The sequence below is a fragment of the Epinephelus lanceolatus genome, chromosome 18 (assembly GCF_041903045.1).
Source record: "Epinephelus lanceolatus isolate andai-2023 chromosome 18, ASM4190304v1, whole genome shotgun sequence".
NCBI classification, from domain to species: Eukaryota; Metazoa; Chordata; class Actinopteri; order Perciformes; family Serranidae; genus Epinephelus; species Epinephelus lanceolatus.
This window is the reverse complement of record NC_135751.1, coordinates 33,634,979-33,779,157: the sequence shown is the minus strand read 5'-3', so window position 1 is coordinate 33,779,157 and position 144,179 is coordinate 33,634,979. Positions and strand designations below refer to the sequence as shown.

The 144,179-nt window shown below is 41.4% G+C and overlaps 3 protein-coding genes across 6 annotated transcripts in view; all 3 read right to left on the bottom strand.

Annotated features, from left to right (window-relative positions):
- Positions 1-23,628: 23,628 nt before the first annotated feature.
- On the bottom strand, positions 23,629-54,560 carry LOC117268567 (uncharacterized). 4 transcript variants are annotated; one of them, XM_033645136.2, is made up of 20 exons: positions 54,536-54,560; positions 49,303-49,430; positions 44,605-44,710; positions 42,932-42,980; positions 37,929-37,973; positions 37,707-37,789; positions 37,435-37,531; positions 37,134-37,276; positions 33,862-34,034; positions 33,581-33,684; positions 33,265-33,435; positions 32,863-33,014; positions 30,796-30,901; positions 30,651-30,717; positions 30,371-30,413; positions 29,963-30,277; positions 29,614-29,751; positions 26,216-28,435; positions 25,676-25,778; positions 23,629-25,526 (listed from the first exon to the last, which is right to left on the bottom strand). In XM_033645136.2, exons 2-20 carry the CDS (start codon positions 49,367-49,369, stop codon positions 24,243-24,245), a joined length of 5,466 nt encoding a protein of 1,821 aa, XP_033501027.2. In that variant the 5' UTR covers positions 49,370-49,430; positions 54,536-54,560; the 3' UTR covers positions 23,629-24,242. The 4 variants fall into 4 exon arrangements, with proteins under 4 accessions (XP_033501027.2, XP_033501023.2, XP_033501025.2 ...); XM_033645132.2 differs by lacking the exon at positions 54,536-54,560 and having other exon boundaries at positions 49,303-49,852; XM_033645134.2 differs by lacking the exon at positions 54,536-54,560 and having other exon boundaries at positions 25,676-25,775; positions 49,303-49,852.
- A 19,464-nt stretch (positions 54,561-74,024) lies between these two features.
- Positions 74,025-114,149, bottom strand: cacng3b (calcium channel, voltage-dependent, gamma subunit 3b). Its single transcript, XM_033644614.2, has 5 exons — positions 113,634-114,149; positions 112,708-113,533; positions 83,708-83,791; positions 77,838-77,978; positions 74,025-75,676 (listed from the first exon to the last, which is right to left on the bottom strand). The coding sequence occupies exons 2-5, from the start codon at positions 112,922-112,924 to the stop codon at positions 75,165-75,167; spliced, it is 954 nt and encodes a 317-aa protein (XP_033500505.1). The 5' UTR covers positions 112,925-113,533; positions 113,634-114,149; the 3' UTR covers positions 74,025-75,164.
- A 13,442-nt stretch (positions 114,150-127,591) lies between these two features.
- Positions 127,592-144,179, bottom strand: part of prkcbb (protein kinase C, beta b) — a 173,640-nt gene continuing 157,052 nt past the window's right edge. Inside the window, exon 17 of the mRNA XM_033644341.2 lies at positions 127,592-135,606. Coding sequence (XP_033500232.1) covers positions 135,451-135,606 — 156 coding nt within the window. The 3' untranslated portion in view covers positions 127,592-135,450. The remainder of the gene's footprint in view (positions 135,607-144,179) is intronic.

Genomic DNA, 144,179 nt, shown 5'->3' with positions numbered 1-144,179 from the left:
CCCGACAGTAAAGGATTTCATCACATTAAATGCTCAGCACACTCACTTAAATCTGACACGCAGCCATTATAAAAGACTAATCAACCCCTCGCTATCCTTTATTCTATCGTGTTGTCTATTTCTGTTACAAAGAGGTCAATTAAGTGTAATGACATTAAGGTAATTCTCAATCTCGAAAAGGCTGATAAAAGAGACAATGGAATTATTATAGTTTCCTAATTTTACATTCTTCTCCTTCATTCAAGGGAATTTAACTTATTTCCTCGTGTCGCTTTCTTCTACCTTCCTCCAACACACACACACTCACACAAACACACACTGCCCCAACCCCCATGCCAGTCCGAGCAGCCCAAATGAAGTGCGTGTGTGAATGTGTGTGTGCTCAGAATGTTCTAGTGCATGGGGGGAAGGGGTGCGTGTGTGTGTGTGTGTGTGTGTGTGTGTGTGTGTGTGGAGATTGTCCTGGCATGCTGCCAGTCTCTCCGTCTCTCATTACCACTGTGTGTGTATAAGTGTCTGTCTGTGTGTGTGTGTGTGTGTGTGTGTGTGTGTGTGTTAGTGAGTGCGCAATGGGGGCCTGCCAGCGTGACGGGCATTGCCATGGCAACGCCAGAGCAGGTTCCAGATGCAATGCATCATATTTCTACAGGAAGGTGCACACGCATACGCACAGATGCACGCACGCACGCAGACACACACACACACACACAGACACACACTCAAATTAAACGGGCAGTAGGTCTCTGGTTTGCCATGCAGATTAGTTTTATCGTGGTGGACCAACTCTCATTTAAATATTCATTCTTTCTTTTATTCTCCTCCCTTCTTAGATGCATGATTGGCTGTCCAGATCTAGCAATCATTCTGGACACACACACAGGTACACACTCACACACATGCACACACACATACAGTTAAGCATCCACTTGCAAAACCTTTTCAGAGGGAACTGTAGTTATTACTTAAAGGAATAGTCTTCCCCATGGATGTATAAAGAGAACTGGATACAGCGTTGGAGGCAGAGCCCCATTCATTCCTGTGAAAGTTGCTCATTGGCGCATGAAGCCAAAACAGCTCAACTGCTGTGTATAAAATTACCCAAATGATCAGCACTGCTCCTGCACTGTGTGGCCCATAGAGTAGATTCACTTGAGACGTCCGCAGGCCAAGTTGGCTACTTCCAGTTTAGCACTGTGCCAACTTGAATGGGTATAAAATTACTTGACTGTGCAACTCTTCAGAACTTTCCAAATGTCATCGGACCAAATTGATCAAATTCTGATAGTAAAATAAGGCATGGAAATGTATCCACCGATTTACAGATGCCTCTTTTACCATGCAATGCGGAATTTATACTTCTGTGTCAAATCGACGCAGCACCTACGCTGCAGCCTGACGTGCACCTCCCTAGAAAAATAACTACACATTGTGCTGACGCAGACCTCCTGTCTGTTTTTGTAAGCTGAAACCATTTCCCTCAGTGGAAAGCCAGCTCTTATTTACATTAATTTCACAGATAAGAAACAATACATTGTGAAGACAATAAAGCCTCCACAAAAATAACATTTCAAGTCTTGTGTGTGATTTATCCTGGCTTCATATGAGCAGAGGGAATCTCCATGAGTCGTAAGGCTAATTTATACAATGTAAAATACCATAGGCTTGTGCTAAAAACGTTAGCATGTTATATTTGTTTGGAAAACGTGTTTCATATAAGACTGTTGCTTTGTCAGTGAACCTTGTGAGTTGTAATGGAGCTGAATTTTGTAACGTTACCTTTGTTAAATGTTGCTGTTGTCTCTGGCTTCATATGAGTAGAGTAAAAGTCTGCTAACCGCTAGGCTAATTTATACAATGTAAAATGCCATAGGCTTGTGCTTACAATGTTAGCATGTTGTATTTGTGGGGAAAATGTGTCCAGATAAAGACAAGTGTTTGTCTGTGAATGCTACGAGTTATAGTGAAGCTGATTTGTGTACTTGTGTTTGAAATTGTCGCTGTTAAGCCATGTTTAATGTGTGTTTAATGTGTGTTTTGAATCAACTAAACTTTACAGAACTTCACAGAAACCCCACCGTTGACTAGCGTTTTGGAGGTGTAACTGCAGAGTGACACAGACACACCACTATCGCACAAGTATAAATGCTCACAACGACGTAGGCCATGCATGTAGGCTACGGCGTAGGCTCTGCATAGAGCAAGTATAAGTCAATGGGGAAAAGTCTTGTGGGGACACACGACATCACAAGACGGATGTAATTACACGTGTTGGCCACTACTAAAATTGGCTTCAAAGCCTGGCACACTTCCTGGGGCCTGGTTTCCCCTCATTTCCAGTATTTATGCTAAGCTACGCTAACTAGCTGTTGGCTCCGGTTTCATATCAAACAAACAGGCCAGCCGGTGCATGTTGAACTATCTCTTTAATTCATGTTTTTGTAATGTGAACTTTAGAAGAGAGGTGTGTGGGCTCATTGGGCTGCCAGGGTTTGTTTCTTCGTTATGTACATTCCAACATCTCCAACACTTTCTGAATGATTCATCATTCAAACAAACAATGAGCAACTGCTCAAGGAGGTAAAACACTCCAGGAAAAAAATCTAAATTGCTAATGGTGGTCAAAGTTAAAGGTTTAGCTTTTGGATTCATGACATTCTCAGATCAAAATATGAACATTCATCAGCCACACTGTGTGATTCCACATTTCCTGTCCCACTTTTCCTCTGTTTCACCTCAACAAAAAAACAGTGCATGTTTTCATTTCTGCTCTTGCTGCTTTTACCTAGTTAGGTGACACCCTAAAAATACACTCATCATTACCCTAAAATGTTCCTCCCCCTGTCTCCATTTCTCATCTCCATCTCCACAGTGGCTCACAGCTGCTCTAATAAAACCTAGTTACTCACACCGTTAAGCCCCGACAGTAGAGAGGACCCCGTGTGTGTGTGTATAAAAATGAGGAAAGATAAAAGTTTGTATCATTGAGTGTATCCATAGGAATTTGTCTGTGTTTATGCAAGTGAGTGTGTGTGTGTGTGTAGAGTTTCTCCCTCCATGACTTATTCATAACATTATTGAGTTACAGTCAGGCCAAACACAAACATTTCCACAGCAGGTTTCCTCAGACTAAGCTAAGGACATCTAAACCATACACAAGGAAGCTATCCGAGGAGAGCACTGTCGGGAAAATCTCTCATAAGTGCACCACTGCACGAAATCTCGTTTAGACTGATAATCCTAGTTATCCATTACAAAAATTATAGGAAGAGGTTAAAGGGACACATATTTTTCCTCTTACCTGTAGTGCTATCTATCAATCTAGATTTTTTTTCGTGTGAGCTGCAGAGCGTTGGAGATGTCTGCCTTTTTTCCAATATAAGTGAACTAGATGGCACTCATACATTTAAAAAGCTCAACGGCAATGTCTCTTTCCAGAAATCATGACCCGCTTACTCAAGATAATCCACAGACCTTGCTGTGAGCAGTGCGCGTGCACCTCACAGACTAGAGGCTCATGATCATGACAGCGTAAGATGTGAACATTAATGGTGTCATCCTTGGCTGAGCTGTAACATCAGCTAGCCCAGTGGTGCTAGGTGAGCTAGCAGTAGATGCATGCTTTCTTCTGTGCGGTGATACAGTTGGCAGGTGTAGTTGGGCAGAGAGAAAATAGTTCCTACATGAAACTGCCCACAACAAGGTCTGTGGATTATCTTGAGTAAACAGGATGATTTCTGGAAAGAGACATTGCTTATGGAGTTTTTCAAATGTAATTTTTAGGCGCTTAGAGCACCACAAGCCGAGTGCCATTGAGTTCCATTTATATTCAAGAGGAGACAGACATTTCTATGGTCAATATCTCCAACATCTGGCAACTCACACCAAAAGAAAAATCCAGATTTATAAATAGCACAACAGGCAAGACGAAAAATACATACTTTTATTTTTAGTGTAGATGCTCCCTTTAATTGTCTCGTACAGGAGCTCTCTCAACCTTACAAAGAAATCTGTAATCTTACTGTAGTCCTCATAACAACAGTTAGAGAAAAGAAGTCAATATCTATCAATACAGATGCTTAGTTTTAATGTAAGGTGTCTCTAAATGTGGTGATACCGTGGCCCTGAGAATAACAAACACTTTCTCTGTCCCTGACACAATTTCAGACTGAAAAACATTTCTGCAAATACGAAGCATCAAACATTTAGTTGCTTAGAAACTGTGGAAGCCACAACCGGTGAATTCAGCCTCAGTGTGCATCCTCTTGTGTGTGTGTTAAACAATAAAGCAATAAAAATGCCTCAAGGATGTATGGCCTATTTATGAGGTTATGTTGCCTATGTGTTCACAGTGCAACAGAACGTTATATGGCGTAAACAACGGTGATTAACAGATGCCAGATATCACAGGAAGGAGTCTGTACATACCTCAAAATGGTCTGACTTATTTCTGTAAAATATTTTTTTTTTATATAAATATTTTGCCATGGAGATGAGAACCTCGTCAGAAAGCTCCAGGAGACGCCACCAGACTGATGACAGTCCCTCAGTCAGTCTCAGGTCTCCACCTGATTGGTTGGAAAAAGCAAATGCGTGGGAGGTGTTGTGACACTGAAGCTGCGGCTCCATCAGGGAGACCTGTGTTTATTTATAATGCTTGCTCCATTTTATTATTATTGTCACAGTTGGGCTCAGAGCTATGAGTGCCAGAATTTATTTCAACATTACATGAAATGAGACTTGATGCTCAAAATCACAGGTCAAATTAAATGTGCTCATTCATTTATTTGTGTATTATTGAGGTCATAGTTAAATGTGGTGTTATACAGTAACAGTGTTAAACTGATATTTTCACTTAAAATGATGCATGTACTTAGGGCTGCCCCTTAATAGTCGACCAAACGTGAGTCGACCAGAAAGGTCAGTAGTCGGCAAAATTTTATTGGTTGCTTACTTGCAGAGAAATTCTATTAGGAGCTGCGCCTTGTCAAAATAAATCAAAACCTATATGTCTGGACCATGTGGGAATTTAATTTGAAAGGACAGACACAGGAAGTGTCCACACTCAGCAGTCAGACAGGAGTCAGGTTACAAACCAATCACAGCTGACAGATATCTTTCCCTTCTTCTGTAAATATTCAGTCTGATAAACAGGGAAAGGTTGATCATGTTAGTGCAGGGCTACCCAGAGCTTTACACCTGTCCCACAGACGACAGGCCTACACACTTATAAACAGCTCCTGGAAGAAGATCAACTCTGCACTCAGGATTTCAGGTAAAGAGGCTATGATGCTTGTTAAAATTGCTTAGAAACTTCAGAAGCAACCTGCCGCCACGCTCTTGAAAGCTGGCACAAAAAAGGCACAAGAGTAGCACCCAGCACCTGACCTCGCTTCTTCCAGGTGGTTAAAAATGCAGCATGTGTACGGCCTCTAATTTCCAGGGCTGGTACCTGTGGTTATTCCACAGGCTAGTTAACAACATGTCGGGCAGGAAATCCAAAGTGTGGGATCATTTTGAGAAGGTGAAGGACAAACCAACACATTCTCACTCCGACCTCGTCACATATTGACGTTTGGTCATGGACTTTCCACGTCCACATACGAAGTACAAGGTTCTCTGGGTGTGTTGGTTGTTGACATTCTGGGACACAGTGTCAAGTTCTGCTTGTTACATGCGTTGTCTTCTTTCAAAATACGTTTCTGTTTTCACAGGAAATTTACTGTTTACATACAGTTTCTTTCAAAATAAACACACTGCTTCACTACAAAATTGCGAATTGTCCTTTTTTTTCCTTCAACAATAAACACGCGTGGTTAGGTTTAGGAAAAAAGAACAGGGTTTGGCTTGAGAATCTTACAGGACACGAACACCGCTCTCTCAGGTGAAAGTTGCATTTGTTGGACCCATCCAGCACGCCGCAGTTGGACTTTCACCACCTTAACTCGTCCTTCATCCTTGTCCCACCTGATGCCGCTGGGCGCCATTAAACTATAACAGCAACCAGCCGTGCATCATGCCGACATAAAGGACGCCTTTTTTCGTTGGTTTCTGACGCTGCAAGTCACTGCCCAAATGCCAGATTTTGACAACTTCAGCTTGAGACTGGGCTCGATGAACCCAAGGTGATATGTAAACTCATCTTCATTGGTCGACTACAAACATGACGTATCATCTGAAACATGGAAGTAGCTACATGCCCATTAGCCCACAGCGTCATTAACAGGCGGCTCACTCAGTGTGTGACGTGCACTTGTAGATAAAATATAGGCCTATATTAATGAAGGTTCATTAGTACGGTTTTGTATTTCTCTGTAATGTAGCACAGTGTTACTAATGTTACTGATACTATTCTTTCTCACACCTTCAACTCAAACCATTGTGTTGCCCCACACAAAATATATCATTTGATAATTAATATCGTAAACATGCAGGCGCTAAATGACGACTATTGGTCGACTAGGAAGATTCTTAGTCAAGGGCAGCCCTAATATGGATACAGACATCCGTTAATCAGTTCATATAAGTATGCCATTTGTGGACAGACAGACAGATGGATGGATAGACAGATCATAGCGCTTCTCTGTTTCTGACTTTCCTGGATCATTAATGGTTTATTTTGAAAATTAATGAGAATCTCACTTCGTGGATGTGTGTGTGTGTGTGTGTGTGTGTGTGTGTGTGTGTGTGTGTGTGTGTGTGTGTGTGTGTATGCGCGTGTGCTCTCCTCCCCATCTCTCTGGATTCTGGCCCGGTGCCAAACGGCAATTGGTTTTCATTCTACCAGAAACAAAAGACCAGCAATGACAGTCAGAGCGAGAGAGTGCGTGAGCGTGTGAGCAGAGGAGAAAGAGAGAGAAAGACAGAGAGAGAGATATAAGAAGTGAAAGAGAGAGAGGGACTTACAGGGGGAAGGGTCTGTACAGATTTCACATCTCAGTGAGCACGGAGGACGGAGCGAGAAATGACTGGAGATTAGAAATGGAGAGTGTAAGAGAGAGAAATAAAGACATGGGGAAGGGAGGGGGAGATGAAGGTGAGAGCTTTTTTTTCAAGTTTGTTAAGTTTGTAATTAAGCTACTAAATGGCAAGAAGAGCGAGTCCTTCACTGACATTCAGAAATGCTGCAAAATGCATGCTGCAATTCTAAAAGAAAGAATAAACCCTGAAGTGTTCCACTTATAAGACTGTATTTAATATAACAATGACCCTGTTCGTCTGGAGCATCTTTTAGTAATAAATGCCCCCTCAGGTACCTGCCATCTTTCCTGCCTACTAAGGTGAGACATAAACTAACTTTTTAACCATGCCTTCATGTACACAACCAGCTGCGTCGGGAACAGAATTAGGCATACTTGCCCATGTACTATCTGTATTACTGGAGGATTCCACTAGAGGGCACACCAGAGAACTCAGCAGCTAACGGTGCTGACTGCATGGACAGTGCTGACTGCTGTGGTCAAGACGCCTTCACTCCACTATATGTAGCAAATAGTTGTGTGCTGCTATATTAATGCTCCAAGTGTCACATATGTAACCTTTAAACAAGATTTTGCTGACTAACTCTAACTTAGTGTGACTTATTTGCTGTCTAATAACTTAAGCTGTATGGGACGTCTTACCCAGGGTAATGATACGTAACATTTTCACATGAATGAATTACCGTTTTGTTACTGGATGTTGACAGACGATACTGCAGAATTTAAGATATTTTATTACCATTCATTTCCTTGTTTTTTATGTTTCTGCTGCTGTTTTGTATGGAAGCCCATTTCCGCAGGGGTGCTGAAAAAAAAATCCTGTGAGTCATAACGAGAAATTTTCTCAAAATGATGACTTACTTACCTCAGAGTTAATGACTTAGTATTTCAAAAATATTTAGAAACGCTACTAAGTCATTATTTTCACACATTAATTATTTTGAGATGTTGATTCTTTGTTTCTCATTTTGAGACACTTAGTTAATATTTTAAGATACAACGTCATTATTTTGAGACACCAAGTAGTTTTTTTGAGACACTAAGTCATTTTGAGATACTAAGTCATGATTTTGATACTAAGTTGTTATTTTAAGATACTAAGTCATTATTTTGAGACACTAAGTAGTTTTTTTGAGACACTAAGTCATTATTTTGAGACACTAAGTAGTTTTTTTGAGACACTAAGTCATTATTTTGAGACACTAAGTTGTCATTTTGAGACACTAAGTCATTTTGAGATACTAAGTCATTATTTTGATACACTAAGTCATTATTTTGAGACACTAAGTCATTTTGAGATACAAAGTCATTATTTTGAGACACTAAGTCATTATTTTGGGACATTAAGTCATTGTGAGATACTAAGTCATGTTTATGAGACACTAAGTCATTTTGAGACACTAAGTCATTATTTTGAGATACTAAGTTGTTATTTTGAGACACTAAGTCATTTTGAGATACTAAGTCATTATTATGAGACACTAAGTCATTATGTTGAGACACTAAGTCATTATTTTGAGACACTAAGTCATTTTGAGACACTAAGTCATTATTTTGAGATACTAAGTTATTTTGAGACACTAAGTCGTGTTGAGATACTAAGTCATTATTTTCAGACACTAAGCCATTATTTTGAGATACTAAGTCAATTATTTTGAAATACTAATTCATTATATTAGGCTACTAAGTCATTATTTTAAGATACTAAGTCATTTTTTGAGACACTAAGTCATTATTTTGAGAAACTAAGTCATTATTTGGAGATACTAAGTCATTATTTTAAGATACTAAGTCATTTTTGAGACACTAAGTCATTATTTTGACACACTAAGTTATTATTTGGAGATACTAAGTCATTATTATGAGATACTAAATCATTCTGAAATACTAAGTCATTATTTTGAGACACTAAGTCATTATTTGGACACACTAAGTCATTATTTGGAGATATTAAGTCATTATTTGGAGATACTAAGTCATTTTTTGAGACACTAAGTCATTATTTTGAGACACTAAGTCATTATTTGGAGATACTAAGTCATTATTTTAAGATACTAAATCATTTTTTGAGACACTAAGTCATTATTTTGAGACACTAAGTCATTATTTGGAGATACTAAGTCATTATTTTGACACACTAAGTCATTATTTTAAGATACTAAGTCATTATTTTAAGATACTAAGTCATTATTTTGAGACACTAAGTTATTATTTGGAGATACTAAGTCATTATTATGAGATACTAAGTCATTTTGAGATACTAAGTCATTATTTTAGGGTACTAAGTAATTATTTTAAGATATTAAGTCATTTCGAGATACTTAGTCATGACCTTAATATGATCTTTTTTATTCATCACACTGGCACTTGTGGCCTTCCATCATTTTGTACCTCGTCTTGATGTTTAATCTCGCTGAACATTTCTTTCTCTCATGTTAAAACTACCATCAGCTGCAAACGTCATATATTATGCAGTTAAAAAAAACTAGACATCATCCAGTCAGTGTTTTCCTCTCTTGATCTGATGTTAACAACTTAACTGCTTCACTCATACAACTTGCCTCATAGTGCTTTACAGAGACTCTTGAGTTTTAATGGAGAGTTTTAGTGTTCCATAAAGGCTTTTTTACCTTAAGTGAGAATCTTACAGACATTTTTGAGCATATAACATTATTTACAGTATTTTATTGGCACCAGAATCATTACTGGTTGTACTTTTCCTCTCATAATCCTCCTATGCTACATCCTTGCTCCCGAGTTTCTGCAAACTGATATTTAAATTCATCTCGTGTTTTACTGTGTTAAATGTTGGACTGCACAGCTGTGTTCAGTGTTGTCATCACAGACATGAGATGAAATGTCAAAAAAGGGGGATGCTGATATACCAGGGACAGATTTATGCATTTATGCTCTTTAATTGCTTTGTTTATTGCATCCCAAATTTGTTGTTGCTGTGATAATTTCATTTAGTTCTGGATATAATTGACTGGTGCCTTTGATTTTTATAACACCCTAAAATTTTTATGATTCAATTCTACTCACCAGGACACACACACACACACACAGAGTTCCTTTCTTCCCTCGCCATCTCCATATCAATGGCTGCAGGACAATCAACTTGCTGGTTCACACCAGCAGTCTTGCAGACACTCACACACACTGAGCCTTTTTCTCCCTCGTTTTCTTTCTCCTACTTCCTGAGCCCGACTCTTTCTTTTGTGCTCACTCACATGATGATGGAATAAGAAAAAAAAAAAAAAACATATCGCAAAACACAAATTCATATTTTAGCCGCCAGGTTGGCACTTTCATCCACAGCTGTTTACCATCAAAGAGTAAACAACACAAGGGCCTCCAATAAGGTGACAAGTGGCTGATATTACCGCATATATTATATTATATTATATTATATTATAAACTGCAATACTGACTTAAAGGTACAAACATTTTTGCAATAATTCAACAATACAACACTCTTTTAAATTATTATTCTTATTTAATTCTTACTTACTTCTTGCATTTATATGTGACACATTTTGTAGTATGATGCATATATTTGTAGGTTTTTTTATTTATATATAATATAATATTTCACATATTGTAACATAATGCACATATCTTTATATTTTTTTTCATACTTCTTATTTTCTATTTTCTTATAATTTCTTGATGCTTATAAGAGCAACTGTAAATGACCCAATTTCCTCCAGGAAATAAAATAAAGTATTTCTGATTCTGATCACCTGAAGCAAAAAATGTCTTCTGAAGCACTTTGCTCAACTGTTTCTATATCAGGAAACAAAATCACAAAGTAAGTTAGTTAAGAAATCATGCATCGGAGCTCAGTAACAAGTATTTCAAAATATGCATTTTGGCTTAAAAAGGCTTAAAAAGTAACTGTCTTGTGCTCAAACTACAGACCAAAATAGTATGATACGACTAAACTGAGCCCGTGCTGTCACTAGAAGGAACAGCGTGAAAACAGAAACAAGAATACTGCAGAGCAACACAGCTGATTGTAGGCTTGCACCCCGAAAATGTCAACAGTCGTGAACATCTGGTACTTGTGTATTTTAAATGGATTAAATGACTTTAAGAGGCCTTCAAGTGCTCATAGAGATTCTGCAGAGAAGTATGCGACTGTTGAGCTGACATTAAAACATGCAAACAGACTATTTGAACAGTAGGAAATACATACTGGGTGTAGCGGATACAATAAAGGCTAAAACACACATAGAAAACATCTTAAAATAAGGGAAAATAGTGGAATATAAATTATTGATGGCAGGATTATTGTGCACAAAACAAAAGCAGCAGAAATAAGTAAATACAGAAAATAGTCATAAAATAAAGACAAAAACAAACATGAGACACTCGTCAGTGTCACTGCAGCTCAGTGAACTATTGATATGTGTGTATAGAAATGTGTGTGTGTGTGTCAGAATGTCGATCCTGTTTTATTTTGATGACAAGACAGCATGCCAATTTGCATAATTCCCATAACCGCCCCTCTTTTCCCTCCCCTCTGCATGTTAATGAGCCGTTGCCTTGGACACGCTAATTAAACAGGATCCTGCACACTCACCCAATCAGGAGTACAGAGGAATGTAGATATCACACACACACACACACACACACACACACACACACACACACACACAAAACACCGACTCACTGGTGTGGATCTGTTCTTACTGGGCGAGCTGTTGCAGTAAAGCAACAAAAACACAACCTGAGTCAGACACGTTTGAGGATAATACACTCTACAATACACTGACGGCTGCATGTGTGTGGCCACCATTGACCAAAGAGAAGTCACATGACTACTTTTCTTGTGTAGAGTGGTCTCTCTCTCTCTCTCTCTCTCACACACACACACACACATACAAACACCACCATAAATAAGGTGTCTAGACGGCACAGCTGTCAGTCTGCCTGCTGGTGTGTTGCACATACAAATCAACAGAGTGACAAATAGAGAGGGGGGGAGGCAAGTGGTAAAGTGTCACACATGCACACCAGAGGCATGTTTCTCCTACACATCATAGGAACCCTAAGTTTTATTCACTTTTGTCAATCTATTCTGTTCTGATCTTCCCGTGAGTCCATGTTTTCTTCTGAAATACTAGATCTTTAAAACTTGCTAAAGCTCTTGGACCACAGCTGTATCGAATTAGTCTAACACTCAAGCTCTGACATCAACTTTAAAACTAACATAGAAAAGGCGTCAGAAAAAAAAGCAATTGTGATCAACTGCCATTTCAGCCAAATTACCAGAATAAATGTTGACACTGTTTATTTCTTTAAACCACAGATATGAAACATTTGTACATTATTATGTAGCCAATACGTTGAAACTTTACATTTCTTTATGTTGTAAAAACACTATAGTTAACATGTGGTTGTGTTTAGGCACAAAAACCACTTGGTTATGATTAGGAAAAGATTGTATTTTGGCTTAAAACACCCAGTTTTGGTGGCACAATCACAGCTGGAGATGCAGCCAATGTCTGCATAAGAGACCTAGTTTCAGTGGCACAGTCGTTGACATATGCCGCCAATGTCTTGCTCAAAAACATTAGGTTTTGATGGCACATTCGCGGCAGGAGATGCCACCAATGTCTCTTGAAAAAACAGATAGTTTTGGTAGCACAATTGTCCCTAGAAATGCTGACAATGTCTTGATAAAAAACTCCAAATTTTTGATGGCACCTTATCAGCTGGATGCCAACAATTTCTTGTCACAAAACTGCTAGTTTTGGAGGCATAATTGTTGCTAGAATTCTGTTGATGTCCAATAAAAAACAGAGTTTTGGTGGCACATTTGCAGCTGGAAATGCAGACGATGTCTCACCACAAAAAACCTACTTTTGGTGGCACAATTGTCGCGAGATATGCCCCCGATGTCTCGCTCAAAAACACCCAGTTTTGATGGCGCAATCTCAGCTGCAGATGCCAGCAACGTCTCGACACAAAACAGCTAGTTTTGGTGGTAGAATCGTCACTGGAAGTGTTGCAGATGTCCTCAAAAACACCCAGTTTTGATGGTAGATTTGCAGCTAGAGATGCTGCCAATGTCTTGTGAAAAACAGCTAGTTTTGGTGGCACAATTGTAGCTAGAAATGCCACCAATGTCCTGACAAAAAACACCCAGTTTTGTGGCACATTTGCAGCTGGAGATGCCGGCGGTGTCTCGCCACAAAACAGCTAGTTTTGGTGGCACAATTGCAGCTGGAGATGCAGCCAATGTCTGCATAAGAGACCTAGTTTCAGTGGCACAGTCGTTGACATATGCCGCCAATGTCTTGCTCAAAAACATTAGGTTTTGATGGCACATTCACGGCAGGAGATGCCACCAATGTCTCTTGAAAAAACAGCTAGTTTTGGTGGCACAATTGTAGCTAGAAATGCCACCAATGTCTTGACAAAAAACACCCAGTTTTGTGGCACATTTGCAGCTGGAGATGCCAGCGGTGTCTCGCCACAAAACAGCTAGTTTTGGTGGCACAATTGACTCCAGATATGCCACTGATGTCTCGCTCAAGTTTGATGGCACATTCGCGGCTGGAGATGCTGCCAATGTCTCACGAAAATACAGCTTATTTTAACGGTAAAATTGTTGCTAGAAATGCCACCAATATCTTGACAAAAACACAGTTTTGGTGGCACATTTGCAGCTGGAAATGATGTCATTATAAAACAATGGTTTTTGTTGTTTTTGGTTTCGATTCGTGGTCTGCAGTTTGGCAGCCGTCTTGCCTAGCTGTCATGCAATCCACCATCCCCTCTGCCTCCAGATGACAGAGTCAGCTCATGTACATCTTATCAGAACTACATCACTTTCACAGAAACATTGATATGATACATATCAAACATAGAGACCATTAACTTAACATCAATGTTTAAACAATAATTTGCATAATGTTTGTGTACAGGATTCATTTTCTGATATCATAACTTGTGAATGCAGTGCTTTCCGACAGCATCCATGAACCCAACAGCAAGGACAGGGAGAGCAGATACTGCTTGCAAACAAATTGCCATGAAACAATAAAGCCGACTAAACTGATTAATTAGTCTACATCCTATGTCTTTAACAAGTTTCTGTAAGTCTCTGCAAGCTGTTTTCATAGTGCATCGAAATAAAAGCAAACAATGGCTTTCCCAAAGGTAGGCAATTAATAAAAAAGATTAACGACTTTGGGAATGGTCAGCAGTAATGTGTTAATGGGATAAAACTTGCAAAACCACCTGCATGTTAGAGAGGAGAGGAGAAGAGAGATTTAAATCTGTTCTTAAACTCAATAGGGCAACAATAGCCCTTGGCAAAGACACGCACACATACACACAGTCTGGGTAGCCTGAGATTCTCATTGTTATTCTGAACACAGTTGTGGTCACAGACAGGGCCAGGCAGGAGTGCAGGCAGGCACACACACACACACACACACACACACACACTGAAGCACATGTTGTCATGACACATTACAAATGCTAAATACCATACAAGATTAAGAAATACAAAAGCAGCACTAATTTGCATTCACACAATTGCACACACACACACACACACACACACACACACACACACACACACACACACACACATTCCTTCACTGCCAGAGTAACATCTGCCACCAATAGACTCTTTCTTTTAGAGCAAGCTTTCCTCCTGGCACTTCATGAGACAGAGTGAGAGGGAACCGGCAGCAAACAGCAAGAATACAAAGTATGGAAACATTTCCAATATGAAATATAAGCAGCAACAGTTTCACCTCAGAATAACTCATAACTCTTTGAGGTGTTACAGAATGAATAACTATAATCCACTCAAAGGACAAGAATGTCATTTAACTGTCACTTTGGACTTCATAGACTTCAAGACTTCAATGCAACTGATGAAACAACTGCAGCCTGTTTTACCACAACTCTCCACTAGAGGTCGTTAAATCAAAGACTTGGTGCCAGTGGCTCACAGACATAAAACCAATATGTTCTCATCTCCTAGACCTAAATTAAGGCTCTTAATCTGCTGTAAACTGTAAGGCTTCCCAACGTCCACTCAGGGTGTTACTGACCGCGCTCGTCCTTCTGCAAAGCACATTATCTCCAACAGTCTGACCTCTGATCTTTACATGAATATTAGTCAATGTCCACCTGTCTCTGCCTTTCACCATGAGCTGCTTACTTCTTTCCCATAACCAGAAATGTCAACTGAATTCCACTCAGTGAAATCCAGGGGCGCAGATGGGATTTTTGAAGTGGGGGGGGGGCAAGCTGTCAGCAAATGATTCCAACTCAATTAGTTATTTTGTGTAAATACATATATATATATATGTGTATATATATACATACTGAAGCTGCAATAAACATTAGAATCGTGAGTTTTCTGACTGAATGAACATTGGTAAACAAAGGCCTACCTGATCAACACTAGCCATACATGATCAAACTGTTGCTGCTTACTACAACAACATTAAAGATATTCACCTGCAGCCTAGAATGCTGTTATTTTACATTTAGCCTTCTTCAGGTAAGTCCAAATGCCTTCTCATTATTGTCAGACTAGCTACTCAACATTACAAAACAAATATTTGCCACATCTGGGAAAGTCAACAGGCAACAGGCATAGGATATTTACATCTTTTGGTTCTTGAAAAAAACGCTGTGATTAGTTTTCTTTCTTCTCTGGCTTCATGTGGCAGAAAAATCACCAGCTCAGTCATTAGACAGTTGTATTTGATCACTATGGTTACCGCTACAGGCACAGGCACAGCTACCAGCTTCTCTTAGGACCCCCGTGCCTTATGGTGCGTTACATTTACATTGGAAGTCGGAACTCGGAGCTCCGAACAACGTAACCTCAGAACTGAGCGCTTCCCAGTTTAAAAACTGGGACATGGAACGTGGAATTTGAAAAAAAATGGACAGTTAATGAAATGAAACAAAAAACCCAACGTTTATGCTTGTAGATGCTAGATTTCAATGCTTTTCCAACTTTAAAACTCCGACTTACGAGTACAACTGAACGCACCATCAGTCGTAGCACAAACACCGGGCATTGTTATTAACCAAGAATTACGTGGAAAATTGAACACCTTGCTTTCCCAACTCAGCAAGGATCTGCTCGAGCCTTTCTCCTTCTTGAATCGGTGTAATGTGGATTGATCACTGACAAGGCTACTGCCGCTGCCATTTCAACTTTATGCTGCAATGTAAGTTAGCCTAACTAATGGAACATGATCTTTTTGTGGGGGGGACAGTGGGGGATACGGATCAGGGTCACTACAAATCTGGGGGGGACATGTCCTCCCCCGTCCCCAGTGTCATCTGCGCGCATGGTGAAATCTGTCACGTGCAGTCCCTTTTAACATTAGTGCCAAATGCTGCATCTGTCGTTACAGAAACACAGTACTAAAATTACTGAATATTTTTTTGCCATTTCAACGAAGCGCAATCTCCAGTGCTGGAAAATGAAGCCAACATAGAAGTGCCAAAAACTGCAGTTCCTCGAAAGGCCACTTGAGGCAAGCTCCAAAAGTGAGTCAATCCCCATAGACCCCCATGTTAAAATGCCCAACTTTCCAGCAGAAATCAACATGTTTAAAGGCTGTTTTTTGGTCTCTGGCTAATTTCTCTGTTCTTGAAAACTGTGCAGAGGCTTGATTTTTATGCAACTCATGCACTTAAATCTTATTAAGTCTTAAAGATATACATAATCAAGAGTATGACTTCTTTGAGTGACAGGTGGGTCACTACCCACGGTGTTAGGTAACTGGGTGCTACTGGGTTAGGTAACATAACAATGGCATAACCCCAGATTCACAGAGTAGAGGAGTAGCCATAGCTGTCACTGTTTCAGTGTGTTTTCAGTTCAAGAAAGTTACTGTACTGTACTGTACTAAATTAAATTTCTCCTTAAAGTACATTTTGTTTTAATATTTTTAAACCTGTTTTTCGCTGGTGAAAATTAGCATTAGAATTATCACAGTCAACTATAGACTCTAGAAGCAGCATGCTAATCAAGTTAATAGTTAGCGTTCAGGTTATCTCTAATGTCTCCTGGCTTGAAAAATCCAAGATGGTGATGACCAAATTCCCAAACTCGAGGCTTCGAAGTGGGAGTCCACAAACCTATGGGTGACATCACCGTGGCTACATTCAGCAAAACTGATAGGAAATTAAATGAGCTCTCACAAGAAAAACAACAAGACCTCCACTCATATAAAGTGACCACCTGTGGGCATCGAAACTAATCAAGTGATCATAAAAAATAATTGAAACAACCATTCCCATCGAGAGTTGCATATTGCTCATTACGTACAGTACAGTACATTCATACCCTTACTGTGTCTTACAGACTTTCATGTATTCTCATGTACAGTAGTAGTCTTTATAGCACTTAAACACTACATGTCACATTCACCCATTCACACACACATTCACACACTGGTGGTGGAAGCGACCAAATAAAGTGCTACTCATCTTATACGCACTCATACACTGATGGAACAGCCACAAGGACCAATTTTGGGTTCAGTGTCTTGACGAAGGATACTTCAACACGCGGACTGGACAAGCTGAAGATCGAACTTCCGATCTTCTGAGTAGTGGATGACCTGCTCTACTTCCTGAACCACAACCCCCCAATTTCATGCTGCAAATACTTTCTCGTTCACTACATTTATCAGATAGCTGCAGTTACTTCATAGATTAAGAGCTTCCATAAAAAACATATGATTAGTTTATTATATAGTGTAGTGTTAAAGATTAAAATACCCAACAATAACTATATAAAATAGTAAAACTAACAGGGGGCATTTTTTTCTGAATTACCATAAAACTAAAATTCTACTCTCAATTAAATGCCCAGTCCCTTTTACTAGCTCAGTGTGGCTACACATTTTGATGAATAAACGCCTGTCTCAGTCAGACACCTGGTCTGGTTGCCAAGCAGTTCATTTTTTTTTTTAAAGAAGTTCTTCAGATGCATCAAACCCGGCTGTTGGCTACCTAAAATTATGTGTCCATTACCTTGTAAGTTATTCATATTCCTTTAGTCTGTAAGGGTCCTTAGATTAAAAGAATCAAAAGGGTTTTTCGTGAAAATTAATTCAAGTTGTGAGTGTTGTTTTAACAGGATAAAGTGGTGTGTCGGTATCCTGGATGCTGTAATCCTCAAATGCTGTAACTCTCTCTGATGCTCTGTCTGTCAAAGCTAGATCAAAAGATGATTCATAATTGATATCTTATCTGAAGCCTAGTTCTTAAACAAGTAATATTCATACTGGTCTAAATAATAATAATAATTTGATTTGATTTCTTAAATATAGGCCTGTTGATTTCAGTGATTTAAGCAAATAATATCCCGGGCTATTAATTAAATTTTTATGGTATAAGTACTTTTACTTTTCATACTTTTTCAATTTGCTGGCAATATTGATGTTCTTTTATTTAACTGACATTGCACAACGTTTGCTTGTAATGGAGTATTTTCACACTGCAGTACTGCTACTGTTACTCAACACTTAACTTTAGTAAAGGATTAAATGCCTGCCACAACTGGCATTAAAAAGCAGTATAGTAGTAAAACCAGGTTTTGCATGTTTGTGCCCAATAGCCCCTTTTCCACCAACATTTCCAGGAACTTTTATTACCACGAATTTGTTTACCTGGATAAAAGAATTCCTGGTAATGTGTGTGGTTTGCATTTCCACCTCACCCCAAGTTCCAGAAAATTTATTCAAATTAGCGTGATGATGTAGATGATTTGGCATGTGTCCTGTAATCCATGCATGTTAAACATATATGTATATATACTGATTTTATTTATCTCACTTTCCATTTATGTGACTAAAGAGACATAATATTTGTGCGACAATGCATTCAAGAGCATGGGCTACTCTAAAAATTCTTCTTGCCATTTCATTTTAAGATGCTGCAACATCGAAGCTTCTGAAAAGTGTTGTGCTATTTGACAAAATCAAATCAGGGAGGAACACAAAAAGCAAGCATGAAAACTGTAAGAATTCAAACCTGGATTTGGTCGGAGTGACCTTGAATGCACCAGCATAAATAGTTTTCAAAACAATCCCTGTTTGTAATTGCAAAATTGTGCACTATGATAGATACACTGTATTCATTATTTATCCTACTCTGCTTTCTCTTTTGCTGAATCGATGTTGCATGTTGTCCATTTTTGCAGCCTAATGTTTGCTATACTTGATCTATTTTATTTTCTCTTACACACAATATTTTGAATGTATTGATTTTTTTCACAACATCCAATTATAAAGTTGGACTGAGTTCTCTCAAAGGGCAGACAGGCAGCGGGTCCTTTTCTCACTCCCCACATGGATGTAATGCTACAAACAAGTGTTTGCAGCTGCCCCCGGCCCCAAACAAGCCAATCTGCATATGCCAACACACACACACACACACACACACACACACACACACACACACAAACAAGAGCACGCACAGCCTGGTCTTCATCAGGCAGCATTGGCACTGCGCCCTGAGACGTCGGCACACATCACGGGCACAAAGGAGCGAAGGAAACCCAGACAAAAAAATAGACAAAACAAAAAAAGAAAGGAGGCTAAAATAAGCACACAGGAAGAAACAAAGCGCAGCGGATGGCGGGACGGCAGAGAAATAAAGAAGGATAAAAGAAAGCGTACCTCGTTTCTGATCCTCACCACACAGGGAGAGCAGGAGGGATGTTGTTCTTGATTGCTACAGGGTCCACCTGTCTGTCTGTCTGTCCTTCTGCCTGCCTGGATCTTTGTGTCTGTGCATCTGTCTGCCATCTGTACCTGTCTGTCTGATGTCTCATATTTTCTAATGTGCCTTTGTGTTTCGCAGGGTCACTGTACTGGTGTTTTTCACATCTTAATCTGCAATTTTTTGTGCTGTCTGTGTGACTACCTGTCTGCAGGTCAATCTGCACTTGTCTGTCTGTCTGTCTGGATGTGTCTCTGTCTGTGTTTGTTTGTCTGTCTGTGCATGAATCTCTGTTTTGTCTCTCACATTTTCTGCAGCTTTTCTCATCTACCTGCCTCCAGACACAGTCTGCCACTGTCTGTCTGCAGCATTAGACCTCTACAAACACACACACACACACACACACACATACACACATACACAGAAGCATGAATGGACAGACAACCATGTTAGGCTCAACAGCACAAAGGCAGCCAGGCGCTTCAGTGCGGAAAAAAAGTGCAGAAAAACACGCAGGAAGCAGGGTCGAGATGGGATGCAGGATGCAGGGAGTCCATTAAGTTCAGCGGCCATCTTGGAGGACACACAGCAGTGCACAACAAGCCAATGGGAGATGATACCTTTTTGTTATGAAAGCATAAGAGGTGCCTGGGCCAGCCCTCCGTCCAAAGTTTGGACACAAGCCAAGTCGGGCATCCCACACCGACCAGATTTCCTCTGTTCAATCCCAGCATGCCTTGGCACGCCAACGAGTGACTGCAGTCACAACGGCAAAAAAACAGAGATGAGACAGAGAGAGAGAGAGAGACAGAGAGGCTGGATCTGTGCCATGTCTTCCTTGTAGTGAGTTAATGAAGCAAGAAAAGCTTGGATACACTTCAAGCATCAACTTTCACACACACATGCACACAGCGGGCACAAAAACCCGAGCCAGCACAGACAGCAGGCATATTGAACGCATCTTTCATATTTATTTTAACATGTTCCCACCTCCTGCACAAACAAAAAGCCCAACAAGGCAAGCAGCCACCAACCTGTCGGGAAACTGGACGTCTTTGTTTATGGTTAAATCGTGTTTGTTTGATGTCTTGATTAATGTTTGAGTGTTTTTCTAGGTAAAGCAGGATCATGGTGCAAAGAGGAAATGAGGAAAAGCCAAGAAATATATTTTCGTGTTCAGCGTGGCAGTCCTTACCTGGCAAATAAGTGACGAGTGGAAGGGAGGCGTTGTTGTGTTCAGTCTCTGGCTGACTGTCTGGGATTTCGGGATGTCTGGGTGGATGAGTAACTAACATGGTGTCTGAAATAAAAGGTGGGCAAAGAGGAGGAAGAGGAGATCGGGTTGGAGAGGTGACAACAAGCAGAGGGACGAAGACAAAGAAGAGCACATAAATGGCGGTAAAGAGCATGTTAGTGAAGGAAACATTTATCTGTAATAACACAGTTTGGTCTTCATCAGGCTGTGTTGGCACTGCGCCCTGAGACGTCGGCACACATTACGGGAATTTTGTTTTTACCAGAAAACAAGTAAAAATGTGTTAGGAAATTTAAAGCACTGCTAGGCAACAAAAAATGTATCATTACTATGAATTAAAGTGTTTATTCAGAGTAAGACGTGCCAAATACACACTTTGCCAATATGAAACATCAAGAAAAGGTAATATTTGTAACTCCAAGATACACGTAGATCTTAGAAAATTTTGTTCTCATTTTTCTTTGTAGTGGTGTGTAGGGCAACTTAACTGATGTAGAGATAGAAAAACTATGTCCAGACCTTTCACCAGGTAACACAAAGACAATCTGTCCCTCAGAGACAGGCTGCAACTTCAAGAAATATCAAACAACATCAGCCCTGGACCCTGACGAGCAGGCCAGAAAGCAGAACAATGAAAACAAAGCTTTAAACACAAAGGTAAAAGTAATGAAAGCTCACCTCAAACTGCAGAACAGCACATCGACCTCTCCGCCAGGATGAATACAGAAACAAAAAGATTCAGGATGAGACAGCCGACCGTCAACAACTGAAAACAAAGCTGAAGTCTCATACTAAAAAGGTGAGTGAGGACCAGGAGCTGATTAGTAACCCGAGGGGCCGAGCAGGAGACCCTCTGTCAGACACGGAGCAGCAGGTAGAGGACCTGAGGGTGAGACTTGAAAGAACAGACCTCAACCAACCCTGAGTTTGCCACCAAGCACCAGGCTGAGAAAGAGGTGAGTCAGTCCCTCCGGGCAGAAACTGCCAAGGTGAAGGGAGAGCTGAAAGAACAGGACTGCTGAACACAAAATTATTTAGCAACTCAGAATCTGAGTGTAATACCTTTCCAGTCTGGCAGGTAAAAAAGCACCAAAGGTAAAAGACCGTTAGTTCCCGTTGAGTGTAGGAGGATTTGAATAACTGATGAAGTAACCCTGCTGTGTGATCCATGTGTAAATGAGCACTGTACCTCTTTTAAATTGGAGACTGCAAAGGAAATGCACAGGCTTAAGGGGAAAGCTCACCCCAAAATCGAAAATACATACCTGTAGTGTTATTTATCAGTCTAGATTGTTTTGGTGTGAGTTGTCGAGTGTCGGAGATATCGGACGTAGAGATATCTGCCTTCTCTCCAATATAATGGAACTAAATGGCACTCAGCTTGTGGTGCTCAAAGTGCCAAACAATACATTTAAAAACCTCAACAGCAATGTCTCTTTCCAGAAATCATGACTCAGTTACTCAGTATAATCCACAGACCTTGTTGTGAGCAGTTTCATGTAGGAACTATTTTCTTTCTGCCAAATTACACCTGCCAACCAAATCACCACGCAGAAGGAAGCATGCATCTACTGCTAGCTCACCTACCACCACAGAGCTAGCTAATGCTACAGCTCAGCAAAGGAGGATGACATTAATGTTCACATCTTGCACTGTCATGAGCTCAAGCCTCTTGTCCATGAGTAGATGCACACTTCCTTCTGCGTAGTGATATGGTTTGCGGGTGTAGTTTGGTAGAAAGAAAATAGTTCCTACATGAATCTGCTCACAACAAGGTCTGTGGATTATCATGAGTAACCGGGTCATGATTTCTGTAAAGAGACATTGCTGTTGAGGTTTTTAAATGTATTGTTTGGCACTTTGAGCACCACAAGCTGAGTGCCATTTAGTTCCATTATATTGGAGAGAAGGCAGATATCTCTACGTCCAATATCTCCGACACTCGACAACTCACACCAAAACAAACTAGACTGATAAATAACACTACAGGTATGTATTTTCGATTTTGGGGTGAGCTTTCCCTTTAAGCCTGTGCATTTCCTTTGCAGTCTCCAATTTAAAAGAGCTAACAACTGGGCTGAGTTCAGCCCCAACATAACATTGCAAAACATTTATGTAAAGAGAAAGGATGATGTGTTGACCAACCTGTTGTGTCTGAGAATGCTGCGAGTTATAGTGAAACAGATTTGTGTACTTGTGTTTGAAACTATCGCTATTCAGCCATATTTAATGTGTGTTTTTAATCAACTAAACTTTACAGCACTTCACAGAAACCCCGCCGACTAGTGTTTTGGAGGTGTAACTGCAGAGTGACACAGACACACCACCACACAAGTATAAGTGCTCACAAGGGCGTAGGCCATGTGTGTAGGCTACTGAGCAGGCTCTGCAAGCACACTGCCTTTTAATAAGTTGAGGTTTCATTTAATTCAATTTAGTGGGGCTGTATTGGTATGGTAAATATATGTTTACATTGGCAATAGAAAGGCAGAAAAACTGTATATACAATAGATATAGATCAACCAGAATTTGGTGTATATTCACATCACTGCTGATTATGTAACACCCCTGACATACCCACCAAATTTGAGAAGACATAACTCAAAGCCTAATGCTTCCATTAGGCTACTTGCTAATGTCTAACAGCAGCAGAAAGCATGACAGAAAACATTTTACAGATGTTTCTTTTTATTTCCTTCAAAACAGGAAGAACAAAAATTTCCTCTGGTAAATTATCTTATCCATCCAGCAGCTGTTTTTAAATTAAACATTTACAGAATTAAAAATAAAAACAAATTACAACACAGAGGTTCAAATCATAAATATTCACAGTATGTTTCAAATTAATCACAAACTCAATAACCCTCGTATGTGCACTCCTGTGCTTCTGTCTGAGGCAAATCAAATTTCTGACTGACCTTTCGTCAAACATTTCCTCCACGCACACTGTAACATCGCAGCGTCAGTATATAAACCATAGTTGGCGGATAGTCCTGAGCAAGTTGAGAGCATGTGCAAATTCCTTGAACTTTAAATAATTCAAGACGCCCAAGGTTCAATATTTGCTTTCATTCACATTCATTTTTATATAGTTTAAAGTGCTTTTCCTTCACAATTTGTTCACTTTCATTTTGGATGATGCATATTTGATGTGAGACATCTTAAGGTGATACAAAACAGTATCCCAGGAAAATAAAATGAAGTTTAAAAAATAAAATCAGGCACTTTTTGGACACAGAAAGGAAAAACATCATTCAAGTAAATTAAATTTTTTTCTTTGAGAATCAAGATAACGTAACTGAGCAGAGCTCAGTGCGGTCATCCTCCTCTCTCCACCTGCCATCCGCCTTTCCACTGCTCTCCTCTTCACTTTCATCTCTGCTTTTCTTTACCGTCTTCTTGTGTTTGTGTTTCTTCAGCTCCCCTTCCTCCAGCAGCTCCGGGGAGGCTCGTCTCTTCTCCTTTTTATGCTTCTTTTGTATCGTCTTCTTTTCTTTTCTCCTGTCGTCCCTGTCGTCCCTGTCATTCTCCTGGCTTGCCGATGAGCTGACGCTGTTGCTGCGGCTGCTGGGCCTCTCCCCTTCCTCCAGCTCTCTCCCTCCTTCCCACCTGGTCTGTCTGTCCAACTCAACGGTGTCATCCTCTCGTCGACTACCTCTTTCTCTCTCCCTTTTGACTTCTTTTATCACCTGCTGCAGCTTCCACTCTGCCTTTTCAACCTTGCTGTCATCTCTAAATCTATTCTGCACTGTTTCCCACTCAGGGCTGCTCATTCTGGGCTTACTGAGCTCTGACCCGGAGGGGAGCAGGTCTCTCTCCTTACCCCGGCTATGGGAGAGGGAAGGTGGGTAGTGGTGGGTCCCTGCAGGTCTGTTTCCTGATAGATCTTGGTGAATGTGATAGTAGTAGGGCTGATCTTTGTCTTTAAATTTGGAGTCCATTAACGTGTCTCTATGTGATTTGTTGGTATCATGATCAGGCAGTTCATTAGCTCTGCTGCTTGAGGATTTCACGCCAGGACAGCCACCCAGATCGCCCCCTCGCTGCCTGTCTCTCCTCTCTGAGTCATGTGACGTCGAATAAGAGTAGGAGTGAGAGGAGGAAGGGTGATTCCTCTTTGGGGAATCCCTCTCTTTCCTCCTGTCTCTCCTTCTCTCCTCCTCCCTTGTTCTCTCTTTTGATCTTTTGCTTTCTTTCTGCCTATCCCGTGATCTCTCACTCTCCCTCCCTCTGTCTCTATCCCTCCGTCTCTCCACCCCCACCCTTTTCTCCCTGTCTCTGTCTGTAGACAGGTCAGTTTGGTCTCTGCCACTAGAGGGAGCCAAACTTCTGTGTGAACTGGTCAAACTGGGGTTTTTCTCTTTCTCCCTGTCCCTTCCTCTCTGCATTTCCACTGACCTCTCTGTCTTTTCTTCACTCTCTGTCTCCCTGTTGGTTGGCACCTCTGCTGTCACAGACACGGATGGCGGAGGCAGAAACATTGCAAGTGCATCTATTTGATCTTTGATCTCTCCTTCATCCCGCTCTTCTTCCTCAGACTCTTCCTTCTCCCATTTGGAGCGAGGGACCTGAGACAGAGCATGAGGGCGAGAATTAGACATGTAATTTTTAGCTTCTGCATGCATGTATGTATGTGTGAGTGACTTCAGAGAAACTGTATGAAACACAAATGATTCTACAAATGTTATATTTCCACAGGCCGTGCTCACAGACACACCTGTATGAGCACAAGTTCGTCCTGTCCGTCTGCAGTGCTGTCCTGGGTGTATTCCTCCAGGGTTTTCACCACTGTCTTCCTCTCCTGATGGTCCTCGTAGCTGCTGTAAATAACACACACAAAATGCATCTTAGTACTCATCTTTACAATAGAAAAGGGCTTCTAGGCTTTCATGAAACACATTTCTTAGACAAGTATGTTAATGGAAAGGTTTTTACGTGTGTAACCTATCTTAGAATATCTGATAAGGTGCTATTTTGACAAGAAATTATTCCCTAACTATTGACTAAAGTTTGCCAGTTTGCTACACAGCACTATATATTTAATCAACCTTGATTCAGTCCTCGCCATCAAGTATCTGCTGCTCCTTTCGATGTAGCGTCTATTGTGTATTTCACTTTTATGTAAATGTGTTTTAATTTGAGCTGTCTGGATGTGATATGATGTGTTTTAATGTTCCTTTTTCCTTTTTCATAGCAGATTTTGCACATGCCAACCAAAGTAGACAAAGTATTTCTATTCCATTCTGAATATTCTGACCTGCCATCGTCCACCGTGGTGTCTGGTCTGTCATCGTGGCTCTCATTTTTGCTCCACTGTGACTTGGACCTCATTGCGTCATCTTCTTCTTCTTTCCTCATCCTCCACCTCAGTCTCTCCATCAGCTCCTCCTTTGGCTTTGACTCACCAAACAAGTTTCCTCTATTTTCCTCGCATGTGATTTCCCCCTCTGCCCTCTCCTTCCAGGTACCTGCCACTAACTCTGCCATCTCTTGTCCTTCCTTTCCTCCCCACATGCTCCTTCTCTCGTCCTTTGCCACCTCTTCTCCTTTGCTGGCCTCCACCAGCTCTCCTTCCTCCCACTGGTTTATACTCTCCTTCTTCTCCTCCACTTCCCTGAGGATACTGTGCCATAAGTCGAAGTCCTCTTTCTTCTCTTCAGTGTCTTCTTTCTCTCCTGCAATTTTCTCCAACATCTCTTGCATATCATCTCTGAAGGTAGCTTTCGCCCATTTCTGCTGTGCCTCTCTTTCGTCTGGTTTTGTTTTTTCTTCAGACGCACCTTCAATGTCTCTGCTGGATTCCTTCTTTTCATTTCCTTCGATGTTCGTCTCTCCTCTGTTTAATTTCTCATCATCTTCTTTATCAGCAGTCTCACTTTCTTCTTTTGTTTTTCCCATGAGGCCCTCTAAATAAGACAAGTCCCGTTTTTCATTTTTCTCTTCCTTCTTTTTTCCATCCAAGTTTATATTGATGCTTATCTTCTTCTGTGGTTTCACCTTTATCCCTCCCTCCCAGATGTCTGTCTCTGTCAAAGGCAATGTTTTCCTCTCCTTTTTCTTCTCTGGTTTTGGCCTGCTTTTCTCAAATGGATTCGGGGATTCACTCTTGCTGGTTTCAGGGTCCTCTGCAATTTCAGTTTTCAGGCATTTGCTGCTTTGAGCCTTATCAGAACTCCTCTCCATGTCCTCTCCTTTTCTTTTTCTTTTCTTCTCTGATCCTGAGTCAGAAGCTCTCCTGCCTCCAGGGTGTCGGTCCCTGCCTGCCTCTTCCCTGGGCTTCTCTCTGTGCTGTCTCTCCACATCATGCCTGAAGTCTGAATGTTTGCCTCTTGGCCGTCCTTTCTCTGATTCCAAATTCCTTTGTTCTCTGCTTTTTCTTTCACAGTCTTTATCCAAATGTTTACGTGGTTTCACAAGTGCTTGGGCTGATTTTAAGGCATTGCTGGCAGTGGATTCATCCGGTGCTGGGCTGCCATCTTTGCAGGCATCTGGTTCAGTGTTGAGCTTCCTCTTGTTCTTTCTGCAGTCATCTGTTGAGTCAGGGGATGATGACTTCTCTCTTCTATGCTCCTCATGCTTCTTTATGCTGGTCTGCTCATTTTTTAAAGTGCTGAGATTCTCCAAATTCTTAGCAACTAGCTGCTGGCCGTCTTTACTTCCTTCTTGCTGTTGCACCTCCTTGCTGCCCTTTGTAAGTGTTGCTGGCAGGCAGCTGTACTTTTCAGTGCACCTCTGCTGAAGTGCCCTTGACTGAGCTCTGTCTTCACATGGTGTGGAACGTCCATCACTGGACGACTGAGAGGGAGGGGACCGGCTGTCATTGGACGAATGAGATGGAGATGAGCGACTGTCGCTGGATGACTGAGATGGCGTGGAGTGGTGGTCACGTGAAGACTGAGATGGAGGGGAGCGGCTGTCACTGGATGACTGCGATGGAGGGGAGCGGCCATTCCGGGCGGCGCGTCTACCTTGGAGTCGGTTGTGAGAGTCCGAGTTAGAATGGGAGTGATTTCTGCCTTCATCTCTCTCCCCCCACTGAGGAGGAGGAGGAAGACTTAGAAGGGGAAGTGGCAGCTGGTGGAAGTGGCCGACATAGCTGCTGAAATATTTATCGCACCACTCTTTGTACTCCCGTTTCCACTGCAGGTATCGCTCTCTGTCCAGCTCCAGGCTGCTAGCTTGATTCGCGTGCTGAGAGTACGGGTAAGTAGCTGCACTTCCTCCTGAACCTCCTGCTTCCCTATGGGAGTGTTCTCCTCGCTTCCTGTAGCTGCTCGAAGCTGATTTCTTACTGTGGTGCCGACTTTGATGGCTGTTCTTGTGGTCATCTGATGGTGACTTGGATCTGGAATGGTAACCCGCTCTAGATGATGATGACGAGGACGGTGTGGGGGAGCGTTTGTAACCATAGGTATAGGAGCGGGAGGAATGAGAGCGGGTGTGGAGGTGTCTGTGGCGGGAGTAAGTTGAGTGGGGCCTGGAACAAAAAAACATTCAGTCGTGTCATATGTCACACATCTCTACATCAATTCCCATTTCACCTTTTTCCGTTATTACTTTAATGTGTCCTCCATAATGTGCCGAATATCTTTATATGATCATCTGCTCCAGGTATGCTACTGTATTACGCAGCCTACACTGCTACATGTAGCTACATGCTAACATCAGGGAAACCTGTAATGATGGTTGCTGATGTTGTTCACAACAATTTCTTAGTATAATTTTATGGCAAATTACAATTAGTGCCTCATGATTGTATGACTCTGCTAACCAGTCAAGCTGCAGTTTACATCCATGCTGATCCAGACTTACTTACTGTATGTAGTGAAGACTCTTAAGGAATGTAACAAAAAAAAAACTAAGTCTATTTATTGGCGAAACACACACAGTTTCTATGATCTACACAATCTGTGTAGCAGTTTCTAGGTGGACACCCAAGATTAGTGTCACCATTTCAGTATCTGACCAAATATCTCCCCTTCAGTAACAGCCAGAGAAGCATTTTTAAAATACACTATGATGTCACAGTGAAGTTGACCTTTGACCTTTTGGATATAGGATGTTATCCTATTATATACATTTGTGTGAAATTTTGTCATTATTAGCATATGAATCCTTGACTTATGGCCAAAAACATATTTTGTGAGTAGAGCTGCAAGTCATCAACTATTAAATTAACTGCCAACTAATTTGATAATCGATTAATTGCATTGAGTAAATTTTTTTTTAAGAAAAAAGTAAAAAAAAAAACAACCTCTGAGTCCAGACTCTTAAAAGGACAATATTTTCTGGTTTCTTTACTCGTCTGTGACAGTACACTGAATATCTTTGGGTTGTGGACAAAACAAGACATTTGAGGACGTCATCTTGGGATTTAGGAAACACTGACTGACATTTATCACAAATTTCTGACATGATATAGACCAAATAACTAATCCATTAATAAATGGAATAATTGGCAGACAATAAAAATGCAGCCCTATTTGTGAGGTCTCAGTGACCTTTGACCACACAAATCTAATCAGTTCATTTTTAAATCAAAGTGGACATTTGAGTCAAATTTGAAGAAATTACACAACTACACAACAGAGGCATAAAGTGGAATAAACACACACAAAAAACTAAAAAAAAAAAAAAAAAAAAGGCACAAAATACCTGGATCTGCCTTTGGACCTGGAGCGTGATCTGGATCTGCTTGAGGAGCGAGAGTAGGAGCGAGATGACTTGGACTTACAGGACTTTGAATCACTGCGAGAGGAGGAGCTTTTGTGCGAAGATCCTCTGTGAGGTGACCTGAGTGACAAAGATAAAGGAAGAGGAGGTGGAAACTTCATACTACTATCAGTATATTGTCTCCATACTACAATATCTCTGCAGCTGTAAGGCCACTGTAAAGTCTCCTTTGTTGCCTGGAATTAAAAAAACTGGTAAATTCATTCTCACTGAAATTAAACAAGGTAAGTCATTTAATATCAAGATGCTTTCAGTTACTATGCACTCTTACCTTTCCTTCTTCTTTCTCTGATGCCTGTACCACTCCTTGGGGATGAGGGCAGGGATAGAGGTAGAGGGGCACAGGGAAGGGATGGGGGCACCCTGGAGGTTTGGGAGAGTCCACACGGGCGTGGTAGGTGGGTATCCAGGTGGGTAACTACTGAGAGGTTGCTGAGCTGTGAGGAATGTGTGAAAATGAGGGGAGGGAAAGAGAGGTGGAGGAGCTGTGGGATATGAAATGGAGGGGGGAGGACGCTGCTGCTGCTGCTGCTGCTGAGTGTTTGTTTCATTCCAGCTTTCAGCGGGGCGAGAGGAGGAAGAGGAGCTGTGGGGAAGAGAAGAAGGAAGAGGAAATGAAGTCAGACTTGAAACAGAAGGTGGAGTCAAATACAGTCTTAAATAAAGAAGCTTCACTGACCTCTCCCAGGTCGTTGGTGGCACAGAGGGTTTCAGGGCTGGACCTGTAGAGTCAGTGGTTTTATTTGTGTTAGAGATGTTACTGCAGTTTTCAACATAATACATCAGTAATTTGTTTACTCGAATAATAAGGTGACAAACACATAATGATTAATACTGACAGTATAAGGAATAAACAGAAAGAAACACTGCTTCTTGGGCTATATCCTGGGAAATAAAAAAAAATTATTTGGATTTGGGCTTTATTTGTTTGTAATGTGAACATAGCCTTCAACACTCACCTGAGGAGGGCTGCTGTAGATTAACGCTGTCTGTCTGCGGCTGCTCTGCCTCTGTAGTAAGGTTCACCTGAACAGACACAATCATAGATTTCATACAGAGAAACTTTGCTGAAAAGTGTGTGTGGTTGTATCTGTGTGTCCTCACCAGTGGTATCAGCTGTGATGGAGCATCAGTGGGGTCTTTGGGTGAAACCGGTCCAGAAGGGGCAGCAGAAGCCGCTGAGTCATCGTGTGTCTTTTCTTCAGCCTCTCTGAATAAACAGCAGATACATCAGAGTGCCGCATGAACTCAACATCAGCTGTTTACCAGTTCTTCAGCCTCAAATCCAAAGTGCCATATTTTGATTGCACCAAATGTTCCTCTTCGTGTACAGGAGGCTGTTCTAAATGTTTTCAGACTGATGCTGCATTTACTTTAGGCTAAAAATCATTAGAATGACATAACACAATTATTTCCATATTCTTTCTTAATGTCACTCCTGTGAGGAACCCTTTAACACATTCAGACCTTCAACTCGCTCCAACTTAAACTGTCAAAAGAAACCAATATGTCACCTATATAATGCCATCTGATTATCAAAAAAACAGGGTTCCATAGAGATTTCTGTCCACACTAAAACAACTGAACAACATAAAAACGTCTTTACAGTTGACAAACTGCAAACAACAAAACTGTGCATCAGAGCCAACATCTGTTTTGGAATGTGAAAAACAAAATGGCCGACAAAGTCAACTGACAAAATCATCATAGATACAGCAGCTGTGTTTTATCATCAGCTATATCAACATCTAAAAGCTTTCATAGAGAAAGTTAGAGACAACACAAAGTTGGTTTGTTAACTTTGCTGCCACTGCTCGCTGGGCAGCTTCAGACACATCCTCCTGTCCTGTTACGTCTCTGCTCATTCTCCTCCTGCTCTCTGTGGTCATCTATACTGTGTTTTAACATGGCAAACTTAACGATATATTTGCTTTTATTTACATATTTTTCGGTTTCTGTCGTCACCCAACAGATCAAGTATGAAATAGTGATTTAGTCAAACATGACGTTAACCAGTAGTCGCTGCAGTGGTAAAAATTTAATGTCTAACAAAAACAACAAATAATTCAAGTTAATGACGTCGGCTCTGCTATGTATTGTATTGTATTGTGTAGATATTTAAGATGAATGATCACAAAGTAAGTTAGAAGCAACAAAAGTTTTTCTTGACTTTACTGCTACAGCGCTCCTGACATGAGTCGGCGGGGTTCTGTCATCATTTTCCAAATTGTCTGGTTCCCTTTAAAGCACTGAAACGCCAGGCTGAAGTTTAAAGATTTACACACTCTGGAGACCATTTTGGGGCAAGCAAAGCTCTATTTTTGGTCTGAACAGAGAAAGAAAGATGGGTTTACAAATGGACGTATTCAAATCAGGGTTCATTTTCTGTTCTCAGTACAGATTATTAAGTGTGAAAAAATTCACATTCCATCTGTGATAATTGAAATGTAACAATGGCAGTCTATAAACACAAGGGCCACCTGAAAAGCTGGCTCACGCATTTCCAGTAGGCTGCATTACTGTAATGCACTTTTTGCTGGACTGACAAAGCAGATATTAAAGAAACTCCAGCTTCTTCAGGATGCAGCAGCAATATCTTCTTCTTTTCGCTGGCTCCCAATAAAACAAAGAATTGATTTTAAAATACTTCTTATTGTTTCAAATGTTGTTAAATGATTTAGTTCCTTCCTATGTTGCTGATATGCTCACAGAGTACACACCTAAAATCAACTCAATCAGCTCATGGTGCTTTTGGTCATTATGGTCCAGCAAACTATTCTTTGGTGTACTAGCAAACTGTGTTGAATGATCGATCACCAAAGCATCTGAGATGGATCGTTTTTCACTCAGCGCCATAGATGGTAAAATTATGGGTTAAATACGGTCACATGCTGTATTTGTAATATGCAACTGCCTTGAAACTGTAATCCTTAAGATGTCAGTACTGGGTGATTCTGAATCACCCCTGGTTACCATGGTAACAGACAGTGTGGTTTAACACTACAGCAAACTCTCCTTGAGCATCTGCTTCCTCATAAATCAAACTGAAGGGGATTACAACTTTAAAATCTTTAGGGTACCACTGCAATAAATCTCATGACAAATCTCAGGTGAGGCAGCAGCAGAGCGAGTCTTTCTACTAATGTTTGAGTTGTTTATGTGTGTAGTTACCTGTCAGGTATCTCCAGGTGGCTTTGCGTAGGCTGGAGGGAAGTGCTCGGCGTATTAGGGGCAGAGGCAGGGTCTGTTGCTGTGGGCGGAGCCACACACACTTGAGACAATGGTGGTGAGTCTGCAGCCTGTGAGCGGGGCATGAGAGGGTCCTAAAGGAGGAGCACAAGAGAATATAGCAGAGATCAAAATATAGTACAGAACAGTATAGTGAAGAACAACTACAAAGAAGAGCTACACATTAAAACATACATTTCTTGTTAGTTTAAACATTTGTTTCAATGTTTTTTAGAGGAGGAGGACCGTCACTCTGAGACCTGGCAAACATCTGATTGTAAAAAGGAAACAATAATTATTCTGCTCCTGAGTCACACGGATGCAACACATCATTATGAGGTTCACCTGCTGGCTGCTGGTTGGCAGGTGAGGCTTCTGAGGTTGGCTCTGCACAGCGAGAGGGGGTGGGGTGGGGGCAGGGCTCAGTGTCAGGGTTGGATTTTGGGACTGGGAGGTCCCACACCCTCTTTTCCGGGTTTTAGTGTAGCCTCGCTCTTTCTTAAAGTTGTCCACAGCCTGTGTTTGGAGAAACAGACCGACAGGAAGCTGAATCATGTCAGAATGTTTCAATACTACTGGTACAAAAAATATTTATGTAATTCTCTCCATTCCCTCAAAACTACAACATCAACACATATTTTCCATCCATCTGTCAATTCACCTGTCGGAGAAATTTATTGGCTATCAGGCTGTCAGGTGAGACTTCTGATTGGCTGCAAGTGGGGCAGACGTGTTCCTCTGAATCCAGTAAAGTGGTGCGAATACCTGAGCGTGAGATAAAGACGGGTGAAATGTAAATATGGAGACAACAGCAACTTTAATTATGTTGTGATGGACACAGTATATCAGGACCAGAATGACTTTTAAAGTACAGCAAGTGTACATAAGTTTATCTGTGTGTGTGTGTGTGTGTGTGTGTGTGTGAGAGAGAGAGACACTCACAGTCATCACAGTAGCTGTTTCCACAGCAGGGTATGAGCACAGCATCATTCAGCAGGTCATGACAGATCAGACACAGGAGTTCCTCGGGTAAAGGATCCTCCTCCTCTTCTGACTTGGGCTGCTCCTGTGGAACGAACGGAGGCCTCTCCTTCTTGCCGATGGCGTACGCCTCACTACGGACAGACAAAAATACACACACTGCACATTCACATTTGCTTTCATGTGTTTGGACAATGCGTTAAACCAAAGTGGCTTTAAAAGTATATGTTTGTGTCAGCTGATGAGCATAAACTGACTGTTTTCACTGATCCTGTGACATTTCATATGAACAACAGTCTCACTAATTGTGGCCATGATGTCACTATTATCCAGGTCACAAGATATCTACAAGGATCTACACCATTATTCAAGAGGCATTTCTCCTGAAAGGTGGGGAGTACCGGTCACATTCCCGTGTTTGATGTGCTCAGGTGACATCTCCAAGAATGTACAAACTAAATTCAATTGCCTTTGACTTGACATGCTAATCACTTCTGATGTAATAAAGTGTAAATAAACCATTTAAAGATCCAGCGTGTAGAATTTAGGGGCAGCTATTAGCAGGAATAATATATAATTTTCATAACTGTGTTTTCATTAGTTTATAATCACCTGAAACTAAGAATCATTTTGTTTTTGCTGCCTTAGAATTAGCTGTTTTTATCTACATACAGAGCGGGCCCTCTCCCAAGGAGTCCACCATGTTTCTACAGTAGCCTAAAATGGACAAATCAAACACTAACTATTGGTAGGGCCATTTGTGGATTGCATTGGCAAGTTCTTCTACATGTTTGGCACATGGGAGAAGTTCCAGTTGCAACCTCACCGCTAGATGCCACGGAATCCTACACACTGGACTTTCTCTTCAAGAAATGACAGCAGTGGTTTCTTCATCTAAATCATCAACGTGTCTCTTAGACCCCATCCCAACTAGGCTACTTAAGGAGGTCTTTCCTTTAGTTAACACTCATATATTAGATATGATCAATATATCCTTATTAACAGGCTATGTACCACAGTCTTTTAAGGTAGCTGTAATTAAACCTCTACTAAAAAAGCCCACCCTGGGTCCAGAGGTGTTAGCCAACTATAGACCAATATCTAATCTTCCCTTTATGTCAAAGATCCTTGAGAAAGTAATCGCAGACCAGCTGTGTGATTTTCTCCATGATAATAATTTATTTGAGGAATTTCAGTCAGGATTTAGAGTGCATCATAGCACTGAGACAGCTCTAGTTAAAATTACAAATGACCTTCTGATTGCTTCAGACAAAGGACTTGTCTCTGTACTTGTTTTATTAGATCTTAGTGCAGCGTTTGACACAATTGACCATCAAATTCTACTGCAGAGACTGGATCACTTAATTGGCCTAAAAGGTTCTGCACTAAGCTGGTTTAAATCTTATTTATCTGATCGTTTTCAGTTTGTTGACGTTCATAATGAATCATCCTTACGTACCAAAGTTTGTTTTGGAGTTCCGCAAGGTTCTGTGCTCGGACCAATCCTATTTACTCTATATGTGCTTCCTTTAGGTAACATCATTAGAAATCACTCTATAAATTTCCATTGTTATGCGGATGATACACAGTTTTATTTATCAATGAAGCCAGAAGAAAGTAATCAATTAACTAAACTCCATAACTGCCTTAAAGACATAAAAACTTGGATGAGCACCAATTTCCTGATGTTAAATTCAGACAAAACTGAAGTTATTGTTCTTGGCCCCAAACAACTCAGAGACTCTTTATCTGATGACATAGTTTCTCTAGATGGCATTGCTCTGGCCTCTAGCACTACCGTAAGAAACCTCGGAGTAATATTTGATCAAGATTTGTCTTTTAATTCTCATTTAAAACAAACCTCACGGACTGCATTTTTTCATCTGCGTAATATTGTGAAAATTAGGCCTATCCTGACCCGAAAAGATGCAGAAAAATTGGTCCACGCTTTTGTTACCTCTAGGCTGGATTACTGTAACTCTCTATTATCAGGTAGCTCTAGTAAGTCCTTAAAAACTCTCCAGCTAATTCAGAATGCAGCAGCACGTGTACTAACAGGAACTAAGAAACGCGATCATATTTCTCCTGTTTTAGCTTCTCTGCACTGGCTCCCTGTAAAATCCAGAATTGAATTTAAAATCCTACTGTTAACTTATAAAGCTCTAAATGGTCAAGCTCCGTCATATCTTAGTGAGCTCATAGTGCCATATTATCCCACCAGAACACTGCGCTCTGAGAACGCAGGGTTACTCGTGGTCCCTAAAGTCTCCAAAAGTAGATCAGGAGCTAGAGCCTTCAGCTATCAGGCTCCTCTCCTGTGGAATCATCTTCCTGTTACGGTCCGGGAGGCAGACACCGTCTCCACATTTAAGACTAGACTTAAGACTTTCCTCTTTGATAAAGCTTATAGTTAGGGCTGGCTCAGGCTTGCCCTGTACCAGCCCCCAGTTAGGCTGACTTAGGCCTAGTCTGCCGGAGGACCCCCCTATAATACACCGGGCACCTTCTCTCCTTCTCTCTCTCTCTCTCTCGTATTCTATTACTGCATCTTGCTAACTCGGCCATTCTGGATGTCACTAACTCGGCTTCTTCTCCGGAGCCTTTGTGCTCCACTGTCTCTCAGATTAACTCATATCGCAGCGGTGCCTGGACAGCGTGACATGTGTGGTTGTGCTGCTGCCGTGGTCCTGCCAGATGCCTCCTGCTGCTGCTGCCATCATTAGTCATTAGTCATACTTCTACTGTTATTATACACATATGATTATTGTCACACATGTATACTGCCAGATATTAATACATACTTTCAACATATTGTACCACAGTAGCCAGAACTATAACTATAATATTATTACTTTCAATAATGTTGTTGTAAGCTAGTGTTATTACCGGCATCTCTCTCTCTGTCTCTCTCTCTGTCTCATTGTGTCATACGGATTACTGTTAATTTATTATGCTGATCTGTTCTGTACGACATCTATTGCACGTCTGTCCGTCCCGGAAGAGGGATCCCTCCTCAGTTGCTCTTCCTGAGGTTTCTACCGTTTTTTTTCCCCGTTAAAGGGGTTTTTTTGGGGAGTTTTTCCTTATCCACTGCGAGGGTCATAAGGACACAGCGATGTCGTATGCTGTAAAGCCCTGTGAGGCAAATTGTGATTTGTGATATTAGGCTTTATAAATAAAATTGATTGATTGATTGATTGACTTTTAAAATTAAAGTGACGGTTTTAACTCACGCGTCTATGGCAGGAATCGCGTAACGTCCACAGTTGGTCAGCATGGCTCCCTTCATGTTGGGATCGTCCACCTCTACCATGAAGGAACGAGGGATGCCTGTGCTTTTCTTTATTCTCACAGGAGGCTCGTTGTTTTTATCCTGCTGTCAAACACACACACACGTCTGCATTTAATGCTATAGGCTTACAGTCATGTTGGCATTCAACACACACACAAACTCACACAGGATAGCAGAAATGTAAAGACACACACTTCAAATAAGTGAGGTTTACGCTGGATTGCAAAATACTCTGCTCTTACCCCGCTGTTGGGACAGTTCCTGATGTGGTGTCCAATATTTCCACAGCGATAACAGGTGTAGCTTGAAGGAAGTTGAGTACCAAACTTTTTGTTGTAACTAGAGAAAGAGACAGAGATTAAGACGGGGGTAGATGAATAAAGAAAATGATGGAAAAGAAAGGAGAGATGGAGTAAATTAATGGAAATCGAGAGAAGGAGAGACACGGATAGAAGTTTTAAGGGGACAGACATGGGGATGAAGAAGGAGCTCTGACTGCATTACAATAACTCACTTCATGGAGTCGTAGTTGGACTGGTTGATCACAACGCTGAGCTTATCCTCCTCTGACACATCTGCTTCAGCCAAGTTAGCCATCTGCATGTACACACATGAACGTATGTGTGCAACAGACACAGTGATGTCAGGTCAAACAAGAGGATCAGTGTTTAATTGCAACTGACACATGATTCAGCATAAATATGTATGAAAACAAAATAGAAAAGACAGGGTATACCTTGGAGATAAAAGGTAAGGCACCGGAAGAGTGCTGGTCGTCCATCTGTTAGAATAAACACATAATCAGTTTTACGGATGAATGATGAAGCGTGAGAGCCTCCAGGTTACATGTCTTGGGAAGAAACTGAGAGCTCCTATCTACTGGAAAAGAAGTTTTGCTCCAATACAAAACCATTTGTCCTTCTAAACTCGATGCTGCCATGTCTTCACTTTTATACCTGTATGAGCTGGTGTAAAAGTTTACACCAGCATCCAGTCATACACAGTGGATAATGCATGTCTGTTCTCTTCCGAGGATTACTGCCTCAGCACCTCCTGCCACTTGCCATCCCTTTAAACTCCTAAAAATGAAGAAGCCAACAACATAGTGCTCCCTGGGAGTTTTCACCTGTCAGGACAGCGTTTTGTTGGATATAAAACATCTTGGCGTCTACCTCGGCGCCTCCTATCATTCTTTCTTGTTTTTGTGGATCTGTCCTTGGTTTGTTCCTCTACTAGTCTGGAACAGATAAGGGAAACCATGACAGCTAAATCGCCATGTCAGACAAGAGAGGACACCTCTTCAGCAATGCTAGCAGCACGGCTCTACTGATGGAAATGCTGATCTCTCGGCCCATGTTTAGTCTGGACTGAAATATCTCTACGGACTGCCATTAAATATTCTACTAACATTTAAAGTCCCTAAAAGACGGCTTTGGTGATTTTCTGACTTTTCACCTAACACCGACAGCTGTTCAAAATTAGAATTCGTCCAGTACTTTAGACCAAATACCTGCAAAACTAAGACATTCCTATCAGTCTGACACCTCTTCTTGACATGCAGCAAGCCAGTAAGTGAACTCTGCAGCACGACAAAGTGTCCAGATATACTTCCAGACACAACAACATTCAGATAACCTATCGAGCCCTGAGCGAGCAAAAGGAACAGCTTGCTGTTGCTCTGAAAACAGGTGGGAGGTGCACAAAGCTCCACCAAAACAGAGCCAAGGGCGAGCGTTTTTTTTGAATAAGTGACACATTGCTTGCACTGTTGGCTCACACACAGAGCAGGTTAGGACAACCTGACGTTTGCTTGCTCGCTTGTTGGAATCACATCCTGTTCAGAGGAGGTGTCAGCTGTGTTTAGTGCTTATTATCAAATAGCAGCATGTTATCAGGTTACACTAACAGAGTGAATGTGGCAGGGGTGGGACCAGGTCACAAGTAAGCCTCAAGTCGCTGCACTTAACTCCAGAGTCAAGTTCCAAGTCCTAAACTTTGAGTTTCGAGTCTTAAACAGGTCATTATGTGCTCTTCACCACATGTAATGCCATTTACACGACAGAATAATAAAATATTAAATTTACAAAAATCATGAATGCTTTTTTGAGGGTGTATTAATTTGTTAAAACAAAGTGGGACTGAACTTAATCATTTAATAAAGTAGTGTCAATGTTGCACTTTCATAGCACTCGTCTGACACTGTAATTTTCTCTTCCCAAATTTGGAAGACATTTTCTAAGACTAAAAGTGATAATGTATGTTGTATGTCTACTTGAAATTAAAAGATTAATGTTAACTTTCGTTGATTCGGGAAGTGAAGGGAAATAATTTGATTCAGGGTACACTTTTTAAATAACATACTTTGGAGAAAGATATTGAGAATTTTAGTCAAAAGGCTCAAATCCAAGTGAAGTCACGAGTCATTGGTGTTAAAGTCCAAGTCAAGTGGAAAGTCTCTTTTGATTTTGTGGAGTTTAAAGTAATCAAATCTTTGACTCGAGTCCACATCTCTGCGACATAGTAGAATTTATACCCACTAAACATTAGCATGCTAGCACTTTCATTGTGAGGACGCTGACATTAGCATTCACCTAGACATAACACTCACAAATAATACAGCACATGCTCATCTTTATACTGCCTCAAACGTATTTTTAACAAAATAAGATTTGAAAAACCTTATCAAAAGCAAAATATTCACACAATAACACTTAATCGTGAACACAAGTTTAAAGTTGACACTTCAAACTTCTAAGTTATTGTTTCATTTAAAGTCCAATGTGCTGGAGTACAAACTGACTGCTCTGTATTATATTGTTCACAGCAGTATGATAGATCTTCCTGTCTGGCTTTATTAAACCTCAGCCAAATCTGATTAAAGACACTGTCAAGTTGCATTATAGGAAATATAAGATATAGTGTTTTTAATGCTTGAGGCGCACTGGGGACTAAAAGTTAGAACATCTCATCTTCTGCTGTTTCGATTTTAACTTTTCTTTTTAAAAATGTCTTTTTCTGGTACTCCAAATTCGTGACAATGCAACTCTGAATCGCAACTTGTCCAATTTCTAGTATGACTCTAGTATATGTATTTTTTTTTTGCAGTTTAATTAATGTGGATTTAACAATCAATCAGAAATGTCCAATGATGACAGACACTCACATCTCCAAGATGTGTTATCTGAGGTATCATCTGTGTGTGTATCTGTGTTGTTCTCTCCAGTGAAGTCAAACACATAATCAATACATAAGACAGCTTCATACAAACGACTTTATTGGCAGAAAAACACAAAAGGAAAAAAAAAGTTTGTGTAGTCCAACAAAGTACTAAGAGGAATGGCAGACACTTCTCCTACTGAGAAACCAGAGAGAAAATCAGGTCAGGTCAGTGCACACTGATTCAAGTGAAAGCTTTTGAGATGTGCTTGAGTTAGTTTACAAGATAACAAACAAGACTGGCACTGCAAGAATCCAGCATGAAATAACAGTGCAGCACCACTTGGTTTCTGAGGAGCGGGTTTAAGAGAGGCACTGTTTATTTGCTCCTACATTAAAGCTGAAACACTGTAAATCTAGCCTGAATTATAAACCCTAACAGAGGTAGTGTATAGGTTTCATTTCCAAAGTCTGAAGACCTCTAAGACATTCATTTCTTTACTGGATTTGAAGAGTTTGATTAGTGTTATTGATACATTTCCAGAGCATCTGTTCACTTCACTATGTGCAGGATTCAATTCAAGGAATACTTCACCCCAAAAGTAATCAGTTGTATATTAATTACTCACCAAGTGTTACGTTAAATTCTTGAAGAACAACTTGTGCAGTCTCATTTATCCGGTCTAATGCTCTGTACTTCCAAAATGCATGTATTTTCACTAAACCTTACTAAACCTAAACTGAAACTGATCTAGACTCTCTTCAAAGCCAGACTCCATTGAGAAAACCAGTAATTTTACCTCGCTGAAGGCTGAACACAGGAGCTGCTGGTCTGCCACTGCCTCGATCTGTAACTTGTTTGTCTAATTGTGTGAATTTGCTGAATCCGAATTAGCCTGTTAAAGGGATAGTTCGACATTTTGGCAAATTCGCCTATTGCCGTAATCCCTATAGTCATATGAGTAGGTACATTACCTTTAATTGTCAGTGCGTGCTGTTCTGAGATCGGTGTGGCAGAGCTGCCCGCTGAAATGGAGGTAAACGGTACAGGTCCCTCTCTCCCTCAAAATAAACCATCAAATGACTCCGATTAAAGGTAATGTACCTACTCATATGACTATAGAGATTACGGCAAAAGGCGAATTTGCCAAAATGTCGAACTATCCCTTTAAAACACCCAAATCTCACAGTAACACAAAGAAATTAACTGATCGAGGCAGTGGTAAACCAGCAGCTCCTGTGTTCAGTGAGGTAAAATTACTGTTTCTGTCAATGGGGTCTGGCTATGAAGAGACTATAAATAGGTTTTATTTTCAGTTTGGTTTTAAATAAAAACGTTTTAGCAAAAAAATGCATGTGTTTGGGAAGTTCTGAGCATATGAATGAATTAATGAGAGTTGGATTATAATCCAAGTCATGTAATTTTGTAAACAGATGTTTTGATAAATTTTTGCCACTGTTAAACGCTGACCCTTATGACTTTAATTCATCAAGAATTCTCACCATTTTTGGATTCTTTGTTCACATGAGGCATGCATGAAAAACAAAGTTTTCTTGACAAATCTAACATAAAATGTGGTGAGTCAATGATATACAAAAGGTCATTTGGGGGAGGGGAAACATTCCATTAACCTGATACTGCATTAAAACTGCATTTAAACTAATTTAGACTTACACTAGCACAAAACTAATACATTTATCTCCATGTTTTTAAAGATGTCTGAGGGCAAATGCTACAGCAGCTCCTGGAGAAGAGCCTACTGGGCAGTGACTGTTAGCAGCTCATTAAACAACAGTTGGGTTTATCAGCTGACTAGCTGGCCTGCATGATAATGTTTGACCCGCCCGAGCGGCTCCCACCACCCACAGACAGATACTGAATGATCCTCTGGTGACACAGCAACTTGTTAAATTAACAGCTGAGGGCCTTTATTAAAGATAATATGTACAAATATACTTTTCCTTATGGTTAATCATACAGTGCTGGTTTAAGTGTAAACCTCACTTCTTTTTCTTGTACACGATTTGACTGCCAATACTGCTTTTTATTTATGTAATATCATTTTAAAATATGATTTATCTCAGAGCAGCAGCTGTCTATAAATCAAATCCTGAGTAGCACACTACTTCCTCTTTGCAACAGGAACTTAGAGAACCAGAGGAAATAAAGGCTTCCGATGATTTAGCTTCTGGTTTCACTTGTTTAAATAAGTGGTTCTTAACTTTCTTATTGTCACTGACCCTAAAATTGACACTCATTTCATAAGATTTTGCTTAAGGGACCTCCATCTGACAAGATTTTGGTTGTTAGATATGATTAAGAGCAGAATACTATAGTTTAAATTACAGGTGATAACAGTGGAGGAAGTGAAACCTATGATCAGAATAGTTGCTCTCACTCATATTGGGCTTACTTACCCCTGGAACTCCCTGAAGGACCCCTGGTTAAGAACCACTGGTTTAATCCAATCATACTAACGCCAACATACAACTAATGCTGAGATATTAGGCCATGCTAACAATGTGTGTGTTTAGTGGGGCTGCAGGAGAAGAGGTGCGGTGCGATGTGGTTTGGTTACGTACTGCTTTGAAGGCTCCAAAGGCGTGGGGAAGCTGGACATCTGATCGTTCACTGAAACATAAAAATAAATTGTTTTTAAACCAGGTGCTCGTGATACTTTAACACCCTGGAAACAAAAAATAGGGCTGATATGAACAATTTATTGGCACTACTTTACTTCAATAAATAAGAAGGAAAAAGTACAAAATATAAATGTCAATACAATCTTTAAAGTGAATCACACATATCATGAAAAACTTGTTTAACACTTCAGGCGGTGATTTCCTACATGACCCAGAATTCCCCTACAGGCAGTATAAACTAGTTTTGCTGAGCTGTGAGTCAAGACATTGCTGTTGAGTTTTTCAAATGTATTTTTTGGCACTTTGAGCACCACAAGCTGAGTGCCATCTAGTTCCATCATATTGGAGAGAAAGCAGACATCTCTACGGCTGATATCTCCAACACTCTGCAACTCACACCAAAACAGTCTAAATTGATACATGGCATTACAGGTAAGAGTAAAATTACATGGTTTTGATTTAGGGGATGGCTGGAAGTTGACAAAGTGTACAGTTATTTATTTCATTTTCTTGCCCAACCTGTAGTTTATATGGAAAATATTATATTACTTTAGCTGAACACACCTTTATTCTTCTCTTTTTTTATGATGGGTTTCTCTTAGTGTCTCTTAGTGACCTAATTAACTCTACAAAATGTCAAACACTCAACCCAACAATAAAGCTGAGCCATGAATGCCACCTTAATTCACACACAACAGTTTTAACAGTGTTAGCAAAATGTGTTTACAGTGAATCTGTCCTTTAGTTTAAAATCTGATGTTAAGTTTAATGTAAGATGAGGATGTAAAGCCTTTAAAGTGACTCAAAGTTAAAGATTCCTTGGAGGCCCTTTGAAGCTGAGTGACTATCAGTCTGCATGTGCTGGTGGAAAATTGATTTTGCTGCATTTAATCTTGTGGCCAGCGTTCTTTAGCCCTCATTCCTCTCTACCCGTCTGCATGGTGCTGACGGGGCTAATCACATGACCGCCAGTCTGTTCCAGTGAGGTCTTTTCCTGCTTTCCAGGCATAAAACCCACACCACTGCTGGCTGTCCTGTCTAAGCCTGACTAATATCTGGGTAATCCCTGTGAACGTCACCATGGAGTCACACTTCTACTCTTTCCTCTTCTCCCGTGGGCATATTTGATCATGCAAGTGTTACGCAAAAACCCTGTTCTGTTAACTGTCGGCCATCAACTGAAAGATTCAGGCCTTTGTACTGGGTCATCATGAGGATGTTTAGCTCTGTCATTTCATCACCATTGTGATCCTGTACCTGCAAATACATGCTGCTGCTCACAACTGTCCATATAAGCAAAAACTCCAACCTTCACTGTGCTTTTTATTCTACTAAGAGCTTAGGATCTACATTTACTGTGAACAAAAGCAAGTACATGCATTTTAGACAACAGTTTTCTTACCTATACATGTTCCAATTTTGAGGCTGATGCCTGGGATCCACTATAAGCTCATATTTTGATTTATTATGACACAACTGTGCAACATTTCCTCATATTTTTACAATAAAATGATCGACTGCTGAAGCTGACGCAGAAGCTGAGTAAGATTATTGTGAAAAGTTCTACTACTTAAACACTTGTAACACTGCCAGACCAAAAAATTTACACTTACACGTTGCGGATCTTGCTGCTCGAGCTGGACTTTGCTCCGATGATTGGGATTCTCCTGATGATGACAGAGGAGCCTTTGGAGATCAAACCTTCATCATCTGTGTACTCTGACAGGGAGAGATGGAGAAAGTCTAAGGATCAGCTCACACAAAATGATTTCTGTGTGGTAAATATTTAACACCATAAGAAAATCTCTCTTCTTCAGGGTTATTGAGAAACTTAGCACCCTTCGCTGACATGCAGTTAATGTGAGAATGACACATCAAGCCGACAGCAGACTGTTGGTCAATGTTGAGCCGTCAGTGCACGTCTGTAGCCCTAGCTTCGCCCTAGTCTTGGTGGTGTGTCCCACACCATTGGCCTTCATTGGCCTTTGTCCACTTTTCTGTAGCAGAGACAGTGGAGATCGTTGGTGAACTAAACCACTCTAACTGGCAGTTCAGCTCAGTGCACGAGAAGAGAAATGGAATTGAGGAAAGTAAACAAACAGCTGAAGTCAAGATGGAGTGAGAATGTAGGTTTGATGCGTCTGGGCCTTTACACAAGTCTTTAGTCTTGGCTTAATTAATCTACTGCTGCAAGCGCCGATTATTTTCATTATCGGTCAATCTGCTTATTATTTTCATTTGAAGTCTCGGGCGGCAGCCTGCTGGAGTTGCTCTTAGTCGTCTTGTGTTGTACTGCTATTGTGATTCTATTAGGCACTGGATTTTGCTTTCGCTCCTTGAAAACACTTCTATCTTGTATATTTGTACATTTTGCCAGATATTTATCAACCAATCAATTTTATTTATAAAGCCTCACAGGGCTTTACAGCATACGAAATCCCTCTGTCCTTAGGACCCTCACAGCGGATAAGGAAAAACTCCCCCCCAAAAAATGGTACAAACCTCAGGAGGAGCAAATGAGGAGGGATCCCTCTTCCACGACGGACAGACGTGCAACTGATGTCGTACAGAACACTAATACTCTACTGTTCTAAAAAATGTCTTAAAATAAAAATGACCAAAAACTCAAGGTGATGTCTTCAGTTGGCTTGTTTTGTCTGGACAAACACTCAAATTCCAAACATATTCACTTTCTTATTATAGAGGCCGGAGCCAGTGAATTACTGGTATTTCTTATTTAAAAATTACCTACAAAATTCATTGGTTATTAAAATAGTTAAGTTTCTGTTGAGTGACTAATCAGTTTATCGACATATTGTTTCAGCCTTAGATTAACAAATTCTACCTTTTGTTAATCTGCTAAATCTAGACAGTAAAGACTTGATATTAATTTCACAGCTGGGTAACCTCTGTCACCAGTCTCACATTACTCTGTGTCAGTGTTGGACAAAGTACTCAGATCTTTAACTTGAGTTAAAGTAGTAATACTAAAGTATATGAACACTCTGTTACAAGTAAAAGTCCTGCATTTAAAAACTTCCTTACATAAAAGTACATAAGTATTAGAATAACAAAATACTTAAAGAACCAAAACCAGAAGTGCTCATTGTGTAGAATGGCCCTTTTCAGAGTCATATTTATTATTGAATTATAATCATTAATACATTCATGTGTTCATCACTTTGATGTTGAAGTTGGTAAATGTGGAACTCATTTAAATTGCTCTATATACTGCTGGGTTGCAAATTACAGTTACTGATACAAAAACTAAGTAGCTAATACCTAAGGCTTTAAAATGAAGTAGGGATGCACGATAATATCTGCACGTCATTGGTATCGGCCGATATCGGCTTTAAAATGAGCTATCAGACTCGGCCCACCAACATGCGTTTTCTTATTTTGCACAATGAATGAATATTGTATACATTGAAACGTATTGTATTTCACGTCTCTATCTGCTGGTGGGCCATCACGATAAGAATATGCATGCATAATCTGATGTTAATTCCACTACAGAAGAGACTTGATGATCACTAAAATTAGGTGGGGAAAAAAGTGGATATATCGATATCGGTATTGATTATTAGTGAAATGAGACGTTACATATCGGCAAAAAAAAAATCCAATATAATGCATCCCTAAAATAAAGGTAGTGGAATAAAAAGTATACTACTTATTTACCTCTGAAATGAGTAGAAGTATGGAGTAGCATAAAATGGAAATACTCAAGTACTACAGTACCATTTTTGAGTAAATATACAAAATATAAGATATAAAACTCACCAATTTTTATATCTTAAGTACTAGCGTTAAACACAGTAGCATAACACACACTTTATTTCTATGTTAACACACATTTCATTTCTGTTTTATTAGGGCCCAAGCAGGAGACCTGCGAGGTCCCTATTGTTTTTCTCCCGATTATATATATATATATATATATATATATATATATATATATATATTTCCATTTTCCGCCTACCGTTTTTTTTTTGCAAATTCGCAAAATGTTGCAAACCTACTTTTTCGAACTCCTCCCAGGCAATTTCACCGATTGGCATGAAACTTTGCACACAGCATCTGAGGACCCTCCCGACAAAAAGTTATTAAAAGAATTTCGATATTCCAAACAATACTCAAGTTATTAAATAGCAACTTCCTGCAGATTTCGTTCTAAACAGGAAGTGCTGCATATATCCACATTGGTGTATCCGAATGACATGAAACTCAATTTACTACTTCCTCATGAGCCCCTGAGGCTCTGTGCAAAATGTCAGGCGATGACCACCAGGTGGCGCTCTTTAAATTGAAGTATTTTATATCTGAACATCGGTTGGGCGGATTAACACGAAACTTGTTATAATTATTGTCAATGCCCTCCTGAGGATATCTGATGAAGGACTTACCGATCCGCCACTAGGTGGCGCTCTGGTGGCCGTCTAATTTAATATTTGGCACTGTGCCAACACCATAACACTCATGGAAATAAAATTGATAGGGGTGGTATAGACTGGCCCCTGTAACTCACACACCAAAAATGACCAGCAGGTTACGATACTTTCAATGCAAAAGCGTTTTTGGCTAATAACTCCCACATAATATGTCGCACATTGTTAAACCTTCTATTTATGTGTTCTCTGAATTCCGCTGAATTGTGTGGTGTAAGCCACGCCCACTTTCGCGGTAACTTTCCATTCCCTAAATCGCGACAAATGAAAAACATACTTTTTTGAACTCCTCCTAGGCGATTTGTCCGATTTGCACCAAACTTTGCATGAAGCATCTGTCAACCCTCCTGACAAAAAGTTATTAAAAGAATTTTGATCGTCCAAAAATGGCCAAAATATAAAACAACAAATTCCTCCACATTGTGTTCAAAACAGACAGTCTTTCATATCTTGACCAAATACAGTCTGATTACCACAACACTTTTGCTAATTGTGTTCCATGGCCCGATGAGGGTTTGTGCAAAATTCGGTGCAAATCGGCCAATAGGTGGCGCTCTGGTGGCAGTCTAATTAGTGTGAATGGAAGTAAATTGGAAAATCTTCAAATCCTCTTCAAAACTCATCGACTTTCAACCTCTTCTTGTCCCTCATACTTTGAGCTAGAGACACCATGTCAACTTTTTAAGAGTCAGAAGACCTTGAACTATTGGGCATGTATTCAGCTTCTACTTTTTGGAAAAATACATACGTGGGTTGGGTGCCTACCTGTATACTGGAAATGTAAGTAAGAGATAACGTTTATTTTTTTATTTATTACAGCTGACAAGACATCTAGGTGCACGCCCCCCAACGGCAGCATGCCCTGACGCGCGTGGACTGCGAGGGCCCGTTCATCGCTTTAATTTCATTTATTGCCTTATATTTACACACTTTTATTTCATACTCTTATTCTTACTTATTGTAATTCTCTATTCTTCTAGTCGGAGTAACTGTTACGAATCATTTCCACTTCTCATTCTGAACTGCTGAACTGTGAGTCACACTAAAGTTAAGGAACATATTGACACTCTTTGTATCCTGCAGTGTGGTCGTCAGGAAACCACAATACTGCATGACACAGCACTGTCGTCAGACTCACATCTGATTAAAGAAGCCTGAAAAGTCTGAATCCACTAATCCGTCCTATCATGTATCTATTAAATCGTTTTTTTAAATTACCTGATTGTAAACTTTCTGTAAACTCTTACAGCTGGAGTTGTATGTAAATATTTGGGTGGGTTGTGCTTTCAGTGGAAGCACATTTCTGAGAGTATGATGGGTTTCAGAGTTTATCTGCAGGATACTGAAACTTCTCTGAGGCGATACCATCAGTCATAGCTGCATATCAGGTTTTGTCTGTCATATTTTCTCTTCTGCCTTCTGTGTATTTAGTGACTGCACCTACACTGCAGCAAATTATCATCACTGATGATTCATATAGTGATGATTTTCATTTATGTGTGTGTGTCTGGCTAGGCTTAAATCTTATGGTCATGACTGGGCTGTGCTCCTACCCTACCTTTGCTATATTTATCCCATGTGTCTCTTGGCACTTTCACATGCATGGCACTGACCGGGCTGATCCACCACCACCACCAGGCCGTTCAATTACAGGCATGAGGCGTGCATGCAGCAGGAATGTGGCCCATTCATTAGACCCCTTTTGTTCTTGCTTGACTTTTCTGGACCCCCGTCAAGCTGAAACAGGTGACGCAACCCTCTGTCCCAACACAGCTGTCAAACACGGACCACGTGCTTTCTTCCAAAGTTCAAACTGTCAGGATAAACACACCCTATCAGTCCATAACATATGGTTTTTATTACCTTCTTTGCTCTGTGCGTTAGTGATCTGCAGGTCGCAGTCCCCGGCTCGCAGCTTCTCCCTGCCCATAATCTGCCTCTTCAGATCCCTCAGCGTGATGTGCGGGCCGTCAAACACCACCGTGTCGTAGCTGAGTTTGGAGGAGAATTTATAATGAACATGAGTCATGCTGAAAATAAGCAGAAAACCTCGCCCCACGCTGCCAGGGAGCCGACAGCTGACAGTTTGCCGGCGGTGACAGAACACCTGTATCGTCAGTTGCAATGGGAGTAACAAAGTTAGCTTGCTAGCTGCCGTTAGCCGCCGGTTGCGTCGAGCGTCACGGGTCTGCGGCTAACAAACTGTTAGGTCGTCAATTACCAACTGCCGGTTAAAGTGGCGTTCACGGGATGACATGTCCCGTCGTCTGGTGGAACAGCGGCAGACACTCAAAGCAAAGCGCCCTCAGTCAGTTTCGGGTCTAATGTGAACTTTTATCCCGGCTAACGGCGCTGTGAGCCCGGAGAGTGCTCCCTGACAGAAACCACCAGCTGTTTCCACAAGCAACGGCTCGTCAGCACAGCGCGAGCTCCATCTGATGCTGCGTTCAGGTCACCCCCGCACACTCAGAATTTCAAGCATCAAAGTGATGACTGCAAACGCACTTATGTCTTGTATCATTAAAATTATAAACAATGTTTGTCCAGCCGCTGTTGTTAAAGGTTTAATTTTGAAATTATTATTATTGTGATTTTAAATAAAAGAACCGGAAACCATTTTGATTTAATGTAGAGTTTTATTACATAGCTGATTTAATCTTTTAAAAATACTTTTTATTGCCATATCATATTATGTATCTTACTCATTACAAAGCTCATGTACTGGTGACATTTATTTCTATATTTTTTTAAGTGAGAAATTATGTGAATAGGTGTGTGACCCTGTGATACATCAGCATAATAAACTATTATTAATATACAATGATAAATATTAAAAGATAACAACAATTACAGGGCAGGTTTGAACTTAAGTATGTTAGTATGTTATCGGAATTTTGGGGTCATACAAAAATATCTATGATTCCATTTCATATTCAAGGTTTGTAACCACGTTTTCTTCTTTCAATATTTCAACCTTCCTGTACAGCAACATAAGGCTAAGAATTAATAATTTAAAAATAAAACATGTACAAAATTAACAGGAAAATAAATACATAAAATTCAAATTCAAAAAAAAGTTTTTTAAAAAAGTGTTTAATCGTAATTTGACCACTTCTTTTCACAAGGAAGTTGTCAAACATGATAAACATTATCATCATTATGGGTAAATATATTCATAAACGTGAATGGAAAAGCAGTAAATCCTCTTTAATTTGTCCCGAAAAAGAATTTAAAAACTGTTTATAATCAATAAAGTTAGTATCTAAGAATAATTAGTCCCTTATTAACTTATATAAAGTCATGTACAAGTCTGTTTCATCATAAATTATAGTCCTTGCAGTTCAAATTTGTTAACAGATGCTCAAATGACAGTGCAGGAGCAGCTCCAAAAATGTGTCAGGTTTCCATTCGTAAGAGGACAGATATTTATCCAGAAACATAAGAAAAGAGGCACCCCCCCCACACACACACACACACACACACACAAAGACAAAAAAAAAAGATATAAAGATGCTATTACTTAAATATATACGGCTGTACTAAAACTGAATCTTAGGACTTTTGACATACAAGATACGAGATACTAGATCTTTTTCCCTTTTGTGGATATTTAATCATAGCCAGGTATGTTGTAATGGGTCAAAGTCATGCATGCTGGCCCACTGTCACTCTCACTGGAGCACTTTACAGAACAGAGTGTTATCAGTAACACCTGTGCTTTTCCCACTATGATAAGTCAAAATGTCTGCTGCAAGAGGGGCCTGTGCACTTATTTTTAGTATGGGTATTGAATTCTCAGGGAAAAATAATAAATATAACATACAACAGATCAAACATCTATAAAGGTGAAGAGACTCAGGAATTACAAACTATACTAGAAGAAAGAAAAACAGATGGCAGACATGTCAGTCCCCCACTACATAAACCCTCTTGTAAGAATAGTTGCGATATCCAATCCAATATAAGACATAAAAGGCTCCCATATTTCATAAAACACATCACCTTTCAAGTGCAGGGCACATGTCAAATAACAAAATAGCAAACCACAAAACAAAAAAAGAAAGAAAGAAAGAAAAAAGAAAGAAATCATTAACATTTGTGACAATGTCTAAAAACCCATATGCCTATTTATATGCCTTCATCCAATTCAGGATTAAGTTTTGTCCAATTTTCCTCTGTACACCTGAAGGCAGCATCTTGCCTCCACACACAGAGCAGTGCACCTGTTTGGACTCGGGGGACAGCAGACAGGCTGCCTCAAAGAAAACCAGATTTACACCTCATGAAGATTAAATAATTGATTTCACTTGTCCACTTCTTCTGTTGGAGATCTGACGTCTTGATATTGTTTTTTCTTTAATAAACTGCATCATAGTCCCAGAGGGAGTCACACTCTGAGGCAGCCAAGCTCACCGAGACACAGGACCACAGAGGAAGAAACACATTTATATTTTTTAGAATCATGATTTGGTGATAATTTATTTTCAATGCACACTTTTAAATTAACTGCTTGTGCCGCGTGTGTAGCCTAAAATATCCACTAGATGGAGACAATGCTCCATTTATGATGTTCAAATGTGTGTGTTGGTGTGTGTTAGTTATTAGATGAGCTGTGTTGCAGTGTGCAGTCAGTCTGAAAGGTTTATATCTTGACATGCTTGGTCCTATAGCCGTGGTAAAACATGCTTAATTGTTCTGACTAAAATAAAACCTGTTTTATTAGACTGTAGACTTTAGGCTGTGCAATCCTATGCCAGTGAGGTTTTGCATCAGTCAGTGTGTGTGATTACAGTACAGCCGCAAATTGATGTTCCTAATCATTATAAAAATCCATCACAGTTGGATTTATTTTAATCTGGAACGCCTGAAATGCCACTTCTTCACATCAGCAATTACATCTGTGATAATTAGGCTACAGCTGAATAACACGCTTCACTATTGATGAATCACTTTTTGATTTTAAGAACTGCTCTTAAAACAGTAGCTTGACATCTTGTGAAATATGCTTGTTTGCTTTCTCGCAGAGAAAATCGATGTCACCTCTCATGTCTGTACATATGAAGCAGTGAGTTAGCGTAGCTTAGCATAGATGGTGGAAACGAGAAAATGTTAGTCTGGCTCTTTCAGAAGGTAACACAGTCCACCTACCTCTGAAGGTCACTAATTAAAATGCTATATTTCAGTTGATTAATCAAAACAAAAGTTATAGTTTCAGTCTTCATGCCAGGGTAAACTAAACTACCCACCTGTTGTCTCCAGCTTTATATTTGACAGACTAACACTGCATGTGAGTGGTATCGGCCTTAATTTACTTACCTAACAATTGGTAAGAAAACAATTCAGCTCATTCATTCATTAATTTTCCACAACCACTTATCCTGTTAGGAGTCACAGGGGGGCTGGAGCCTATCCCAGCTGACATTGGGTGAGAGGCAGGGTACATCCTGGACAGGTCACCAGACTATCACAGGGCTGACACATAGAGACAGACAACCATTCACACTCACATTCACACCTGCGGACAATTTAGAGTCACAGAGTCAGAGTGAGTGTCTTTGCTGTACCTTTAAGTTGGAATGTGTTAGTACTGTCTCGTGGTGTTGGTAAAAATTAAAGAGGAAGAAACAATTGTTGTAGCCCGCTTATTACCCACAGCCCAGAAGAGCTGGGGAACATCAACAGTCAAGAAGAGAGGGTTACATTAGCATTGCCGTGGCTCCCTCAACAAAAAGCCTATGGGATTTCTGCATTGGATTTTGGATTATTACAGAAAATAAACTCTGTAGCAAACCAAAAACTGTGATACATACTGTAAACGTTTTGGTCAGCAAGATAATCCTCCCAAATGAGCACCACTTTTATGATTTTTGAAGCCTGAATGCAATCGCCAGAAGTAAAACACTAACGTTAGGTTACAAACTAACTACACCACAGTTGCATGACTTCAACGTCCCTTCTACAATGAGGCTGTAAAGCTGTGTTCAGCGTGATGACATCCTGTAGCCTCATTTAGCCACTTATAAGCAACCACCTTTTTTAAGACACGTTAAACTTCAAAAATCACGAGTGGGGTATTTACTGATGTATTTTATGGTGCAGAACAAAACGTGAAAGTCTTGAGCTTGTGTTAACCACAGACCTTATTTCAGGCATCCAACCAAAAACCTACTGACTTCAAGACAATTGGTCCAGGAGTGCAAAAATGCTAACTCATTTCTGGGTTTTAGGACTTGTTCCTGGGGCACTTTATAAGCGTATTCTCAAAACGTCAAACTATTCCTACGTCTAGTCAAAACTGGACTATAAGTGCTTGTGACCTTAATGTATTTTAATAAATTAAAGTATCATATCATTCCAAATAAAAATATAATTGAAGCTAGCTCACCACAGTCTCTGCACTAAAGGTGGAAGAGCAGAAATGTACAGCCTACACAAGTCCTGAGGAAAGGAGGCAAGGTGGTGAGGATGTGAGGAACCGAAGGGAGGGGACGAAAACAAGATGTAAGGAAACAAGCCATGCAGGCAAGTAGCTTAGGAAGCAGGAATCTTCTCTGACATCATCACCACAGGTTGGTGGGACACACACACACACACACACACACACACACACACACACGGTGAAGCCATAAGACCAAGGTTTACTGCAAGCTGATTGGTTGGATTCAGATAAATGGAGGGAGAGAAGGAGTGATGAGAGAGGAGTGTTTGAGGAAGTGTTTTGCACTCGGTCCTCTCTCTCCGCGGCTCCTCGGTCTCTTGCTCCGTCTCTCACTCCCCTGCCTGCTCTGCTCAGAGGAGGGATTTGCCCTATCTTCCCTGGCTTAGCGCACCATTGTGAAAGCAGTGGGAGGATGGAGAGATGCAGAAGGAAAGAGAGAGGGAGAGAGGATGAAAGGGAAACAGCTGCTGCCTTTAAACTGATGTTCTTCTTATCGTGATATGATACAGGACATGTTCAGTGACTCAGCCATCAAAGAGCTGCTTGGAAACAGTTATATCCTCAGCTTTGTGTGTGTGTGTGTGTGTGTGTGTGTGTGTGTGTGTGTGTGTGTAAATTCTTGATGGCGGATGACGTGTTTAAAGGGGAGTATATTACCGCGTTCACGTGTTCGTCTGTGGAGGCCCATTTCTGCCAAAAGAAGCAAAAAATAGAGGACATCTTAGGAATGACGAAAAATACACATAGTGAATCCAAATTTTGACATGATGAGCCAAAAGTTTGATTTTTGGAGACAGTCGATCATAATTTTGTCTTAAATAATGATTAACGAATGAACTTTAACATTCCTAACTTTAAAGAGTTGCATGTAACTCTTGATAACGACAGTTGATCATTAAGTGTCACTCCGAAGTCGTCAAAATCTGGCACAGTTTTCCCGTCTTGTTGTTTCATTCATCCCCAAAACAAACACATGCGCGAGCCAGGTAAGCGTCTTTACGACAATACGCGCTAGAGCTCATGGGAAATGTAGGCTTCATTTCGGCAAAACACTACCGCACCAGCGGGTAGCACTACCGGCAAAACTTTGCCCCCGCTCCTATCGGGGATCCCAGCTCACCTCTGCCGCGCCCCAGCTCCACCTCTCCGGCGTAAGCACCACGCCGCCGGGGTAAACGCAGCGGTTGGCTGGTAAGGCTGAAGGCCTGTTTGGCGAACACTTCCACGGCTTCTTGGACTGAGTATGGAGCGGTGCCTCCCCGTGGACGTCGGGTCGAGGAGGAGGAATAGCAACTATTTATAAGAGTCACTATAAAAGTAAGCAGCTAGGTAAGATGACGTGTGCCGTCTGAGTGCCGTAAATCGTTTCATCCTGGAAGCGACCTGGGGCGGACCCGGAGACAGTTTCCTAAAGGTATGGATATACACTATATAGAAATAGCTTATCTTAACACCGATGGTCTCATTTGTTGTAGGTCACGCACAGACATCAGCAGAAACGAGAGACTTTTGCATATCCACTTAAAAGTTCCTTGTAGCGGCTTTAATGCAAGACTATAAATGAACTACCACAGTTGCAGGACTTCAGTGTTGTCCCCAGAGTGTGGCTTTAAAGCCACCGCCAGAGTGATGACGTTCTGCAGTCTCATTTAGCCAAACCACACCCCACAGTTTGAGAACAACTGTATTAGAATGAGGCATTTATATCTACATATAGAGTAGGTCCACGGAGTCTGCCCTGTTGTTTTACAGTAGTCCAGAACCAACAAATAAAACACTGGCTCCAGATAAGGCCATTTGCATTTTCATGTTGGCTGCCATAGTTCGCCTACACACGTGGCACACAGCAGAAATTTCAGTACTTAATCCTACACACTCGTCCTTTAATTTAAATGTTTGTTTTTTTTCCTGGTAAAAATGGTTTCCCTATGAGGTGTGCGTGCTCTTGTAACACGTATAATAATACATAATGTTTTAGGGAAAGCATTGGAGTTGACTTAACCAGGAGGGAGAGTAGAAAAGCAGTCATATATATATGTATATGTATATAAACATACATATATATATATATATGTGTGCGTGTGTGTGTGTGTTAATGTGTGTTTTTCTGATGTGTATAATTCTGTGGGCCTTACAGGGTTAAAGGAAATGAGCTCATTGGACACACACACTTCATGGCTGCTGCACCAAAGAGTGAACAAACGGAGAAGGGCAGCATATATAACCTCTCATTAAGTAGAAGTGATGGCACCTGTGGGAGGTGGATCCTTTCCAGGCAGGCGTCTTTGTTTCATCCCCACTGCCTCAGATGGGTCATGTGATCTCTGTCTGCAGACATTTTTTACACATATAATAACCACATTGTGTGTGTTTACATGTTGTGATGTGTAGATTTTATCGAGACAAGGTCATGTCATTGTGATTTATTTATTTATTTTTGTTTACCTCATTGCTCATTTCTGTTCTCCTCTTCCTCACCAAAACACAAAGCTGGTGTTTTCCATCTCAGTGTGTCTGGAAGGCCAAAAGTGAGAGTAAACCAACAGCTGGGACCGATCTGATCAATAAACTCCTTTCTATAAATCTGTCATTCTTAATCCCCCCTTCTCTCCCTCTCTTGTTCCTTGGCGTCTTTGACTTTCCTTTCTTTATCCTGATATCACATACCCCTAATCATCACTCCTCTCCTCTTTCTTATTTTCCTGCCTGTTCCCTCTCTCACCCTCCCCTCCACCTTACACTCTCCCCTTCTTGTCTTTCTGCTTGAGCAGCGTTCACAGCTCCAAGGCTTTTTTTTCACACTGCAGATGGCCATAGTGTTACTCCACTCAAGGCGTACACACACACACACACACACACACACACACACAGACGACATTGCTCTCTTTGTCAGTGACAATGGTTCAGAGTGCTCTTCACTCAGTTTGCCCTTCTCAGAGAGCAGAAGAGTCTCTTGTCCTCAAAAACTCAACTGGCGGAAGATTTGTCAGCTCAGTCACTGATCTGATGCTTTGTGTCTTCAAGTTCTGACTGTGTGGTAATCATCACAATAGACTAATATCACATGATTACCACACGCCGTCACTCTGATGAACAGTAAAAATCAGTTAAATAGAGTCAATAACCCTGAAACACCAAACATCCACTGTACTTAACTGTACCTGTAATTTATATGTTCTTATAGTTGATATATTTTTATGGTTTAACTTTTAAATATTATCGCTATCAATATGAATATAAGTATGCTGTCAAATCCAACAACCTCATGAATACAAAGCAACCTTTTACATTAATAATCGCATATTTATTTGGGCACCCTTTGCACTCTGCACCGTTGCACGATTGTCCTACTGTCCACAAATTTCATTATTGTTTTATTTATAATTTTATATAGTTTATTTATTGTATATTGATATCTGTATGTAGTCGCAAATTTTACGTTTACCTCATTCAGCTTTGTTGTCCTTGTTTTTTAGCAGTTATATCTATTTCAGTCAGGACTGCTTTAATCAAAGAAAACTTAATTTCCATTTGCATTATTATATTTGGCGGTATGGCTCTGTTCTGAGCCCTCTGCCTTTCCTAGGCCTATGGAGAAAGCCTAAGGAGGAGAAAGCACACCTCTCTGCCCTTCCATGTGCCTACATGGAAAGCCTAAGGTAGAGAGAGCACACCACTCTGCCCTTTCACGTGCAAATGAGAAAAGCCTGAGGCTGAGAAAGTAAACCTCCCTGCCCTTCCATGCACCTACGTGGAAAACACAAGGCAGGGAGAGCACACCTCTCTGCCCCTCCACACACTTCTTCATGGAAAGCCCAAGACAGAGAGAGCACACCTCTCTGCTCTTCCACACGCCTTCATAGAAAACCTAAGGCAGAGAGAGCACACCTCCCTGCCCTTCCATGTAACTTTATGGAAAGCCTGAGACAGGGAGAGCAGCAGCAAAGACCCCCCAGAACAGGACAGAGCCAGCATCAATGAACAGGACAGAAATGACATTGATAAGTCAGACACAACATCAAAAGGAGGAGCTGGGGTAGAGGCGGGTTGCAGAGGAAGCAGCGCCCTGAATGACATTCACCAATTGATTGCATAGAAAGGAATCATGTGATCTATCAGCGGACTCCCTTCCATCAATCAGCTGCTCCATCAGTTCATTGGGCTGTTTGAGATCAGCTGATGTAGCTGGGATGTGAGCTGAGCTTGACATTGTGTCCTGACTGAACTAAAACTATGCTCAGTTTCTGAGTAAGTACATTTAGAGTAGTAAACCATCATTTGCGAGATGGCTGGCTGATAGATAGATAGATAGATAGATAGATAGATAGATAGATAGATAGATAGATAGATAATTAGGACATCAAAGCTGGCAGCAACTCTCCCTCAGAGCCTCATTCAGTCACAAACAGCTGTTCTGGCAACATCCAACTGGGACACCAACACACACTAACACAGAAACTTGTGTTTGTGGGTAACATTAGGAGCTTGCCTGGTATAATAACATAACTGTATGTCACATTGCCATTGTGTGTGCGTGTGTGTGTTTGTCTTTGAGGCTTAAGTTAGAGGTGATCCTGTATTGGACTGCATAAAATGTTTTTGATATTTTGTTCCAAATAATAAACTCATTGCAATGACCTTCAGTATTCAGAACTAATCTCTTTCACAAATTCCTGTTTTATTTTTGGAGCACACAGAGGTAAGACATTAATGTCTGGTACAGCACTATAACATAATCTGATGTGGGATTCCTGCTGGGAAATGCTCAGTGTCTTTTATGGGCTATTAGCATAAGGGGCCATTTTCTCTTATTGGGCCAATGGAGCTGAAGAAAGCAATTACTACAGTACCATACTGCTCGATGGGAGGGTGGGTGGGTGGGGGGGTTCAAAACAGAAAAATGTGGTGGAGAGGAAAATGGCTAAGAGGATCAACAGAGAGAGCCTGGGTGAAAAGGAGAAAAAAAAGGAAAATGGAAAAAAGAAACGTGGGCGATGGTCACAATATCTCTGTGCAACAGAGGAGATGAGCGGCAGGAGAGATTGAGTGACAAAACGGCACATATAAAGGCAGTTAAGAGGAACAAAAGCAGAGTGGCAGCCAATCCCAGTGTGGCGGAGACTCTTCCATAATCCCGTCATCCACCCTAATCTCTGTGATGACGACACGGAGCTCCATCAGTGACGTCACTGTTATGAATATTCATCAGGTGAATCTGAGCTCTCCACTGAATCCTTCCGTCTCACATTACTGTTATGGTGTTGCTCTTACATTATATTCTGATAATATACAACAGCAAATCAGACACAAATTAGAATATATATACAAACAGTAAGTACAAACATTAAAGAAAAATCACTCCGAATACAGAAATGTTGAAAATTTAAAACACATAGCACAGCATTAGATCCCATTGCTCTGAATTCTTGTCTTTCCGATGTGGAAGTGTGATTGCCCTCATCAGGCATCAGCACAGTATTATCGTTAAAGCCCAACTTGCAGGTTGGAGACCATGGTGAATAAATGTGTAGGAAAATGATGTAGAAACTCGATTAAAACAAAAAACAAAAACATAGACACACTACAGTGACTTTTGGGGTCGTTTTTGTGAGAGAATTTTGCTTCCGCATCTCAAAACCCACTAACTGGTAGTGACGTAGCGTAAGGGTGTCCGGCCGAGTTTGATTGAGTGTAACATTAATAAACATGGATCCCAGTACTAGTTTTGAGACTGAAGAGGTTGAAAATGTACATTCATATGCATATGACGGCCCACAGGCTTATAATTATGAGCCTGCTAGGTGTCCAAGAGACCAGGAACAGATCAGGGTCAGGAGAAATAACGGCCACAGGAGAGAAATAGAGCTGTGGTGTGAGGAGAACCAGTGGAGAACTGGGCAGGTGTCTTGGTGAGCGACCAGTGTTAGCTAACAACAGCTAATGATGTCTAACTAGGTCTAGGTTATAACAAAGCTACCAGTAGTTCTGCCAGTACTATTAGATAACTAATGCTACTTACCCATAACAGAAACTAATGCGCAAATATCACCTTGTATCAGACGTATCTTGCTATGCGTGTTGTAACTCTGCATTATAGTGTATTGACGTCCGCAGGGGAGAGAGGGAGAGGGAGAGAGAGATACGAAGATTTCCTGATAATTTTTGTATGATAGGTGCTTGTGTGGGAACTGCCAGCCCATGTCCTCAGCTGTGGAGAGTAGGCTATGTGCTGCAGGGAGGTGAATGCTTTCTGGGCTCTGGTGGAGAATCTGAACCCCACATACACCCGAGGCTCGGAGAGGGAGACCCAAGCCTCGGGGGTATGTGCAAGGGCGGACGGGCTCCTCCAGGAACATAATCCTCCTGTCCAAAATGAGCACTGCACATGGCCGTGTTTTTGGTCACAGATGAAGGCGTGAAATCACGTCTCTTCACCTGCACAAAACGCACCCAGGCCTGTCCTGACAGACTCGAGTTTGTGCAGCCTGCACAAACACAATAATTTGGCATAATCACAAATGGTAAAATGCACTGTTAACAACCGAAAAAATACTAACTCAAGTTTACTACCACTCAGACTCACTACCACCTACTACTGCGCATTGGACAGAGGCAGGGTCAAGGACGCAGAGTCCCTCTCGTGACGTAGTATCAGGCGATGTTGAAAAAAAAAAGTGTTTTTAGAAGAGGAGCTAAAAAGAGCCACTTTTTCCTCTGAATTTGTGCCCTTATGTCGTGTAAACCATAATAAATTCTGAATTAACTTCTCATATGGTAATTTTCAGACAAGGTTATGTATCTATTTTTTTTTAAATTTAACCTGCAAGTTGCACTTTAAGGATACAAAGTGTCGGTCAACCATGTTGGTGTGGGGACAACCAAGTGTTTATACCTGTTCTGAAAGGCAACACTGGAAGGCCGAGATGTGATAATCATTTAAAGAAGCTGTATGAGTCAACAATTGCCTGCGCATGACTCTCAGCATGGAGGTGGCTGAGCCAGTGGCTAGCAGCTAATGGTGCTAACAGCACCAACAGTGCTAACAATGGCAACAGTGCTGACAGAGCTAACAGTGTTAACTTTGGGGGAACTGGAGAGTAGGCACTATGCTTTCAGGCTGTTATCACCAATAACCACCATATGAGCACAGTGCAGAGTGGCAGTAATTAGCTAGTCAGTGGGATACACACAGTGACTCGCATGCATTAACATACATGCACAGCTGAAATGTCTACCATAACAACAAACAGAGAAGCTGGGATTACAACACACAGAGAGGTAGCAAGACTTAAACTTTGTATACAGAGCCTTTAAAAATTGGGATAATGGCACATATTTTCAGATCTGTTTTCTCCTCAAAATTATTCATAGTGTTGCACTTGCTTGCACATATCATAGCTATCTACTTTCAAACCTTTACACAACCTGTCAATCATTGCGAAAGTGGTTGTCAGATTGTTGGAGAAATTCCAAAATTTGTCGGATGCACCCCCCACTTCTGACATTAAAAGGTGCATGGAAAGAGGAATTCAGACCATTTGTGTCATGAGTGTGGTCAGAACCCAATAGCAGCACCAAAGATGGGAGGATAGTTTAGAAAAGTCTTTAATGAAACCACTTGTCAAACACAGAGTGAGCAGGCAGATAAAAAACAACAATGTCAATGTGTTGGCTCGGAACCTTCAAAAAAATGCAGGTTCAGTCCCAAGTGCTTGGTGTGGCACACTGAAGCAGAGAACAGGTGAGTCAGTGGCGTCTGCTGGATGCACACAAATGGCAAACAGTACAAATGTGTGCAATGGTACCATGAGGAAGTGGGCAGAAGGCAGTACTCGACGAGCAGGGAGTCTGGAACCACGAGTATATAAAGGAGAAGCCAACACACCTGTGCAGAGCTGACTGTAGGCAGCGAGGGTCTTGACAGTGGTGATGTTGAGTAGAATCCACAGTGCACATACAAAGGTGGAATATGCAACCAATCCACAGCACAGATGTCCACAGACGGATAAACTAGTAAACTCACTTCAGGGAGCTGGGTGACAATCTCTCCGAACAGCCACTGACAACAGGCGAAGCAGGAGCAGTGGAAGATGTTTGGACAGGTGATAGGCTGGTAGGTGGGTGTGGTGGAGAGGTGGGATTAGTGGAAATTTACTGGGTTAACTGAGAGAGTGGCATGTATATCAGGTCAACAGTGGACACTGTGACAATATGACTGTAAATACTGATGATGCAACCAATGCACACCCGGGACCAGAAGCTGTATGAAGGCAATTTTTTGCTACTTTGCTATTGTTGGTGGCTCAGTCCTCTTGTGCACTGACTACTATGGTAACACTGAATTACTTGTGGAATTAAACTGTTGGAAGCTAACCACCCTGGCACATTTTATCAGGATGCACAGTGCCTTGTGGACCACTATAGCAGGGATTCATCCCTGAGTTTCCCTGACCAGCTCCTTATATTCAGAACCTGCTTTAAGTCTGAAATAGCAAACGTAAAGGATGTATCTAAGATGCTCATTGTGACAGAATATTGTTATAGTTGAATGGGAATTTCATGGTGAGCCTCTCCATGGTGACATAGCAGTTGTCTGCTTTGAATTGTCTGGAACTCTGGACAATATCCGGAGTTCAGTGTCCAACTTGAGCCTTAACTCAGTGGCTCCAAACCGTTTTTTGTTTGTGACCCCTTAAAAAAAGCAAGATCCCTTTGACTCCTCATCACATGTACTACATATAAGTTGTGAGCAAAGATTTTCTCATGTCAGACTGTTTAATTTTGAATAATTTTTCTCAACAGGTAAGACTGTACAGAATTTCACAAAAAACCTTTCTTATTCTCTACTCCTCTCTTTGATTCATCTTGTGTAAGCCAGTGGTGAGTTGCACCAATCGCCCATACATCCTCCAGATCATTCAATCGGTGGCTCCTCCATCACTCCCTGGGAACAGATGAAGACCGCCTGATGTGACACATGGGTAAACGCTGTCCATGAGTGACGCAGCACTCTCGCAGGGATGTGAGGATATTTTCCAGGTGCATCATTTTCAATCACAATCCGATCAGAAAAAGTGACAAATAAATAGATTGAAGGATTAAACATCAACCATAAACACACATGTACACGTTTGTATGTACATGCTTATCCCTCACACATACACAAACAGTGCTGTCATGCACACGCAGTCCTCTTCATGCTTCCCTCTCTTTATCACCTCCAAACACCTCAAATCTGGCACATCCTCCAGTCTCCTCATTAAGTTTCTCTCTCTCCTTCCCATTTCCCCTCTTAACTCTCATCTTCCTCCCGCCCTCTTTCCCTCCGTCATTCAGACATCTGTGTGGTGGCTGTGGAGATAAGCGGGGGAGTTATCTATCGGACAGCTAATTCAGAACGGTTGACACAGCACAGCTGATACGCATCTAGAGTGTGCCTGTATGTGTGTGTGTGCAGGTTTAGGGAGGAGAGTGCGGGCTGTAAGTTCTCTCATCGACGCTGTGCAGGTTTGTGCCGGCGTGCATTGAGGTTTCTGATTGAGATTAGATAGTGTTCATTTGTTGAAAAATGGCCACCAAAGTATGTGGTGTTATCTGAGTGCGGGATGTAATCACACAGCAACACATCATACATTCACACACTCACATTCAAATACAAAATGAACTCACGGCAGACACTTTGAAAAGGTGACTCTTTATTTTCTAATCATTATACTGTATATAATATTCCTTCTCTCTAGATATAGGTAATCATATTTATATCATGTAAGTAAAAGTGTGCTTTTATTCACAGCATGTGTCCGTGTCAGACCGCTGTTAGTTGGAGGTTTACATTATAAAGTATACAGTGAAACTGGCTGGCAGCTGTGTGTGTGTGTGTGTGTGTGTGTGTGTGTCTGTGAGAGTTATACAGTCAGTGTGCCTGTGTATAGAAAGACAAATGTGAGTGCCAGCATGTTTCTGCATGCATGTGTGTGTGTGTGTGTGTGTGTGTTCGTCTGTGTGTCTGTGTGTGTTTGTAGAGGACTAAGTATCTCATGATAGGGCTCAGAGGTATGGAGCAGGATAAAAAGCTGCCCATTGACACAGATTTCAAAACAGTTGATCACCTTCAACCTTTAAACACATCACCCATCACCATGATTTTAGCTGTTTTTGAAATTATGACCCACATTTTTGGGGGGATTTTATTTCTTAATGCTGCTTCGGGTTCCAGCTGCACATTTGTCTCTAGGCTTTCATTTTTCATTTTCATCCCTGCTGCAAGGCAACACTGATGATCCCCAGTGTCACCCCTCAGGACACAGAGTAACGGCTGGTTGCTTTTTCACTCTCCTCGCTTCCATTTGAATAGTTTCACCTCAAAGCAAACTGCTACAATGCCCGCAGGATACACTCCCTGAAAGAAAAATGCTTTTTGCCAGGTCATTGCTACACAATATAATAAACACGATTAAACAATAAAATTTTAAGCCTACTGATATTCTGGATCTCTGTTTTTGTGGTGCTTGGTCTTTGTCACTGTACGCTGCATAAATAACTTAAATCAACTAAGAAATACCTAAAAGGTTAAATGTTGCTAACCTCATCTCCCCTCCTGAGTTTTGTTCTGGCATTTGTTTTCTAACAGTCCTCAGGTCAGTTTGAAATGGACAAAGTCAGGTTACAATCATTTACCAACTGGATTTTTTTTGTGTTCTACTTTAGATAATAAGAATAAGAGTCTAGAGCCATGCTAGCGGATCTGTGCAGCTGCACAGTGGTACTTTGAGCTAAATGCCAACATCAGCATGCTAGCATGCTCACAATGACAGTGCTAGCATGCTAATGTTTAGCAGTTTTGTGCTAATCAGCAATGCACAAAAAAAATGCAGCTGTGAATATCGGTAGTTTTGCAGGTATTAAACCAAAGTATTGAAAATTTTGACCTGGTGATGGCACTAGATAACAAGTTAAGGGATCGCCAAACTTAGGACGACATGAATGTCTGTTGTAAATTTTTCTTGGAAATCAAATGTAAACTCTAGCTCTCGAGGAAAAGTCAGCGGATCACAAAGTCAACAGGATCAACACATTCTCGCTCCCAACTCATCAAATACAGACGCTAGGTCAGTGGCCCTACGTGTCAAACTATGACGCTCTGGTACCCCTCAAGCGTCAGTTTTGAATGTTCAGGGACAGAGTGTCAATTTACACTTGTTACATGCATTGTGTCTTTTCAAAATAAACTTCAGTTTTCACAGGAAAGGTACAGTTTCTGCTCATTTTATGCATACATGTCTTTTAAAAATAAACTTAGACCTAACCTTCGTTTTAAGATTTACTTCCTTAGATTTAGGCAACAAATGCACGTGGTAAGGTTTAAAAAAACGTTGGGGTTTGGCTTGTGACGTCACGTGGCATAAGTCACTATGGTAGTATGGTACATACAGTCACTGTGTTGTAATTAAAATAACTGGACTGACTTTTGGTGTCAGATGGAAGTCGAAAGTCTGGTCTTTGTTTGACCCATCCACCCAACCTTTACGGACTTTCCTGCTTTTTTATACTACGACAGTTGCACAGAGTGGCAAACAACGACGCCACCTGGTGCATCTTGTACTGCTGCTAAAGGGTGCCTCTATGCATCGGTATCTCATGCTGAGGACCACTGACCAAGCATTAGTGTTTTGAGTTGGGAGTTAGCAGGACTCAACCTCAGGGCACCGTGGATATCTACCAAATTTCATGGCAATCCATTTGATAGTTGTCAAGACATTTTAGTCTGGACCAAAGTGACTGACCAACCGATATTGCCATCCATAGAATTATACTGCTAGCATGGCTAAAAACCCTTTGCAAGTCTTTTTTTCCTAGGAAGGGGAAGGCATGACCCATCTTACTCTGTCTCTCATTGGCTTACCTTACATTCTTTACCAAACCCTAATCAATCTCACCTCTCTTGCCTAAACCCAACCAATCCAAGCCAACAAACAAGTACTAGCCAATCAGAGGGAGAATAGGGAAGTCATAGCTTCGTCATCCTCCAATTTTTTTTTCTTTTTTGTGCAAACCTTAGTGCACTCGTTAAAGATACCAAAACTTTGATTGTTTTGTGTTGCTTTCACTGGTCTCTGTCTAGTAGCCTGACTCTACCCATTACAACATGGCTCAGTAGAAGTTAATGGGCAATTTAGTCTCTTTGGGGCATGGCTTTCTCAGATGAGAGTCTGACTCGTACAAAAATCTGAGTACTACTCCATCAGACGTATATCACATATACATTGTCAGAATTGGTAAAAATGATCTCAACAAGAATCTGATCATCTTTTTGTATCAGACCAACTCGTGATTTTAACTCCAAAACACCTTTACAAGAAGAAGCAACCTTCAAAGTGTAGTGTTGCTCGTGCTCATAAGCAGTTTATGCAAGAGGGAGCCTGAATGCACCTGATGCAGAGCGAAACTCTCGAAGCCTGGTTAAACACCTTGCCATTTTGGGCCTTTCATCCTTGGTCAGTCAACCATGCCAGCCTCGGATACGTTCTGCATGTAAACAACACTGTCTGAATGCGGGGCTCAAGGCAAAACCGTAAAAAGCAGATTTTAATCGCTCTGTACTTCCTGTCAAAATAATATGTGTAAAATGCAAGACAGGTACAAAATCTCTCTAGCTAAAGGGCTAAAGCCTGGCACAACAAAAACAGGAAGAGGGCAATCTGGAAAATGGGCTTAATGGGCACTGAGGCCAGAATAATTCTTGAAATCACGGCTGCTATTTTAAACAAAGATTCTCTTCAGGGAACTTTAGTTGGAAGCCAAAAAATCTCTCTGTATATTATCCCACATTAACAACATTTAATTCTAACTGGCAGTACAAGTGGGAAGACCTCTCATGTCATCTGAAAGAAGAAACACTTTCATGTAAAAGCTCCTACAGACAAATCCTCGGCAACACAGTAGTCTCACAAGCAAGTATTCCAGACAAGCTCGTCCCCCCTTTCTTTTTTTTGGCTGATTTTTGGGAAGTTTGAGAAGACGAGGAGCAGCAGGCTGCACCAGGTTGTGCCGATTCAAGACCAGCTGTCATTAGGGACTTGATAGATTATTGTCTATCCTGCTAAGCCCCCTCTGCCGATCCTAAATCAGACTGAGACGACCGATCTGAACAATGGGTGCATCAACATAAAGGCCAACAGTCCAGTCAGACCTTCAAAATAAAAAAAGACTTCCCTCATAGCCTTGTAACAAACTCATCGTTTTTAAATTTTGTCAGTAATGCACAATATCTGCCAGAAACCACTGACTCCAAAACAGTCCTTGTACCTTGTATGGCTGCGTCTGCTGAGGAATGATCGGGGCAGTTAGCTCTAAAACTGATCCCAGTGCAACCGTTAAAGGTCGTGGGAATGCAGAGGAGGTTATACTGGAAGCCCCATGGCTGATCTGGGAGCTGTCTGAAGGCAGGACAGGCAGGCACTGGGTGCATGGGTGAGGAGAGGCTAACTGCATACGCGCATACACACACACTAACACACACTCACACACACAAACATGAACATTAACACACACAAACATGCAGGCACATAACTCCACCTGTAAGCCCTCCTCACACAGTAACCTTGTACGTGTCAGTGTGTGTGTGTGTGTGTGTGTGTGTGTGTGTGTTGGTAGCAAGTGCAAAGTGTAGAGTGCTTATAGCATGTGTTTGTCTATTCCATTAAATTCACATTTCTCAAACAGTTCTTCTGGTCCTCCATGTTTGATTAGCTGGCTCAGTGTACTTGAAGTTCCATTGAGGAGCGACACATCAGCGACAGAAACAGTTTGTTGTTTTTCTCCCAAAGAAACACTTACAATGATTTTTTTTTTTTTTTCCCAAACATGACACAGTGATTTTTTCTTATAACAGGACACACTTATCCCCACACCGCACTGGCCAAAGCTGAAGCTGTGAGTGTGTGCTGTATGAGTGTGTGTTTCTGTGCATAAATGAATGTGTGTGACCTTTATGGAGTCTGTATTGCTATGTGTTGTGTTCTTTTGTTTCTATACTTATGAGGACCAATATCCAACACACAAATAATCCATAATACGGACATTTCTTTGTATTTTTTACTTTTTTTTTTTAAGGGTTTTTCATTTAGGGGTAAGTTCATAGTCAGGGTTTGGTGAGGATGGCCATTATTTAGACTAATTTATTAATACAAAATGATTAATATCTCAATTTGCAACATTTTCTAATTAATTTTGGTTTATTTTAAGGTAAAAAAAATGGGTGATATCATTATTTAATCACAAAATGTGTGCTCAAGGCTACTTTTGGAGTTTCAAATTGTATATCTCGTGCTATGTCGTAGGCAACTGGACAGCACTTAAGATTATCATAACCTGGATGACTAAAAATCTTCACTGACAAATTGTATATCAATGATTTGTGTTTCAATTACTCAACCCGTGTTAAGCTGAATTTGTGAGGAAAACTTTGTTTTGCTTACAGCCTCCAGTGAACAAAGCATCCAAAAAAGAGAAGATTCTTGATAAACTGAAGTCATAGGGGTCCAGCAGCAAAACTATATCAAAACATCAGTTTATAAACTCTTCCAGTATATTCCAAGTCTCATTTATCCAGTCGTATGCTCAGGACTTCCCTAACAGACAACTCTTTTACGATGGGAAACTGAACTGTAAGTGACTGTGCTCTCTTCAAAACAAGATTCCATTTACAAAACAGTAATTTTACCTTGCTAAACACAGGAGCTGCTGGTCTATCACTGCCTTTATGGGTAGTTTGTTGTGTTATGTGATTTTGTGGAATTTGAATTAACCCTTTAAAACACCAAAGTCATACAATAACACCAACTAACACCAGATGGAGTCAGTGGTAGACCAGCAGCTCCCGTGTTCAGAGAGGTAAATTTACTATATTTGACAATGAAGGGTGGCTTTAGAAAGGGCATAGGTAAGTTTCACTTTTCTGTTTTGGAAAGCACAGCCTGTTTGGGAAGTCTTGAGCATATGATTGGATAAATGAGACTTGCATTATACTGCATGAGTTGTGTACAAGTTTGTAAACATATGTTTCGATATAGATTTGCTGTTGTTAAATGCAGACTCGGATGACTTCAATTCATCTTCGTTCACTGCAGGCGTGCTAGAAAAACAAAAGTTGTCATCATGAATTCAACATAACACAGGTTAAGTAACTGATACACAAAGGGTCATTTGGGGGGTGAAGTATTCCTTTAATATTAAAGTGCCAACAGAGGACCGAGACAGAGAACTTGATTTTGCAGCCACAGTGAAAGGGAGGAGGGTAATATGTAATAACATTTTTTACCATCTAAATAGGCATTAAATAATACATAGGAGTGCAAACAGCAAAAGCAACCCATGTTTAATGTGATGCAATCCATGGCAGTCCTGCAAAAACATCACTTTTGTGATTTTTTTGGTAACACTTGAAGAGATTGCGACTCAAATAGTTCATATAGTATTTTTGAGGCTGTGGTTGAATTGAGTGCCTCACGATGTAAACTGATCCTGTATTTTGCCCTTGTGAGTCTTCAAGCTTCATAAAAGTATGTTTTCACAGACTGCTGTATTGGATCGCATTGTTTTCTGTATTCAGTCCCTGCGCCAGGTAACACAACTTTTACCTGCAGTACATCGGGCCGATAAGTCCTCAGAAGTATAGCAACCTCACTTTGAATGCATGTATGTATTGTGTATTGCACTGTCAGTGTTGAGTGTCCCGCTGGCAAACTGTAAAGTCGACCTCCGGCACCAGTGAGGCGAGTTAATGTCCACGACAGATCGTCCGAGCGCTCCACTGTCTCTCCCCCTCCTCCTGTCAGAGGCTTCAGATGTGATCGAAACAACACAATCTCACAAACCACATCAAAGTAGAAAATGAAACTAGAATAATATAATATTACAAAGACTACGACCCCTGCTTCCCAACTCTGCTCCCTTTCAGTCAAACCCCCCATTAATAGATTAATAACTATAATATGTGACAGAGTGTGTCATCCTCTGCACAGTGGCACCTTTAGAGTAGAATAATTTTTTTTTACTAATAATACAATTATTTGTTGTTGATATCAGAGTATCAAAGCTGTATGGTGGTAAGAAGAGAGAGACAGAGGTCTAGTCTCAAAAAGCACCCCGTGCTCTATTGGAGTAAACATCGTTAAACACAGCACAGGCTTACGGCCGACACACCCTTATAAGGCGTCTTATAAATGTAGCAGTCCAGTGTCCCTACGGAGGATAGAGATTAGGGTGCCATTTGAGACTCGATTAAGAGATACAGCGAATGTAAGCACTGGAAGCAGATGGATATGGCATGCATGGTTTGAAAGGTCAATGCTGACATGGCTTATGGATGCGATTCTGAACTCTGACCCCTGACAGACCCTCAGGGTCCGCGGGGGCCTCTGATGTGCTGAGCTACTACTGCTGAGTCGGTATACTGCAGGAAGTCCTACGCAAAAAAGAGTACTTGGAGCTATGAGCTAAAGCTAACCTGGAGGCCATGATAAACATTTTGAGTAATATTTGGCACCAAGTATGATTAACAATAGTTTGCTAATATATGTTTGATCCTTAAGCTAACTCAATTAATCCTTAATTAAAATTATTCTACCTCTGCTTAAGGCAATATTCTTAATCTCTAATTACTTCAGAAGGTTACCCATCTAACCTAACGTTAGCCAAAAAAGCAGCTAAAGGCTAACCTGTAGCTAACATGAGTAGAAGAGTACAGTCTTTGCATTTTCTCTACCTCCGCTTCTCTCCTGCATGAAGCGTGTTATCTCTTTAGTTAGCTATTCAGCTGGTTTAAAAACGGTCGTTCCTGTGCAAATGTACTTTGCCTTTCTTTCCGCATAACACCCTTAAAACTACACCACTGCAGCGCTGAGCATAAAAAGCCCTTGTGTGCTCCTGTCCTTTAAAAATTAAAAGCCCTTGCTTGGAGAAAAGCAGTTTTTTCCCTTTCACAGCCCATGACAACTGCTGATGTTGTAGTTAGCTTGCAAAATTAATATTTACATGTGGAGGACAGCGAGAGCAAGTTCGTGTGATGATGCACGTTTGTCCCTTTAAGCTCCCCGTATGGCGTAAAAGACAGCGGATAAAACAGCAGCGCCATAAATTAAACAGTGTGACTGAGATTTAAAACATCTTTTATTATCAGGGTCTCAAAGTAGTGGTGTGACGGTTTCAGCTTGGTGATGTTTCATGGTTAGTTTATACAAAACAGTGCAATGGTGGCTCAGGGAGGTAAAGAAGGAAACAAAAATGCATTTCTCCCCCCTCTTTGAGTGTCACGCTCACCTTTTTGCTCACAGCCCCAGAAAAAGTCTGAGAAAAATGCTGTTAACATTTACACTAGCTACTCATGCTGTCTCAACTCTCTCTGCGGCACTTTCCCTTTCTCTTTGTTTTATGGCCATTTTGTCTCCTCCCCTTGTATCTGTGTGTGTGTGTGATCAGGTGTTGTCCAGTGATGTGATAAATGGTTTAATGTGAGCTCAGATGACACTATCTGTAATAAAGTGGATGCCTTTTGGGGGTTTCATACGTGTTTGGCAGCTTAGGAAATTTCAGCCTGTTCTCACTTCCAGGTCTTCAAACACTGATGCTTTGTCATGTCCTTTGGTGCGTGACACAGACCCTGAGGCACCCCAAGGCACCTCTATGGGATGCACTGCGCTTTCAGCTGATTCTAATGTAAATCCATGTGCAGCAACATTTGACGCTCAGAGCAACTGACCTTGTATAAAGAGTGAGGAAAGTCCATGTAGGGCAGTGGTGGTTGGGTCAAACAAACACAGACTTTGACCCAGGACACTGTTGTTTGTATCCTGTGTGATACCAAAACTCAATGTTGTTTTAACGTAAAGTCAATACTGTTTAAACATAACCTCATGGACTGATGTCACTCCAAACCTAATCAAGTAGTTTTGTTGCCTAAACACACCGTGACAACTTTAACCACGTCTTACAAGTTTTGCCCAGGAGACAGCTGTGTGTCACATACAGATGTTAAAGGGTGCATCAGACGCCAATGGCACAAGAGAGTGTTGGTATTTTAAGACCTGGAATAAGAATATGTTGCCGATTTACCCATTAATTCTTTACCAGCATTTACATTGGATGGAGGTAGCAATACATCACCAACTGTTGGGAGATCCAGTGGAGAACTGCCAGTGTACGAAACATAGCTACATGTGGTTAACCTGATAAGAAAATGAGAGGTACTTAAAGAATGATTTCGGAGTCAAAAATTAAGCCTGATAATGTATATTTAAGTAACTGAAACAAGAGTTCCAGTATGTTTCAATAAGGAACTAATCAGTTCCCAGTCAAAAACAGCACGAATACAGTATGTAACATGTCTACTCTCATCTTCGTTCACACCAAATATTACTCGCGTGATTTTGAACGCTAGAATATTATGCGTTGAGTCGCTTCATATGCGCAAATAAATCACGTGAAATCACTGAATGGATGAATGAACTTCTGCCGGTACGTCCTGGGCGTCATAAGTCCTCAGAGAATCTCAATGCTGATTGGCTATAGCAGCATGAATTGGTCGCTGAAGTTCAGATTTTTCAACTCTCGCGAATATGCGTATGACATGAAATTGCGCTACTTGCTTAATTTACGCTGGTTAATTAGCATATTTGGTGTATTTCGCATTGCGTCCATCATGTCCATCGCACTGGGAAGTTGTTGACTTTACATGTAATTCACTTGCTTGTTTTATTGGCGCCCACGTGAACATAACATAAGGGCCCTGACACAGTCAACAGTCGGCCATACGTAGATGTCGACATGTTGGTGAGCATCGGTCACCTTAGTTTTCATGGTGTGTCCCATACTCTTGGTACTAGTTGGCTGTTTTTTAGTATGTTCAATCGACAATAGGTATGCCCGAGCCTGTTGCTGAGAGAAATCACTCTGATTGGCAGTTCAGTTCAGCGCATGAGAAGAGAAACGGAAGTGAGGAAAACAAAAAGAAAAAAGAAAAAACAAACAAAGAAAGTCAAGAGGACGTAAGATCAAAACAAACTTGTTGTATTAGGTACGTTATTTTTTTTTAATTTAGGCACTGAGCTCTATAGAGGAAACGATTTGTAATTGTTTGTGTTGTTGTTCACTAGCGCACGGTAAATATCCTTTGTTCTGTCAACATCAGGTTGTGTTGTTAATATGCTAACTGGCTAACTAGTGTCCTGATTCTGTCCTGTTTTGTCTTCCAGTTTCCCTTTTTTAATGACACACACAGGCTATCGCCACCACAGGCGCAGAATGTACGTATGTGCTTGTTGGCCTTTGGCTGTCGTCTTTACAGTGTGTTCAAGTGCATCTTTCTGGCCGAGACCCAGGCGACAGGAGGCAACACAACAATCGGCCTTTGTCTCCACTAGTTCTTTGATGTCGGTGTGGTGTGTCTGGGCATCAGCACAGAATATACAGAGAGTGTCAGAGAGTGCACCAACTTCAGTATTGTTATATGTATACGTCTGAGGGAGATAAATGTAAATGTACTGAGGTGTCTCCAGAATCTGTCACAGTAAAAACTGTACAGGTGAAATATGATAGGACGGTGACTGTCTGTGCATGTCACAGCCAGGAGATGTGTGTGTGTAGGCTTGTGTTTGTGTAGTTGTATACAGTATGTGCACATGTAAGGGAGATAAAGAGGAGGAGAGGCCGTGAGTGACAGCTGAATGGATGGAGCACAAATCCTCTGAATAATACATGGGACTTCTGCCAATTCCATCTATTTATCTTTAAATTGTGTGCCACATACAAATTCAATTTCAGCAGCTCCTCTGCTGGAGTAGAGAGATGTGAACTTTAGAGTGAAGGGAGCATTTTCTCAGCGTTTATTTCTGCAGCTGAAATCGTCGACAATTGTTCTGGCAAGAAAAGACAACTTTATATTAAACTCATCTGAAATATATTCACCAAGAGGTAGTGGGCAAACAAAAAAAAAAGTCCATCTGTTTTGTTAAATGTCTTTTTGGCTCTGCCTTAAAGCATGTTCACAGCTCAGCGGTCTCCTCTCCACAGCACCCTGAACCAACGACCTCCAGAAACCCTAACTAGTCTACGAGCGACACCGACGGAAGACAGGACCTAAAAGAGAAAGAGAGGGTGAGAGGAGGTGTGCAGAGGGTGGCGGTGAAGTGAGTTATGGGGCTACACAGAGAAAACGTGGAAGGTGAGAAGTGACGGTGACAGACAGACAAATATTCGATCATCTCTTTAAGTTTTTGGTGAAAAAAATAAATCAAGAGATGACTTGTGTGGCTAAAAACGGGGGTTAAAAGGAAGCACCAATGATCTACCATCTAAAAGAGATTCATTAGTTTTGTTGAGTCACACCTCTCCCCCCCTAACGGCTGATCTGTAGTCAGTGTATTTGTTCCCTTTCATCAAAAAACCACAACGCAGGTTTAACAGCTGACCTGGGATCAGAGAGATGGGGGAAAATGTTACCAGGAATGAGCTCAATTCAGTTTCAGTTCAGTCAGTGATGAGGTGAACTTTTCCATCAATCAGTATGAAAGGAGTATATATATACAATATGTGTAGAAAATAATAACTGGTGCCACAAATGTGCTGCCATGAGCAACAAAACTGCATCTTCGATGAATGTTTTGAATCCAGCTGAACTGAAAATGAATCGATCCTGTTCCTGAGGTGTTAACTTCCGCACTTTTAAATAGTATGGTCATGAGAGAGACAGCTCGGAGCTCTAAGGCTGTTCCCTGCACTAATCCAACTGCTATCCAAAAGGTCAGGAGGACAGAGGTCAAAAGGTCAAAGATCTCACCTCTTTCCCCTTCTCCTTTAAAGTTCACATTATTTTCATTATGTAGGAGAAGTTGCCCCAAACAGCAGACCACTTACGATATGCTTTTAAACTCCCGTCAATCCCGTTTCCCCCTCGAAAAAAAGCCAGAGAGTCAATTTATGAACTCATGAACATAAATTGAATGTGCCTTCATATGTAAGGAGTTACAGGTATAACTACAGTGATATGTGGTAAAGTGGAGTTGGGAACAACTTCTCCATCAAATCCGACCCTGCTACACACATCGAAACTCTCACAGGGCTCAGGATTCACAGTTCAAAGGCTAAAAGTTCACAGTTCACAGTCAAAGTTTATCAAACCCCGCTCCCACCCCTGTAACCCTGTGTGTCCCCTGCGTTTTCTTTCCCCCTGTATTTCTCATCATCCTTCTCTTTGATACTCTGATTGGGCGATATCTGCAGCCAGCACCTCTCAGACAGGCGTGGTCCTGCGGTTGGGGTCCTTGCTGTAGTCTTTAGTGAGCGTGCTGCTCTGGAGGAACTCCCTCTCTGAGTTGAGCAGCCCGCCCATGCCGCTGCCAGGTTTGGTGCCGGCGTTGCCTGCCTCGCGGGGGTTCAGCGTGTACATGGGCATCTCGGAGGCAGCGGGCCCTGTGTAGCCACCTTTACCCAGCGGTGAGGCATCGCGGCTGGGGGCCTCGGAGGAACGCACGCTGGAGCGACGCCGGAAGCGGTAGCGATAGGAAGGGATGCGGCTGAAGGCGGACTTTTTGATGAGCTCGGTGCGGGACTTGGCCCGTAGCTTGCGGTGCTTCTCGATGAACATGTGCACGGCCAGCACGCCCACCATCTCTGCCATGATGAAGGAGAGGGCGCCGAAGTAGAAGGACCAGCCGTAGGAGTAGGACTTTTTGCTGTCACTCTGGCCCGGGTCACCCGAGTTGGCTGAGATATAGACAATAATTCCTATGATGTTACTGAGACCTGGAAGGGAAGGACAGAGAGAGAAGAATAATAAGAGGTGGGAGAAGAAAAGGTGTGAGCGTGAGAGAGATCTGTTGGTGAATGAAAACGAAGCACAAATATACAGTTAATGCACAAGTATCCATAACAGCACAAGATTATAGTTAACCTAGCAGCTCCGTGACTTTGACACAGTGGTGCTAGAGCTAAATGCCAACATACTCACAATGACAATGCTAACATGATGGCGTTCACCATGATTGCGAGAGTGTCTGCCATGAATGTGCTCAAAGGAGCTCATGTCCTTGGTGAAGTGAATGTATGTTTTCAACTATAGAACATGAACGTCGTTAACTCTCATGACAGTTAATGACACCCCTGCTCTGTGTTTTATGGCATGCAGCGTGCCGTAGAGTGTCCCGGTGCAATAGCATGTGATCTAGAGGGCTAAATACAGTGGCAAAGAGCAAAGCGAACCTGGAGTGCTTTGTGTTTCTCAAGGTACTGGGTAAGTGAAGCGCACCGTGGGCTTGAAGCAAACAAGCTCTGTTGGAGTGTTCACATATGCACAAAAAATGCTGAGTCACCGCTCTGAGTCCATTTTGAGGGCTGAAAAGGATCAAGTGTGAAAACACCCTTAATCTGTGTGATCTGAACTTTGAGCTAGCTCTGAAGTGTGAAAGTGCACAACACTGGTTCACAATGTCCAACATCTTGGTTTGTGTGTTAGCAGCTAATGTCATTCATTTTGCAGGTATTTGATCATGAACCAAAGCATTGTACAAATTAAAACTGAGCTGATAATGGTGATCCAAAGTTGCTAGTCTGCACCTAAATTCATATCAACTCATTGAATAGCTACTGAGATATTTCAGTCTGAACCAAAGTGCTGGACCAACTGAGAAAGTTAGGTACGACAGAGTGGCAGATCAGTGAATGAAAATCTGAGGAGGAAAAAATGCCAATGTGAGCAAAGATTTGAGAGACACGAGTAGAGAAGAGGACGACGGGGAGGCAGCCAAAAGAAATAAAGCAAAGTAACGGGAGGAGAGCATCAGGGAGAGAGCTTGATAGGAGCCTTGGAGAGTCATTGCACACAGCTGGGCTCTCTTATTCCATATCATTAGTCCAGAATACAGTGCTCATGCAGTGTAGTGGAACGCACAGAATGGGGACAATTAGCCAGCTGTAATTAACCAGAATCAGCCCCACACTATTGTGGTAAATAATTACCAATTTGGCTCCATAAATTTACTAAAAACCCAAAGGGACCCTACACATCCCACTGAACAGCAATTACTGCACAACCCTTTGTGTACGTCAGGGGCAAGAGCACAAGTGTGTGTGTGTTTACAGGAGACCAAGTGTCAGCATCCATGTGATAGATTATGTGTGAGAGCATGTATGTGTGTTGACACTCTCACGCCCTCGCAGTGCATCACAGCGGCATCGTGGTATTCTTGTTGATTGATTAATCAGCTGCTGCGCCCTATCTCCGCACTCTGCCTCCTCACACAGGCACTTCTGTGTGCTTTAGATGCCTAACGGGCTCCTTCCACAAATATTTGAGTGCGGCACCTCCTCTGTTCAGAGTGGCTCCACAGTAACTACACACACTCATAGACACATACACACACATACAGCCCCATGTTGCTAACACATGCAGAATCCTTGTATTTGAAATTAGAGTGATGGAAACACCTTGTTATCGGACACATTTTAACTAAGCTCCTCCTATCAGGTCAGGGTATTATTTGAAGTCATTTGGCTGGTACTGCAGTTAAGATGGCTGCTATATTGTGTTTAACAGTGTTGTCATGGAGATGAGCATCAGTGCATCAGTGTCCTGGTTCGTAAGAGTGGATCTAACTGTAAGATTATTGGACGCGGAAACAACATCACCATCTAGCCGTCTGCCTCATAACCACCTTGCAGTTTCTGGCGTCCCATTGTGATCATTTCTGGCCAGGGACACAACGTCACCATCAGACCAATGTTTGCTAGGTATAATCAATATGATAAAATGTGTCCTTCAGCGAAGAACAGCAGCTTCCTGCTCTAAATGCAGGACCAACTTTATGTCTACCGGTGCACTGATGATGACTGATAACCACTCTAAAAGGAGAGGAGGACAGACACTCTGGTTGTAACAAAAAGACAGACACACACAGTGCAGACCAACCTGCAGAGACAAAGAAGATTCCTGCACTGAGGATGACGTTGTGTCGGCTCCGGTAAAACTCACTAGCGGCCACACAGAGGCCCCCGAGGAACAGCAGGCCCACGCTCATGATGGGGAAGATACTGGAGGCACGCACAGCACCTGTACACACACACACAAAGAAGAGTGGAAACAAGTTTATAACTGAAACGTTGGAACATTTTTTTCTCAGTGTAGAGATGTTTCCTTTTAGACGCTACAGGATGAAACTGAGGAGGGATAATTTGTGCTGGAGGTGCAGATGGAAGAGGGAACTAAGAACCTCCTGTCAATGTGACAGTTTCATTTTATTGTTGACTCGGTCCCTTTAGTTTTGTATCTGCTCTTATTTGCATTGATTTATATTTTATCTCCTACTCACACCATGTTTTGTAGTAATGTTTTCTCCTGTGATGCTAAAATAATGTAAAGATCTACTTGCTGCAATGTACCAACCTTTAAATTCAAGATGCTGCCTGTGATGAATAGATTCATTTTGAGATATTGATATATGCTGTAGTTAAAGTACAAAAACAAGGTCACTTAAAATACGGCCAGTCTCTGCTCCCATTTAGTAGTAAATCTGCTGGTCGGCTTTATGGTACCATTCAGAGGGACTACATGCCTTAACGTTGCAGATGGTTGCTTCTATGGTTAGAAATGGAAAGTGGAGGTGGAAATACATCAGTAAAATTTGCAGAAAGAACAATAAAGCGAGAAAACAACCCCACATACAATGGTTCACCACACAGTTCCCCAGTATGGATGTGAACACCCTAAACAAAAGTACTAGATGGCATTCAGAGCCTGGGCCAGGATTGCCTGCACACGGCTCTCACCTCTGATGTCACAAGTAAACATGGAGGTTTAATAACAAAATGACGGCAGCATCATTCCACTCCAGTATGTGAATATGCACTCTATCCTGGTGTCCCGCAATTAAGAGGCATGACGGACGTGACATGTAACACAACAGCATTGGCCTCTAGTGTGAAATATAATATATGTATCAGCAGCGTTTTATAAACTACAAGATCTCGTCCTCTGCTCAGAGGGTAAGTTTGATTTCCCAATTTTCAACATTTACGGCCGCTTTTCTTCCTCCTTGAGTTAGCTGCTAACTGCTAACAGCTGCTTTTTAAATCTCCTATAGTGGGTGACCAACATACACTGAACAAAAATATAAACACAACACTTTTGTTTTTGCTCCCATTTTTCATGAGCTGAACTCAAAGATCTAAAACATTTTCTACATACACAAAAGACCATTTCCCCTCAAATATTGTTCACAAATCTGTCTAAATCTGTGTTAGTGAGCACTTCTTCTTTGCCGAGATAATCCATCCCACCTCACAGGTGTGGCATATCAAGATGCTGATTAGACAGCATGATTATTGCACAGGTGTGCCTTAGGCTGGCCACAATAAAAGGCCACTCTGAAATGTGCAGTTTTGCTTTATTGGGGGGGTCTGGGGGGGGTCAGAAAACCAGTCAGTATCTGGTGTGACCACCATTTGCCTCACGCAGTGCAACACATCTCCTTCACATAGAGTTGATCAGGTTGTTGATTGTGGCCTGTGGAATGTTGGTCCACTCCTCTTCAATGGCTGTGCGAAGTTGCTGGATATTGTCAGGAACTGGAACACACTGTCATATACGCCGATCCAGAGCATCCCAAACATGCTCAATGGGTGACATGTCCGGTGAGTATGCTGGCCATGCAAGAACTGGGATGTTTTCAGCTTCCAGGAATTGTGTACAGATCCTTGCAACATGGGGCCGTGCATTATCATGCTGCAACATGAGGTGATGGTTGTGGATGAATGGCACAACAATGGGCCTCAGGATCTCGTCACGGTATCTCTGTTCAAAATGCCATCAATAAAATGCACCTGTGTTCGTTGTCCATAACATACGCCTGCCCATACCATAACCCCACCGCCACCATGGGCCACTCGATCCACAACGTTGATATCAGCAAACCGCTCACCCACACGACTGCCCTGAACAGTGAAAACCGGGATTCATCCGTGAAGAGAACACTTCTCCAACGTGCCACACGCCATCGAATGTGAGCATTTGCCCACTCAAGTTGGTTACGACGACGAACTGCAGTCAGGTCGAGACCCCGATGAGGACGACGAGCATGCAGATGAGCTTCCCTGAGACAGTTTCTGACAGTTTGTGCAGAAATTCTTTGGTTATGCAAACCGATTGTTGCAGCAGCTGTCTGGGTGGCTGGTCTCAGATGATCTTGGAGGTGAACATGCTGGATGTGGAGGTCCTGGGCTGGTGTGGTTACACGTGGTCTGCGGTTGTGAGGCCTGTTGGATGTATTGCTAAATTGTCTGAAATGCCTTTGGAGATGGCTTATGGTAGAGAAATGAACATTCAATTCATGGGCAACAGCTCTGGTGGACATTCCTGCAGTCAGCATGCCAATTGCACGCTCCCTCAAAACTTGTGACATCTGTGGTATTGTGCTGTGTGATAAAACTGAACATTTCAGAGTGGCCTTTTATTGTGGCCAGCCTAAGGCACACTTGTGCAATAATCATGCTGTCTAATCAGCATCTTGATATGCCACACCTGTGAGGTGGGATGGATTATCTTGGCAAAGGAGAAGTGCTCACTAACACAGATTTAGACAGATTTGTGAACAATATTTGAGGGGAAATGGTCTTTTGTGTATATAGAAAATGTTTTAGATCTTTGAGTTCAGCTCATGAAAAATGGGAGCAAAAACAAAAGTGTTGCGTTTATATTTTTGTTCAGTGTAATACGTAATCAAAACATCACACCCGCTTCACCCATGGTCACGTCTGTCTGGCTTTATGTTTTACACAGACCTCATTTTGGGGCTGTTACAACCTCCAGAGGTGGGACAGAGGTGAGACAACTCTGTCCCCCCTTCCCTTGATCATGCCTCATTTGCAACACATCAAGGCAGCATAATAGCTCAATATTCCCGCTTTGAACAGGCAGTGTAAAAGTGGCTTACATGATGTATTTTTATATAAATTAATGAACAGTAAAGTTTCACTTTCACTGCACCTGCCCAGAGTATGCTCTGCACTCCAAGAGTGTGGTGCTCTGAATAACCAAACAGTATACATTCCAACAGTGCTCTGAATAAACGGTCCAGCTCTAAAAATAGAAAGTATGATATGGTGGCGTGCGGCAAAAAATAAATGTGTATGAGAAACCTTGCTGTACAACTTCCAGGTCGTTCATGTGATGCCATGGGGCCCAGAAAGACTTTTTTCCATAGACTTACATCGGGAAAGAGACGTCTGTAAATCACTGCATAATTTTTTTTTTGCCCTCTATGGGCCCCACAATACCCTGAAGTCTAACTTTTTTGGCTGCATGAACCACTGAGCTGCTTCAATAGGAATACATAGAGCTCCGAAGTGCTTTGTTGTTGGCAACTGGACTTGCTTGGGTTTCTTGAAGATGTTTTGTGAAACAATTCCAACTGCCGACAATATAGCACTTAGGATTACCATGACACATGAAGGGAGGGACTCATATGTACTAACAGGCACACGTGGCTGGCCTGGCGGCTAACACAAAGAACAGTGTGTGACGTCATTCTCTTCGTGCTCAAGACGCCATTATTCCACTATATCTTTACACAGCAAATATTGGTTGCTGCTACACTGATGTTCCTAATCACTAGAACCTTTAAAGATGAAAGTCAGCTTTCATTGTCATTTTTTCATTTGAAATCCATTTTGCTGAAGGGCAGAGATAAAACAACGAAAAATGTGTCACTTTGAACACACACACATGCACGCATGAGACACACACAAACACATGGGCCAGTGTGCTGCTGCATGCTTGACTGAGTCTGAATCCAGAACATGTTAAAGCATTCAGAGGCCTTGCTTCACAGAGAGACAGAGAGAGAGGGAGAGATGGATGTAGAGGGAAAAGATGGACAAAAACCAAGACAGATGGAGAGTCGCACTGACACATATGCAAGGCAAAAATAATGAATAGCAGCGATGATGAAAATGGAAGCGAGGCTGCAGTAGGAGTGAGATATTTGTCAGAACCCCATATGTGGATGTGGTGCGACAACATATTGAAGGATATGTGCAAACAGCTTGTCAAGCAGAACTGAGCTGTGCGGTGTCTGTTAAAAAGCTGATACATCACAGGTGTATCATTACAAAAAAAGAATGAAATCATCCAGCGAGTAGTGTGTTTGTATTTGTGTTTTTGTATCTTATGTTTCAGTCTTTTTGCGTTCCTAAACATTCCCAGCGTGACTGACAGCTGCAGTGACCAGTGGTGTTGTGCACTTGAGTGTATAAGCCCCGCCCCTGTGGCCCACACCCCTGGGCTGTATGAAATGCCGGTCACTAGGTCCCCGCTCCCCATTGGCCAGCCAGCTCTGAGGCCTGTGATCTAATTGGTTGCCTCTGGGGATGTTGCTCTGTTCAGTGGAGCAATGAAAAAGAAGCACGGGCTGAATCCATTTTTCTTTTTCTTTTTTTTGTTGTTGTTGCTGTTTTCTCTCTCCGTCCATCTTCACTGTGTTTATTGTGGGAAAGAACAGAACAGAGAACAGAGAGAGCCCCCTCCTCTCTGTGTTCAACTAAGCCACCCTCTGCATCCTTTTTTACTTCTGTGCTATTACTCTTTCTGGAAATAACAAGGTGCTCCCGCCTTTCTCGTTTGTCATTTTCTCATCAAAGCGATGTTTCTTTTCCTCGTTTTTCTCATGTATTTGCTGATAAAACAGTGGCATCTGTTTATATCTCTTGTTCTCCACATTATACCCTCCCTGTTCATCTGTCTGGAATGTAATAACAGCCTGAACTCACATTTCCCCTTATCATACTAATAACACTGTGGATGAATAGCTGTGTGCTGCAATACAAGAAAAATGCTGTTTCTTTGTTTTTATATCTTCTACATGCATGATCACATGGTGAGGACAATGTCGAGCTTAGCTCACATCCCAGCTACATCAGCTGATCTCAAACAGCCCAATCAACTGATGGATCAGCTGATTGATGGAAAGAAGTCCGCTGATAGATGACATGATTCCTTTCTATGCAACCAATTGGTGAATTTCATTCAGGGCACCCTATTTAACTGCTCTGGCCTGCCTACTGTTGCTGCTTCCTCTGCAAGTCATTTTGTAATCCAACTCCATCCCAGCTCCTCCTTTTCATGCTGTGTCTGACTTATCAATGTCATTTCTGTTTGTCATTGATGCTGCTCTGTTTTGTTCCTGGGGGGTCTTTGCTGCTGTTCTCCCTACCCCCCTTTCCATGTAGGCACATGGAAGGGCAGGAAAGTTTGCTCTCTTTGCCTCAGGCTTCTCTTGTTTGCGTGTGGAAGGGCAGAGAGGTGCGCATCTGCATACATCTGTAACAAGAGAGAGGAACGGGTTGCATGGTATCCTCTCATAACCCAGATAGCCTACTTTAAAGAGTTCAGATAGTAATAATCAGATGAATGATGATGATGATGATGATGATGATAATGATGATGATGAGGAGGAGGATGTGGACCACATACAGACAGAGAGACAGTGTTGAGACAGAGAGGGAGGACAGGTCAGCCCCTTCAGCTTCCAAATGCGAGACATCAGCAGAGAGTAGTGACAGGGAGGTAACTCCAGTGAAGAGAAGCAAGGGTGCAAATGAGTCTTCACACTTTGCCATATTGCCAGTTTTAGCAACAAATAAAACGCATTGGAGTCAGTGTGCAAGGTTTCTGTGTGCAACATTTTTTTAGCTGACAGTGACACTAAATAAAATGTTGTTAACAGGTTTGAATGACGAATATACGTTTAAAAATGGAGCCAAAATATATCATCATATCAAACTTACGGAGGAGGTATTCAGCAGCATCTGCTTCATAGTCCGCGTCCTCTGGGAAGTGATCAATCTTCTTACATACACCTCTGAAGTTTCCTGTGGAGGAGAAACACAGTTCAGCTCAGATCTTTATTGATTCACAAGAAAAAATTAAATACTGTTTGTTTCCTACAGGACCGGACATTTGCTAAATTCTTAGTCCAAGTCAAGTTCAAAAATATCTGGGCTACTTTCTGAGCAATAACCCAAGATAAACAAATTGGAAGTGGACAAAGCCAGTTATGTCATGTAATTTCTTTGTCATGGGAAGATGTATCTTTCAACAAGCACCCATTATTTCAAAGTAAGTGAAAAGAACATCAGTCAAATGGCTAAACTGTAAAACTGTTAGCAGTAAGATAGCAGCAGCCACTATCTCTGTGGGTTATCAGGTAGCAGTATTGAAACAGCAGCATTTATGTGTGATTAGGATTAGCATAGGTTGAACTTATCAATCATGATGTTAATCATTCAGTCGTGGAAATGTCAAATATAATCGCCAAAAACACAGGTATTGGAGTGGAATCAGTAATCAGTCATCTGCTTGTGTGATTGCACTGCATCAGATCACATTTTCAGAAAGGTGAGCATGTAAACATCCTGTACGTGGACATGAATTAAAATGATAATGATAATTATCTCTATATAGTTTTCCTCAATACAGGTGTAATAAATGTTAGACAAATCCTCTATGTAATCATGCCCGCAGAGGGGGGGCGGTAATGCACCTTAAATGCCAGATGCCACCCGCCATTAACCAGGAGAAGAAAAAGGTGAAGTAGTAGCAGAAGAAGAAGAAGACGACTAATCCGTATATTATATTGCTACAACAACATTCAACACAGTCATACAGTTATTTCCAGTCGACTGTTTTGCCTACAGATTACAGTGCAGCACTACCCCACGACTGAATTTGCCACATAATGTTGGCTATAGTTGCTTTATAGTCGACTTATCCAATGCTAATGCTAAGTTAGCAAGTTAACGTGACAGCAGGTGTGTAGATATAGACAGTTCAGGAAGTGTGGTTGCATTGGGGCCCGATTGCCACCTGGAAATATGCCTGTGTTCAAAGAAGAACTCATGTTTAATAAAAAATGGTACGATTTTCTATATGAGCCCTCAAAAAGACAAAGCCATCTCCATCATGGTGTCCTGTTTTTGTCAAATAGTATCAGTATATGACAAAATGATATGCTTATTGTCTATAGAATAAGCTATGAGTTAAGTAGTGGCAGTAAGACACACTGTTATGCCTAAAACTCTGTGTGTGCGTGCTTCATAACTAGTGACTATGCACTAGGGCCCACTATAATAGTGTGCACTGGGGCCCATCATAACTACCTTACGCCACTGTGTGATGGACTAACTGGCTATTTTATTACAGTGATATAACATTGACAAAACATAATTTTATTGTACAGAGTTTGGCAAGCGAACATTTATGTATGCAGCTCCCTATATGTGGAATCTTCTGCAGAGGGACTTAAAGTTGCACTCATTGGTTCCTCTCGGCCATTTCAAAGCAGTGTTGCAGGATTTTTGTACAAACTCGTCTATATGCCAATGTCACTGTGTGTCTTAGCTGGTCTTTGTATTCATATATAATTGCCGTTTTTTGTTTTTTATGTTTTTATGGTTCATTTCTGGTATATATTAACATACTTTTTTGCTTTTCTTTGCAGTATCTTATTTTGTGTTTTATATTGCTTGTTTTAAAGCTTTACATTCTTATTCTGCATTTTTGTTCCATGTTGTCTGTCTGCAACTTATTTTGCTGGTTGAATAAAGGTAAAAAAAAAAAAAAGATATGACATAACGTGACGTGAATGAAACTTTCATACATTTTCTAGTCACGTCAGATAGATTTTCATTAGCAAAACATGACCACATGTTGCTTCAAGACATCATCAAAGTCCATCTTTTGCTACTGTTTTGATTGAGAAATGGAAGAAATTACATAATGTGAGTGTAAAACCTTTACAAAAAGAACTGCCACAACTTGAGATTTTTCTTTCTTCTGTTATCATTGTTTGCTGAATAAAAAATGTTGAAAACCATCTGTACAAGGAGTTTGATATGCTGCTTACCAGAATTAAGATTTTGTTGACGATCTACTGTTTTATATATTAAAAGGTAGGCCTATTTTGATTATGTAACTGTTTTGAATCTACCTTGGATTTGGGAATTCTGCTGTTTGGCAGATGTTGTTGTGCACAGACAATAAATAACAGTTTAAACTACAATGGTTTCCTCAACTTTCTCTCAGGAGCAAAAATCAGCCTTTAGACTTGAAAGAAACAATAATTTTACCTTTTCATTATGACCACTACTGATATCAACTCATTGAAATGTTTTTATTGTGAAAGCATATTTTACCCATATCGCCCAGCCCTAATGAATATACATCAAAAGCAGAAAACACTGCAGGACAGAGATGACAGATGACGCAGGACAGAGCTGTAGCCTTCAGGGTATGAGCGGGAAACACCAATGAAAAGCCTTATCGCACCCAGCACACACACACATACACAGATGGACACACCACTTTGAATACAAAAACACACACAGCCAATGAAATACAGTCATCACATGTACACACACATCAACCAAGCTCATTAAACTGATACATGAACACTATCAATCATGCATGTAAGTAAACACCGTCTCCATCTAGATTGTTTATATCAGTGTGTGTCAGTTGGTCGGTGTGTGAGTGTGTATTTGTGTTGTATTGACGAGGATGCAGTCTCCTACGAGCGTGCCGTGTGTCAGGCAGAGAGTGACTCATCCTCCTTTGTACAAGTCCTCCACAAACACACACACACATCCATCTGTGTGTGTGTGTGTGTGTGTACACTGCATGTAGCTTCATTCCCACCCATCATTCAATCCCATTCACACATGGTCAACACCACAGGGGATATGAGAGAGAGGTGGGGGGAGGGCTGAGGTGGGATGAAGGGGAAGAGGAGAGAAAACGAGATGAAGGAGGATGAAGAGGGAGGAAGTGCTGGTTGAAAGCGGTTTGGTGGTAAAACGGCACGGGAGAATTAGAGAGAAATGGGAGGATAGAGGCTGGCGACGAACAACGGACGACTCAACCTAATTGCTTATTTGCATATGAAGAGGTTCTTTCCAGCACCCACACTCAGAAAATCATTCATAAATTGATTCATCCAGCTCATGCAGTCAGAGATAGTAACTAACCTCTGACTGGGACTCTGATCGACAAAAAGACGACGTTTATAGAGTGTTCCATAAAGTAATCATCTGTAAAATTTTCATATGAATCAAAGTCTGTTTTGCTACACTCTTTTACAGATGCATGTACAACTAATTCAACAAATACACACGTGTGCATGTACAGTATCATCTCTGCACACACTCTCAACCTTTTCATACTTTCATTAATGATCTGCTTTTTCGTTTGAAAATGCTGGTTCATGGAAGAAAAATATAAAAAGAAATCATTTAAATTTTCTCACTGTATACTTAGACACAATTTAAAATGGATGCCATGACAGCATACACTTAAATCTGTGTCTGGATTTACATTTCCTGTCCTCCCTCTCTTTTCTCTGTCCTGTACAGTTATGATCCAGTGAGAGCAGCATGAGTTTTTGTGTATCCGGACCACGTTCAAGCTATCAGAGGAAAACCACGCTACAGCTGCAACAATTTGTTGTATGAATGATCAGAATATTAATCAGCAGCTATTTTGAAAAATGATTAATTGTTTCAAGTAATTTTTAATGGAAAAAAAGCTTGTCGAATGTTAATATGTTTTGGTTTACTTAGTCATCTCTGGTAGTAAACCTAATATCTTTTGGGTTTGGAGTGTTTGTTGCAAAAAAAAGAAACAAAAAAACAAGACATTTAAAGAAATCACGTTTGCCTCCAAGAACTTATGAGGGCATTTGACTATTTTCTGACAATTTATGGACCAAACAAATAATCTGATTAAACAAGAATATAATAAACAAATTAATCTATGATAGTAATAATCATCAGTTGCAGCGTTAAAGCACAAAAATAGTATCATCAGTTAGCCATTATTAAAGGGTAACTTATGTATTTTTCAACTTAGACCCTATTTTCACATGGTTTTGTGTCCAAGGCACTAATGGGAAAAACAATTTTTGAAATCAGTCCAGTATCAAGAGAGACTGTAGCAGTTGGCAACCGCAAAACAGGCTGCAATGTAAAAACTCAGGGCACTTTTGCACCCCCAAACTTACATTCACTAAAAGTGTTTATTTTTGCTACTGACGGGCTCTGATTATTATTCTAAGTGGTAAACACAAAGGACAATCATTTTTATTTAACCATAAACAGCCCCAAAATTGCTATTATCAAACCCACCAGACTCCATTTAAATAAAAAGTAATTTTAGTGTGGATAGAGGCAGCATATTTTCACATCTAACTAAATGGATTAAGGGTGTATTTCAACCAAAGCAGAGATGGTGATTGTTGGAACAGTGGAAAGATGAACCAAGATGGCATTTGTGAGTTTTACTTTGTTTCTGTCAACTTTGAAGTGTTTTTTATGATAATGAAATAACTGTTTATTTAAATGGAGTCTGATGTGTTTGCTGATTGCAATTTTAAAGATGTTTCTGGATCTTAATCTTCAACAAAAATGTCAATCTCTGTAGGGACGCTTTCCATAATGTTGTCAGACACCTATAATAACAATCTGAGCCTGTCAGTGGCAAAAACGAGCACTTTTAGTGGACGTAAATTGACGATGCACAAATGACCCAAGTGGTTACAGTGAAGTTTGTTTTGCGGCTGCTGGCTGCCACCCTCTCACTCAATACTGGACTTATTTCAAATATGGTTGTCTCCATTAATCACTTAGACACAAAAACATAGGAAAATAGGGTCCAGGATAAAAAACACTTAAGTCACCCCTTACAGAATATGCCTTGTGTATATATTTTTCTATTTATTGTCAAGAAAACCATCGAAAAAGAAAAAAACTATGTTTTCGGACTTCTCCACAATGTCTGTGTCTCAGTGCAGTTGGTTTCTACTGAAGACCTTAAATCTTCAAGTATAAAGTATTTATCCCAAATTACTACTTAAACAGCAGTGCATTTGTCGGAGACTATTTTCAGCTGAGGATTAATATACATTTGGTGTGCTAGTGAGTATGTGGGATTGATTAAAATCAAAACTATGGTGCCCATGTTCATTGGAATGAAAAAACATGTCAGCCAGTACAACAGTTTGGCTCATTGATGTGATTTTAATAGTTTTTTTTGGACAACAATGGAGCTCTATATCTGGCTATTGACAGACAACAGGATCAATTCACTGTTGGTGTGGTCATTTCATGGGATTGGTTGGTAATAAAAATCCCAGAGTGCTGCTCTCTGTACTATTTAATGTGGCCTGATTTGACTGGAGTCATAGAAGGTAAGTGTAGCCTTAGCTGTTCCTGTTGGATGCATCAGTGTGTGAAGCATCATCAATCAGAGCTCTGCCTCGCGTCTGCCAGCCGGGAAATTTATTAAAGCTCCTGCCTTTTAATGTATCGAACCATCCTGATGTATTGAGCACCAAATGGCCTCACGCAATGAAATACCAATGAAGCGGTGCACCACACACACACGCTCATGAACATAGAGGATGGGGAGGAAGGAACAAAGAGATAGATGGCTGCTTTTATTTCTCTCTCAGTGGCCGAGAATCTAAATCACAACTGAATAAACACACTTAAAAAAACACACACACACACACACACACACACAATCATTATCACACACTTTTGTGTGATTGTACTCGATGACATCACACTGTTACTTTCTAGAAAATAAAGACGGGCTGCTAAAAATAACCTAAACACACACACACACACACACACACACACACACACCTACACACTCTCTCGCACAGGGAGAGTCATTAAGACTGGTGTGTTGGACCTCCAGGTCAGCATGTTCATCATGATAATGTGTGAGTAACAAACAGCGCACTGGGAATCTTTAAAACAATGAGGCAACACGCACACACATCCCTGTACTTCTATCTTTGTGAGGACCCTCATTGACACAACACATTCCCAAGCCTCTTACCCTAAACTTAACCATCCCTAACTCCAACTCTAACCTAAACCTGATTCTAATCTGAACCTTAAAACCAAGTCTTAACTTTCAAAGAGACATTTGATGAAATGAAAACTGGCAAAAATGTCCACCCTTTCCAAAAATGTCCTCACTTTGTTGGTTAAAAATGTGTCTCGGTCCTCACTATGTAGCAAGGACAAGTATACAAACAGCAGAAGCAATTTGCTGTTGTTGAATCTTGAAAATGAAAGACACAGCATAATAGATTTGACCACTACACACAGGGCAACAGTTATGTTGCACCACTAAGGACGCTATCCCCTCCTAGGCCAGTCAGCATGATATGACAAATGATTGAACGCATCATGCCCAAAAATTTTCAATTAGAATCAAATCAGTGGTGTCTACAATATTTTATGTGTGATAGCCAGCCAAAATTAGTGATCTGATATTCGTTCAGATTTTTAAAAGGGCTGCAATACAATTTAAAAATAACAGCTCATGTCTTGTTCATTTTGATATTTTAAAATTACTGACTACCAGTTCATGCGCCCTTGACAGCAATTCAACTCAATTTGTTTTGGGAAAACACACACATTGCAGCTCTTTTTTAGGCAGAGCACCAGTTGGAATTCTGTGCAGGAGTGCACGTTTATTTTTATGAACTAATCTGATCCTACTGCAAGTGTTAAATATATTTTTAGAGCTAGCATCCAGAAGCTAATAGAGAAATTGCTTAAAGGATGACTTTAGTGATATTCTGTAATTTTCTTTTTATCAACAATTCTATGTGAAGACCCAAACCAACAATTTACTGCTCCTACTGACAAATATTGCTTTTTCAAAATTCAGATAGTTTTCAATCAGTTGTGAAGTAGGGCTCCACTGTTATCCAAAAGAAACCCCTAAAAACCCATCATGAAGTCACACTGTGGCACTGGCTCACATGTTCCCTTATTGCCATTATCACACACTACTTTACTTTGACTCAATCCCACATACACCATTCTGCTGCCATACATGACCACAAGAGCACCAAATGTGTATCAGGTTGCATTTACAACAAATTGGACATTGCAGTGGTCAGTGACAGGGTCATGTAGTGGTGTTAAAATAGTCCACTACAAATGCCACAAAAATTAAAGTTTATACTTGTGACCCACTGTTAATGATTTACCTAAAAAAACGATCAAACAACCGATTTACTGTGCAGCTTTGGATGATATATACACTGTCTAGTAGGTTTAGAAATTAAAATGTGTATTGTGCATTCATTCTTATACATTTTTTAAACCTACCCATCCTGTACCGTTTCACAGGCAGGCTGGAGTGTATCCCAGCATGGACTGGGCTAGCTACGAGACAACATGGGCAGGTTGCCAGCCTCTTGTAAGGTAAATATGGACCAAAGATCAATCCTAAAAATCCAATCAGAAAAATAAACAGGTTGCAGAATAACAATCTGGATCAGTTCTGGATTAACAGACAAGATACGGGCACCACAGTCTGTAAACACATAGTCACTGCTCCTCTTCTGCAACCAACACGTGTACATGTGTGTGTCATATATTTCTCAGCCTACACTGAAGTTTTGTAGAGCTACGTCCAAATGCTGTATCAGTGAGTGAGTCAGTAGCTGTCACAAAGGCTTGTGTCAAGTGTCATAACCAGCCTATGATCTCATCAAGGAGAAACCTTGATGAACACACACATACACACACAAACAGGGCCAAAATGTATCACATGAACTGGCTTGAAAAGGTGGATAAATTGTGTTTTATAAATCAAAAAGTTGTCAACGAGCCAAGCACTGAATCCGACTACATCCTGCCTTCGAACTTCAGTTCTTCTCTGTGTAGTTTTGTCTTAATTTCAACCTTCTTTCTTTGACATTTGCTCACTCAACATCTCCATTTCCCTTCTCAATCTACCTTCATTCTCTCCCTCTTTTTCTGTGTCTCTAGGCCAGCATTTTGTGTGAACGAATGTTAATTCAGATTGATTATGCTGTAAACCTCAACTTCAATAATATTAGCCCCCCAGGTTGCAAAGCCTTTTTAAAATATCACTGAGCTTTTTGGCTCAAGAGAACACCTCAAAAGGAGACCAAGATAGAGAAAGACCACCATTCAGCATAAGTAAATAAATTAGTGTAGGTCTTTCATTCAGTGTCGGGACTGCACAGAAGCTCTCCTTGAAAACAATACACAATTTCATTTATCAAATGGGGGTTATGAAGCACCCCCTCTCAATATAAAACAAATGCTAATATCTGATCTGCATCACAATACATCAATGAGAAATTTAAAAATGGAAATGAAAAGGATATAAAAAATAAAGAGTGGAGAAAAATAAAGAGCCATCAATACATATGGGCTTAACACATTTTCTGTAATAACAAGATATCACATAATTAAAATCAAAGCCCAAATCTCCTCTCTGTGATCCCATTTAAAAAGATAAACAGATCACTAGCAAGACTAATAAAATTAGACCCACACAGGTTTGTCTCATCCCAGATAAGAGAGTACACAATTAATTCATAACTAATGATGATTCATTCACAATTTGTGGCTTTAAAAGTGTTTCAATTGTTGGAATTTTACACAAACATGCATTCAAATCTCTCCATGATGGCTGACTACTAAGAGCCCTCTAATTGCTATCCCTTATTAAGATGCAACACAAGTAGAGCTCACACAGCAGAGGTTATTGCAGTGATTAAGGCCCCCTCTCCGAGACTACACCAAGCAACCATTTCACTCATAATGAAGGACAAACATCAGCTACAATGCAGTTCCTAATGACCACTATCATTATTGCATGTACACAGCAAAACTCAGTGGCCATTTAGATGTAGCCCTTCCCAATATTATTTTGCCTGGTCAGATGGAGCTAATGATGCAGATGGAGATAACAGGACTACTTGTTCAGTGTGCTTCAAAGGTTTGGATTTGGACCCAATACTGTACACTGGATAAGGACTCTATTGTTCATACTAATAATAACATAAATCAAGAGTTTCATTCACAATGTGAAATCAGACAATTATTATGTGCAACCACAATCAAGCCACTAGCCATAGCAATTCATAGCAACCTGTATATAAAAGGAAAAACGAGAGGTGGTACAGAACATAAAGTTTTGCAATATACAGATGATATTCTTCTTTATATATAAGAACATACATCATCTGTGCCACAAAACTTAAAACAACTGATTGGATTCTGTCATATTCCAGGCTACAAGGTAAACTTACAAGACACTAGGATTATGGATAACTAGATGCTAGACATCCCCTCCCAGTTTTATTACAGGCCAAACAAGACAAACTACTGGAATATGCTCCTATGATTGTGGTGGCAGGTTAAATATCGTCGAGATGAACCTTATGCCTTTAAAGCCCAAGTTAAATCATACTAAGTTGTCCCCTTTTTGCGGTCTAAATGATGTCAACGTGTTTTTTAATGTATTGTCAATAGTTTTGTATTGTTGAAAGGAAAATAAAAGGTCTTTAGGGGACACCGTGGAGATTATTGTTCTTACAAAACCAAAAGAGGTCTGGGTGCACAGTGTGATAAATTGAAGTTGACTGGCTTGACTCCTGTCGTCACTTATTTTCTGTTCTGTTTGTGTCAGTTCAACATACAGATAACGCTTTCGTATATGAAAAAGCTTATGATCACAACCAATCACGGAAATTAATTTGCACATACAGAAACATGGACATGAAAGCTAATTTGTAAATGGGACTGACTACGTCACACTGCTGTTTTTTTCTCTAATTTGGTGCACCTCTAAGGTCATGCATTTGTGTTCTTGAGAATACAAGTGTGTGTGTGCATGCATGGATGTGTATGTGCTGGATGCATGCGAGGTAAAGGCGAAACCGCAAATTTGCTGTTGTTTTGCTTTTCAGTCTAATTAACAGCAAACTAATGAACACACACCTAACACATACTGAGAAAGCAAAAACACACAAACTGCTTCACACGCACACACACACACACACACACACACACACACACACACACACATACATGCACAAAGTGGGAGCATCTATCAGGAGACATTTTCCTCACAAAGGTCAACGTGGCCTGAGGGCAGCTGCGACCACAGCCACAGCAAGGCATTATGGGAAGCAGCGAATGGGGATGGGAGTCCAGGATGTGCATGATTGCCTGCCTGTGTGAGTCATGGTGTTTAGTTTCTCCTACTGGGCCCAGTATACTGCAGCTGTCACTTATGTATAAACACATGCACATATGAACATGCAGATACATATGTGCACTCCCACTTCTGTGCTAACAGTTCTTAGTAAGGTGTAAAACTATGGTCCCATGCCATTGCTCCAACAGTTCAAAACTCTGAAGCCACATTAGGCTGAGAAATGTCCCATTGGACTGAAACAGCCTGTTATCCCAACATCAAACGCCCAGTGCTCTAAAGTCCCAAAAATACACACTCCCTGAAGTTAGCTTACGCTTCCCAGTGGCATTTGTGGCCACCGATCCTGGGTTTTGTACTGACCCTTGGCGGCATTTCCCAGCTGTATTTGAACCACCATCCACTGGAGTTTTTACTGACCCTTTGGCATGTCCCAGCACATGTGCCAGCGAACTCAAGTGTTTTTTTGTTAACCTATCCCTGCTCTTCCAGCAACTTCTGTGCCACTAAACATGGTTGTTTTGAGCCAACATTTAAGTGGATCAGCCTAACCACACATTCACCACAGTGTTGTTGACAAATGAGCAAATATTTTGTCTGGTGACTGGGTTGTCTAACTGCAGGGAGTGTGTATTTTCAGAGAAACGGGACTGCAGACTAATAGGCCTTTGTTTTTAGGATAACAGGCTGTTGGAGAAATGGGCTGTCAGTCCAGTGGGACATATGTCTTACTAGGAAAGCTTTGTAATTTTGGGCCGTCTGGACAGTGTGCAGTCCCCTAAAACCATAACATCATGATGAAGCATGTTTAAAAGCACAGTCCCAAATGAAACTCACAGTAAAGAAAGAGGAATGTGTACTTTTACTACTATACTAATTGACCCATAAGTTAGCATCGCCCTGGTTACCTCGACAAAAAAAAGCCAATGAGATATTGAGTAAAAGCGCCCTAAATGCACTTGTACCATGCACTACCACCAATGGTTCCCAACTGGTGGGTTGCAGTCCAAAAGTCGGTCTTGAGTCCATTCTGAATGGGCCAAAAGTGACTCACAAACATGTCAAGTTTGTGAAAAACACACTTTATTTTGAAGTACAGTGAATCTCCAGCACAGAGCTTTTATTTTGAAGTGTTGTTTTCTCCTAAAGAGAGAGAGACTAAAGGACAGCTACTTGACAGTGACAGCAAACTCGCTTGACAACATGGCCAAACACAAGTATGACACTGAATATATTAAACTGTGTGGACCTTGAACTAATGACTAAGGAGAAATCTGGACCCCATGGCTGGACCAGTTGGGAATCACAGATTTAGACCACGCACTATCATTTAAATGGGCCCGTTGACTTTGAGAAGAGGAAACCAGAAGTGATAAAACACTTACTTATTTCTGGGTTTTATACTTAACAGACAGATAAAGCCAGCAATGTTAACAGTTCTCAGCTCTTGAGGTAGACACACAGAAACACACACACACACACACACACACACATTTTAATGTTATGTATGAAAACAGTAGAACAGCAAGTCCAAGGGCTAAAAGACATGAGGTAGAGGAGAAACACTTTCCATTTCACTGACTCCTGACAAACTGTTGGCTGTTCTTAAGAGTGCCAAGCTACAAACACACTTTCATTATTTAGCTTTACCCCACATCTCACTTTCTCTTTTTGCACCTACTTACCTCTTTTTCACCCTTCTCTGCCTCTCCTTCACTCTCTGCTGTTTCTAACCTTCCAGGTCACCCTGCTGCTCTCTCGTCTGCCATCTATCTGTTTAACTATCTTGTTTAACTTTACTTAGCCAGCTCTTCTTCTCTGCATTGATTGCCCTATATATACACAATAAATATATTCATGCCCACGTTTGTTTAATATTATTAAACATTAGAAAATCAATATAGGTTAAACCATATTGTCATATCAAAGGTGGACAACTTTGACCAATTAACATACTCTATGGATTCAGCTGAAACAGGAATATCTGCCTGCCGTATCTGTGTTGTTCTACTTGTGAAATTACAGGCAAGTAATGCAGTCTGCATACTAAGCAGTGAAAATGTCCCACTAGTAAAAACTAGTGCCTTAAATCAAGGTTAAAAAGGAGACAAACACAAACAACACTGTGTGTCCAGATGCCCCCATGATTGTGACGAGCCAGCCATGAGGTGCCAGCAGTCTGTCCTTGATCTAACTCTCACAAACACACACTGGTATGTTCACAGAGTTACAGGTCAAACACTAAAACATCATAAATCACCATAAATTACGAGACTGTGCCAAAAACAAAAACAACTTAAGAAATAATAATCATCAACCAAGAGTGCTCTTGTGTGAGCACAGATTTAGGTTGGAAAAATGTATTTTTTATTTTGACGCTTCGGGGGGGGGGGGGGAATCAGGTCATGCTCTTGAAGCAAAAATGTCAGTCAAATGTTAAATATTTGACTGACACGAGAGGAAGCTTATCTTGCTCGCAGCTGTACTTTTAATGTAGGTGGAGAGCCTAGAATCTTTTGTGTTGAAAAGCTTTAGCAGTGTCGGGCAGAATTTACCTTGAATATTTAATTTTCACAACAGTAAATCATGAGCAATATGTGCAAAGAGAAATGCAATGTTCTGGGTAATGCTATTTAAATGAAAGTGAAAAGGCTCAGTTTGCTACTAGTTTCCTAAATAATGTCACAAGCTGAAGAAGTTTATGTGACGCATGCGTTTCTTTTCAGTATGACAGAAAAAGTTTGAGAAGCACTACACAAACATCACCTTAAGTATTACTGAAACATGGCTTGCTGTAACGCTAATCCCAACTAGTTAAAGGATTTAGCTCCTTCAGTATGCATCTGCAGTTAAAACACAGGAGGGACGCCAAATGTGTTGCAGCAACAAGTCCTCCATACTAAATGGCAAAACAGGTTATTTGTCAATGCCCTCTAAAATCAAAAATTTTGTCATCCAACACCTCAAACAGCCAGCAGACATTGTTGTCTGTGCTTTCTAAAACTGCCACAAATTACTGTAACAAAAAAAAAAAAGATCTATATGATCCTTTCCTGAAATGCCACATTTGTAGGTCAGGTTAAGAGAAAGATTATGGTTTGAGTTAAAACAAGACAATGTGCCTTATTTAAAAGATCTGTAGTGCATGGTCTAAGGTGCATGGTGCAAGTGCATTTGGGGCGTGTCCAGCTCCACTTTGCTAATTAAACAGCATATAATGTGGATGCAAAGTTACTGTAGGTTCAAGGAGCAAAGGGGTTGTATATTTAGTCCCTTGATTAATCATCGGTGTGTTTTGAGCATAACATGATTTTAACCAATCAGAGTATCATCTTCCATTCACTTTACAAGCCAGCTGCACCTGCACTTGGTGTGTTACTATTTATACAATGGATTCTGCAAATTGGAGAAGCGAGTGGTTTTCTGATGAGAGTAGCGCAGCAAGAGCAGTATGTTAGTGAAGATTCCCAGTCATCCAGGTCATGGTAATCTTAAGACCTACACAACCATGTATGCACAGATGGGCGCCTGTACATTTACTACTTGCACAATGTGGGCACTAGCCGTGAAAATGGCAACTGCATTGGCCTGAAACTAATAATGTTGGTTGCACTGCGCTGTGCGCCGCTTTGCGCGGGGTATAAGATAGGGCCCCAAACTCCACAGCCATGCTGCAGGGCTGTACTTTGGCAGAGCAGTGCTTTGAGCTAGAAGCTAATATCAGCATGCTAACATGGTGTTTTTTTTCTAATAGGTAATGTTCATCATGATCTACATCTTGGTTTAGCGTGTTAGCATGCTAACATTTGCTAATTAGCACTAAACCAAGGCAGAGGTTGATGGGAATGTCATTAGTTTGCAAGGTATTTGAATATCAGGCAAAGTATCGGACAAATTAGTTTGTTAGGGGTTAGGGGATCACCAGAGTTCTTACAATTCATCCTGAGGGAAACATGAATGTCTGCACCAAATTTCATGGCAATCCATGCAACAGTTGCCGAGACATTCCACTCAAACTCCAGCCTGGCATTGTCACACTTTGTTCTGAAAACATCTGAGGCAAAAATAGGCAATGCAGGAACAGGATCTTGATTTATATTTAATCACTGCTGCCTAGTTTGACAGTTTGATCTGAGTTTTATGAGCCTGGTGCGATGTGCTGGGCGGACCAGCCTGGGTGCAATTACAACCACTCTTAGCAGCAAAATGTGACATAACTTTTAAAATCTGGACTAGTGACCCTCCTCTGTCATTCATCCTATCAAACCTGCCCCATATTAGACAAATGGTTGTGAGATGCCAGGGCCAGGGGGGCTGTAAATCTGTCTGAACGGAAGGAGGACCAGCATCTGCCGGAGCAAATGAAACATGAGCTTGCAGATTCGTCTGGTTGTCAGGCCACTCAAACACACGGCATGAAAGAAAATCCAAGAGCCCATCAAAGACATTAGGGTACATCATCAGATAATTACATGTCAATCCAACCAGTAGTTGTTGAGATATTTGAGTCAGGATCCACAGACTTTGCCTTCCCAAGAGCTTTGACGCTAGTGTGGTTAAAAACAACTTGGTAAAGGCCAGGAAGTGATCGTGGTTAAAAGGAACCAAACTTTACTCTTGGCAGGAAACAGATACAAACAGTAATATCCCAGTTTGCGTACTCCTAACTACCCGTCCAACTTCCTCCCTACATGCTTTTCCATTGTTACGGTCAGTCTGTGTCAGTAAGATGTACACACAGGTCATTTTAGGCATTGCAACAAATAACCAATGCTATAGTTATTGTTATGAGGACAGCCTCGATCCCAGGAGAGCTGTCCCTAATCAGCTGATGTGTAGTCCAAAAGCTGCATGTCTCAACCCAGCCACATGCACACACAAACACAGGCAGAATATAAAGCGTTTTGTCAACGAGAAAACAGTGGCGAAGAAGAGGAGGGAGTGAGCAAGGGAGAGGAAAGGAAGTTGAAAAGCAGAGCAAATTGGACTGCTTGTTTCCTCAGAGCGCCTCTGACAGCTCGGTGTGGGTGACTGTGCCTCTTCCTCCCTCTCTCTGTTTCTACCTCTCTCGCGCTCTCTGATTACCTCTTTCCAGGCGAAGGAGAGAGAAGACGGGGGGAGAGGAAAAAGGGGAGAGCGAGGAAGAGGCTAGTTTCCACGGTGATGGCTGATGAAAGAGAACGGGACAGGTTCTGCTTGGTTGCACACCTCTCCTCCTCCTCTCTCTTCTCTCCCCCTTTTCTCACTCTGTTCTTCCTCAGACGCCCATGTTCTCTTTCTCCAAAACATTTCTCTGTTCCTGTTTCAAATCTTCTCATCATCCCTCCTTTACTCTTCCTCATTTTCTCTACTCTCATTAACCAAAACATCCATTCATCCCTTTCCAATCTCCCCCTTCATCTTTTCTTATCCCTTCTCACTTTCACACATGCTTGTTTCCAGCATCCAGCCACACTACGCTGCCAACATTACACCCACATCTCATTCCAAAACAATGGACATTAACATGCTGCTTTTACAGTCTCAACTCTCTCTGGGAAACTTGTTCACAAGATTCTGAACCTGGCTGCAACAATTTGCTCCCATTCAGCCACGAGAGCACAAGGGAAGTCAGGCTCTGATGATGAGGCCTGAATTACAGGCCGCGATCCAGTTCAGACCAAAGGGGTTTTCAGTGGCATTCAGTGTTTTCAACAAGTGTGTATAATGTCCAGTTGGATGGAAATGATAGGCTTGTTCGAGATGAACCAGGCCTGCGCAGGTTCGATCACTGGCATCCACGGCACAATGCATGCCACTTAGTTTTGTGTCCGACTTCATCTGTACTTGCTCCGACGTCATACAAAAGTGGACAGCGATAATCCGATAAACTCTCTGAGGAGAGTGAGACGGCCGCAGTTTTTAGAGCCAGGCGCTGCAGTTGCTCTCCACCGACCGCAAGACCAGGAGCATGATGGGAAACGCCTGGCTCTCACCTGATCTAACAGCTGATTGGTTTAGATGTTGATATTGGAGATTTAAATTTTATTCGTCTGATTTGAAGGTTTATTCTGTTAACAGAAAACATGTTGTGCGACTAATGGGGACGTTTAGTCGTCAGAGATGAAATACATTCATAATTAACTATACGTAGTCTACTGCAGTGGTTCCCAACCAGGGGGGTGCAACCCCCTTAGAGGGACGCCAAAGAGCCACAGGGGGTCACGAAGCCCTCTTGATTTTAAGGTGTGTAATAATTTTAAAGCTTATTAATTTATTTAAGAATAAATAAATAAATTAGGATAGAACATTTTTAAATATGTATCGCATGGATACAGGCATGTGTAACGTGTGTTGAGAGGGGGCACCAAAGCCTACAATGTTACAAATATGGGTCCCTCAAGAAAAAGTTTGGGAACCACTGGTCTACTGTACATTAAGATTAGACTGTTCTAATTATTAAAGTATTTAACATCACAGAGACTGGTCATCAGTGGGATGTGAGAATACTTAAAATAACATCTGTACAGATGTGAAGCCCTGACTGATCTTTAATGACAGCTGTTGTCTTTATTTTCTCTGAAAATATAAACCTTACAGTCAGACACAATTTAATTAGCCTCTGTAGAACTTGTGTATAAAGGAGGTTGAACCATGAACATAAATTACAGATCGCCTGCAAAGCATTTTAATAAAAAAAAAATTGCAGACTGAGAACAAACTGATATATCTGATAACATTTTTATTAAATCGATATCATATCGGACAGGATGAAAGTGTTTCTGTGACTTCCTGTGTGGAGCTTTTTGCAGCTTTTTGTCACCGTCTCCTGCTGCAGCCACCTCATCTTGTCTACTTTCAGGTGAGGCACAGTTCATTTCGAACGAGCCTAATAGCAGTTACATGGCTGCGAAAGTGTCAAAGACATCACATCCCTCCTTGGCATTGGCAATATCATGAGCAATGTTTTCTTTCCTTGAAGTTTCACACATAAGCTTAAGTTGTAGACTTAATCAACACGGATAATTCAGAGTGCATTTCCAGATGGTTCAAACTGATTTTCTGTACAAGCATTTATTAAAGAACGCCTGTTTTTTTTCAGTCAAATGTATTTAAAACCTTGGAGTGTTATTCCTCATTCCATAAAGAAAAAGGAGGACTTTCCGTCATTATAATCTCACAAGCCAAAGGACACCTCTGAAAGCATGACAAGTGAAATAAAAAGGCTTTACTGCTTTGGGAAGCTTCAGTGCACAATGTGATTTTATGCCTCTATGGGTCCCTCTAGGGCTGCAACTAACCTTTTATTTTTATCGTCTATTAATCCATCAACTCTTTTCTTGATTAATCAATTAGTTATTTGGTCTATAAAATATCAGAAAAGGATGGTTTTGCTGCGCCCCACTTTAAGGCAGCCCTTTGGGGTGAACAACACTTCACCACCATCCTAAATCAACCACAGAAGACACCTTTAAAACAATCACATCCATGGGATTTATAAATGTAGTGCATGCAAACCAGACATAAAAATCCCAGGCTGAGAGGCAGCTAGACCAGCAGCCTCTCTCCTCTGCTGCTGGCACAGGAGCTCTAAATCACCTCCTCACAATCTCAGGCCAGGTGCAGTGCACCTTGTTAGGAAAAGTAGCACACCTGGGCAGAGCTGCAGGAGAGGGGGAAAGGGACAACTGTATAAGAAAACATGCAGCCATAACAGTAAAAAAAAATGTCAATTAGTGTTTCCCAAAGCTCAAAATGACATCTTAAAATGTCAGGGTTGTCCACAACTACAATATATTCACTTTACTGCCATAGAGGGATAAAAAAACCTGAAAACATTCATATTTAAGAAGCTGAAATCAGATACATTTGATGTTTTTTTTAATTACTCAAATTCATAAACTATGAAATCAGTTGGTGATTGATTTGATAGATGACAACTAATCAGTTAATTTAATATTAATCTCTGCACTTCTAGGTCTCTCAATCAAAACAACCAAACTAAAAGTGGAGGTTGATGATGTCATGAAGTTGGATTACAGGAGTTGTTACTGCTACCATTTTATTTTTACATTAGGATTCTTTCAGTATTTATTGTCCAGGAGGTTTTTACCGGAACCGAATAACCCGCGGAGGTGTCTTCCCCCTCCTTCAAACTAAAAAAGACAGTTACATGTTAAAAATAAGTGTTTCTCTAATGCTCTTTAGTGACCAGCTATCAGGAGGGGCCACTAGCTGAGCTGCTGCTAAAGTTAGCTTAGCTTGTTTCTATGTGTGTTCAATTTAATTTTATTTACAAAGTGTGCCACAAATCACAATTTGCTGCACAGTGCTTTACAACATACGACATCCCTCTGTCCTTCGACCCTCATACAGGATAAGCAGAAACTCCTCCCAAAAAAACCTGTTAGTGAGGGAAAAAAATTGGTAGAAACCTCAGAAAGTGCGACAAGAGGGATCCCTTTTCCAGGATGGTTTTTATTGGGAGCCGAATTACCTACAGAGATCTCTTCCTCTCTAAGAAAAGTTTAAAACCAGTAGAAACACTGAATAAAGCAGTTTCATGTTAAAAATCTTTGTTTCTCTGACGCTCTTCGGCTGACACAAGATGTCCATACCAAGCTTTTGAAAGCCTTTGCTCATTTCTATAATTAGTAAGATCCAGACATCTGATGACTGAAATCCTTTATCCAGTTCAAAGATATAGTTAAAAATGACCAAGATCTTAGAAGTGGCAGTGACGTGGCTTAAAACAGTAAGACAGTAGTTAACTGGAAATGTTTTAAGGTCCAGCCACCTGGGCGACACTTATGGACGCTTATAGACATTGCATTATTAAAACAGCAAAGGGTCTTCTGCAAATAGTTTCCACAAAGTTGGATAGGCACTATTGTCTGAAATATATTAAGATTTCTCCTAACAGCCTCGAACTAAAAGCACACAAAGGTATATGAAATAGTGTCCACATACTTCTGGCTATTTAGTTTATCTGGCTTTCTATACTCTTACAAGTACCTCTTCCCCTAGGAGTGTGATATGCCAGAGGACCCACGATACGATATTCTTGTGATATTGCGATATGCTGAGTATTGCGATAAACTATATTGTGATATATTGCGATTTATTACCTTTTTTTTTTACTGCAAATTATTTTCCCAAAGGAAAAGATGTCAACATCAAAGGTTTCCGTCTGTTCATCTGACTTTAATCATTATTTTTATTGCAGCAAAATGTGATGCAGGAAAAATCCAAAATAAGTCCAGACGTTTGATTTGAACGCAGACAGCGCATTTCTGATTTCTTTCTTCAGTGCCTCCATCTTTGTTTTTATGGACTTCCTGCCAAAATAACCTGACCTCAATAGGAAAAAAACACATTAGCACCAAAAATTTGCATTTGCAAATTAATAATGTATATAATAAAAGATCAGTACTTGGTGTCCATTGATCGATACAATATTGCCACGCAAAATATCGCGATACTCTGCTGTGTGAAATTTTTCCTCCACCCCTATCTTCCCTTCTCCTTTTACTCCCCATCTCTTTCCTTCATTCCTTCCCCCACCGCCCTCCTCCTCTCCTCCCTCCAGCGGCCACCTGGGTGAACATTTTTGTCCCCATCTCTGTTTAAAACCCTCTTCCTTCTCTCTATTACCAGGTGATCATTTAGATCCCCGGCGTGGTCAAACACTCCCCAGAGATTCACCTGAAACAGAGGCCATGCACAGCCCATCCATCACCTGCCACCCACCACCTCCCCTCTCCACCTCTCTCCCCTGCTTCATTCATGCACATTCTGGTCTCTGTTCATTCATACGCTCCGTCTTCCTCTCACCCCCCTGCCCTTTCTTCCTTCTCTCCTCATTTCCTGGCTTTCTCATGCTCATTTATCACAGTGGGAACTTAACACCTCAGTACACCTGCACAGACACACAACAACATGTTCGCTGCATGCAAGAAATCTCGACCTGACCACACACAAGCTGGCGCCCGGTAGAGGAACCACGGAGATACAATCACAGATAAAGGCCACAATAAAGCATGCTACACTTACACTAACACAGACCCTATTTACACTGGGCAATACCAAGTGATCTGTATCTGGTGACGTTATGAGCACCACATTACATAGTCCTGTAATATCCTATGTGGATTCAGTAGAGACTTTTACTTTGAAGGATACACATTCTACTCTACTTCATTTTTTAACCATGTGTTCAAACTGTACAGAAATCCCTTCCTTTATCCAGGTGATATTCTGGTACAGATTAAATGTTAAAGGGTAAATGGGATTGTGAGTTAGTATAGTACACAAGAAGCCTGATTATAATTAGCAAATACTAGGGCTGTCAAAGTTAACGCCTTAGTAACGAGTTAACGCAAATGCCTTTTAACGCCACTCATTTTTAAGACGTGCAATTAACGCACCCAGTTGGGCAATCAGGAAGCGATGCAGCAGTAACGTTATGGATGGCGAGCAGAAACAAACCTCCGTGAGCAGAAATGGATCAAGAAAGGCGTCTTTTGGATGGCAAGCTCAGCTTCGAATCCCTGCCACGATTCTCTCGGTAAGACCAAAGTTATTTGCATTTACTGTCGATGTAGTCTGAGTGGGCGGAAGTTCGCTGCATAGATCAGCCTCTCATTGGGTGGAACGAGCCACCCGCTTAAATCCTGCCCTACCACCTCTGGTTGTGTAGCAGTTTTCAACCGTTTTCAACACGTCCTTTACTAACTTTTGCGGTGTTTGATCTTGCGGGGATGTAGCCATTTTTCTGCCATGGTTCGCGTCCTGTAGGCGATATTTTTGTGGGCGTGTTACACCAAAACCTGTTTCTCCCCGGCAATATTTTTGCAAGCGCACCGTTGCTGTGGCACCGCCCAGAACGATTGTGATTGGTTGAAAGAAATACAAGCAGCCGGGGCGTTTTTTTCTCCAATCTTAAAGTGAGAGTCGGTCCAGCCAGACCTTTCTTTTCTTGAGAAAGGTCTGGTGAGCGAGACTACTGTCGATGCAACACATTCTGACCTCGTCATATATTGACGTTTTGGTCATGGACTTTCCACGTCCACATATGACGTGCAAGGTACCCTGGGTGCATTGGTTGTTGACATACTAGGACACCATGTGAAGTTCTCGTCATTCAAGATACACTTTAGTTTTCACAGGAAATTTAACGTTTACTTACAAAATAAACGCGCTGTGTCAGTACGACAAAGCAAATTAGTGTTTTTTTTTTCTTTCAACAACAAACACACGGTTGGGTTTAGGTAACAAAAACAAGTCGAGAGTCACCGACTTTTACCCAAGAGAGCCGCGTTCGCGTCCCATAAGATTCTAAAGCCAAACCCTGTTCTTTTTCCCTAAACCTCCTTTTGTCACCTTAACCTAACCGTGTTTTTGTCGGTGTTTGTTCGACCCATCCACCACCTCTCCTGTCCGCCCCAATCGAACTTTAACTGTAACTTTAACTTTAACTGTCTCGCTGCGTTTCCCCCTGACACCACCAGGCGCTGTTAAACTATAATAGCAACCAGCAGCGTATCGTGCCAACGTTGAAGGAAGCCTGTTTTTTTGTTGGTTTTTGATGCCACAAGTCACTACCCAAGCACCGGATTTCGATGACTCTGGAGAGAGACCATGCTCGTCGATGTGAATTGAATTACTGCCGGAGTACGTTGAGCTGCCTTAAAGAACAGGAGATGTTTAGTAAACCTTTACAATTGTAATATTGATAACAGCATTGTGTTAAAGCATATTTGTCCACTCCATGTTGATAAGAGTATTAGAAATGTGAAAAATATTCCTTTAGGATACATTTAGAAAAGAAAAACAGTGCGATTCATTTGTGATTAATCACGAGTTAACTATGGACAATCATGCGATTAATCAGGGTTAAATATTTTAATCAATTGATAGCCATAGTAAATACATATACTACACTTTAGTCACCTTTAGGTTATCCATGAATGATGTTTAGTGCAAAAGCCATCTTTATATTTTCCTTGATATAATAAGATGAGTCCATGATAAGCTTTCTTCCTCTTGCCCCATATTGTCTGCAAAAGAAACTGTGTCACTGTAAAAATGTGCTGCATACTTCATTCTGCGCAGCTCATATGCATGACTGCTCTATACATCTACTGTAAGAACACTGCATACATGATGTTTTTCTACCCCCCTCCATCCCTCATTCACTCACTCTCTGATGTCAGGCAGACTACGAGCCACATGTACACGAGTCAGAGACATCCATTTCCTGTCCGTTTATAAGGCATTTATGAATTATAAAACCGTGACAACCAGAGACCCGGAATGAGCGAAGGGGGGATAAGATGGGCAGAATGAACGAAGAGATAAGGGAACTTATTCACTTTAGCTGTATTATTGTGTGTGTGTGTGTGTGTGTGTTCGTGCACATGCATGAGTGAGTTTGTGTGCATCTGCATGTTTCTGTGTTTGTAGCATGTGAGCCTGTGCATGTGTGCATGCACTGACATTGTGCTGACATTGTGTTAACTTGGCGTACTGCTCCCGCAGCTGTGCTTGTTTGGTGGCTTGGGAATATCCTAGAATTTGTCTATTTATTCATTCAATTACAAGTGTGCGTGTGTGTGTGTGTATGGGTATGTGTGTGTGTGTGTCAGTGTGTGTGTGTATGTAAATGACAGTGTGTGTTCAATAAAGCCTTATACCTGCACCATCTGGCCCCGTAATAGCCTTTTCTGCCCCCCAGAATGAGATGGTTATGTCTGGCTGCATCTCACACACACACACACACACGCACAAAAGACACAGATGCATCCTCCTACTAGAGGCAATGCATCTTTTTAATTGTAATTGAAAACAAAAGTTTACTTGCCCCGTACACCGGCAGTTTTCAGAGGCTCAAAGTCAAATCAGTTACAGTGAATTATCAAGTCTGAAACATCAGGTGGGAAAAATCTACATTTCCAATGACTTTTGACCCCATACAGGTCATAGGAACCTGCAGTCATAAAGAAATAATCAAGTATTTGCATGTGTCTTAAAAGGAGATGGACGCGAGGACTGATGTCTCTTTCATTTCAGCGTGATCAGCAGCAACATTCTTCCAAGACATGTTTAACTGTTAGCAGCTTAGCACAACGAATAGAAGCAGGAGGGAACAGCTAGCCAAAAAGGTCAAAAACGCACCTCCAAACAGCTCCAAGGATAGCCAGCTAGCCACCAATAAACCCAAGAATCACCTAGGTTCTTGGCCATGAAGCTCTCTAAAGCAATGTCAACATGAAGACAGTATGAATTGCTGCATGTGGTCTCTGGTCCAGGTATAGTTGGTCAGTAAACAGCTCAAACACATGACATGACTGCTTGCTTTATCTGTATGTGTTAAATACACAAGCTAAAACTTGTAAATCTGACAGCTGAAGTGTTGTCATTTAACTCCTGTTAAAACAGTGATGGAGTGATTTCTGGAAGTTAGTATTCTCTTAAAGGGGACCTATTATGCTCATGTTCAGGTACATATTTGTATTTTGGGTCTGAGACATTATGTTTTAGCGCCTGTCTCTTCAAGAAATTCTCTTGAAAAACCCTCTTCTCTGATTGGTCAGTGTTTATGGGTCCTCTGTATCTTGGTGTCTCTGCACCATCATTGCAGTCGGAGGAATAACTGTAATAGACTATGGCAGAACTTTCTGCTATGACAAATCACCAATAAAAACTTCTAAACCAAAATCTTCAAAACCGGACATGTTCGGGGCCAAATAACCAACACTGGCAACCAAGATTACATGTTTTCCTGAAGTTAGCATGTTATTATATGAAGCAATGAAGGCTATATTACGTTAAAAGAAGAAATCTGTCACAATCTGACATCAGTTTGTCTCAAAAGTAGAAAAAAACTGTTTCATAGTAGTTGCCATTTGTAACGGTTAGGGCATGGTGATGCAGTGGTTAGCATTGTCGCCTCACAGCAAGAGGGTTCCTGATTCAAACCTTGGGTGGAGGAGCCCTGCTGTGTAGAGTTTGCATGTTCTCCCCATGTCAGCGTGGGTTTCCTCCAGGTACTCCAGCTTCCTCCCACAGTCCAAAGACATGCAGGTTAATTGGTGACTCTAAATTGTCCGTAGGCGTGAATGTGAGTGTGAATGGTTGTCTGTCTCTATGTGTCAGCCCTGTGATAGTCTGGCGAGCTGTCCAGGGTGTACCCTGCCTCTCGCCCAATGTCAGCTGGGATAGGCTCCAGCGCCCCTGTGACCCCTAACAGGATGAGTGGCTACGGAAAATGAATGAATACAGAAAAAGTCCCTTTTGAAAGCAAGAAAAAAGTGGCAGTACTGACAGGAAATATCATCCTACTGAGGAACCGACACACATCTGCACTGATACTTATAGATCCCCATGCAAACCACAACATTTACATTATCCTGGGGACAAATCCAATCAAGTGTCTTTGAGTTTTTGGTTGCCTGGGATGGCAGCCATGTTACAGTGGACATGTTGCCAACAGTAAGAGCAGCCACTAATACAGGACATATTAACATCATGATACTGCTACTGAACATTCTATATAAAGTCTTGTTTAGAGCCATTTACAAAGAAAAATGTAGGTTTCCACAGATTTGGCTGAAACTCCAGCTTGGAGACAAGTGATTTGACCTTTTCTCTGGCAGAAAATAAAACACATTTTTAAAAAAGTATGACGGCATGAAGTGCTTCTTTGGAGATTCCACAGGGAAGGCAGCAGGAAAAGTGGAAAGAGACAGAGGACGACATGAAGCCAAGGTCAAAGCCCAGGCTCAAATCTGTGATCCACACACACAGATAAACACACACACACACACTGATGCTGCAACCTAAGACTTGCTATGGTGATGCAGTGAGCGGAACAAGATGCCCCACAAACACATTTACCTGTCCCTGTGCTTTCTGTCTTTTTGTCTGGTCACTTTGTTTTCTCTCAGGATATTAGCACTTTCATTCACTTTGTCAAGTCTGGAGCCTCATAAACATGCTGTAATAAAGTATGCCTTAACTGCTTACCAATTAAAGTAAACTCAAATGAAAAGGGCCACTTTAGCTCTTTAAATTGATCTAATCTATCTTATCTTATTTGTCTACCTGCTCCAATTATCCCTGCCCCGTCTGCCCTTATCTTCGTCTGGGTTTAGGTTTCGATTTTTCGAGATCGCCAGATAGTCACAAGACTTGAGGATTTAAAATCAGATGGCTTCATGAACCACGGAGCTGATCTATTACTGTAGTCAAAGTGCATGGAGCTACAGACACAGGACATGTCTCTGAGACCAGGTGTCATCGGGCTGGGGGGAAAAAGTACGATTTAATGGGGCAGTTTTGGAGGTTTTATGATCTCACTTAAATAGTTAAGTGTGTAGTGTACTTCTGGGGATGTTTCGGTTCACAAGTTTAGCTGTAGAGTGGGAGCTTTTGCTAAATAGCCACCATTGCCATTTTATTTTTAGGTTAGGATTCCTTCAGTATTCATTGTCTAGGAGGTTTTTACCAGAACCCAAACTAGCCACAGAGGTCTCCTCCCCCTCCTCCAAACTAAATAAAGCAGCGACGCTCTTCAGTGACCAGATGTCAGGAAGAGCCACTCGTCGAGCTGCTGCTAATGTTAGCTCAGCTTGTTTCTAAACTCTCAGCTTGTTTCTGGATGCTCAGCTTGTTTTTAGGCTAGGATTCCTTTCAATGCCGTTCAATTCAATTTTATCTATGAAGCCCGTAAGAAATCACAATTTGGGTTTTACAACATACGACATCCCTGGGTCCTTTAATAGAATCACAGGTAGCTGAAGACCCAGACCCAGGGTGAGTCTGAGAGAGACAGAGGCAGCTGCCTGAAGAAAGTGAGGCTTTGTCGGTCACGATCCGAGATAACATTATATGCTACCTTTTAGTCAGAAGTGGTGAATTTACAGCTCACAGCAACTTAATACGACACAGTCTCTGGCTTTTGTTTGATATCTGGTGTCAGCAAAAAAAGTTGTTGCACCTTTCTAATCCGCCGTTAGCATAGTTAGCACCTGGGCCGAAGCATTCTCTGTGGGCCTCCCACCCTTCCTATTTTTATCCAAGTCTCTCACAAGCACCTACTGAATTTTGTTTTTACAAAGGCAGTTTTTTTCAAAGTCAGTGCTTTTCATTCTTTCATTTCTGTCTTTCTTTCCTTTCTCTTTTGGACCTGGATTTCTCTGTGTTGGGAAAAGACATGACAGTGTACATTGGTGCTCCAGCAGCATAAGCAGTCATTAACTCGGCTTTAGCTGTGTTTCGAGACGAATCCTAATGTAGTGGTGGACCCACCTTTAAGGGTCGAGAGGGGCCTCAGAGAGCTTCCACTTTGTTTATTTATCTATGCAGTCAAATCTGAACAAACTGACACTACTCTTATTGGGACTCAACATATCCAAAGGCACCTGGTAGCTTCACATTCTTATACCCATAATAGTAATTTAGCAGCTGCAGTGGTACAACTAAACACCGCATTGTTACAGTTCAACAGACATATTACAAATAAAAAAGCCTAACCATGATCTCTTAAAGCTTTCAACTTCATTGTGGACCCCAGCAAACGTGTGTCCGTATGACACAATTTCTGACATAGATTCCTTCCATTTTTCAAAATCTGGACATGATGTACTCTTCCAGAATTTGAGGATCAATTGAGCAGCTGTGATGACATACTTTGATATATTCAGCAATTCTCACTATATTTTTTTATTATGCAAAGTTCAATCTCTCAACCGATTTCATTCATTCATTCATTTTCCATTGCCACTTATCCCGTTGGTGGTCGCAAGGGGGCTGGAGCCTACCCTAGCTGACACTGGGCGAGAGGTGGGGTACACTCTTGACAGGTCACCAGACTATCACAGGGCTGACACATTGAGACAGACAACCGTTCACACTCACATTCACACCTACGGACAATTTAGAGTCACCAATTAACCTGCATGTCTTTGGACTGTGGGAGGAAGCCGGAGTACCCTGAGAAAACCCAGCCTGACACAAGGAGAACATGCAAACACCACACAGAAGGGCTCCCCCACCCTGGGTTCACATCAGGAACCCTCTTGCTCCCCTCCCAGTAGGGCCCTGGGTAATCAGTCTCACTTTTCCGCCTACTGTCACCCTGAATATCCAGCCAAACCCCGTTCAGACTCTCATACTCAATACGATTTGATTGCCATAATTCTGAGTCAGGTACAACCCTAATACTACATTCCTGCAGATGAAGCTGCAACAATGGTACATTACTTCTGACTGGGGGAGTTGAGGTTTAAGCTAAAAATGGCATTGATGCAGCAGGAACAGGCAACACCCAACACACCTGAATGTGGAGCCTGAAGATGCCAACCTTGTAATGACCACTAGATTTTGGCTAGAGCCAGTGGAAAGAACCCAACTTATCTATCCTCCTGACACCCAAACTTTTCTTTGGTATGCATCTTAAAATTCTCCCAGCTATTTGGGATCAGTATGACCCAATAAGTATAAAAAAATAAACCATGTCAATGACAATAAAGTTCCAATATCCTCAAATGAGATGACAATAATGGACCAATGACCTGAAACGAAACGATAATAAAGTCCCAATGTCTTCAAACAAGTACTTCCTAACTAACAGTGTCTTTGTGCAAATTTGTAGCCAGACTGACTTGGCAGAGATGGCTGCCATCTTGTTTTTACATGGATTAGTGTAATGTGCTCTTACTACCAGTGGATGGCACATAAAGGTGTCTACAAATGAAGACAACAGGTTTAAGTTAAGTAGAATGAAGTATAAGGTCAAGTAAAGCCAAAATGCCCTCATATGAGGACACAGGGTCTCAGGAGGATATACCAGAAATGCAAGGTGAACTCACAATTATCCACAACACATCATTCTCAATGGTCACTGTGCATGTCTGACACCATGGCACAGTTTCTTCCAATGAGATTCACGACATAAGTCAGTTAATTTGGGACTGTTTGCATGAATCCACAGGTCTCCCTCAACTCTACCGGTTGCCAAATGCACACCACTTCCCAGCACCGACCCAGGCTATGCCATGCTGCCTAAATCTCTATTTCCTGGCTCCCAACAACAAGACAACAAGATGGCTTCAAACGAACACATTCCTAACAACGCTGTGTGTCCAACAGTGTGCCGATCCAGGTACTTGTTGATGGTGCAGCTGACTGGCTAATAACGCTGCCAGCTGTCTGTGTTTGTGCCCGTTAGTGCTTTATTTGTACCTTCAGCTCTGCGGTGCGATGACAACAAGAGCCGATCAATAAATATTGTATTCCACTGTATTTTATCATGTTGCAGGGGAAGGGATGTGAGGGTGAACTCGGGGAAAGGACGGCTTCCAAAAGAACTGAGTTTCAGGGATTATGGGGATACACACACACACACATACACACATACACGCACACTGGGCACACCAATGCTCCTCTGGTGTTAGACAGAGGCAGACAGCAGGAGAGACAGGATGTGTGTGTGTGTGTGTGTGTGTGTGTGTGTGTGTGTGTGTGGAAAGGCAGTGACAGAGAAAACACACACACACACACACTGGGATAAGACAGACAGAAAAAAGCACACAGCTTCACAAACACACAGAGAGGGAGACATGTTCATGCACGCGCGCGCACACACACACACACACACACACACACACTCACACACACACACACACATAGAAAGAGAGGCCGCTATAAGAGAGAGACAGACAGCCAGTCAGTCAGACTGATCACGTACCTTCCAGACAGCAGGTTCGCCAGAGGCCGGAGTGCGTCATCACCTCCTCGTTCTTGCGGCTCGTGTCGTTGTCGCCGCTGCTCTTCACGCGGCAGACCCCGCGCGAGTACAGCCAGTAGTCGGTACCGACGGCGATGGTCATGAGGCTGAAGGCGGCGAACGCGCCCACCGTCGTCACGAGCATCTGGACGCCGCGGTCACACATCAGCATCTTCATATAGGCGGCTCCTGTTTGTCTTAATCTCTTTTCCTCCTCTCTTTTCAGATTCACCCTTTTATTTCCCTTATATCCCGCGAGATTTGGAGAGTCAGAGTGAGGGGCTTCAACAGACAGGCACTCACCAAAAATGTCATTAAAAATAGCAATACAGACAGAGGTGGTGATTTTAGGAGTATGGAGCGGAAAATGAAGTACTTGGCTGCCTCGTCCGTGGAGTTGACAAGAGGCTCGTGGCAAAGGGCGGGAAGGTGGGAGGGCGGCACGTCACTTTCTCGCGCATCAAAAACCGGTTTTTACCACCACCACCAACACCACCAACACCACCCTCATACATGCATACACACACGCGCGCGCGCACACACACACCAGAGCTTTAGCGACCACCGGTTGTCCCCGACACTGGCCTCACTCAGTCAGAGCGGAGGGGAACGGCGATGCCACATTCCGCCTCTCATCCGTTTATCAGTCCCGGGGTTAGGCAGGGCGAGCTGCGTTATCCACCACTCTTCTCTATCTCTCCTCTTCCTCTCCTCTCTTCTCAACTTCCCCAAAACAGCTCCCTTATTAATCTGTTAACCATTAACAGCCTGCGTGGGGGGACTCCATCTTTAAAGCAACAACAAAAAGGGGGGTTAGTTTGTTTTCTTCACTGATGTAACCGCACAGTCTAAAACATCATGGTCCAGGCGGCTCGCCCTTAACTCACCGCTGGATGTGTTGACCGGTGAAGGATGTCCTCCTTCGACAATCTCTCTCTCTCATGCAGCAGCAGCAGCAGCGCCAAAATATGAGGCGGTACAGTGGGTTTATTCTGTCCTGCTCGGTTTCCTGCTGAATTACTGAATGAATGGACGGATGAATAAAGCCCATACGTCAGCTCATGAGGAGAGAGCGGACGCTGACCGAGATCCGTCGTGTGTTTTCCACTCCAGCTGTTGACTCACTGACATGTTTTTGACGTCCAGGCTGCAGAAACTCATCCAAACGCGCAGCGCGGGTTTTTAACTTGCTTTAAATAGGCACCAAAAAATGAGACATTAATCAAATATCTTCTCCTAAAAATAACCAGCCGTCTTCGCTCTCTGTCACCGCCGGAGTTCAACCAAAAACCGGGACACGCTGTCCGATAAGACGCCTGCTGATGGAGCCTGTAGGACAGTTACACCCGCCTGGGCTTGCTCCCGAGAAACGTGCCCGTTGGTACAAATGAAAAAAAAAAAATGACAGCCGTCGCCTCCTCCTCCTCCTCCTCCTCCTCCTCCTCGTCCTCCTCCTCTTCGTCTTCCTCCTCCTCCTCCTCTCGGTCCAACCAACACAAACTAAAACTAACCGCGCGTCTCCTCAAACTCCGCCTGAGGCCGCACCGCTCGGCTCGGATTGGGCTCGTGGGTGACAGCGCCCTTCAGGAGCTAATCGTGTGCAGTCACCGCTGCAAGTCCCGCCCACCGCCGCAACGCTGTCAGTATAAAGCACAGGGGGTCTCCAGTCCAGAGAGGAGAGGATATGTGGAGTTTCAGCAGAAGGAGGGAAACATCTTTATCCTTCTGTTGTCTTGCAAAGCAGAACACCAGTAGCAAAGCATTTCTGCGCCGGGCATAATAGCAAGTGGTCCAACTCGTTGTTATGATGCGCAAAAGTGTTTGATATGTGATCAGATTTGTTCATACACCCTTCCTCTCAGTTTTTTAAGCAGTGCCGCGCCGCTTGCCGCTGCCGCTGCCGCGTCTGGAGCGCTGTCCGTGGTGCTGAATGCGCGCTGTGCCGCTGTACTTGGTGCTGACTTGAAGCGCAGCGTTATTCTCCCTCTGTTTCCCTCTGTCCACCGCCTGCGCGGCGCCGGCAGCCCCCTGTACCGTACTGATGAGTTAGAGGAGAGAGGGAGAGAGGAGAGATTGGCAAGCGATGCATGAAGAATCGCGCCCGGGAGAGAAGCAGAGACGCCACTTAAAGAGCCACGGACCGTTTTTAATGATTCCGCTCCAGCGAGGCTTCCACACAAGGCGGTCTGAGCTTCACAGTTCACTTAACACACGGGAGAGCGTGCGTGCGTGTGTGTGTGTGTGCACGTAAATACATGTATGTGTGTGTATGTGTGTGTGTGCATGTACTGTAAGCGTGTGCCTGTTTATGTCTCTGTTCACGTGTACAAATGTGTGCACATATGAACATGTGTAAGTGTCTCTGTGAGTATGTGTGAGTGTGTGTGTGCCACAGGCGGCTGAACAGATCTTACTGTTTTAAAGCTCATTGTGTTGCCTGTTTAAGCAGCAATGAATGAAAGCCTGTCTTCTTCACTGGAGACCAATACAAATAATAGGCTGGCAGACAGTACAGTGGGGATGAATAAATGCATGTAACCCCTCCTCTGGAGTTGTTATTTGGATATGTTTATTTACTGGTAGCCTTTTTCTTTCTTTCTTTCTCTGTGAGCATTCAGACCCATATTCATTCAGTAACAAGAATTAATGAGTAGGTGACTCTGTACCCAGTTTGCATGGGTGTAGGTTCCATTTCAACATTGGTGGGGACGTATGAAGCACAGGGTGGGGTGGTAGCTCAGTCCATAGGGGCTTGGGTTGGGAACAACCAACAAACACAAACCTTCACCCGAGAGAGTGGTGTTCGCGTCCCGTACGATTCTAAATGGCAAGACTGGTTCAAGATGATAGAAAGGCAACAGGAACTCAAATAACCACTGGTTACAACCAAGGTCTGCAGAAGACCATCTCTGAAACAACAACACATCCAACCTTGAAGCAGATGGGCTACAGCAGCAGAAGACCACACCAGGTGCCACTCCTGTCAGCTAACAACAGGAAACTGAAGCTCACCAAAACTGGACAATAGAAGATTGGAAAAACGTTGCCTGGTCTGATGAGTCTGGATTTCTGCTGCCACATTCAGATGGTAGGATCAGAATTTGGCGTCATGGATCTATCCTGCCTTGTATCAACGGTTCAGGCTGCTGCTGGTGGTGTAATGGTGTGGGGGAGATTTTCTTAGTACCAGCTGAGCATGGTTTAAACACCACAGCCTACCTGAGTATTGTTGCTGACCGTGTCCATCCCTTTATGACCACAGTGTACCCATCTTCTGATGGCTACTTCCAGCAGGATAACGCACCATGTCACAAAGCTCACATCATCTCAAACTGGTTTCTTGAACATGACAATGAGTTCACTGTACTCCAATGGCCTCCACAGTCACCAGATCTCAATCCAGGAGAGCACCTTTGGGATGTGGTGGAACGGGAGATTCTCATCATGGATGTGCAGCCGACAAATCTGCAGCAACTGTGTGATGTCATCGTGTCAGTATGGACCAACATCTCTGAGGAGTGTTTCCAGCACCTTGTTGGATCTATGACACCAAGAATTAAGGCAGCTCTGAAGGCAGAAGGGGTCCAACCTGGTACTAGCAAGGTGTACCTAATAAAGTGGTTAGTGACCATATATACAGTACAGGCCAAAAGTTTGGACACACCTTCTCATTCAATGCGTTTTCTTTATTTTCATGACTATTTACATTGTAGATTCTCACTGAAGGCATCAAAACTATGAATGAACACATGTGGAGTTATGTACTTAACAAAAAAAGGTGAAATAACTGAAAACATGTTTTATATTCTAGTTTCTTCAAAATAGCCACCCTTTGCTCTGATTACTGCTTTGCACACTCTTGGCATTCTCTCCATGAGCTTCAAGAGGTAGTCACCTGAAATGGTTTTCCAACAGTCTTGAAGGAGTTCCCAGAGGTGTTTAGCACTTGTTGGCCCCTTTGCCTTCACTCTGCGGTCCAGCTCACCCCAAACCATCTCGATTGGGTTCAGGTCCGGTGACTGTGGAGGCCAGGTCATCTGCCACAGCACTCCATCACTCTCCTTCTTGGTCAAATAGCCCTTACACAGCCTGGAGGTGTGTTTGGGGTCATTGTCCTGTTGAAAAATAAATGATCGTCCAACTAAACGCAAACCGGATGGGATGGCATGTTGCTGCAGGATGCTGTGGTAGCCATGCTGGTTCAGTGTGCCTTCAATTTTGAATAAATCCCCAACAGTGTCACCAGCAAAACACCCCCACACCATCACACCTCCTCCTCCATGCTTCACAGTGGGAACCAGGCATGTGGAATCCATCCGTTCACCTTTTCTGCGTCTCACAAAGACACGGCGGTTGGAACCAAAGATCTCAAATTTGGACTCATCAGACCAAAGCACAGATTTCCACTGGTCTAATGTCCATTCCTTGTGTTTCTTGGCCCAAACAAATCTCTTCTGCTTGTTGCCTCTCCTTAGCAGTGGTTTCCTAGCAGCTATTTGACCATGAAGGCCTGATTGGCACAGTCTCCTCTTAACAGTTGTTCTAGAGATGGGTCTGCTGCTAGAACTCTGTGTGGCATTCATCTGGTCTCTGATCTGAGCTGCTGTTAACTTGCCATTTCTGAGGCTGGTGACTCGGATGAACTTATCCTCAGAAGCAGAGGTGACTCTTGGTCTTCCTTTCCTGGGTCGGTCCTCTGTGTGCCAGTTTCCTTGTAGCGCCTGATGGTTTTTGCGACTCCACTTGGGGACACATTTAAAGTTTTTGCAATTTTCCGGACTGACTGACCTTCATTTCTTAAAGTAATGATGGCCACTGGTTTTTCTTTAGTTAGCTGATTGGTTCTTGCCATAATATGAATTTTAACAGTTGTCCAATAGGGCTGTCGGCTGTGTATTAACCTGACTTCTGCACAACACAACTGATGGTCCCAACCCCATTGATAAAGCAAGAAATTCCACTAATTAACCCTGATAAGGCACACCTGTGAAGTGGAAACCATTTCAGGTGACTACCTCTTGAAGCTCATGGAGAGAATGCCAAGAGTGTGCAAAGCAGTAATCAGAGCAAAGGGTGGCTATTTTGAAGAAACTAGAATATAAAACATGTTTTCAGTTATTTCACCTTTTTTCGTTAAGTACATAACTCCACATGTGTTCATTCATAGTTTTGATGCCTTCAGTGAGAATCTACAATGTAAATAGTCATGAAAATAAAGAAAACGCATTGAATGAGAAGGTGTGTCCAAACTTTTGCCTGTACTGTATATATATATATATATATATATACACATACATATATATACACACATATATATATATATATATATATATGTTTTATATGAGTGCACTCTTTGTTAAGTGTTGGTGTTTTAGAATTAGCTTTGATGTTGGCGTCAGTGTGATTCAGTGCCATAACTCACTAACTGACTATCAGGATGTAACAATGGGGTGAGCGACGAGCTGACTGACAGAGCGACTGGCTGTTAGCTGAAGGAATTGTCGGACAGACTACAAAATAAACAGAGGATGAAACAGACGAATTAAAGCGATCAAAAACAAACAGAGGGAGAGAAAAGTGACGAGCGAGAGGGAGAAAAAAGGATTACAGTTAATAATTAAATAATGGCATGAACAGATCAACAGAGAGAGCAGTGACAGGTCCTATCATCCTTTTCACTTGCTCTGCCAGTGCGTGTGTGTGTGTGTGTGTGTGTGTCCGAGGCCCTTGCTGCCTGTGTTATCTCACAAGGAGACTCATTAACATAGAAATGACTTCAGGAAGAGAAGTACAAGCGTTTCACCTCTGGTGAGAGACAGGAGGGAGGGAGGGAGGGAGGAGGGAAGCTCGAGAAAGGAGGGAGAAGAGTGACAGCACAGGAGGAGAGGAGTGAGGAGTGAGGAAGGGAGAGGAGAAAGGAGTGAAACATACAGATTGTAGGGAGGTGGTTGGTGGGCATCGGTTTGGCCAAGACAATACTGTTACGTTGGAGAAAGATGGAGGCTTCAGTAACATGTTAACAGAGTAAACACGTGTCTAGTGCTTCAAGTCAATATCTATTTACTTTTGTGTATGTTGCTTCCCCTCACTGGTTCCTGTACAGCAGGGTGGGTCTTTGTTTCACTGTTATAATCATTTAAAAGCAAAAGCAGCCTGTGCAAAAGCAGCCAGTAGGCTATATCTTCAGTAGCTAGCTAGCTAACCCTACACTTTTCAGGGTTTGATTTTGGTTATATATCTTTTTCAAACCTCTCCAGGTAACGAGTATCATTAATACACGACGTGTCGGACCCTGGTCTGAGCCAGCCTGATGCTACATTATGATTGGCCAGTTTGCATCCAGGGTGGATTTAGCCAAGGGTCAATTACCAAATATATATACAATGTTCATTATTACTAATCATATTTATTATTTATTATTAAATGTATTTACATTTTTTCTTCATCTAAATCATCAACGTGTCTCTTAGACCCCATCCCAACTAGGCTACTTAAGGAGGTCTTACCTTTAGTTAACACTCATGTATTAGATATGATCAATATATCCTTATTAACAGGCTATGTACCACAGTCTTTTAAGGTATCTGTAATTAAACCTCTACTAAAAAAGCCCACCCTGGATCCAGAGGTGTTAGCCAACTATAGACCAATATCTAATCTTCCCTTTATGTCAAAGATCCTGAGAAAGTAGTCGCAGACCAGCTGTGTGATTTTCTCCATGATAATAATTTATTTGAGGAATTACAGTCAGGATTTAGAGTGCATCATAGCACTGAGACAGCACTAGTTAAAATTACAAATGACCTTCTGATTGCTTCAGACAAAGGACTTGTCTCTGTACTTGTTTTATTAGATCTTAGTGCGGCGTTTGACACTATTGACCATCAAATTCTGCTACAGAGACTGGATCACTTAATTGGCCTAAAAGGTTCTGCACTAAGCTGGTTTAAATCTTATTTATCTGATCGTTTTCAGTTTGTTGACGTTCATAATGAATCATCCTTACGTACTAAAGTTTGTTTTGGAGTTCCGCAAGGTTCTGTGCTCGGACCAATCCTATTTATTCTATATAGGCTTCCTTTAGGCAACATCATTAGAAATCACTCTATAAATTTCCATTGTTATGCGGATGATACACAGTTGTATTTATCAATGAAGCCAGAAGAAAGTAATCAATTAACTAAACTCCATAACTGCCTTAAAGACATTAAAAGCTGGATGAGCACCAATTTCCTGATGTTAAATTCAGACAAAACTGAAATTATTATTCTTGGCCCCAAACAACTCAGAGACTCTTTATCTGATGACATAGTTTCTCTAGATAGCATTGCTCTGGCCTCTAGCACTACCGTAAGAAACCTTGAGTAACATTTGATCAAGATTTGTCTTTTAATTCTCATTTAAAACAAACCTCACGGACTGCATTTTTTCATCTGCGTAATATTGTGAAAATTAGCCCTATCCTGACCTGAAAAGATGCAGAAAAATTGGTCCACGCTTTTGTTACCTCTATGCTGGATTACTGTAACTCTCTATTATCAGGTAGCTCTAGTAAGTCCTTAAAAACTCTCCAGCTAATTCAGAATGCAGCAGCACGTGTACTAACAGGAACTAAGAAACGAGATCATATTTCTCCTGTTTTAGCTTCTCTGCACTGGCTCCCTGTAAAATCCAGAATTGAATTTAAAATCCTACTGTTAACTTATAAAGCTCTAAATGGTCAAGCTCCGTCATATCTTAGAGAGCTTATAGTGCCATATTATCCCACCAGAACAGCTTATAGTGCCATATTATCCCACCAGAACACTGCGCTCTGAGAACGCAGGGTTACTCGTGGTCCCTAAAGTCTCCAAAAGTAGATCAGGAGCCAGAGCCTTCAGCTATCAGGCTCCTCTCCTGTGGAATCATCTTCCTGTTACGGTCTGGGAGGCAGACACCGTCTCCACATTTAAGACTAGACTTAAGACTTTCCTCTTTGATAAAGCTTATAGTTAGGGCTGGCTCAGGCTTGCCCTGTACCAGCCCCTAGTTAGGCTGACTTAGGCCTAGTCTGCCGGAGGACCCCCCCCCTATAATATACCGGGCACCTTCTCTCCTTCTCTCTCTCTCTCTCTCTCTCTCTCTCTCTCTCTCTCTCTCTCTCTCTCTCTCTCTCTCTCTCTCTCTCTCTCTCTCTCTCTCTCCTCTCTCTCTCTCCTCTCTCTCTCTCTCTCTCCTCTCTCTCTCTCCTCTCTCTCTCTCTCTCTCTCTCTCTCTCTCTCTCTCTCTCTCTCTCTCTCTCTCTCTCTCTCTCTCTCGTATTCTATTACTGCATCTTGCTAACTCGGCCATTCTGGATGTCACTAACTCGGCTTCTTCTCCGGAGCCTTTGTGCTCCACTGTCTCTCAGATTAACTCATATCGCAGCGGTGCCTGGACAGTGTGACGTGTGTGGTTGTGCTGCTGCCGTGGTCCTGCCAGATGCCTCCTGCTGCTGCTGCCGTCATTAGTCATTAGTCATACTTCTACAGTTATTATACACATATGATTATTGTCACACATGTATGCTGCCAGATACTAATATATACTTTCAACATATTGTACCACAGTAGCCAGAACTATAACTATAATATTATTACTTTCAATAATGTTGTTGTAAGCTAGTGTTATTACCGTCTGTCCTGCATCTCTCTCTCTCTCTCTCTCTCTCTCTCTCTCTCTCTCTCTCTCTCTCTCTCTCTCTGTCTCTGTCTCTGTCTCATTGTGTCATACGGATTACTGTTTTACTGTTAATTTATTATGCTGATCTGTTCTGTACGACATCTATTGCACGTCTGTCCGTCCTGGAAGAGGGATCCCTCCTCAGTTGCTCTTCCTGAGGTTTCTACCGTTTTTTCCCCGTTAAAGGGGTTTTTGGGGGGGAGTTTTTTCCTTATCCGCTGTGAAGGTCCAAAGGACAGAGGGATGTTGTATGCTGTAAAGCCCTGTGAAGGAAATTGTGATTTGTGATATTGGGCTTTATGAATAAAATTGATTGATTGATTGATACATTCAGTAATTCCTTCTTTATATAGGAGTTTTTAATGCCCGTGGCGGAGTCCGCCATTCCTTTTCTTGCAATATCACAAGATCAGAGGCAAATCCATCTTGTCAGGGATCAGGTAACAATTTTGTGTGACAGCTACAGGGGTGGTTTAAGTACTTGTGAAGACACAGAGAGGCAACTGCTCATTCAAAACAACAATGGCAGCTCCTAAAGAGGTTAACGTATATGCTGCAAAAGCATCAGTTACATCAAAGCTTGAGAGTATTTCCATTGAGCTTTTCTCAACAGACAATATGTTTTCGCTCTTCAAATGGCAACAGCAGTGACAGATGGTTCATCTAGTCACCTGCCAAGTATTTTTTGAATGAGCCCATCCTTTTCCAAACAGTCTGCATAGATGGCGTTTGAGATGCTTCTGTATCACAAACCATCTGGTGCGTCAAGTTACGCCATTCCTGCCCTGGGCTCAGATTGCCTAATCCTACCTATTATCCATCATAGCGTCATCTCATTGATCTAAACCTGACTGTTTACATTTAACTCTCCTTTAACTGTGTCAGAGATGTATCAGATCACTGTTGAAACACACTGAACATTTAATACTGCTGCTGATTTACATTAAAATAGCTGAACTGCCAACACACTTGGTGGCATTCATTGTGAAGATGCCACAGGAAATGCAATGCATTGTCACCACTGCTAGCACTGAATGCAATCATTCCTCCAAAACAATGTTTCACATTACAAAAGATAATGTAAAACAACTCAGTGAGATAATGTGAATGTTTGCAGTTATTTTACTTCCTATATTTATGTGTCATTTCCTGCCTGTCATGACTTCCTTCTCTCTTTCTCAACAGACTGCTGACAGCAACTTTTCCGAAAGATACACTAGTAACTTCTTTTAAAAACCTGATTACCATTTTGCTTATAACCCTGGTGTTGCTAGGCAGCAGGAGGGGTGTTGTGGGCCCCTGTGAAGAAGAGCATCATGGGAAATGCAGTTTGGAACCACTGAAGTGTCTTGCCCTTTTTCTCTCTGTCTCTGTGTCTCTCTCTTTCCACAATTTTCACTCTCCCCTGCTTTCAGTTACTGGCTGTACAAGAGGAGGATGAGGAGAGGAAGACGGGGTGGTTCTTGAAGAGAGGAGGAGGAGGAGGAGGAGGAGGAGGAGGAGGAGGAGAACTGCAGGGTTTCTGCTCAGTGAGCTGGAACCTTCTCACGCCTCTGGCCAGTGCTCAGAGACTGGGAGGAGGAGGAGGAGAATGAGAAGGAGGAGGAGGAGGAGGGTAGGCAAGACAAGAGGAAGAAATCAGAGGAAATGGAAAACCACAGAGAAATTAGAGAGTGAAAGATAAACTGTTTGGAGGAAGAGAGAGGAGGAGGAAGTGCAGGACGACTGACAACAAAAATATACTGCAAAGTGAGTGAGCTGGATACATTCACAGTCAGGGGAGGGACACACACACACACACACACACGCACACACATACAGTACATAGACACATATTTTTAGCAATAAAGAGTGAGTTTCTATGAAATGTTACAAGAACTGATTGCTTCCCACTTCAAGAAAATTCACGTCTTTATATATGTATGCATTTGCAAGGATCACCACGTGTGTATGATGCGTATCTATGCCCGTGCAAAGTATGGGTGTGTATGTGTGTGCATCTGTGTTTATATTTGTTTCTTTGTTTGTGTGTGTTTTCCCAGATGGGAAAGACTCCGGGGCAGAAGGAGGACATATGTTGATGTGGCATGATTCTGGCGTGATGCTAATATGTCAAAACTGTGATTTATGACTTCGACGTCCACAGACACAGCCCCGGGAAATTCTCCATGAAAGAGTGTGTGTGTGTTGGAAGGAAGAAATTTTCAGATGTGTGTGTATTGCCTCATTTGGCAGCAGAAAAAAAAAATTCCAGCCAGATTTGAATTCCAAAGATTCAAATTTAATCTCCATTTTTTGCAAATGTTGAAGCTTCTGTGGTGAAATGTGCATCTGTGTGAGAGAGGACACTGAGAAAGACATGAGGTCAGTGAAAGCGTTTCTAATGTGCGTGCATAATGAAAATGTGTGTAAGGGTGTTTGTATGTGTGTGTATTGGACACTGATTTGGTGACGGACTGACAGTTAGATTGATTGATTAAGAGAGAGGGGGGGAAGTGGAGAGTGAATGGAGGGGAGACGCACAGAGACAGAGATGTATCTTAATTGTGAGGGCACATGTCTGATGGTGTGAAAGTGTGTCTAATATGTTTGCCTAATGAAAATGTGTGTAGGGCTGCATGAGAGAGGGAGAGAGGAAGTGTGCGAGAAAGAAAGATAGTGTGAAATAAATCCAATAAGCTCCTCCGTCATGCTCCCCTCTTGAGCGTTTTTAAGATCCACTGAATGAAATAAATAAGAGATTCTTTTGCTTTTGTCAGTTTCCCTTTTTCATCTCTCTCTCTCCAGTGTGCTGCAGTGCCCTGCTGTCGTTGACTTCAGCCTCCATCTTCCCTTCATCCTTTTCTCTCCATCAGCAGCAGCAGCAGCAGCTAGCTTCTCTGTTAGCTAGTTCGATCAGGAGAGACAGAAGACTGAAGTAAAGATAATATTTAATACAGAATATGAGTGTACAGATTAAGTCTTGGGCACTTGGACACCAGAGGGAGATATTTTGTGATTGAGGGACATCTGAGCTGCAGCAGCAGGATAAATCCCCCCGTGGAGACCAGACACTGGTGGTGGTGGTGGCGGCTGATGACTTTGAGGCTGATGGCTGATGGCTGATGAGGCGGATGAGGCTGATGAATCCGTAAAGACTAGGTGGTGTTGAGGAGGTGGAGAAAGAACTTCGGCAGAGAAGGAACCATATTTAAAATGAGTAAGATGATAGGCTGACAAAAGGTATGATGCTGTGCTATTGGCTGATTGTGAATCAGCTGATGACTCAATTGACCTACCCAGACAATGACACCTGGAGTGAATGGCAGGGTGAGAGAGAAACTTTTGGTCATGGACTTTCCACGTCCACAAGCGACATGCAAGGTACCCTGGGTGTGTTGGTTGTTGATGTTCTGGCTGGTATATGCATTGTCTTCTTTCAAAATACACTTCTGTTTTCAAACATACCTGGTTGGGTTTTGGCAAAAAAAACACATGGTTAGGTTTAGATAAAAAGAACAGGGTTTGGCTTTAGAACCTTACAGGACGCGAAAACCGCTCTCTTGGGTGAAAGTCAGTGTTGGGCCCATTCACCACCCCTCCCGCCTGCCCCACTTGGACTTTCCCTGCTTTAGCTTTTGTCCTTGACCCACCACGTTTCCCCCTGACACTACTGGGCACCATTAAACTATAACAGCAACTGGCTGCGTATCATGTCCACGCCAAAGGACTCCTTTTTTTGTCGATTTCTGACTCCGCGAGTCACTGCCCAAGCGCCGGATTTCGACAACTTTCTGAACTTTCGCTAGAGCTTCATTTAACCACTGAATCAATGTGAAGAGCCGTAAACATCACGACCACTGATAAGACATCGAATTCACTGCTACACTTTGCCCTCAAACTGCAATTGTCCAGTCATAGCATACAGTTTGGAGGGTGGCGTCTTTTCTATATTAGCCTTTTGTGGACCAAAAAGTTAAGAGGAAAAAAAAGAATGAATTAAACAATGTGTTCATCTGCTGACACGCAAATTTTTTAGCTAGCTGGAGCTGATCAAATCTGCTAGCAAGCAAGCCTGCTTTCATCTACTTCCATCTAAAACCAAGGACCCATTGTTTAAAAAAATCTGAGTGCATATGTGCCACCAAGAACAGAAAGCTTGCCTCTAAGCTCTGTGTAGTGTGTGAGTATATGTGAGCGTGTTCGTGTGCATGCATGTGTGACTTAGGTTTATTTGGAAAATGTCATTGTCTTCAGGGAAGGTAACTGTATGTCAGGAAAGAACATAATGTCTGTGTTTGTGCACTTCTTTGTGTGTATTCTCATGTGGAACAAATGTGTGTTACACTGCAGTAGTGTGTGTATTTGTGCGTATGCCAAGTGTGTAGGTATGATCAGCAACCCGCTGAGTTCCTATCTGTCCTCCATCTCTTGTTTGTTCTTCTCCCTCCAACGTATCTCATGCTCTCTGTGGCAGAAGATTATATTGATGTTGCCATTATGAGAGTTCTGATTATTATTATTATTATTATTATTACCATGGAGGCAGATGAAGCCAAGCATGGCCTTATGGGATGTACATATAGAGGTGTGTTTGTGTGAGTGTGTAACAGCGATGGCAGTCTGCCAGTTGGAAAGTATGCGTAATAATAAAGATTTACTCTACATTTACCATCAAGCCTGCACAATGTACATCACATTATTAACAGGTACCCCATTAATCTCTGAGCCTCAAGTAGCACACACACAGATTTACTGTGTCTAATAAACAGGCTGCCTGCTGAGGCCCTGAAGGAAAATCCCATGCCTTTCCTAATTGTTGGAGGTCTTCTGGGAGCAAAAGTAGTTATTTTTGTTGTGGTTCTGTGTTATGTTTGTAACACTGGAAATTTGAAGATTCTAAATTTGGCCTGAAAATTACCAAATAGTGGAACGGGAGGCAGCGGCAACAGCTGTTTGTAAATTCTAACTTAGCCTAGATATGAAACTCTAACGAAAGTTCAGTAAGGAAGACGATACTTTTCATGCTAAAGGTTTAAGTTCCTTTCTCACCCTGCCATTCACGCCTTGCACATATGCTCACTGACTATCTCTAGGTGTCATAAGCCCCTTTTACACTGCCAGAATTTCCGTGAATGTTGGGCCGTTTTTGCCAGCAAGCTGCGAGCGTTTAGACACACAGAGCCGGATTGGCGAGTTGATCTGAGGTGCCCAGTTTTCCGCCACATAGGGTAGTCATATTGGTGGAACCCTTTTAGTTTAAATAGACCGAGGCAGCCTTCCGCAACAGGAGGGGCTGTTGAAGACTTGTGGGAGGAGCTGTTGATGACACTGCACAGGTGAGCCACTGGATAAACAGGAAACAGCTGATAGCAGGAATGAGCAGCTAGTAGCAAGAGGGAAACGCAAACCTGACAGACACTGTAAAGATGAGCAACTGGGGAGACAAAGAATTGCGCGCCCTCCTTGTCCTCGCAAACAAAGAGGCCATTAACTGTCAAATGATGGGGACGGTGAAGAACGGGCCGACTTATGAGAGAATTGCCAAAGAACTGACCAGCCGTGGCTTCCCTCCCACGTCACTGTTTACGTCACATGCTGAGCTACACGTTTTGTTACTTGCTCACGACCCCCATTGCCCCAAAAAAGCGCATTCTGTATAAACAAAAGTAGGTAGGCGGCATTTTGCTGCACTCCTCAATTTTGTTTTTATACTGCCAATGCTGAAAGAAGACTGATTGGGTTTTCCTTCTCTGTCAGCCTATCATCTTACTGCTCCTCATTTTAAATATGGTTCTTCCTTGCTGCAGTCTTGCTCACCCTCCACCTCCCCATGATCACCTAGTCTTTACAGATCCATCAGCCTCATCCATCTCATCAGCCATCAGGCTCAGTGTCATCAGTCACCACCACCACCAGTGTCTGGACTCCATGGGGGGATTTATCCTGCTGCTGCTCAGATGTCCCTCGATCACAAAATATCTCCCTCTGGTGTCCAAGTGCCCAGGACTATTAAATATTATCTTTACACACAAACAAATACTTTTCCTTTTACAATTTGTGCTTATATGTTTGCAATAGTATACAAGAGCAATTTTTACTCTTAATAAAAAACTATAAGTAAAAAGAAAGGGAAAGCACATTCGACTGGAAACGAGACAATACGTGATCTTTCAACACAATTTTTTATTCTACAATCGAAAACATCACAATACACATTTTCTTATTAGTAAACTATCTCACAAAACAAATTCTTACTCTTTCTTGTAGTATATATTCTCTGTTCTCTGCATGTAAAAATTATCTTCAGGTTATTGTTAAACTATTTGTTGTTTAGCACGTAAGCCAAAATCAAAGCAGAAATAAGTTCAACAGGCAAGCATCAAATTTAAATCGTCCTAATAGCTCATCAGATTTCAAGTTTAATGTCAAGTAGCCTTCGGCGAGACTACTGATTGCAAGAGAGAAAGTGAAGAATATAGAGGGGAGGCAGGATGGGACAAATCAGGGATAACGAGAGGAGAATTAGGAGAATAAAAACAAGCGGGAAGTGGATCTTGAAAGGGAAAGAAGAGAGGAAACTGGCGGAGAGGACGAGTGGAGGGAAAAAAAGCCGATAGAGAGGGGTAAAGGTCAAGAGAAAAGAAAATGAGGTAAGAAAAAAGACAATGAGGAAGCTGAGTGGGAGAGGAAGAATGAGTGGGAAAGGTCAGAAGAAAAAATAAAATGACAGACGGAAAGGCGTGATCAAAGAAAAGGTCGGAAAGAACGACAGGACTGAAGGAAGGAGGACGAGTTGGTCCACTTTTAGGCCATTACTGTTCCACCCTGCAGGATCTACAGAATCATATGAGTGGGTGGGTGGAAGCCAGTTAAACAGGTGATTTAAAATATCATTTTTCTGTTTTCTATTGCAACTCATATATATATATAATTTTACCCCTAAACATAAATGTCTCTGTGTATAAATGAAGTCATGGAAATGGAAGACTCTTACCCCTATAGACTTGAAAAATATTTATATATGTACAAATGAAGCAGAACACGGCGCTCGTATTACTTCATAGATAGATAGAACAATGACATGAGACACATCTTTTATCATAAAGTAAGCAACATATACCCTATTAATGTCTAATAAAGTAACACACCAGTCCACCAATCAACACTTAATATAGGATTAATCCATATCATATGGAAGAAGATATGAAAGAGTAAGAGAGAGATCATCACATGCATGCATAGTATAACTCCTTAAAGTCCTGATGTGGGATTTTTAACACCAAACGTAAGCATAATGAGTAACTGGCTGATGATTGTGTTACCGGTTCTTAAAACGCCGAGAATGGAGCGCCATGAGGAGAATAAAAAAAACGTGTTTATATATATGTGTAACTGTAGATGTGTGGCTGTTCTCATGTCATGTTAGCTCCCTCAGGTTGGTGCTGTTTGGTCAGGTGCAGATAGAGGCTGTTAGCTTCTGTCTTTGCCGAAAAAAGAGAGATTTCTTATAAGATTTAAAGACTGCACAGTACTTAATATATCTGAACTACATGCATGTACAGTTACACACTCATCCATTCACTCAGTCACACACACACACAGGTAGATGCAGCTGTTGAGTGCTATTGAATGCTTCAGGGTCTACGGTTCCCAACAGCAGATGTTAAGAGTAGGCGTTATTAACATAAGGAGATATTTACATTCTTGACCTGAGCAATGCACAGCTCTATGCTTGAGAGAGGCCCACACACAAATTATACTTTATACAGGGAACAAAAATTTAAAACGCAACACTTTTAATTTGGCTCCTATTTTCACAGGTTTAAGTTAAAGATCTGAAGAATTTTTACTCTCAAACTCTCAAATTTTGGTCACACATTTGCTAAAATCCATGTTAGAAAGCATTTCTCCTTTTCCAAGATAATCTACCCTCCTGACAGGTGTGGCATATCAACATGGTGATCAAACACAGGCAGCAACCTCCACCACTTAAAAATTAAGCCAACACGAAAGTGCAGAAAACTGCAGATCCTTGAATCTGAGTCCTGCACCGAGTCTGGTACTGGCAGGTACAATGGGTAGGCTGCAAAAAGTTGCGTAACGGGCACAGGTAAAAAATGAACTACATGTGGCAGTGGATGAGAACAAAAATACGTTTTTAATTTTTCAGAATAAAACAAAAAGATGTGCAGTATATGTATAATATTCTGACATTTCGATCACTATTATCAAGCTGCTATTCCTTTTATTTTGAAAGTCAAAGACACAAGTTGAACCTTTGACCCCATCATCACTGACATGGAGGAATAAAACTTTGTGGCCCGAGGATGAGGTGGCAGCCTACATCAAGTTCAAGACACCCAAGTAGGATCCTTTTGAGCTTTTATGGTGGTGGAAGGAGCATGCTAAATGTTTCCTAACCTGGTAGTGATTGCGCAAAATGTTTTCGCCATCCAGGCATCGATCGCAGCCAGTGACAGAGACTTTTCCTCAGCTGGATTTGTAATTAAAGAACGGAGAACCCGGCTAAATATAAGTGACTGTGATAAAATGATTAACTTTCACGGCAGAAATAAACATGTTTACACCCTGGTACAAAAATGGTTTCGGTCTCTATAGCTAATTTTCCCGTTCATTACAACTGTACAGGGGCTGAATTTTTATGTTACTCACCCGATTACATTTTAATAAGGCCTAAAGTTATGCATAATTTTGTGTGACAGGCTGTCAGTTGTAGTTTCCTTGGCTTCCACCCTCCCGCCTCACTTCAGGCTCCAAAATAACAAGAAATGCCGACCTTGAGGCTTCAAAACAGGAGTCCACAAACCAATGAGTGACATCACAGTAGCTATATCCATTATTTTTACAGTCTATGATTAAAGAGCATGATGACAGGTGTGCCTAGGGACTGTGACAGTAAAGGGCCACTCTGAAATGTGCATGATAATGCACGGCCCTGTGTTGCAAGGATCTGTACACAGTTCCTAGAAAATGAAAACATCCCAGTTCTTGCATGGTCTGCATACTCACCGGACATGTCGCCCACTGATCAGCCTCAGGATGCTCTGGATACGGCTCTACAGCAGTGAGCTCCAGTTCCTGCAAATATCCAGTAACTTTGCACAGCCATTGAAGAGGAGTGGGCCAATATTCCACAGGGCACCATCAACAGCCTGATCAGCTCCATGTGACGGAGATGTGTTGCACCACATGAGGCACAACAGATACTGACTGATTCTTTAGGGGAATCTAAGACCATAAAATACATTTCTGATGCACAAGTCATGTGAAATCCTGATAAGTGTCTTTTTTTCTCAAGATAAAACTGCACATTTCAGAGTACCCTTTAACTGCCACCAGCCCAAGGCACACCTGTGTAGTAATGACCCTGTTTAATCAGCATGTTGATTTGCCACACCTGTCAGGTGGATGGATACTCTTGGAAAAGGACAACTGCTCACTTACATTAATTTTAATAAATTTGTGGCCAAAATTTGAAAGAAATGTTTCTGCTGAGTGCATAAAAGGTCTTTGATCTTTAACTTTAGCCTGTAAAAAATAGGAGCAAAGCAAAAGGGTTGAGTTTAGATTTTAGTTGAGGTTACATTACATCATACAACATCTAAACAGAAGAACAGGACGGCAGAGTCAGATCTAGTGAAATTCCCCAAAGGTGAAAGAGCTAGGAAGGATCCTGTCAGTTTGTGTGTGCTTATATGTATATAAATATGTACAATATATGCATATGTATAAAGTATACATGAGGGTACTGCTTGTGCTGATTAAAGAAGGGGAAAACGTTCTAGGCCTGTGTAATGGACCTACAGTATATGTCTTGTGTGCCTCCAGGAGCGAACATTTCACAGTCATTGTCCGCCTTGTTACGCTTCACCTAATAATTCCAACTCTCAGTCATGGATTGGATCATATAGCTGTCTGTGTGTGTGTGTGTGTGTGTGTGTGTATGCGTGTGTGTGTGTACAGTACACAGAGCGAGTTGCCATGATAGCTAATGTAATGTGGTTTGAAGCTGGAAGGCAGATTTGCTGAATTTGAGCTGAATTTGAAATAATTGGCTTTATCCAATGAAGCCTTATGAACCGCACACACACACACACACACACACACACACACATACACACACACACAAAAATGAACATACATATATTCTAGCATATGGACGTTTGTCAGAACATGCACATATGTTTATGCCCACAAACACAGCACTAACACACACATACACAGGTGGGTGCGGAGAAGGAAGTGCAAAATAAATAACTGAGAAAAGCAGCATTGCTCTTGTTATTATTGCTGTTTGTGAAATTGCTCACTTGGGGGTTGTCAAAGCAGCTTCTCATTCACTGCATGTGCTTGTGTGTGTGTGCGCTCCACCAGTGACTGCTGCATCGCCAACCCTGTGACACCACGTCATACTAGTCTCCCAGTGAGGCCTTGTCAGAAGTACGGATTAGAGCCAAAACAAAAAATTAATAATAAAAGGAGAGACAACACGGGGAACGGGGGAAGGGAGAAAGGAGAAGGCAAGAGCCAAAGGAAGAAAAAGCAAGAAGAGAAGGACGAAAAGATTTGACAGGCTGTGAAGTTAGCTCATTAGGCATATTCCTCTGTGATGGCCTGGTGTGAGGCTCGGTCTGAGTGTGTGTCAGCAAAGTGCAACTCATGACAGTGCACAAGCTTGTTGAAACAGGCAACGATGGTCAAGACACACAAATTGAACTTATACACAGTGCTACTCATGATGCATGTTAAGATGGCCACCAAGCCTGCATACATTAGCCTCTAGTTATAAGGCTGCAGAAGATACCACTGACATGCAGCCCAGTCCCCAGAAGAAAATGTTGGCATTGTACGTTTCTGTAAACAAGATATGTTACATGTGCATGTTTCATACATATCATATTGACGTTTCTAAAGTGACATGGTATATAAGCTCACTTTGTCATCTGGAGGTGGAGGAGATAGTGGAGGGCACGTGACACCTAGGTGAGATGCGGGACATGGTGCAGAACACTGCAGACCACCGTTCAAGACCAACAAAACTGACTGACTTAGCAAGTCAGTGCTGTGTTTCTAGTAAGGATAGACCGATACATCGGCCGGCCGATATATCGGGCCGATATTTGAGTTTTTTACTTGTATCGGCATCAGCCGATACACGCGTGGGTTCGCGGATTTATTTTTCCCTGGCATGATTTACAGACAGGCATCCACGGGCAGCTCTGTGTTGCCAGAAGACCCTGCAGTGCACATGCAATGAATCCTACTGTGTACAGTAGTTGTTGTTTTATTTATGCTTCAGCTTAAATATTTGTTTATTTTTATAAAGACATTACTGGAAGATTTAAGAGCACTGAACTCTTTTTTTTATTTGAATGTATAATAATAATAATAATAATAATAATAATAATATTCTACCTGTTCTACCTCAACTTTCCATCTTGTTTTAGTATTTTTTACTGTTCAATAAATGTTTCTTATTTTAAACTGTAATATTTGTTATCATTGTGTCATTTTTTTGATGTAAATTGAGGGAGCAAAAGCAGTATTGGCCCCAAATATCGGCTCAAGAAAATCGGCAGTCCATAATCGGTCATCGGCTAAGGGTGATGGAAAAAAAATCTGTATCGGCATCGGCCCTAAAAAATCCATATCGGTCTATCTCTAGTTTCTAGCGGCTTTTTAGGCACTAAACAGGGGTGTTTTGTAGCGCTGTGTTTGTTTGTTTTTTGCTGATAGAGGCACAAAAAGCGGTTGTTTTTTGTCAAGACATCAATGCATTTCCTGCAGGGATAGTGGCACAAAAAGCTCTTGTTTTTTTGCTGAGACATCAGTGTTTTTCCTGCAGAGACTGGCACAAAAAGCTTTTTTTTTTTTTTTTTTTTTTTACACACATCACTGCTCTTCCTGCCAGGATACAGGCATGAAAAGCAGTTATTTTTTGCTGAGACATTGCTGCTTTTACTGACAGGACATAGGCACAAAAAGTGGCTATTTTTTGCAGAGACATCGCTACTTTTCCTGTCAGGATAGTGGCACAAAAAGCGGTTGTTTTTTGCTGAGACATCACTGTTTTTCCTGCTGGGACAGAGGCACAAAAAGTGGTGGGTTTTTTTTACCAAGACATTGCCGGTTACCTTGCCAGGATAGTGGCGCAGAAAGCAGTTGTTTTCACCGTGACATTGCTGCTTTTCCTGCTGCAATTGTGACCCCCAAACTGGGTATTTAAAGCAAAACATGACTTTTCCCAACCATTACCAAGTGTTTTTTGTGCCTAAACCTAACTACATGTCCGCTACATAATAATGTGCAAATGTAACATATCTGTGGTTGTAGAAATGTAAAATGCCAACATTTTTCTAGCGATTGGTTTGGAACTTATATAGATGCAGATGTGAATGCAGTTTGTGAGCTTCAAGAAGTTATCACTTTTGCTCCTATACAGTTTAAGTGATGAGAGTAACAAGATTTAAATATATAAAACAGCTAACATCATGGCATGTTAACAAAAACAAGACATTCTTCAATTTGGTCCGCTAGTGATCTAAAAACATTTGCGGAACACATCTAGAAGAAATCAGGGTGTATTTCAAGCTTGTTTTGGTCCCATCTGTTTATGCCCCATTGATGAAACTTGGAGCATTATGGAAAGAACATGAATCCATGTGTGGCCAGAAGACAAGACTAGAGAATGAGTGTGCCATGTTGAAAAAAAAATGTAATCGTACACATTCAAGACAATGCTCCTCAAATGCACCAAGCAGATCACACCTCAGAGACTGCTGCTTGTAGCCAATCAGATTTGTTTAAAATGGGTTTGTATTATGTCACAATTCAGTAATAAGTTACTCTCCATACTTTGTTTTACATTTACATGCACACTAATATTCCACTATTATTCCAAATATGACAATATTCCAAATATTATTTGGGTCATGTAAACAGTATAGGCATTTCAAATGAAGCATTTTACAATATGTTGGATATGCTGATTTTGGGTTTTGATAGCATTCTTGTGACATGTGTATAGCACATTCAGAATATATGTCTCAATTTGGATTTTTACTGCAGTTGCTGACAAACAGCCTCTTGCCTGTGGGGTGAAGATGCATGCCCAAAAGAAAAGCCCACATGTGTGCTTGGAAGGAGAAACACAACTTCTTTAAACAACATGAAAAACTTGGCTATTAGCAGATTTTTGGATATGCGAAGCCAACCTTTTTAAGAAAGAAGATGGAAGCTGTGGTTGGAAAAGTCTACCACTGGTTGAAAACTTTAAAGAATCCTAGCACAACCGCAGCCGTTCCACTTTCCCATATTTTGACATGACAAACAACATGTTAATCGAAGTATGCACGTAAACAGCTATAGTAGCAGAATATTAATTTTCATTAGCTACATGAGAAGCTTAGTAGGAATAAAAAACAGAATATTTTGTGCATGTAAACTTTGTTATTAATGCAGTTAAACTGGCAGACCATTACTGGAGAATGTATCACGTACTTTGATCAAGAAAAGTGAAAATAGGTTTGGTTTGTAGAAGCATTTGAGAAGACTAATGCCATAAACGAGCTACAAACCAAATTCTGCTGTTATAATTTTATCATAACATTAAGAAAAGGGAGCGCTTGTTCAGCTTGCAAGCAAGACTGGGTTGGCATTGTGTGTATGGCATCTGGTGGCAAGTGTTCAACTGTAGGCTTCTGGAATTTATATTTTCCTATAAATCTAGCATGTATATTGTCCTGTATAAAAAGCGCATTTGACACCAAGGGTATTTTTGATACAATACTTCGAAATCTTTGGTATCCAGTCTACTGTGCAAGTTTGGTGTTGCGATACCTTTCTTGTGCTTAAGTATTGGACAAACCCCAGTGTGGCCGAAAAGAAATGCAGGCATTTACTGAACATAGACAAAACAAGTAGACTTGAAGTGCTAGTTTGCCTTCCTATCTGCTCCGAAACCTCATTTTCTACCAGTCCATCAGTGTGATCGAATGTGTGTTAATTTCCAGGAGCCACATATTCAGGGTTGGTGAAGGAGAAGCCGAGGAACTCGTCCTGGTCCAGGTTCATGATGACGAGCTTGTCTGTCGGCGTCAAGTCCACCGGCATCTTGGTGAACTCCTTGTCAAAGTTACAGGTGTCCCGACGGTTTCTCTGCAGGAGGCATTAATGAGATTATGAAGGAGAGAGGGCATGATGGGAGGAAGAATTGAAGAGAAGGAGGACGGATAAAAAATGGTTGGAGGGGAATGGGATGGATTGGAAAGAAGAAGAAGAGAAAGCATTACTGTTAGATATCGAGTACAGTATCATCTGCATAGAAGCGGAAGTCGTCTTTGTTTGGACTTTGCCTTCATTCATGGTAGAGCTACATATTTTCAGATTGTTTAGTTATACAGTGTAGTTACAGTTTCTATACAAAGGTCTTTGGCTTGTAGTCATGTTTATTATTTTTAATTCAACTGTATGACTGACAAATTGACTTATATTTGATAATGACTGTGACTATCGTTGTCACAGTCTGGCTCTGTATCCAGGAGCCCTCAGACTGTTTGTGAAGAGTGAACTGGACTGTGGACTGAGTTGTATCTGGCATTATGTCATTTAAAGCTGGCCTTACACCAAATTACTTTTTAAGCAAATTTACTGTGGCAGACACATTTCAAGTGTCGGAAAAAATGATGAAAGCTTTACCTCAGTTCATGCACGCTCCCCTAATCTTGATTGTCATTTGGTGTAAGGTGTTCCTAAAACTCAGTCTAAGCTGTCTTGAGTCTTTTTCTCATCTTGACATTCTGACAAAATCATACATATTTAAGATTATCCTAAGTTTTTCAGTTTTGTCTCATGCAAATAGTTTGATGACTTGAACATTGTGAGCAACCAATAGCTGCACTCTCTCCAGCACCAAAAAAGAAGCAGCAAACCAGGTAGACAGTAAACATGGAGGGGACTCCAGGGAGTTGTGGAGTGAATTGCGTAAGAGAAGGAGAAACTGGTGGAGTTGTGGAGTGAACGAGAGCCTGTGTTTCACTGAGTGAGTTTGCATCTCATTACCATCATGGTCTCCTCTCACTAAAATAATGCAGCTATCCAACAGCAGCTGGAGGCAAGTTGAAGCAACAAAACCAAAAATGTATGCAAAGTTTGTAAGCAAATACAGTTTATCTTCATCTGATGCTGAATTGATAAGAATACTGCCGACATGATGCCTTTTATGTTGTGTTTCTGGAGTGATTGTGGAGTTTGGTGTAATATTTACCAAGAGCAGGATGGGAAATAATCTCAAAAAGAATCTACTTGCAAATAGTGACCCTGCAGGATTCATAGTCTTTGCAAAATCTTACAGTGTGGGACTGAAAACCCACACTGTCTTCAGATGGGAGAGGATGTCAGACTGTAGTCTTTTCAAAGTCTTCTAGCATATGGTAGAAGTTCCCTATTTTATTAAATTAGTCTGTCTATTTTTTTTACTCTGGTCTGAGCTCACAAAGCTATACTCAAAGGACTTTGTTTTCTTGGTTTTTGGTTTTCAGTTTGCTTTGTTTTTCTCCTGTGTTCTTGAGCTGCCTTTCCTTCCTTTGTCCATCCACACACCTGCTTTGAATCAGCATCGTTGGTCCTTCCCTGCTCCCAGAGCTTTTCCCAGCCAATCAAGCCGCTCTCCTGCCTGATCACCTAATTCCTCTCACCTGAGCTTCTCCGTGCTTCTCTCCACCTGCACTTCATCCCCTCGTCAGATTAGTTAGGCGCGATCGAATAGTCCTTTTTGCTTAGGAAGCTTCCTAAGTGAATGAAATGATCCGGAAGTATCTAAGTGCCTGCCATGATAAGAGCTCTTTGAATCCTCTTAATATTAAAGAAAGGTGCTTCAGTGCTTTTTTTTAAAAAATAATAATAAGTCAAGTATTCAACCACAGCCCTGGTTTTCAGTTCAGTCTTCGTTGGATACTTGGCTTTATTCTGTTATGATCAGATTTGCCTTGCCTGCATAAACCTTGAATAAAAAGTTTTTTCTTCAGCTTCTTGTTGCCTGCAGTTTCCTGTGCTTGGTCCAAGTGCTCCACTCGTCACGACAATTGTTAGACATGTAGTTTAGCATTTTGGGAAACACACACTTATTTGCTTTATTGCAAAGATTTAGATAAAAGAATCAATACTAATCTTATATCATTCTCTTCAATGTGAAGCTGGAGCCAGCAGCCAATTTTCTTAGCTAAGGACCGGAAACGGGGGAAACAGCTTGCCTGACTGTCTGAAAGTAATTAAATCAACCTGGAAGGTGCTGGAAGGTGGATATATCTAGGTTAGCTGCTTCCCCTGATTCCAGTCTTTATGCTATGCTAAGCTAAGCTAATCGGCTGCTGGCTGTAGCTTCATATTTCCATTAAGACGACTGGCTTTGAAAGTCTTGATGCTACAGTATTTTAGCCTACTTTGATTTTCTTTTGCTGATTAAAGAATGTTTTCAGATGAGTAAATGCAATGCTACTGTAAATATGCTGCATTGTATATACAGAAATCTGTCACAATGCCACCAAATCTCCGCAAATTTATCATAAACACAATAGATAAATTAAACAAAAAGGTCATTCATTTGATGGAAAGCCAATCATAGGGGTGTCCTGATGTACCAGTATTGATGACAACCATGATATTTAAAAAGTGTTGATATAACATTAATAAGTAGTAAGTAGATGACAGATGGGAGTGAGATACTCTACCCTAACCGAGAAAAAAGTTAGCTCAACATTTCTATAGATATTGCGGTGATATTGTTATTGTAAATTATTTTGGCCATGATAATCATATAGTAAATCTGATATTGTGCCAGCCCTGGTAAACACCTGTAAAGTTTTTTGTTCTGTATCTCATGACATTGCTGTTTCTGATCCAATAATTTCTTAAAACACATACCATCTCCATGTGCCCTCTGGAAATGGTATTTGCACTATCTGATTATGCAGGAAGCTCTAGCTGTCAACACTACCACATATTACGTATATAGGTGGTTTTCAAACTTTTTGTGCCCAATGCACACCAAGGGGCAAGCCAAAATTTTGAGGAATAGCTATAACGTGTTATCTTTCTCTCACGACATAAGACTATAAAAGAATAAAAATAAAACAAGTGGTTTCGTGATACTGTCTACTGACAGTTTCTTTTTCTCTTTTCTCAGTCCTCAGTGTTACTTTATTTCTCACCTGAATATCCAATCTCTCCAGTTTCGTCTAACCAGCTATGCTCTCTTTTTAACATTATCTCTATAATGCCAGGATATTTTTACAGCTCAACAATGAGCCTCAGCTTGTCCACTGTGACAGGTACAAGACTACAGAAGACATACCACACCTGACAGGGAAAGATGTAGGCAGAGTTGCCTGGCTGTACAAAAATGCTGCTTTTTCTGGAGTTTCACCACTGAAAATAGGACAGTGGTGTGTTCTGTCTGCCTGCTTTGCTGCTGATGCTAGTGTGTGGGTTTATATGGAAAATAACAGGAACGAACAGAGTGCCTTCCTCTTGTCCTGTCTTTGCTGTGATGGTCCTTTTTGTTTATGCTAAGATGCCACAAGTAATACCTGTATGAATGTTGGCAGATGAAAGTAAGATAAAAAAAAAGGAAGTTAAAAAAGATACATGGATATAAAGAAAGAGAAAGAGATAATTAGACGTCTCATAGTTTGAATAAAGTACAACTTAAGTATCAAAATACTGACAGTGGCAGGCAACCTATTCTAGAAAGATCTCAAAACAGAGGTAAAATAAAAAGTATTCAAGGATGAAGTGGGAGAGGGAGTAAGTAAGTGCAGAGGAGAGTCAACACTAAGAGATAGAAATGCTAGGCGACATGAATGAAGACAGGAAAAAACGAGGGACACTGGAGTACAGGCAGCAGCAACTGTGACTTTGTGTAGGAGGTGAGGGAAATCTCCGTGTGTATGTGAGTGTGTGTTAGTGGAGGGTTTCTCTGGGGCAGGGCATTGTTAATGCTCGGCTCAGTTGGTGGATGGACAGAGAAAGAAAAGAGCGAGCTGGGTGTTAAAGATGGAGGAGTGTATGTTAGTGCGTGGGGGAGGGGCAAGTTAGATGCGGTAAGTGAGCGGCTGCCATTTGATTCACTGACACTGACATACTCATCCTGTTGGTGAATTAATTCTTATGGGGGTTACCCATGCTGCAGGCATTCATGGCGCTGTAAGGCCCTATGTATAGGAGCAAACATATACATACATGCATACATACATACATATATACATATCACTGTATGCCATATAAGGCCTGTAGGATGTTCTTCAAAGAAGGAGAGTAAGGAGTAGCACAGACTGTGTGTGTGTTGTAATGTGATTGTGTTTAAACTGGTGAAGCAGGATTGGTTCGGGTGTTTTATACCTCATGTCCAGGGCACATACAGATGTGCAATATCTGTCATTCAATTTTGTTTGTGTGCGTAACAAATCGGGCTGTTCTCATGCACTGTTCATACGTATACCTATGATACCTATGTGAAACCTCCATCACATGACCAACATGCTGACAGGAGTAAAGAATGAAGTAATATAAAGAGCGAAAGTCCGCATTAGGAGGCAGGTTGGGGCGGTGAGTAGGTCAAACAAACACACGACTTTCCCTCAGGAGACCGATGTTTGTATCCCATGAAAAACCAAGTGAACTTTGAGTTGTTTAAGGTAAACTATGCGACTTTATGTTAAGTATGTAACGTTACATTATGTATGTAACGTGACAGGACTCAATCATGTTTCTTTTCCTAAACCTAACCTACATAACTTCACTTTCCGAAACCTAACCTATATGTAACTTCACCTTCCTAAGCTTAACCTACATAACTTTACTTTTGAGAAACCTAACCTACATAACTTTACTTTCCGAAACCTTACCTACGTAACTTTACTTTCCTAAGCTTGACCTACATAACTTTACTTTCGAGAAACCTAACCTATGTAACTTTACTTTCCGAAACCTAACCTATATGTAACTTCACCTTCCTAAGCTTAACCTACATAACTTTACTTTTGAGAAACCTAACCTACATAACTTTACTTTCCGAAACCTTACCTACGTAACTTTACTTTCCTAAGCTTGACCTACATAACTTTACTTTCGAGAAACCTAACCTACGTAACTTTACTTTCCGAAACCTTACCTACATAACTTACTTTCCTAAGCTTAACCTATGTAACTTTACTTTTGAGAAACCTAACCTACGTAACTTTACTTTCCGAAACCTTACCTACGTAACTTTACTTTCCTAAGCTTAACCTACGTAACTTTACTTTCCTAAGCTTAACCTACGTAACTTTGCTTTCCTAAATCTAACCCATGTATCTTCGCGTTAAATCCGTAACTTCATGTTATGTAAATAACGTTACAACACCATTCCTGAGTCGCTAATTTGTTCGATATCATAAAAATTGTCATATGTGCATTTTTGTAAGATATCACATGAATCCTTTTATGAAGATATGTTGAGCTAGCAAAGGTTATTTTATGGGCATCATCCCCAACATGGCCGTTTTCAACTTTCATTACACTAAAACTCTACCAATATAGTCTGGCTTGTTTCCTAAGATGTGCCACAAGAGGTACTGTATAAGAAAAAAAAAGTATTAAATTCAAAGATAATTCTACAGTAAATTAACATATTCATGTAGTTGTCATGGTCTGCTTTTTCATGTATACTTTTCCACGTGCACATTAAAATTCTATTCTGTTTCTAGAGCTCTCCAGTACAGCAGTCAGTAGATTATGGCTATTGGAAACACCTCTGTGGTCCAACCTGTTCTCATTCCCAGGGCATCAAACACTGCCACTTTCACACGTCCCTTGGCTTCTCATAGTGACGCACAGCTTAAAAAAATATTATAACACAAGATTAGTTTTGTGAAATGGTCGCAGTTAGGTTTAGACAGCAAAACTACTTTGTTGTTGGAGAAAACATCATGTTTTGGGTTAAAATAAATTTGTTCCATAGAGGGATGTAAATAAGTCACGTGAGTGATGTCAGTGTGCGACAACTGTGCATAAATTAGATAACATACATTGAAACAACAGTGACTTTTGGTTTCAGATGGAATACAGGTACACAAGTAACATAACATTACTCTAAGACCTTTTTTTTTGTTTCACACGGGACACGAACTGTGGTTTCCTGGATGAAAGTCCAGTTCCACCCTACACGTACCTTCTCGCTCTTTATACTACTTCAGTTGCTATAGTGTCATGTCATAGCACAAATGGGTTTTCACTGTAGTTGGTTGATAGCTTGGTGTGTCTCATTAATACGTTAAAGGATGCCTTCAGCATCTATATCATGTTCCAAAAGTTGTAACAAAGCAGCAGTATTTGACATTCCCAACTTGTAGACAGTATTCACCCCAACATCTAAGTTGTAATTAGGATGAGGAGAGCTCCAGTATATCCTACTTGGCATGTCTTAAAACCAAGCAAACAAGTCCACCGCTCAGTATAATTAAACCCAAATCTGAAGAATAATGTGTTGGAGAAAGGCACACAACTTTCCTATTTTTAACTCTAAAATCATATAACTGTTTAAGTTGTCTGATGGTGTGGCATAAGGCTTGCTCCTCACTTCTGTTGTTTGAAATTTTTGCAAAAGTGTTTGAAAAAATAATATTGCTGAACATACAGGTGAAAATCAGATTTTAAAAGTACAAACTGGAGTGCAAACATTCTGCACATTTAGCATTTATCTATTTAGGCCTACTGTGAAGGACTGTCTGAGCTGCAGCGTGATAAGGGCATTTCCTGTCCTTTTTCGTTTAAACTTTTTATCACTGGAAACATATTCTGAGTTCTGCTTGCCACAAGAAAACCCTGTTTACAGGAAACTGAGGTGACCAGAGTCCTCTTGCAGAGAGATACAACACAAATCAATGTCAGTACATCATTAGAATGTGGGACAAATGATTGTGAGTAGAATAACAGCAGAAAATAAAATAAAAAGTGGTACATTTTTCAGTGGCATAAAGAGAGCAGCAGAGCGGGACGGAAGGAAATGGATCAAATAAAAAGCTAGCCACATAAATATTCACGTCACTGAGCAAGTAGCGGTCACAGAGAAAACCACACAAGGGGTGATCTCAGAAAATCCACAGCCATAAATATATCCACAAAGTCAAGAGTCTGAGCCTTAAACAGCCTGTATGTTTGAAAAACACAAACAGCTGAAGCCACAGTCCAACTCACAGCACGAGGAAGAGGAAGGAGGGAGGTGACGAGAATAAGAGACAGGATTAAAGAAGAGGAGGATTCAGCGAAGTAGATGTTGGTCAAGTGCATCTTTAAGACCCCTCTAACAGTAGAAAGTCAATACAAGCTTGGCTGTTTATTTGGCGAGAGCAAGGCAGAGGAAGGCGGGGCCAGAAACAACAGCGAGAGAGACAGAGAGGGACAGGAGAGCTTTCGAGATCACAGGAACCACAAACCAGCGTTGCATCTCCTACCTTCATCTGCCAACTCTCCCATCAGCTGCGAGGAGCTCCCTCCATCCACAGGGACGCACCTGCCACAGCCGGCCCAGATCCACCTCACATTCCTGGGCATGATATCCACTAGTCTCTAGAGAGGCCTGTACTCGTGTGAATGTGGTGTAATTAACTTTCCAAATGACAGATCAGACATGTGGTTTGATTAACTTTAGTTTTATTTCACCATGTCAATCCACAGTCAGTACAAACTCCTGCCGTGCAGCCAACCATCATTAAAATCCACAGAACTATATTTTAGTGAAGATCCCAAAGTTTCCAAAGATACCAAATATGTCATTTTTGAGAGATCTGTGTAATAATGCACAATATGTCTGCAGATCCATTTGGTAGTATTTCCCCCATCACTGCCAAGTGTACGATCATTATTGGATTTGTACTATAACTTTGCCATTTGTGCAATAAATAGCACCTCAATTCCCAATCAATTACTTTAAAAACTTTATTATAAATATTTTTTTTTCCTTTATTTTTGTTGCTATTAATTGCATGTTCACTGAAACATGATGTAGCGTTACTAGAGCTGCCTTTAAAGAATAAGGGGGATGCACTGCTCAATGGTCAGCTGAAAGACGGAGACCATGAGATAAACAGTGTTCAGATCAGCATATTTTTGAACATCTATCTCAGTGACTTTGGGGTTCATTTCAACCAAACCAGAGCTGGTGATTGTTGGAACAGTGGACTAACTAACTAGATGACTAACAAGACTAAAGCCTAGTTCACATTGCACGATTTTCACCGCGATTTTGACGTCGCAGAGGATCTTGAGAGCCACCTTGGGTCGGAGGTGAGTCGGCAGATAGTCTGCCACAACGAGTCCTCATGTGTGAACAAGCCTACGAGCAAGTCGCCCCCCCGTCTGTGACTGGGACTGGATATCTGGCATGCTAGAAAACTGGCAAGCCGGAAAGCAACACCAACAATGGCTGTGTCCACAGGACCACGGGCAGCGCGTTGTGTTTGGACCCAGGCTCTGGATGGTGACTTAATCGTGATATCTGGGGCTCTGTTGGCGAGGGCTCAGTGGAGAAATCTTGTGGTGTGCACACACAGGTCGTAATGCAGTTGGCGAGAAACACACGTCGCCCGGTATGAACACTCAAAAGATTACGATAGTCTCCACGACGCAAAATCAGGGTGAAAATCTTGTAATGTGAACTAAGCTTAAGACAGTTTTGGTGAGTTTGATGTTGTTAC

Coding starts and splice junctions, on each gene's coding strand:
- cacng3b (XM_033644614.2), bottom strand. CDS start 112,924: ATGAAGATGCTGATGTGTGACCGCGGCGTCCAGATGCTCGTGACGACG. Junction 83,792..112,707: donor GCGAACCTGCTGTCTGGAAG/GTACGTGATCAG, acceptor TCTCCTCCACAG/GAAACTTCAGAGGTGTATGT. Junction 77,979..83,707: donor TGCTGCTGAATACCTCCTCC/GTAAGTTTGATA, acceptor GTGTGTGTACAG/GTGCTGTGCGTGCCTCCAGT.
- LOC117268567 (XM_033645132.2), bottom strand. CDS start 49,468: ATGACTCATGTTCATTATAAATTCTCCTCCAAACTCAGCTACGACACG. Junction 37,532..37,706: donor TCCAACTACGACTCCATGAA/GTGAGTTATTGT, acceptor CTCTTTCTCTAG/TTACAACAAAAAGTTTGGTA. Junction 29,752..29,962: donor CAGAGAAAGAAGAAGGAAAG/GTAAGAGTGCAT, acceptor TTTGTCACTCAG/GTCACCTCACAGAGGATCTT.